This window comes from Cryptomeria japonica, chromosome 5, assembly GCF_030272615.1.
Source record: "Cryptomeria japonica chromosome 5, Sugi_1.0, whole genome shotgun sequence".
In the NCBI taxonomy this organism is placed as follows: Eukaryota; Viridiplantae; Streptophyta; class Pinopsida; order Cupressales; family Cupressaceae; genus Cryptomeria; species Cryptomeria japonica.
This window is the reverse complement of record NC_081409.1, coordinates 515,088,729-515,232,907: the sequence shown is the minus strand read 5'-3', so window position 1 is coordinate 515,232,907 and position 144,179 is coordinate 515,088,729.

Genomic DNA, 144,179 nt, shown 5'->3' with positions numbered 1-144,179 from the left:
CCACCCTGAACTCATCGAATGGAACCAATCAAATCCTCCATGTCTTGACCTCTTCCAAAATGATGAGGCTATCATTGACTTTTTGGAATTACGGGATAATCTACCAAGCGGGGATCACAAAGCTGGATTCGCCATTGAACTTAATAGCACAGCATACTTCGGGGTGGATGCCAAACCCTTTAGCTGCAAAAATATAACATTAAAACATGGATCTTCCAGTGAAAACCACACTGTGGCGCTGTTTGATCCGACAAAAGTAAAAAGAAAGAGCGTATCCAATGGTGAAAACCTCTCTGAGGCGCCTGAGGATGAAGGGTTTGACATCCTCCCTGCTAGTACACAACAGGAACGATCAACGATTCTTATCGAGGAAACCAAAGAATACAATGTGGGGACTCCTGAAAACCCTCATATCATACATCTGGCATCTCTTCTCACTCCAGAGGAACAACCTCAATTCATAGAGTTCTTCCAGAAGCGTCAGATCAACTTCGCATGGTCATATGCGGACATGCCTGGGCTTGATCCTGATTTAGTCATGCATCACCTCACCGTAGCAGAAGGAGCCAAACCTATCAAGCAGAAGCTTCGTAAGATGCATCCCCAGATTGCAGTGCTAGTCAAAACAGAACTCAAGAAACTCCTAGATGTTGGTTTCATTAGACCAATTGATTATGCAGAATGGATCTCCAATATTGTGCCAGTTGGCAAACCAAAAGGGGGCATCCGCATTTGTACTGACTTCAGAGATCTAAATAAGGCTTGTCCTAAGGATGACTTCCCCCTTCCAAATATCGACATCATAGTGGATCTAACAGCAGGACATGCCATGCTTTCACTCATGGATGGCTTTTCCGGCTACAATCAGATAAAGATCGCACCCGAAGATCAACATAATACAGCCTTCACATGTCCATGGGGCACATACTGCTGGAATGTAATGCCTTTTGGTCTAAAGAATGCAGGAGCGACCTATCAAAGAGCAATGACCACCATCTTCCATGACATGATGCATACTATGATGGAAGATTATGTGGATGACTTACTAGAAAAATCACTTACTAGAGAAGGACATCTCCACATCTTAGATCAAATCTTTGATAGACTGGAACAATACCATGTTCGACTCAACCCAAAGAAATGTGTCTTCGGAGTGACCTCCGGGAAACTTCTAGGATACATTGTCTCAAGCAAAGGCATTGAGGTCGATCCAGCAAAGGTAAAAGCAATCATGGACATGCCACCTCCAAAGAATATCAGTCAGCTAAGGACACTACAAGGACGGCTTCAATCCATCCGAAGATTCATTGCACAATTGGCTGATAAGTGTCACCCATTTACACATCTGCTACACAAGAACATCCGCTTTCAGTGGGATGCTCGATGCCAGCAAGCATTTCAGACACTTAAAGACTATCTCATGAATCCACCATTGCTGATGCCACCAGATCCGAGTAGACCATTGTTACTCTATATCTCGGCAACAAGTACGACATTGGGTGTACTACTGGCACAACATAATGCAGAAGGCAAAGAATGTGCTGTTTACTACATCTCTTGCACACTGGTTGGCTATGAACTCAATTACACACCTATTGAGCGAGCTTGCCTAGCAGTAATCTTAGCAGCCACTAAATTGCGACACTATCTGTTGACACACAAGGTACAACTCATCGCAAAGATTGATCCACTCAAGTATTTACTCAGCAAAGCAGCATTGACAGGTCGCTTGGCCAAATGGGTAATGATTCTAAGTGAATTTGACATCGAGTATGTGGACCGTAAAGCTATCAAAGGGCAGGTCATTGCAGATCAGTTGGCCGATGCACCACTCATAGGCGATCATCCCCTCATTTCCAATTTTCCAGATGAAGAGATATTCATGATCACAGAAGTACAACCATGGAAACTATATTTTGATGGTTCATACACTAGGCACGGCTCAGGGGCAGGCATTCTGTTTATCACACCTCAAGGTGATAGCATCCCGAAGTCCTACAGGCTCACATTTCCATGTACAAACAACATAGCAGAGTATGAGGCTTTAATCACAGGACTCAGATTAGCCATACAATGGAAATTAAAAGACCTACAAGTATATGGCAATTCCCAACTGGTCATTCGACAAGCAACAGATGAGTATCAGACCAAGGATGATAAACTCATGTCATACAAGCAAATGGTGGACAATCTCAAGACATCATTTACTATTATCACTTTTGAGCAGATACCAAGAGATCAGAATCGAGCTGCTGATGCTATGGCTACCATCACATCTCTCCTAGATCTTCCACAAAATTCAACACGCTACGAGTTCTTGGTAGAACAGCTTTGGATCCCCGCTTATGATATCCCCGAATCTGAAATGATATGTCGCCTTGTTGGTTCTGAATCCCCATGGTACGGTGAGTTCTACACCTATCTCCGCGATCACACCCTTCCTCCCAACCAATCAAATAACCAACGTAAAACCTTCATTCGCCAAACTGCTCGATATACCATTATTGCCGAAACCCTATACCGACGCGGTCTTGATGGTACTCTCCTTCGATGTCTGGAACAAGGTGAGATAACAAAGGCTTTGGAAGAGGTACATGAAGGAATTTGCCGGACTCACTCAAGTGGTCCGTCACTAGCCAAGAAACTCATGCGAGCTGGATACTATTGGCCATCTATGGAAAAGGATTCCTACTACTTTGTCAGGAAATGCAAGAAATGTCAAGTTCACGGTGACCTGATACATGCACCGGCCCAGGAACTGCAACCAATCATGACACCATGGCCTTTCTGTCAATGGGGCCTTGACCTTGTGGGTAAGATTCATCCATCTTCATCCAACGGCCATAAATTCATTATTACCACCACCGAATATTTCACCAAGTGGATCGAAGCTGTTCCACTTACCCAAGTCACCGGCAAGCAGATCGCCTCATTCATCCTCAACTACATCATCTGCCAGTATGGTGTACCCATGTCCATCATCACAGATAACGGTCTTCCTTTCAAAAATCAGGATGTCTGTGAGCTTTGTGAGAAATTTCATATCCAACACCGCTTTTCCACCCCCTATTACCCACAAGGCAATGGTCAAGCCGAAGCATCCAATAAAAACATATTAAGAATCCTAAAGAAGACAGTCAATGATGTCGATCGTGATTGGCATGTTCAATTGAATCCAGCACTATGGGCATATCGAACTAGCATTCGAACCCCTACAGGTGCAACTCCTTATTCATTGGTCTATGGTGTAGAAGCTATCTTGCCTATTGAGGTCGAGATACCATCATTACGAGTTTCCTTGCATAATCACATCGATGATGAAGCATACAGAGTATCCCGTCTTCAGGACTTAGAGTTACTTGATGAGAAGCGACAAGCTGCATACAATCACCTCAAAGCCTATCAGCAGCGCATGAGTAGAAGCTACAATCACCGAGTTAGATCTCGTACATTTGAGGTAGGTGATCTTGTTCTTCGAGAGAATCCTCGCAACCAACCAAACAGAGAACATCAAGGCAAGTTTGAATCAAATTGGCTCGGCCCATATGTTGTCACTGCTGTATTCGGGTCCGGGGCATATCAGTTGGCTACATCAGACGGAGAACCGCTTGCAGATCCAATCAATAGCATGCACCTCAAACGGTTTTATACCTAAAGTGTACAAGGCATCAGGCTCCCCTGCATATCAGAAAATACCAAAAACATTCAAAAAAATGTCCTAAAGAAAATACCAAAAACATTCAGAAAAATGTCCTGAAGAAAATACAAAAACATTCAAAGAAAAATCATGCATCCAAACGGTGAACAACCACTCTGGTGGCACCTTGGGTAAGTGCGATGGCGATAACCTGGCAAACAGGTGCCACTCGTAAAGGAAATGGCTCCAGTATCTTTCAGGCTCGTTGCGATCACATTCATACATACACACATCCATCCATCTAACCATGGCTTGTTATTTGATCTGTAATCCAAGAAAGTACTTCATGCGTTTGGCATCCCGCTTTTTCATAAATCATGTCCAACTTGGGGGCAATGCCCTTACAATCTAGATGATGGAAGTGGATTCTACATTACTGGTGATTCATTGGCAAAAACATTCAAAAATGTTTCGCAAAATACAAAAACATTCAAAAATGTCTCGCAAAATACAAAAACATTCAAAAATGTCTCGCAAAATCCAAAAACATTCAAAAATGACTCACAAAATCCAAAACACATTCAAAAACTATTACACAAAATCCAAAAACATCGAAAAACCCATCGAAAATCACACAAAAATATGGCAACACCTTGTACATATTCATTCGAGCAGATGCAAAACCAACATTAACACAGTACTCACACAATGACCATTTATCAATCGACCACACAATCCACATCCAACAAATCAGAAACTGTTTTTAAAAACAAGGATGCATCCTTCCTTACCAAAACAAAGACAAAAGTGACGTTTTCTTTGACAAGAAAATTATGTTAAGCTATCAAATGCTTGGTTGATTTGTGAGTACAATCGTTTGTTTATCTGTATCGGGATCTTTTCAGCATTGTTTTGTTTTGTTTGTGCATTATTTCCGATGAAGTTCTGGGGCATGTACTAATGGTGTCTACGTGGGAAGTTCACTAGGCTACGTGATCTTATGCCAAATGCAATCATAGATCACTACGGCTTGCTGACTACAGCGTATACCTCGACCATATGAGCAGGAACCATTACCAAGGATCCTTATTCTTTATTCTTTATGTATATATTGTTTGTTTGCAGGTGCAATGCTCTTCCTTTGGTTCCTCCTACCTCATCCAAACTGGATAAAGGTTTTTTATCTCTTAGTACGGTATGAACTTGTCTCAGGATATGATCAGCCTAAGATCAAGGAGGACGATCCAAGTCATGCATGAATAGAAATAATCCTTGTCTGTTCCGCAAGCAATACTCTGGTCGACTTGATCCCTTATATCAAGTCGTTTGTATTAACTTGCTATATAAAATCCATGTAAGGAATACTCAGGTCATCTTGAATCATTATGTCAAGATGCTTGTATTCTCTTCCAACATTTTAAAAGCTCAATGATGAAAATAGAGCACTATGGATCGTCATTCCATCTCATCTGTATATACTGCATTTCGTTGCATTCCAACCATCCATACATTCATAATAGCTGCATATCATGCATACATAGTCATAATAATGCATACTCTATTTTCCTCTTCTTCCATAGGAATGAGTCATAGGTCCTCCATTTCTTCTAACATCGAACCCCCCCAACCCTCCCCATCTCAACAATTAGCATCACATACCCTACATCATGTCCCAATCAACCTAATCAAGCCACGTTCATCACCATCCATCTCTAAATAGGAGGGATTGTGTTTCCCATCCTCACTCATCCACAAAATTAAGCCAGTTACTCTGTCTACACAGATACATCGACTCCCACACACCTAGACTATCAACAGATACTCTGATCAAGTATCTTCGGGTCTCAACAGGTAATCGATTATGGTAATCCTAGACTACATCAGGCATTTATCATAATGACCTAGTCTCAACGGGGCTGCCATGATTCCCCACAACCATCCATCACACACACATACTATCAATTGATCAACCAATCAAACACAATCCAACGGACAATTACATCAATTGTCTACGTCTCAACGAGTATTTTGCTTCATATACCTTGACTTCATCGGGCAATTACATCAATTGTCTAAGTCACATCAGGTCACTTTGATTCACTTACTCAGACTTTATCATGTCCAAGCGACCAACTGACATCAACTGTCACGCTTTGACTTGACCGGGGCAATTAAACCGATTGCACCAGATTGTCCAACCAATTTTGATCAATTGTATCACATCAATCCAAACCCCACACTACATCTACTATGTATCTCTTGCATGACCTCAGGGTACTCGTTGGCTTGTTGTTTCTTCATATTCACTCCATTTCTCCCATTCTTTCATCATTAGTTCTAATTTCTTCTATTCTACCTCCCCTCCGCTTTTCATTCTTTTTCGAGAGATCGCCCGATTTTTCAAAAAAATTCGGCCCATCCCTCGAGGGGGCATACCACCCATTAAATTTACATTTTATGGGGCATTTCTTCACACCTATTTTTCTTTCTTTGAAACGACGCGATAAACTGCACCGTCTCAAAGAGGGGCAAATGTAGTCACATAAATCTGTCCACTTAATTAAATGAATACTTAGTATTTATTTGATTATTTAACCATCAATTAATAATTAATTAAATTAATATTTAATTAATTCATCTTAACCCTCTTCTCCTATTAATTAAATAAATTATTCAATTTATTTGATTTAATTCACTTAACCAAATTCATATCATTAATTAAATAAATAAATCATATTTGTTTAATTAAATCTTCTCTCACATTTAAATAAATTAATATTTATTTAAATCCCCCAAAATCCCATCTCTCACATTTAAATAAATAAATCATTTATTTAAATCACCTTTATCCTCCACCCACTTGTATTTTCCTACAAAAGCAAGTTGCACAATTATTTTAAATAAATAATTTATTTAAATCACCTTTATCCTCCACCCACTTGTATTTTCCTACAAAAGCAAGTTGCACAACTATTTTAAATAAATTATTTATTTAAAATCCTATTTATCCTCACCCACTTGAAACCTTTAATGGTTTCCCTTAAAGTATTCAAACTTGATGGCTTTAAAGTCTTCAAACTTGATGGCTTCCTTCTATAGTCTTCTTAAGACTTTAATGGTTTTCTTTAAAGTCTTCAAGCCTTTAATGGTTCCCCTCAAAGTTTTCAAGCATTTTAATGCTTTATCTTCCTTTTTCTCATTTAAATAAATTAATATTTATTTGAATATTTATCCAAATACAACTTGCACACATTTATTGAAATAAATGAATTTTTATTTTAATAAAATCCTATTTTCCCCCACCCACCAAATCCACTTGCAAAATCTAATCCCCTTCTAGATTCTTCTAACCCCTTCCTAATTAACTTTATCCATCCCCTAATTATTGTCACATTCCTAAGCAAAATGGAGTCACTTCTCAAAGCCTAAAAGTCTTTGATAACCATTAAAGGCTTTCAACCTTCAACCACTAAATGTCTCAAAGTCTTGGATAACCTTTGAAAGCTTCCAACCTTCAACCACTAAATGGCTCAAAGTCTTTGATAATCATTGAAGGCTTTCAACCTTCAACCACTTAATCCCCAAAGTCTCCAATAACCATTAATGGTTACCTCAAACCCTCCCACATGGTTAAAACATTTGTTTTGACTCAACCTCTACCCAACCCAAGGGTCTCATCAAGCCTTTAATGCTTTGACCATGATTATCTCTTAATCATTTGCACAAAGGTTTATCCTTGCATTAACTCCTAATCCAGTGGGTAATCCTAATTTAGGCTTGACCCTTACCTTCTAGATAACCATGAGGTCTCCTTAGGCATTTAATGCCTCCAACCTCTTCTCTCAACCCAATCTTATGTTGACACTTGTCACCATTTCATTGGTGCAAATTGTGCACATGGATCCCCAACTTTCAAGCTTGACCCTTGATTAAACCTTTCAATCTTGGCCATCCATTGCTCCATTTTTCCTATAAATAGAGCCCATTCCTTCATAATCCAGATCCTGAAAACTTGTATGCATTTAGGCTATAGACATTTTTAGAGAGCATTTAGCATAAGCAATCTAACATCTTATCATTTTTGGTTAAAATATATCATTTTAGCATCAATAGCATAGTATTTAGCTTTTCATTTCATATTTGAAGCTTAATATTAAATCTCAATCCTCCATAAGCATCCATAGTGCAAAAAGCTGCTGAGAGCTACACTCATTTGGGACTTGGAGAGGAGAGGAACAAGGGAGGAGCAACTATGAGCATCTTGAATAGCTATTTCATTCTATGTTTATATGCTTTCTATTTCATGCTTAATATCTCTCTTGATATGCTTGTTTAGGATAATCTTTTGTTGCTAACACTAACGTTTGTTTCTTGTGCTCTTGTGTGTGTTGCCATCAAACAGATTTTCTAATCCTTTTTGCAGAGCATCACTTTTCATTTTGTTTGCATAAATCCAAGCACAACTAGTTAAGAGAAGATTCTCTTAAGCTTATCTTTCTTTGAGGAGTTGATGAAGATTGCATGGACGTGTTGAACTTAAGGGAAAGAGGAGATATCACCCAAGCCTCTTGGTATGATATCTGCCAACTTGCCAGAAACTATTCAGTGTCATTAATGAAGAAAACCCACAGCATAAGAGCATTGAATCAAAATTGGTTGTAGGATTTTCCCCTATGGAGATTAACAACCTACTCACAGACACAAAGCAATATATTATTAACCATATTACTACTCAACTAGATGCATTGTAAATAAGGAGGAAGCAAGAAGAAGTGAAGGCTACTTTGACTTAATACTACCCACATTGTCGCTATTAGAATAAATAATGTAAATACAAAAGGATTGCAAGCATAGATGACAAACCCGATTTCAAGGCTTTAGAAGATGAAGATGGTTAAGTCTTTTACCTAGCCCAATGAAAGCCATGGAACAAGAAACAAGGTATGTCTCAGGATCCTCTATCGTATAACCATTTTTATGGTGGTTTTAACCAATGGAAAAATTAGCCTCCTCCCAATTGGACAAACTATGATAGTCCACCATGCAATCATCCTCTTAGAGGATGGACACCTCTTCTAGTTCAAAGTCAGTTTCCTAATTGGAAAGTATCTCAACCAAACTTGCAACAACAACAACCATGGAGGGGTAACTAGTGATGGGAAAATCATAATACAAGATGTCCATAATAACTACAACCAACCACTAAAATCCACACAATTGCTACCACAACCTACACCTAACCCCAATAACAATCTAGTACATCAAGCCTATTCTAATGATGCTCAACAATTCCATGTGTGATGTGGGGAAAAGTGAATGATGGAGAGATCAAGAGGAAATATTTTCTTCTCTCTGAAGAGAGATGAAAGTTTCATTACGGATTTCCCTTCAAACACTTTATCCACATTACATTAAAAGAGGGGGAAATTCACTAGATCCAATCTCTTAGGGAAGAGATTGAATACTAAATGAATTAATAATGGAGTGAAAATGACAAGCTAACCCCTCTTTTAGAATAGAAAATGTTGAATTTTGTATTTTGAGACTAAGTGTAAAAGTAGCAAAGAACTGATTATAACTTGAAATAGAAGCATGGGATGAAGTTGTGCACCTAGATCTAGCTATAATATTTCAAGATGAAGTTGCCCTATGAATTTGAGGAAAATTTGTCAGGACCGTGTTGAAAGTGCACACGGTCCTCTGAAACATCTGCGAAATGAAAGGGTTTTTTTGCCTCTGCAAATGGAGTCCAAATCTGCAAACACAGTTGCGCACCTACAACCTACACACAGGAAAGAGAGGAAAAGTGGTTGGGATTGGGGGTTTGCCTTCAGGTCAAACCCCAGTTTTGCAATTAACCAAATGATTAAAGAAAGTACTTGCAAGTAAATAAAAATGAAAGACTGAAATGTAATTCACCTCAAGAGAGGTTGTGATAGAATTGCTTGTGTGAACTTGAATGTTGAAAGGGATCTCCTCTTCAATGGTTGAATCCTTAACTTGAATGCAACACCTTTTCTGCTTATAAAGATCACAAAGCTTTTAAAGATCCCTTGTCTACTTATAAACAACGTGACTCCAAAAAATCCAAGGAAGGTGCCAAAGTCAATTACACCTACGCCAACAATGACAATGTGATCAACAAAATTGAATCTTTCCAATCTGAATATTGCAATGTGATCATAGTCATAGATAAACAACATAAAACACAAAGTGCAAATGTTGTAACCCATGCTCAAAAGAAGGTTACTCTCAAAGGAGCTAGTTCCTCAACTCCTAATCAAACAACATCAAACCTACCGACTTCTTCAAACATACAATCAAATATGATCACGGCTAAATCTAAGCAACTAGCTTCATCATCCTCTCCTAGTTACAACATTGTCAAACAATTAAAATGAACCACCACTCAAATCTCCATTTTTGAACTGCTTAAGATCTCTTCTGCTCATAAAGAGATCCTGGACAAAGCTTTGCTCACTACTGATGTCCCCAAAGATTTAGATGTGGATCGGTTTCAATCTATGGTGGGTCACCTGACTTCGTCTCATTAACTCACCTTCTCTGAAGAAGATGAAAATTCATTGAATCGTCCACATAACCAACCATTGCACATCGAAGCCATGATCCATAAACACTGAGTCAAACGTGTTTTGATAGATGGAGGCACTGGGTTGAATATTTGTACCTACAATTTACTGATACAGTTGAGATTTTATGAAAATGTCATTGATCTAGCAAAGAAAATAACAATCAAAGCTTATGATGAAGAAGAAAGAACTTCTAAAGGTCTGGTACTATTCCCGATCAAGGTAGGACTTGTTGAGAGAGATGTTAATTTTCAGGTGCTTGACCTTCCTCTTTCATACAACATCATGTTGGGTAGGTCATGGATTCACGAAATGCAAGCAATACCATCTACATGTCATTAGTGCTTGAAATTTCCTTATAATGGAGTTGAAGTCAGTATTCCTGTTGATACAAGCTACACCTGTAGTGCATTAAAACAGTGTGCTGATACCTTTGTTCCTCATAACAGAGCAGCCTCTGCAGCTGAAAGTTCAGAAACTTTGATGAAAGACTTAGAAATGAAATTGAAAATTAGAGGTACTAGCATGGATGGATACAAGATAGAACCTGTACTTTCATTAATATCTCTTCCACTGTCACCAAGACAGTCAGGAAAACCATCTAAGGCTATGAAGTCACAAACTTCAACTCCAAATGTCATTTGCAATGGTATTTTGGTACAATCCTCTACTTCCCTTACAAATGAAACAGAAGAGGATGTTGTTCTCAAATATCGTTTCAAAGAAGATAGTGAAAACAAATAAGTGTAACACTGTGAGATTTCCCCTGAACAATATGGTCCATGCTATAAGATGATTCAACTCATGGGATATTTAGGTACTGGTCCTCTAGGCAACCATCAAGAAGGTATTGTTGAACCTATTAAGCTACAAACTAAGTCTACAAATAATAAAGATAGACTTGGATACCATTTAAAGGAGTCATCATATCAGAAACATACTTCTCATCATCAGTCTAAGTGGAGGAAAAAGATACTACTTTCAACATCATAGGAAGTAAATACTCAACAAAATCAGGAAGAGTATGAAAAAGAACAAGAAGAACTGGCAATCAAGAGAGAATAAGCAACTTGTAATCAAGTTCCAATTCTATCAGCAGTGACACTACAAGGAGTAGAAATCCCAAAAGATATGAGAGAAGAAATGGAAGGAATTAAAGAATTGTTTGCACCACTGAACATTCTGGTCACATACATAAGAAGAATGCAAGTAGATGATTCTGAAACAAACTCAAATGAGTATGAATGGGGTCTAGAGCCTCTATCAAATTCATCTATTGAAGAAACTCTTGAAGAACCTAGTGATATCATAGATAAAGCACAAGAAATAGTGCGCTTAAAACTACAAAAGGAAATAGAGGAAATCGGAGTAAAAAGACAAGAAGACTATGAATAATATTTGAAAGAAGAAAGAGCACAAGAAAATTATTCACCTACTATATCGCCCTCTAATAAGATAGAGAAAATCAGGTATGGGACTACAAATGAAGAATTGGAGGCTACTAAGCAGGGCTGGTCATTAGTCCAAAGGAAGTTGAATGGAAAAGATGATAGAGACTAACAGAGTCAACCGCGTTATGTCAATAGGTAAGTCAACTACAAGTGATCATTGAACCAAATCATGAAGGAACTTGCACAATTAAAGATGTAGATATTGAGACTATACATACTTTCACTAAGCCACTTGAAGAAGAGTCAGAGGCTTCATCTTCCGACTCCGATCACTCTGAAATAAGATATATTTATGGCATTACCTATTTGACACCAAACTATGACTACTTCGTCATGAATGTTGAAACTCTGTCTGCTAAACCTGTTCCTGTCAAACCACGATATGTAGTCCAGTCCAAAGTAGAGGATGGTGCTAGTGGTAGGTCTGTTGGGTTAGGTTCCCTAGATTCTAACATAAACTTCGATAATCATTCTCTAACTCTTCTTGGTCTCGAGATGCTTACGCAAGGTAGTCTTCTAGAAATCGACTTTTCGGTCCGAGGTTGTGATGATAATACAGTGAATTCCCTTGAATTTGTTAAATCTTTATCCTCGGTATATCCTGAGCTTATTAACTGTACTCTCCAAGATCAACCTTTGAATATACCTACATTTTCCAATGACTATACATTACCCTGTTATCTTAATGCAGTTGAACAAATGGACTCTTCCACCAGTGAAAAAAGTGAGAACATGACAGTAGAAAATGTGAAGTATCTTAGTCTTAAAAATCAATAAAAGAAAAATAAGAGTTCTAATGGTGAAAAACACACTGTGGCGGTGTTGTTTGCCCTCTCGGGTAAACGGTTACATGCAGAAAGTAAATGCACAAAACATAATGGAAATATATTAAATAACCAGCCTCTGTATTAATTCCACAGTCCATGTACAATAAGTGCTTATAACATTACATTTGACATGACTATCATGATCCTACTTCGAAGAAAAGGTACACAATATATAATACCCGAAGGGGTGCGACACAACCGTCGTGACTCCAACTACCTACCCGTCGGCTAACTAACTGACCGTCGTAACTCATTATTACCAACGACAACATAAACATAATATAACAACATAACATAATGATTATTCCCGGCAACATCATCCCCCCCAAGAAAAGAAGTCGACTCCGACAACTTAATACAAAATAGAGATGAACGGCAGGAACTACTGACACCAGTCGGGCCCGGATCTTATACACTTGTTGCATCCTCGCCTGAAAACCCTTTTCTGCTACCATCCGATGCTCAAGTGCGGATTTCACCAATATTGCTTCCTTTGCCATCACAGTCCTCCTGTGCCTAACCCAAACTTGTCTGCAAAACACGTTTTTCAGTCTCAGCTTCCACCAACTGCTACTCAATTGATACTGTCTCCCTAGCCAATTTGTCCTCAATAGCCACCCGTGTTGCTCTCCTGGCATCCAACTCCTGGGTACGCTGAACTAAGTCTCACGCAACTATTGCCCCTAACCTGGTGGTCGGCTCCTCCCGAGCCCTCTGTGCATCCACCACGACAACCTCACGTCCAGTCGAGACATACTCCGAGTTCCTCAAAGCGTACCAGTCATGCCTGGAGGTGGCCACAATCCGCTGGCACAAATGCTAGGAGACACCTAAAATCCTCCATCACACTCCCCAAAGGCTAAAAACTGAACTGAATAACTCCCTGGTGTCATACAATTGCGCGGACCTGTAATGCCTTCCCTCGAACTCTGTTTGTTCCCAACCTCCAAATCCATCTCCCTCTATGGCTTATGGCTTCCCCGCCAATGCTTAGCTGCAAGCTTCTTTCTCACAGTACGGACAACCACAACACTTCCCGTGGCCTTCTGTAGCTTAAAATAAACTGGGGGTCTGGGGGCAGCGCCCTAGCGGGGTCGAGGGGTAGCGCCCCCGCGGGGTCCTGGGGCAGCACCCTAGGTGCGCTCCCTATCGCAGTACAAGGCAGGGTCGAGGGGCAGCGCCCCTGCCGCCAACACCAATTTACAACCCTCAGAACCATACGAAAGTCCATGGTGCACAACATTTCAGTGATATTTTAAGATGCCAAAAACCCTTCTTTTCCACTCTGAATTTCCAGTGTCCTGGCTTCAAACTCCAGCGAATCATTTTAAATCTAGTCGTCGTTGTTTTTTTTTGTTTTTTATTTTTTTTGCACTGTAATGTCCCCGATGGCACCCTGGCCATACAACCTCCCTGTACGGTCAACAACAGCACTGGCACCTCCGATCGTGCGGCCACCTTCCCAATCGTGCGGCCACCTTCCTGTGCGGCCTACACCCCTCCATCGTACATCAGACCATGACGACGGAGTGGCTGTGCGGCTTTGCGGGGATTTATGCTGGGTGTGCGGTTGACCACCGCACGATGGCATCCACCGTCGGTGTCCACCGTACGGTGTTACCACCGTCGGTGGCCCATCGCACGGTGGTTGCCGTCGGTGTTGCCACCGCCGGGGTGGCCCACCGCACGATGGTCACCGCCGTACGGTCGTCCGTTCCTTTTATATATATATATATATATATATATATATATTTTATTTTTTTTTAATTTTTTTTTTTATAATTTTTTTTGTTTATTTTTATTTTTATAATTTTTTTTGTTTATTTTTATTTTTTGTATTTTAATTTTTTTTTTTAAATTTTTTTTTTTGTTTTTTTGTTTTTTTATTTTTTATTTTTTTTAATTTTTAATTTTTCTTTTTTTGTTTTTTTTTTAATTTATTTATTTATTTTTTAATTTTTATTTTTGTGTTTTTTTATTTTTCTTTTTCTTTTTCTTTTTTTTTCAATGTTTTTTTGTTTAAATTTTTTTTTTTAATTCTTTTTTTTTGTTTGTTTGTTTTTTTAAATTTTTATTTATTTTTTTTTAATTTTTTTTTTTAACAATTTTTTTTAATTTTATGGGTAACATGTATTACAATTTCAGGCATGATGAACCAATAGGGTCTCATGCAGCATATCGATCCTTATCGCTCCACTACAATTCCTTATCACTCTTCCTTTGTCCGCCATCAACGTACGCAAACGCCTGCCAAGAGATTCAAATCCTGCAACGCTACGAAGAGAACAGCCGACGGGAAACGGAACGAGATGGCGCCAGGCCAGGAGGAAATTGAACCTTGTAATAATCCCGACACACTGCTGATATAAATTGTGGCCGAAAGGCAAAATAAAAATAAAAATAATAAAAGTTTTTTTTGTGTACATGGCGTGTGTTTGCTGTGTATGGAAGTGACTTATGTCCAATAGATTAAATAAGGACAAAAATAAAAAGATATAGAGTGACGAATGGGAAGTGGCACAAACCGCGTTGAATCTTAGACATCAGATAGAACGAAGGCGTAGGCTAAGGCAGCTTGCCGAGGGACGACTGGCCGAGGGGTTGCCCGAAGGGAACCCAGGAGGTGTCACGGAGGCAGAGATTGATGGAGAGAACTACACTGTCTACACTGTTGTAGGGCTGCCAGAAGGAGTCACGAAGGGTGCCGAAGGAGAACTCTATAGTTTTCCAGAATACCACCATAGGGTAAGAAGCCGCGAAGAGTTGGTGGAACAAACAAGGCGAAGTCTAAACTTGATCGACGCTACCAGAGACTTGCTAAAGAATTTGTCCATTTCAGAGGACAACCGGAGGGAGACAACGGAAGGTGACGGTACGACTGAAGGTACTGAGGGAGCACAAGGGTACCGTATGGGAGGCAATTTGTTTGGTTCGGTGTCAGTAACTTTTTCCGGAGGACCCACGAGTGGAGGTTCAGTTGCAGGAGGTGGAGGATCGCCAGGTACAAGCACACAAAGAATTAGAGGAGCGAGACCCAGCGGTGGGATGGCGAGTAAACAAAAATTGCCAAAGTTCACAAGGGAGGGCAAGGAAGACCCCTTATGGCACTGCCGTACATGTGAAACCATTTGGTCTGCCAACGGAGTAACAGACCAAGATGACTGGGTACAGCAGTTCCCAGCCACGTTACGAGGAGTTGCCATAGATTGGTACTCCGATGTGGACAAGCAAAAAGTGGCCACGTGGGCCAATCTACAGAAGGAATTCATGGGGGAGTTTTGGTTGCTCCGTGATGACAATGAAATTGTAATGGAGATATACAGTACCAAACAAGGTACCAGGGAGACAGTACGGGCATACAATCGGAGGTTGAAAGAACTCTTGGGTAAAATGGAGAGTCAACTAGCAGATGGGTTGAAAAAGCGATGGTTCATGGAGGGATTAAAGCATTCCCTCCGAAAGAAGATGAAAATTGTTCCACCTACATCGTACGAAGATGCATATAATAGAGCGATGGATCTCAAGAGTGAGACCAAGACATCGAAGAAAAAGAAGAAGAAGGAGAGCTCGTTCGAAGAGGATGACTCGTCACAGGAAAGCAGCAGCGACAGTGAGGCTGCCAAACGGGTGCAAGTGCTCCAGAAAGACATGGAGCGAATGAGAAAGGAATTCAAAACAATGAAAAGCACTAGTCGGACCGAAGGGGATATATGGTGCACCGAGTGCAAAGAGGAGGGGCACATAAAGGGTACTTGCCCGAAGAAGGCATTCTGTGAGATTTGCCAAGTGATGGGACACTCCACCAAGGAGTGCCCATACAACATGAAAACCCGAAGCACGAACCAGGTGTTGTTAACGGAGCAGGCCACAACATCCGCACCAGCGGGTACGGGCCAGCAAACTAACACAATGACATCATCTGGAGGATACCGGGATAATAGATGCGGCGGCAGAAGAAATAATAACAATAACAACAACAGAAACCGGATCCAGTATGATGCCAAGGGTCGGCCAATGATTCAATGTAGGGCCTGCAATTAGTGGGGACACTTCGCCCGTGATTGCACGAAGGAAGCCAACCCTCAGCACCTTTGCCGATGGTGCGGGCCAGGCGACCATGAGGACGCAAATTGTCCAAAGCCTGGTGTAAACCTTCTAAACATAGAACCTACGAAGGCAGAAGTGTTGGCAATCACAAGGGCGCAGGCTAAAAAGATCACATACCCAAATCCCCACACGGAGACCGAGAGAGTGCGGGAGGCCAGAGACGAGATCACAAAGGAAATGGCCGCACAAGGACAGAACAGTCACCAGACAGTAAGTCCACCACGGACGAAGGGAGAAGAGGAAATCTTACGGCAAATATTACAGGTAGAGGTACCCGTGAGAATTCAAGACCTCCTGGAGACCTTGCCGCAACTAAAAACGGCTATTTTAAACTCTATACCCCCACAAGTAAAAACGAGGGAGACCAGGAGCCCCACAACCAACCCCGTGTTTAGGGAGGCCGCGAGCCCCGCGGTCAACCCCATGTTGTTGGTAGTCAACAGCAGACGCCACCCAGTGGTGGTAGAAATAGGTATATTGGGGACTACCTTAACAGACACTATTGTGGATGGAGGGTCAGGGGTAAATGTACTCCCAGAAGCGACATGGAAAAAATTGGGAAAGCCTACGTTATGGCCCCCTACGTTCAACCTACTAGGGGCAGACCAACATGGGATTAAACCCCTTGGTACCCTCATGGGCCAGCAGGTGATGGTCAGCATGCAGCCATTCGTGTTGGATTTTGTGGTATTCCCCCTGAAGCAGAAAGGATATGACGCCATTCTTGGGCGAGGATGGCTCATTGCAGCAAAAGCGAACCATAACTGGAAGCGGAACACCCTTTCCTTAGAAAACGTTGGGAGGAAGTACGTGATCGATCTCCGTACGCAGATGGTGAGTGAGGAGTTAGCCTCCTCCTCCGACTCGGAACCTGAGGGAGACCAGTTAGTGGAGGGTGGAGATGGATGCCGCATGGAGCCTAGTGATGAAGGGGTGTTAGAACTGGAGGCATGCTTAGGGGATGACGGGGACTCCTTGAATGGCCTCTTCCATTGGCAAATGGGAGATTATGAACTATTTACACCCTCGTGCAACGTATTGAGCATCGAAGAAGAACTAGATATATTTCTCGCAGAATATGGTGAGTACAAGGAAGGGGAGGCAGCAGTGAATGAGATGCTGGCACACCAATTCCTGAAGGGGGAGTCCATTAAGTATCAGGAAGCCAATTTAAAGGAAATGAATCTCGGGGAGACAAGTGACCCCAAGATCATCCTTGTCGGAGATGACTGGAATCTAGTGTTGAAGGTCGCAGCCTTCAAAATTTTCCTTGAATACAAGGATGTCTTTGCATGGACATACAAGGACTTGAAGGGCGTGCCCCCAGAGTTATGTGTGCACCAAATAACATTGGTACCGGGAGCCCAGCCAGTGAGGAAGCGGCCTTACCGAATGAACAAAAATTATGCTGTACGCGTGAACGACGAAATTGAGCGGATGTTGGAAGCGGGCATAATCTTCAGAGTGCAGACCAGTGAATGGGTGTCTCCCATTGTAATTTCCCTCAAGAAAGAAGCCAATCAAATCCAGATCTGTGTAGACTTCCGGTGCCTGAACACTGTCACTATTAAAGACCCATTTCCCATACCCTTCACCGACAGCATCTTGGAGGAAGTAGCTGGACATGAAATCTATTCCTTCATGGATGGGTTCTCGGGTTACAACCATATATCCATCGTGGAGGAAGATAAGTTGAAAACAACCTTCGTGGTGGAGGACAATGTGTACGCATACAACCGAATGCCCTTCGGTCTATGCAATGCACCTGCCACCTTTCAGCGCATCATCTTGCACATCTTCGACAAGATGTCGGTGGGGAACTTCAAAGCGTTCCTGGATGATTGGTCTATTTACAACGGATAGGACATCCACTTAAAAACTCTCGGGGAGTGCCTAGAGAGATGTCGGAGGGCACGGTTGGCCCTCAATCCGAAGAAATGTAGATTCATGGTACCACAGGGAAGATTGCTAGGACACATTGTGTGTAAAGAAGGATTGAAAACGGACCCGGACAAGATTCGGGTAATAGTAGAAATGGAACCTCCTACGGACGTCACGGGGGTAAAGTCCTTCCTTGGTCATGTGGGGTACTACAGGAGGTTCATCAAGAACTTCGCTGAGGTGTCCCACCCGTTGGATAAGTTGATAAGGAAAGGGGAACCATACATTTGGGCAGAGCCACAGAGCAAGGCCTTCGAAGAGCTGAAGACAAGGTTGATGGGAGCGCCCATACTGGCATACCCGAATTGGGATAAGGAATTCCACGTTCACGTGGATGCCTCAAACTATGCCATCGGGGCTACATTAGCCCAAGTAGGAGGACACGGGCTGGACCACCCCGTTTATTTTGCCAGCAGGTTGCTCTCGAAGGCGGAAAAGAACTACAGTACCACAGAACGTGAAGCACTCGATATGGTCTATACCGTATAGAAATTCCGTCATTACCTCCTGGCCACACCATTCACATTTTACGTAGACCACCAGGCACTCATGTATTTAGTAAACAAGCCCATTATCCAGGGGAGGATAAGTCGTTGGCTATTGCTACTACAGGAGTTCACATTTTTAATTGTGGTAAGACCAGGGCGAAGCCATGTCATAGCCGACCAGCTGTCCCGGATTAAGTCGGGGGAACCTCCAGAGGGAGTAAATGACGATTTTCTGGATGTACACTTGTTCCAAATAACCGTACTCCCTTCGTGGTACAGGAAGATTGGAGAGTACCTATCGACGTCCCGATTTCCGGAGGGTATGCCTCTAGGGGAACGAAGAAAGCTCGTATTAAGGAGCGGGACTTTTTCGCTCATCAACGGGTTACTCTACAAAATGGGGCCGGACCAGATATTAAGGCGTTGTGTCATGGAGGAAGAAGTCTCGAGTGTACTAAGGGAGGCACACGAAGGGCCCACAGGTGGACATATGGGCCCAGACACTACAACCCGCAAGGTACTTCTCGCAGGACTGTGGTGGCCAATGGTACATCACGATGCCAGGGAGTGGGTCATGGGGTGTGACACTTGCCAACGAGCGGGCAAACCTCTGAAGCAGGACTTCATGCCCCTCAACCCATCGCATGCACAGGAACTCTTTGAACGATGGGGACTCGACTTTGTGGGTCCTCTTAAGGCCAGCCACACACGACGGTGCCAGTACATTATAGTTGCGACATAATACTTGACCAAGTGGGTGGAGGCAAGGGCTCTCCCGGATAATTCGGCAGTAAGCACAGCGAAATTTATTTATGAACAAATCATTACGCGATATGGTATACCTATTCAGTTGACCAGTGACTGGGGAGGCCACTTCGTGAACCATGTCATACGGCGGTTGACATCAGACTTCAAGATTTTTCACTCATCATCGAGCCCGTACTACCCACGTGCCAATGGCCAGGTGGAGGCCACAAATAAAATATTGGTATCGGTAATTTACAAGTCCTGTGGGGTAGAAAAGGAAGATTGGGAGGAGAGGTTACCCTCAGTACTATGGGCCTACATAACGACTTATAAAGTGACCACGGGTCAGACCCCGTTCCAACTCATGTACGGACAAGAGACGGTGGTGCCAGTGGAATTCATGGTGCCAAGCCTTCGCATTGCAGTAGAGAACAGACTCGGGGATATGGAGAGTCTGAGGGAGAGATTGTATGCCTTAGGAAAGTTGGACGAGAAAAGAATGTTGGCACAATGGGCCACAGAGGCAGCCCAGCAAAGACGGAAGGTGTGGCACGACAAGCACCTGCGGCGAATGAAGTTTATTCCCATACAACTGGTGTTAAAATTCAACGGGAAGAACGAAATTAAACCTGGGAAATTCAAAGTCCGATGGTTAGGGCCCTTCCGGATATGTGAGGTCAATACGAATGGGGCGATAAAGTTGTGGACGTTGGATGGGAAGGAGATACCAGACGCAGTCAACGGGTCAAAATTAAAGATCTATCACGAATGGAGGGAACCAGGACCCTCCAGTAAGTCATTCCGCTAAAAATTGAAAATTGAAAAAAAAAAAAGAAAAAAAAGGGAAAGTGGCCACTGTACGATGGGACCACCAAAATTGACACCACCGTGCGGTGGAACCACCGACGGTGACGCCACCGTGCGGTAGGGCCACTGAAGGTGGTCGTTGCAACATGAACCCACCGCACACCGCACCGAACAAACCCCTTCGCACAAAAAATAAAACACCTCCCCGCCTTGGCAATAAAACCCCTCGCAGAAGAAGAAGACACCGCACACCGCACAGCTCGACCACCACGCCACCACGTGACGCGAAGGATAAAGGAAGAGGAAGACGCCACACACACCCACAGCCGACCACGCAACATGCACAGCAACGTGCAACAGCCGAAAAGAAAAAAAAACAAAACAAAGAGACCAAGGCCGCACAATCCCACGCAGCCACGCCAAAAGTAAACCACATAGCCACGTAAGGAAAAAAGGATCGCCGCAGGTAGACTAAGCAACCGCACAAAAAAGGAGGTCGTTACGGAGGTGCCTAAGAGGGTACAATTTTTTTTCTTCTTTTTTTCCTGAGGAAATCAGTTATACAGAGATTGATGGATTCAGCAGGGAAAAGAAGTTGGAAGAAACAGCTGCACGCTTCTGCCAGTAGCAGCCAGAGGGATAGGGATAGAAGTATCAGGATTTTAGCTTCAGGAGTACGTGTTGCAGGCGGCACCATGGATGCCAGTGCCTAACAAAAGCAAAAATAGAAGGCACCACAGGTTGCTATAAGTGCGAAAAACACAGTGACACTACAAGATGTTACTTTTGAAGGCCTAAATGGATTGGAATGCCGGAAATGGTGGCAGGACACCCCCGACAATGACTTGGTAAAGCAAAACCTCCGTAAGGCACAAGTAGAGTGGGTTGTTCGGATGCCCGTGTTCCCTATCCAGGAATATGAGGGTGCCCTACGCTTCATGGTGGACACCTTCGACAGGCATACATGCACCAGCATGTTTGAATACCTTCGGAGGGTTGTTACTATATCCTTCAAAGCAGGGGATTTCACGAGGGTATTCGGCATTCTGGGCAGCCATGGCAAGAAAATAGACTTGAAGGCCAAAAAGATGACACGGGAGGAGGAGCGGTGGATTAAATTAGTCTCCCAGAACTTGACGACAGCAGAGTTGGACAGCGTGGCTAGAGCCATGAAGGGTCGCGGAATCCATAAGACTTTTGTTGTGGAGGACCACTGGAGATGCATTATGGATGTCATCAAGAGCAGATTGACAGGGTCGGGTAGGGCGTCGGACATTGCCCTCCCTCAGATTATGCTGATGAATGGGTTGATGAATGGCATCGTATATGACTGGGTCGCGTTACTGGCAGAGCATATGTATGAGTTTTTGACGTTCCAGCATCGCACATTCTATATGCCTCATTATGCTATAGGGTTATTCCTAGAGGCCACGTGGGAAGCAGTGTCGGAGGATGAGTTGGAGGTACGGCCGCAGGGACCGTTGACAGCAGGAGAGCCTCCAATAATGTATTGGAGGCACTTGGACATTGGGCACTCTTCCGCGAAGCGGAAACGGGCGGTAGATAGGGCCTCGGCCTCAGGGGAGCCTGACAGCGGGAGGGATTCCAGTAGCATGGAGGATTCAGAGGTGGAAGATGAGGAGGACAATAGCAGCCAGGCGACGAAGGAGCCTGTACGAGTCTTGTTTGCCCCACCCCTGTTACCGATGGGCATGCCTGTGCCATCATCTGGAGTAGGCGGCACCTGTATTTCGGCCTTCGGGCAGAGCCATACGCCTATTACACTTGGTCCCCTCCAGCACGGGCAACAGGGAGCACTGTCGGGCCCAACCATAGCGGCACTTACCGAGGACATGGCAGAGTCAGAGACGGAGGAGTCACCGCATCGGGTAGTGGTTGTTGAGGAGCAGGGGCTGACGGAGGTGGAGGATACCGAGTTTCATGTGCAGTTGGACGTCGTGGGTAGTGACGTTGTGGTGACTGTTTCTGCTTCATTGTTGGAGGAGCCGACGACAGCAAACCATCCCCCGGTCACAGAGATGCGTGCTGACCTCGAGGCTATGCAAAGCTGGCTCACACAGCGGTTTCAGATGACACTGGCACAGTCGGAGGGAGCTGTTGTATTCTCACCGTGTCAAGAGACTAGAGCGGAGGTAGTCGACTTGGATGACTCGTCAGGGGAGGCACATGGACTCAGTTGGGAACGAGGCGGGGGAGGTTGCCTCTGCTGGGCAGGCACCAGGAGATGGTGCACCTTCGGTGGCGGAGGTGGTACCTTCACAGCAGGATACAGTAGTGACCGTTCCACCAAAGACTTCACAGCCTTCGGCACAGACGGGGGAGGATGTTGAGACCTACCTAGCTGACATGGCTGATATGGTGACGAGGGGTAGGCGGGTGGTGGCCGCTGCCTAGACGCAAGCATTGCAGCAGGTCGTGGTGGAGCTAGAGCAGGTCTTATAGTTTATGCGGGTGGGCTGCCCGACAGCCTTTGCTACCTGCTTTGAGTCTCAGGGGTGGCCGACTGCGGAGACAGAGGAGATGCTCCAGGCTTGGAGGATGCGTCAGCCTGTTGTGGAGAGTCGGGTGATGGCAGTTGTCCGCGAGATCGAGCAGGTCTATCGGGATGCCTATTATACATTGAGGCGTACACAGCAGGAGTCTATAGTCAGGGAGGTTGCCCGAGTAGCGTTGGAGAAGGAGGTGGCCAGTCAGTAGGCCTCATGGGCAGCTGAGAGGGCGCAGTTGTTGGCACAGCTAGAGATGGCCCGCACAGAGATGGTTGAGACCCGAGTGGCGAAGGCCGAGGTAGAGACTTGTCTGGCAGCCAAGAAGACTCGGTTGGTTTGCGCGATGAAAGCAGTGGATACAGAAGAGAAGGAGTTGCTGGAAGCCACACACATGGTGAAGACAGCTTTAGAGAAGGTACTGGTGGCAGAACGGGATGTGGCTGCACGCACTCAGCAGGTGTATGAGCTCCGCGCTCGCTTGGCGGCCCAGACATTGACATCTCACACTTCTGCTTCAGGGACGCTTTCTCAGCCCCCTCCCTAGTCTTTCATATATGTATATTGTATAGGTTGCATTATCTCCATTTTTGTAAGTCGCCTGGAGATGACTTTTCTTTTTTAGGGGGATGATGTTGGCAGCATTATTGTACATGAGAATAACATTAGTTAATTATGTGTAATTGTTTTGGTCAGTTGGCAACCGAGGGGTGGAAGTTGTGGTGCGACGGTTGGCGCTCGCACCCCCTGGGTACCCTTTTATACTTTGGAATGTAACTTGTAAAATACACTTATTATGAATAGAACATCTGATATACTTATCTGATATTTATAGCATTAGTCTGCATTATGTTCTTTTTGTCTTAAGTTATTCACCCAAGAGGGCAAACAGGTGTTAGAATCAAAAATAGTAAAAATAAAGGACGTACCTAATGGTGAAAACCTCTCTGAAGTGCCTAAAGTTGAGATACTTGACATTTTGTCTGATCACTTTCAAGAGTGATCATCACTGCTAATTGAACCTACACAACCAATAAAAATTGGTACAGAACAATCTCAACACACCATACATGTAGCTCAATCCTTGTCATGCGAAAAACTAAAAGAATTTGCTGATTTCTTCATGGAAAATAAGATCAATTTTGCATGGACATATGTTGATATGTCAGGTCTAGATCCTAACCTCATAATTTATCAACTTTCTATCACTCCCGAAGTTAAACCTGTTAAGCAAAAAATCTGAAAAATGCATCCTCATGTTGCATTGTTAAAGCTGAGCTAGAAAAATTACTAAAAGTTGGATTCATCAGAGCAATTGATTATGTCGTGGATATCTAATATTGTACCTATTTCCAAACCTGACAAATCAATACGTGTTTGCATAGATTTTAGATTTAAATAAAGCTTTTCCAAAAGATGATTTTCCACTATCCAATATAGACATGATCATGGACATGACTGTTGGCTATGAAATGTACTCTTTAATTGATGGTTTTTCTGGATACAATCAGATCAAAATTGCACCCGAGGATCAAGAGAAAATAGCATTCACCTGTGCATGGGGAACTTTCTGCTGGAATGTAATGCCCTTTGGCTTCAAGAATGCAGGCACTACTTATCAAAGAGCGGTAACAATTTTTTTTTTATGATATGATGCACAAAAACATGGATGATTATGTTGATGATACTCTAGTTAAATCTATGAAAAGATCAACACACCTATTAGAACTAGGTCCAATATTAGATAGGATGAAAAAATTGAAACTTAGATTAAATCCCAAGAAATGTGCTTTTGGGGTTACATCTGGTAAGATCCTAGGATACATTATTTTAGAGAAAGGAATTGAAGTGGATCTAGAAAAAGTTAAAGCTATCATGGAAATGCCACCTCCAAAGAATGTCAATCAAATGAGAAGTTTACAAGGGCGGCTCCAATCAATAAGATGCTTTATTTCTAAGCTAGCAAATAAGGCTCAACCACTTACAAAAGCGATACATAAAGGAGTTATATACAACTGGGATAAAGATTGTGAACAACATCTAAAGAAAATCAAGGAATATCTTTCTAATCCACCTATATTGATGCCACAAATTCAAGGCAAGCCATTGATTCTCTACATATCAACTATTAATACATCACTAGGGGCACTTTTGGCACAACAGGATGAGAATAAAAAGGAAAGAGCTATATACTATATCAGTAGGACCTTGGTGTCCTATGAGATGAACTGTACTATCATAGAGAAAGCGTGTTTAGCATTGGTCTTTGCATCACAACAATTAAGACACTACATGCTAGCACATTCTATCAAGATGGTGGCTAAGATCGATCCACTCAAATATCTTCTTAGCAAAGCAACACTTACAGGGAGATTGGCTAAATGGGTCATGGTTCTTACAAAATTTGACATTGACTATATAGAATGCAAAGCTATCAAAGGACAGGTCATTGCAGATCAACTTGGTGATGCTTCGCTTCAAGACAATCACCCTTTGCGCAGAGAATTTCTGGATGAATCCATCATACACCGTACTCAACGATCTTGGAAAATATTCTTTGATGGGTCTTTCACTGAACAAAGTTCTAGTGCCAAAATACTTTCTATCACTCCTCAGAGATATTCAATCCCAAAGGCTTACAAGATTATCTTTCTTTGCACAAACAATATTGCAGAATATGAAGCTTTGGTAAATGGAATCAAGCTAGCTATTGAATGGAAGGTTATTGAGTTACACATCTTTGGAGACTCTCAGCTGATTATCAATCAGATCAATGATATATATCAGACTTGGGATGAGAAACTGATGCCATATTAAAGAATGGTTGATGACCTCAAGAAATACTTTATATTTATATCATTTCAATAGATTCCCATATCAACAAACATAGCAGCAAATGCTATGGCTACCTTGGCATCTATACCACAGCTACAAGAATCTGAGTTCTGCTTTTAATTCTTGGTGGAAGAGTTACATTATCCTACTTATGATTCTCTTGAGTCCCAGATGGTCTATTCTATCATTAGATATGATTCATCTTGCTATAGCCACATTTACTCTTACTTGCACGACCAAATTATCCCTACTAATCTTACCCTTAATGAGAAAAGAAACCTAATTCAAAACGCTTCACGATATGTCATCATCGCTAATGATCTATATAGGCGAGGTTTAAATAGTAATTTTCTTAGGTGTCTAGAAACTGAAGAGTCCCAATGCATGTTATCTGAAGTCCATGAAGGTATTTGTGGATCTCATTCAAACGGTCTTACTCTAGCTTGGAAACTGCTAAGGGTTGGATACAATTGGCTAGATATGGAGAAAGATGCTATAAAATTTGCTAAAACTTGTGAGAAGTGTCAACTACATGGAAATCTCATACATGCTCCAGCAAGGGATCTAATACCTGTCATCACACATTGGCCTTTTCAACAATGGGCATTTGATCTCATTGTCCAAATCTATCCTGCATCATCTAATGGACACAAGTTTATCATAACTGCCACTGAGTGCTTCCCTAGGAGGGTTGAAGTGATTTCGCTAATCTAAGCAATCGGTAAACAAGTATCTATGTTCATCCTTAACTACATCATCTGCAGGTATGGGATACCCTCTTCAATTGTGAATAACAATGGAGGAAAGCTCAAAAACAAAGATCTAGATGAGCTCTTTGAAAAGTTCAAAATAAAACTGCACTGGTCATCCATATACTACCCTCAAGGTAATGGACAAGCTGAAGCATCTAACAAAAATCTGCTGACTATCATGCACATAACAGTCAACAAATCTAGAAAGGATTGACATTTGCAGCTCAATCCTGCACTATGGCCTTATAGAACAAGTATCAGAACACCTACTGGGGCTACACCTTTTTCTTTGGTGTATGAATCTGAAGCACTCTTGCCTATTGAGGTGGAAATACCTTCTTTGAGAGTTTCTATGCAAGGTCTTATTACTGATGAAGACTACATAATATCTAGATTGCAAGAACTCAAGTTGTTGGATGAACATTGGCAAGTGGCGTTTAATCATCTGAGAGCCTACCAAAAGAGAATGTCTAGAGGTTGTAACAAGAAAGTTAGACAGAGAGAATTTCAGGTTGGTGACCTTGTTTTAAGAGAAAATCCTAAAAGATAATAGTTTCGAGATAACAAAGGGAAGTTTGAACCAACTGGCTGGGTCCCTACATCGTTACTGCAGTCTTTGGCTCTAATGCCTATCAACTCTCAACATCAGAAGGAGAATCGCTCTGTGAACCGATCGACACCATCCACTTGAAGACATTTTTCACTTAGTATTCTCTTCTCTAGCAACATGTACAACTAAAAAATCTAAAATAAAAAATAAAAAATAAAAATAAAAATCAAATGTCTTGGTGAAAAATTGGTAAACAGGCACCTTGGTAGTAAAAAACAAATCTAAAGGATCTTTTCCAAGCAGGTGAAAAACTAGTAAATAGGCACCTTTTGTACTTACAATGCTCCATCTATCAACACAAATTTGGCATTTCCCAGTTTCATTCCCATTTTCCTGCATCTTTGCTTTCGCTTGTACAATTCTTTTTTGTCACTTTTGTGACATCTTGGTTCTCCTGGAACCCTCATGGCTTGAAACAGATCAATGTCATAGTCTTAGGATAATTGACTAATCAATTTACATTCCCTAAGCAATATCAACCAAGTCATCTTTCTATCGGTAGTACCATGTCATCCACTTTGAGTCAGCCACCTGTCTCCACACTACTGAAGAGTTTTATCACTAAGTAAACAAGCAAAACAAGACTACTTAAAACAATCACTAAACTGTTTGAGATATGATTGAAATTTTTTTTGTGCGCTGTCTTTTAAATTGGTTTTCAATTATTATTCCCTCTGAGTAACTCAAGGAAGTCTATCTTAACTAAGAGGAGAAAGGATTGGGGGCATAATACTTTTCTTTGTTTTCTTCTTGTAGGAATGATTCTGATGATCTGGAAACATCTAATCAGTTGGGTGTCTGTGATAAGTTCCTTCACATCAAGGTGAAATCTTCACACATACCTCGACTCCGCTTATTTGTATGCTACAGGGAGGTTGGAGTCATTTCTTTGTCTATTATGAGGGAATTTCTTTAATGTACAATCCGAATACATGCGTAATCTGTCCAAGGATATGAATGACAAAAGGGTCATTGCGGACAAGATAATTAATATTGCATATGAAAAGGAAGGAACTCTATTTTGCCTGCTCTATTTGTAAAATGCTTAGTGATGAAAATTAAGCATACCAAATCTAGTGACTAGGTTTAAGTTGCATTCATTATAAATTTTATGTATTTCAAGTGATTTTGGCATGATAACAATGATCTCTTTATCTTTTGAATGAGAGTATGAAGCAATCGTCATTTCTCAGCTAAGTGGTCTCTTTTTCATCACTGTTTCTTTGATCGAGTACTTGTGTATTGAGATTTTAGCTGCATACATGAGAATCTTATATAGATCCATACATTTCATTATATACTTATTTGCCTTCATATTATTGCATGAAAAATAAACATTTGCATTACTAGTTACTCATTTTCATCATTTATTTGCATATAAAAAACAAAAACAAAAGCAAAAACAAAAAAATCCATATTCATCTGCATTACATACACCCATACTGAAAAGATATGCATACATATAGAACATAGCATATAGAAAGACATCTCATAATCAATCAACACAAGTACGATAAAATCAAATCAAGAGCTTGTATATATCATCATAATCTCAGTGTCTAAGAGTACAAATGATATCAATTGTCAAATACAATGTCTCATCAGAGCAAGAATCATATGGGCTACAAAAATGGGGTATATAACAAAATCTAGGAGATAAAAAAAATCTATCTCTCTGCCTCTCCCTCATCGTCGGGTGGAGAAGGTGGTACCTGCTGACCGACATCCTATCTGGGTGCCCTAGGTCCCTTAGATCAAGCCATATACTGAGAATACATAACAACTTATTGCGCTACTGGGACTGCTACACTATAAGATGCAGCGTAATAAGCTGCACGACTCATCTGATGCAAAACCTCTCGTTGAGGAGCATCTCACTCTGCTCTCACCTCTGCAAGTTGTCTATCTTGCTCTTCTCTCACCTCTGCAAGTTGTCGATCATGCTCAGCTCTGATCTCAACAAGTTGTTGGTCTCTCTCTGCCAGCTGCATTTGCGCCACTGTCAACTATGACTGCAAACCTTTCACCCTCATCCTCAAAGACCATACTACATCTGGTACTTCCTTCTCTCTCCCAACATCCCCCTCTCTGCCTCCTTGCTTATCCCTCCACTGCCTCACCTACCTAGGAGCTACTCTCTCCTCCTCACCTCCAACCTTTGCTGCCCTAGAACTGCCAGCCTCAACCCCAATAGCTCTTAAGGATCCACCCTCCCCTCTCTGTCACTGTCGACCTGCTAGTGCCCTACTGCTACTAGCACCAAGATCACCTCCTGATCGTCTAGATACATCCGCTCTTTGCCCTTATACCTATCCTTGTCCCTATACCTGACATGGTACCTATACTTGTGCTGGTGCATCCTCCTCAATCTCCTCTATAAGAGGCGCATACTCTCCCAGATCTGTAAATCAAGGAAAAGGATGTCTTTAAAACTAATCTCTATACTGAGGTAATACCCTTGCGTCTGCCACATCCTCTAGATAATCCCATCTCTGTGGCTGTAAACCCACTAACTCCTACATGCTCAGCGCATATGACAGTCTCGATGCCCATCCTCGTCTCTCCTCCTCTCCATATCTAGCATATGTTGTGAACTCCTGGGATATACTTTGTGGTCTCCCATGGTGTCTCATCACCCTAGATACTACAAATTGCTCAATAATAGACACCAATCTACCAATGAGAGGTCAAGTAATAAACATATCCTACCTCTGTGCTCTCCAATCGTCCCATAGCTCTAGATCCCTATACGGTCTCCATACTACAATGATCAAATCATCCAACTGTCTCCTCCAATAATCAGTCTTGCCCATGTGGGGCTATGTAACATAACCTGAGTAACAACATACAATAGGCTAGTGCGCCTCTCTAGAATCATCTACAATAGTTATACACATGGGGATATGCTCTTATGCCCATATCTATAAAACTAACACACCTGTTGCCATGCTCTTCCCCTCTCGATAGACAATCTCATGCATCTCATGATACATATGAGTGAGTAAGCATGATCCCCACCCTAATCTAGCTGGATGAGTTAACAACCTCTCAAGCATTCTGCCCCAACCACATAGAAATCCCTACTGTCTTTTATCAAGCATCACAAAACAACCAATCATACTAGTCAAAATGCAAGCCAGAGGGTACTGTGCACGATATCTACTCATCAAATCATCCCAGGTGATAGTGCGATCAAGGATAATCTCGTCATGGAATATCTATCTCAAAGCCAAAATACCCGATCGTGGAGTAGAATTATAATCAACCTTATCTCCAGCAAACGGAATCCTCAAAATCTTATATATATCCTCCGGCGTGATGGTAATCTCTCCAACCGGTAAATGAAAGGTGTTATTCACATGGATATCAGGCATCTGTAATAGGTATCCAAATCCACACAAACCAATATGACCTCTCTCTGTGTCTGATAAATCACGCACTAGCCTCATTGTCAGCGAAAATGGACACCAAAACTGAATATCTGGAAACTGAATCTACAAAATTGAACATACAAATTGTCAATATGTGATCAAATTTGTGCTAAAAATGTGATAAACATGCTAAAGAATCCAAATATACAACATTCAAAATAAAAAATTTCTCTTTGAACCTTAAAAACTACTTGTTGTTTTTGATACGAGTTTCCACATGCAAGCAACATCTCGTACGAGCAAACAATACCACCCACACGAGTAAACATACCAATACGACAAATAATAACATGTCGCACAACAAAATGGTCTCATAAAAACACTATCATACGATTCACGGGTGACTACCAGACGACTAACCCTACAATCCCATATGACGAAGCAGTCGTACGAGCAAACAATACGACCCACATGAGTAAACATACCAATACGACAAATAATAACATGTCACACGACAAAATGGTCTCATAAGAACACTATTGTATGATTCACGGGTGACTACCAGACAACTAACCCTACAATCTCATACAACAAAACACAGCGACAAAAACTCGTACGAGAAACGGTAACAACCCGCACAATAAAACAACTCACCACGACTTTAAACAAAATTCAAAATGCAAAAATTCAACAAAAATTCAAAAATTGAGAAATTCAAAGGTTAAGATCGGTCACTTACTGCTGGGGTGTAGTTCTGCAGTTGATTATGACGTCTTTGGTGCTCGAATCGATGTTCTTGAATTGTAATTGTCATTTTTCTTCGTAGGAGGTTTTTCAAATTTTTAAACTTTGAGAGGTAAAAATGAATTGACAATGACACATTGAACCCCTTATATAGCCCAAACCCTAATTTTCAAACTTGCTCCGATGGACGTAAAACTTGTACCGTAAGCTAAATCGACTGTCCTGAGTCCATTTTCAGGATCGAAATCAAAATCTGACGTCAAATTTCTAGTCAAATTTTATAATGTTGACCACTTAGCACTTTCATCCTCAAGTCACTTTTTGAATCGTTTTGTGCTCAATTAATTCTAAATCTCAATTTAATTCTCAAATCAACTCTGATTTTAATCTTCAACATCAATCTTCATGCTCAAATAATTATCATCACTAAATCTTTTTATCTTCTCAAAATTGCCTAAAATCGTTGTACCCTCGCTATCTTTTGATTTCACTCCCGAGGGGGCATGCTCATAAGATCTTTTCAATGATTATCATCATCAAAAGTCGAGAAATTTTTCAAATCTTCATACAGTCGAGCAAAAATCTTTTCAAACAAATAAAATCAACCAAACCTTGTGACTAGGGGCATCTTAACTAAATCACGTCGTATCAAGTTGAGATTCTTTAATGTCAAATAAAGAAATCTCTAGGTGTATAACAATTTTTGTCCTTATCAAAATTGGTGTTCAGTTTCATCACATTAAATCAAGCTGGACATTCTCTCTTGCTAGTCGATTCTTGTTCAATCAAGTTCAGAATTGGTTCTTTCGCTTTGGTCAGTCGATTCTTGTTCAATCAAGTTCAGAATCGGTTTTATCTTTCGCTCAATCGATTCTTGTTCAATCAAGTTCAGAATTGGTTTTATTGCTTTTCTCAGTCGATTCTTGTTCAATCAAGTTCGGAATCGATTTTTCATCTCTTCTCTCAATCTAGTTCAATCAAGTTTTAGATCGATGCTTGTTTCTTGATCAATCAAGTTCAAGAACGATATCTCGCTCTTTGTCGATTCTTTTTCAATCAAGTTTAGGATCAGTATAGTTTTAATCAAATCTGTTTAACTTATCACTTCAAATTAAGATGAACATCTTGCTCTTCATCGGTTTGTGATCCATCAAGTTTAGAACTGATATCTATTTGACATCAACTATTCTTTGAACCAACGCACTGCTCGCACATTAATTCAAAGAGGGGCAAATGTAATACCCTAAAAATGGTCACCTAAACCATGGGCCCCTAATCTCGACAACATCACTAAGGTCCTAACCAAAGGCAATTAAATCAACCTTGAGCACCTAATTAATTAATTCTTCAATCATTAATGTTACATGGCAAGTTAATCACTCTATATTACTTAAATATTTATTTAATTAATTAAATTATTCCCAATAAATCATTTTGATCAATTATCCTATTTATTTAATTAAATATCCTAGCATATTTAATTAATAAATAAAATTTCCATTTAATCACAAAAAGAGGAATTAATTTACAAAAAGAGATTAATCACAAAAAGAGGAATTAATCTGTGAAAGAAAGAGTTAAATTGAAGACAAAATAAAATAATTAAATTGAGAGAAGAAATCAAACTTAAGATTTTTCTTTTTCTAAAATTGAGATAACTTGAGAAATCAGAAAAGCAATTAAATTGAATTAATCATTTTCTCTAAAAATAAAACTTAAAGCTTTTCTTGAGGAAAGAGGTTCAGTTGTATTGAAAAGCCTTTTTCTAAATAAAAATCTTGAGAAAATTAAATAAAAGTGCATGGAATCACCTATTTTTATCTCAAGTGCTTGGAATCAACTAAATTTTATCTCCAATGCAGACTTAGACTTATAATCTGAATGCATTCAATCAAGCTATAATTGGAATCTATCTCAAGATTAACTTAATCTGATCTCTCAATTATTTCAATTATCTTGAAATGTGCTTTTTATTGAGGAATATAAACCACTCATTGTTAATCGATCTTGATCGTTGGTCTCTCTTTTGAGTCTTTATAAATTCAGCCTTCATCTCTCATTCAAAACACCATGAAGATTTATTGTTATTGTGCAGTTTTTGCTCTGGAGTCATTGAAGATATTGTGCTTTGAGATTATTGCATCTTAGTTTAGCTTTTTGCATACTTAGTTTAATTGTTATTTCTTTCATTCATCTAGCTTAATCTTCATTCATCTATCTTAATATTCAATCATCTAGCTTAATATTCATTCATCTAGCTTAACATTCATCTATCTAGCTTAATCTTGCATACATTTAGCTTATTCTTGTGCTCATATAGATTAAATCCTTTGTGTTGGTGTAGTCTAGTCACTGGTATTGCTTAGACAAATCTGAGAGCAAGTCAATACTCGCATCTTTTAGAAGGCAATAGGTTAATTTTTTATGGTTTTTTATATTCATGATTATATTTATCTAACCATGCATGCAATGACTTAATTGAAGTGTTGTGTCTTACAGCTTGCAGATACTTATTCCATTTTTTACACACATTTTTGGTGCCCACCACGGGGCAGAAGACTACATCTTTTGGCCTCGCAGGTGAACTTACTTCTATTTTTCAAATTAATTTTTCATATTTTTTCCGTACAGTTACTACAAAAACTTGTACGATTTTTCACAGAGGCTCAAATGACAATCTGCAGATCTTGTACAGTCCGTTGTGAATTGTCGTATGGTTGGGTGAGAATACTCGTACGATATTTTCATTTTTGGTATTAAAACAAACTGCAATTTTAGGGTTTTTCTTATTGATTTTTATGGTACTAATGCTGACCCTAGCTTGTTTTCTATCTGCCTGAGAGATTTTGACAACCTAACCAGTTTTTGCAGAACGTTTGTCGAAGAACACACCTATCGCACAAAAACAATATGACTACTGATTCATTGTTTTTGCAGGTTGCCTGAGGAGATTCAAGTGAACTTCGCGTATTCTTTAAATTCTTTTTTTTAGGCACTTAAATTGCTATCTGGTTAATGAACAAATTTGTCTTTTGTGTTTTAAGAAAAATCTAAGAGGTAGGAGAGTATGCTTTTGTCTGCACAGAAAATCAGAAATCCAGACCCTCGAAGCTTTTTTAAGTTTGAGATTTGTGTACCTTTAGCAGGCCTTTCACGATGGTAAAATGTAATCACCCTGTGAGAATGACCCAAGTGAGTACAGATGGACCTGAGCATTCCAACTCACTATAATAAATAGGCCTCTGGTGATTAAAGTCTCAGAGAACTGTATTATTTGAGTTTTCTCTTTGAGATCTCTCATACCGAGCATTTTGTAGGGCCTCGCGGTCTCAATCACATTTACGTGAATACAACTTGTTTTGGTACCTTGTCGGGCTATAGGCCTCAATCATTCTTGCGTGACTTCAAGGGGTAATTTAAAATGGAATTCCTGACTAAGAACTATAAGATAGAGGCCACTCGATTCACCTCCAAAAGGGGGATAATATTTGTGCAAGAGAGATAGTAACTCTCCCAACATACTTGCCATTTTGTGCCCCCATTAGCATTTCGAGTCAGCTAATACAGCATTGAGAGTCCATTACATGAGACTCAGTAGTCGTATTCAGATTAGTTATTAGGTGTGTACCTGAGTCTGCAAGCAAAGGTTTTCTTCTCTAAGCCAACTTCCTTAGGGTTGGTGTGTTGTTCTTGAAGTCATTATACATCTTGCATGTTTATTGTATTTTCATCCCTAAAACTAAAACTGGAGAAAACAATCAACAACATCAAAAACTCAGTCATCAAAACTTTGTCTGTGTCAAAAAAAATTGTCTCTGTCAGTCATCAAAACTCTGTCTGTGTCTAGTCTTTGTCAGTCATCAAAACTTTGTCCGTGTTAGAATCTTGTCTCTGTCTAGTCCTCTATTGTATGATTCTACAGAATTATCATTTGGCTATATACCTATTTTTGTATGAGTCTTAATTGGTCCTATCAGTTTATCGTGTGGTCTTGTCAAAATTATCATCCTGGTCCTCAGAATTGTCGTTCTGTTCCTAGAGAATTGTCGTATGGCCTTAAGTATACTGGCGTATGAATAATCATTATCCTCATCAGATTATCATCTAGAGAACAATAAACTGTCATACGAGTATAGGCAGCAACTCGTACGAAAAAACTGTCTGTGTCATCTTGGAACTGTTAAATTGTTGTCTGGGTCTGAAAACTCTGTCGTACAAATTCCTGATTTTCTCAGTCCAGAAACTTGTCTATTTGCATACTTTTCTAGAAATGTTATACTTGCCTAATCAGTCTACTATGAGCGTATATCCGGTCATCATAATTCTGAGTATAAACAATCTTGATAGTGTACCCCTGCCGTTGTGTTGCATGATTTTGTCGATCATCTTTCAGCTAGTTCAATCAATTGTTGGCCTTTTGGTGGAATTGATTATGTGTTGCATTGATGTCAACACTAGCTATTTGGATGCTTTATCAACACCCTTTTGGTCCCAATAGGATGAGTGGTTTCTAGTTGGTTTGGATCCGACATGATCTGGTAGGCTCTGTATAGTTTGGTTATGCAATTGGCTTGTTCATGATACTTATGTTCATATTTAGTAAGTTGGTTTTGGTCTGGTGATCAGATGCTACCCTGTTTTCTTAGGAAGCTTGGCTTGCGCTTCTGACGAGGGTTTCACCGACAGAGCTTTTGTTGAAGATCTTTTATGAATTGCCTCAGTGGTGTTAGTGTAGCTTCTGGTGAAGTTTCAATATGTTGTTGGTGATCATGTTCAAGACTTGGCAGATGAAGATCATTGCTTTAGCGTATGGGCCTATATTGGGTCCCAGTTGATCTAGGTTATGGACCAACTTAATGTAATGTGTGGATTGGACCTCTCAATGTGTTTCCATGATGTCTTTTGTGTTGGATATTATTTGTTTGGTTTAAGCCTGACATGTTTTATAATTATGTAATTGGTTTATTGTCTAGCGCCTGATCTAATTGTTTATGGTCGAGGGTTTGTATATATAGATGTAAGATCTCATTGTAGATCAAATATAGGAATGGGATATGGATGTGATGTGTGAATAATGTAATATCATTCTGGCAGAGGATTTGGTCGATCATTGGAGATCGAATTGGGTTTATGTAAGAGGATTTAATCCTCTAGTATTGAGCTTAACTGGAACTATACTTAGGCATAGGAGTTGTTATCTTTGCAGTTCAAACACTTCTTCTGGATTGTTGCATGGATTTCTATGTAGTCAGTGAGACTCCTTTTGTGATGAGCAATGTGCTCTAGGCTGTTGGCCTTCCTGCAAGTGCAGCCCCCTCAATTGTAATTCACATACTTACTGCAGAAGTATTATCTGACTGTGGGTAGGATTCCCACTGTGGTTTTTCCCTTTACTAGGTTTTCCACATATAAATCTTGGTGTCATGTGGATGGTATTTATTCCGTGATTATTGTTTATACTTAATTGGTTTAATTGCTATTCCAGTATTAATGTTTTGGGTTCTGATAACCTGTGACAACTAATTCAGCCCCCCCCCCCCTCTCAGTTGTCTTCTGGTTTTTTGAACTGTCTAACAATTGGTATCAGAGCTTTGGTCCTCTCTACAAAAAGCTTAACCGCTTGAGGAAGATCCTATGGTGACTAATAGTTCAAGTTCATCTAGTTCATCTGGAGCTATCTTTCGGAGGGATATTCCTAGGCTTGATGGAACAAATTACATAGTATGGAATATTCAGATGGAGACTCATCTGAGATATCTTGGCAAGGAGATTTGGGAGATCACATAGAATGGTGTTACACCTTATAATTCGGCATCTGGCAATCCTCCTCTGGCAAACCTGGACAAGGAGCTTGAGAATGGTTGTAGAGCAAGAGAAGCCCTCTTGTGTGCACTTTCTGATAAGCAAATAATGGGATTGACTGAAAAATCATCTGGAAAGGCTATATGGCATAATTTGGAGACTCTTAATGAAGGTGACCCTACAGTGAATATTGCTAAGCTTGATGGTTACCGGTTGAGATATGAAAACCTGAAGATGGAAGAAGATGAAAGGATTACTGCATTCATGGAAAGGGTAAATGAGATTGTTATGGGAATTCAATGTTGTGGTGGAGCTCTGAGTGAAGATGAAATTATTTCTAAAGTCTTGAGAGCCCTACCATTGGCTTACAAGATGAAGGCTACTGTTATTAATGAGTTGAGAACAATGGCTAATACATCTGTCAATAAAGATACTCTGGTTGGAAAATTATTTTCTTTTGAGCTTGAAGAATTTGGATCTTCTGCAGTTGTGAAGACTGAATCTGTATTTCATGCATCTGCATTAGCAACTGGTAAGCAAGATTGGAAATCTTTGTATGCAAAGGAATTGGATGATATGAAGAGAGAAGATGAATAATTTGAGCAACTTGAAGCCCTATTTGCTAGAAGAGTACCTAAAGGACTGATAGGAAGTAAGTATGAAGGAAAATAACCTTTTAAATATTTTGCATGTAATAAGATTGGTCATTTTGCATCTAGATGTCCTTAAAGGAATTCAAGATTTGAAGAAAGAGTTAGAATATCTCTTAAGCCTAACCCTGGATATCAAAAGAAGTATAAGTATAAAAAAAACAAAGACAAATCATGCTACATAGCGGATGAGGAAGGCATTATTGATTCTGATGATGAACCGGTAGAAGACTCTGCTAGTGGTTCTAGCAATGGGAAGGAATGGGTGTTTCTGGCTATGAAGGAAGGTGTTCTAGCACTAGAAGAGAATATACCTGAAGAGAAGGCGCTTGCTGCTAAAATTGAAGACAAGAATGAATGGGTAATTGACACTGGTTGTTCACATCATATGACTGGAGATAAAGGGAAGTTTCTATCTTTGAAATAATTTAATGGCGGTCTAGTTAGATTTGGATATGAAAAAGCATGTATGATCAAAGGAAAAGGAACTATATCATTGGATGGTAAGAACAATATTGACAATGTTTATTATGTTGAAGGTTTAAAGCATAATATTTTGAGTGTAGGACAATTGGTGGTTAAGGGATTTCAATTATAGTTCAAGGATGGAAAATACAAAATCATTAACAGATCTAGTTTGGAGATTGCAACTGGTACATACACTAAAGGTAATATATTTCACTTGAATTCCGGTGAGAAGACATGTTTGATTACACAGATTGATGAGAGTTGGCTATGGCATAAAAGGCCCTGTCATGTGAATTTTGATTGCATTGTGATTATTATTTATGCTTAATTGGTTTAACTACTATTTCGGTATTAATGTTTTGGGTTCCAGTAATTTGTGACAAATGATTCACTCCATTCCCCTCTTAGTTGTCTTCTGGTTATTTGAACTGTCTAACATCAACTACTTAATCAACTTAAGTTACTTAGATCACATCTTATACATGATAGATCGTTCCTATAACCAAACCAAGTCTTAATCACTTCTCTCAAATCAAACTAAGTTACTTAGATCACATCTTATACAGGATAGATCATTCCTGAAACAAGAATGAGTCTTAGTCACTTCTCTCAAATCACTACGTTAAACGAACAACTAGCTTTAATTTGATCTTGACATCTACATCACTCCTAGCTCTCGGTCACATCGGTTATAAATGTTTGTTAAGACTAGAAGTTCTCATAAGAAATCTGCCAAAGGTAAAGGACAATCCTTTTCATTATAGACTAATCCATTCTTTGTAGAAGATCCCGTCTCTAACAAACCTTCGTCGTCAAATATAACAATTTTTTACCAATCCTTATCTCCCACCATGTTTGGAGAAAGGCAAGAAAGAGAAGTTGCTAAACATGATACTTATGACAATATCAACACCCATGCTAATGATAGAGATTCCTCATCTAGGGAGTTTGAAGCCTCTAAACCTACAAAAGTTGTTATAAATAGCTGTCAAAAGGATAAAGATTTCTGAAAAATGATGAAGATTATCATGGCTAGAGAAAAAGAAGATTATTTTATAGAGCTAGAAAAATAAGGTGCTAAACTTCCCACTGATTATAAAATTGAAACCCTTATCACTAAAGAGTAAGAGACACCATTAGCACTGGTAAACAAACAATTAGAAGCATTATAGACTAAAATCAAAGAAATGAAAAACAAGGGTAAATCATCTACGCAATATTCTTTAAACATGATCTACCCATTCCCATTTGACAAAAAACCTTATGTAGTGTCATAAAATTGTGACCCCTGCAATTTTAACCACATTCAAGGTCCTCACCTTGGTGACGACATCTCCTTCCTTAACTGGGACCTATTTCTACATTTCCAACCCTTCTCTCTTCCTCCTTTATGTCTTGTGTCTTCTTTAGACCCTGTCCGGGCTCCAAAATAGGGCAGGACAAGGGCATGGTGCCCCATTCCCCCCTAGGACAGTGGCATGGTGCCACTGTCACCCTAGGACAGGGGCGTGGAGCCCTTATCCTCATGCCTTAGGGTGGTCCTATGTGCGGGCTGCCCGATCTCTTATGCATTTCTTGTCTTTGGGGTTTGTTATTCCTCTTTGTCGACCTTCGGTGGTTGAAACCTAATCCTTGAGGCATGTATAAAAGGGAATTCAATACCCTAATTCATGGACAAATGAACAAAAAAAGGAAAAATAGGGAGCATAAGGAGAAGATACAAGATTTCAAGGTCATCGTCAAGCATTCAAGCATTCAAGTCTTCTTCATTCATCCACTGGAGCAACACTACAATATTCATTTGCAAGCATGTGTGTGTGTGTGTTAGGGTTTTCTCATGTTACATGCCATTTCATACAACATTTGTGGTTACATTCAAGAAGAAAAGCAATCATCATCAAAAAGTTGCATATCTACAAGGTATACATTTCCATTGTTTACATTCAAGCATTTGCAATTACTTTCTTTCAAGGTTGATTCCTCAATCGGGGTTTGACTGAGGTAAATCCCTATCCATAACCCCCCTTTCTTCTCTTTTTTGTGTGTAGGATGCAGGTGCACAACTATAATTGTAGGTTTGGGCTTCATTTGCAAAGACAGAAGAACCCTTTTCGTTTTGCAGATTTTGTGGCCGACCATGTACATTCCCGCCACGGTCCTGACAACTTTTCTCCAAATTTGCAGGGCAAATTTGCACCGGTTTAATTAGCTCAGAAATGAAGTTACAACGCGATCCCTAGCTAGTAGCATCTCATTTCACTCATTCCTTGTCTCTTTTCCACATAATCAACAAGTCAACTTTGTCATTTACAAAAGAGGGTCAATCACACTTCAACCACTTGTAATCCACTCTTTATTCACATCCTTGTTTCCCTCAAATTTGAATATAGTGTATTCAACCCCTCTTTTGAATGCAAAGTTCCTCTCCAAGTGAAAATCATCCTAGTGGCTTCCTTTCTCTCTCCTAGGTTGGGAGTCATTAGGATCTAATTTTCCACTTTATACCTTCATATGCCTCCATTTCCTTCAAGAGTGGAGATTCCTAAGTTTGATAAATATGATGGTAATGCAGATCCTCAAGACCATGTCAGAGAATTTTGTGCTTTATGTATGGAGTTCATGCACGAACAAACATATCTCATGCGCCTTTTCCCAAGGAGTCTAGGAGGACAAGCTCTGGAATGGGTTTCCAGCCTACCTATGGGAATTAAGTATTTTGAGGAATTAGTCAAATTGTTTCTCCAACAATACTCCTATAACATTCATCATCTAGTCACTATGATCGAGATTTGCAATACCAAATAGAAAATGGGAGAACCTTTTCTCATTTTCCTTCAACGTTGGAGAAAGATGTTCTCTATATATTGATGAATACTAAGAGGGGGGGGGTGAATTAGTATGCCAAAAATATTTGCACTTAACCACTTTGTAAGACTGACAGTAAACTGGTAAAACAATTTAGCAGACAAACCAGTTAACAAGTATGCAAACCAAATAGCTAATAATGCATTCACCCACAGAAGCACAAACACCATAACACAAGAGATTTTGACATGGAAACCCAAATGGGAAAAACCACGGTGAGATGGAACTCACAAGTAACTATCTGCAGAATAGGAACCAGACCAGTTAAGGTCTTACAATGTTCTTTACTAGAATAGATCATGTTAGGAATCTCAATCTCTGTTAGGAGATAAGTCCGATTAAAGACTACCTTGCTAGAGGATTTTAGATCCACAGATGTGAACCACCTTGTTAGAGAATTTACAAAAGGCTTTTGGGCCTACCCGGTTAAGGGATATAGACTTGTCAAAGATGTGAGTAATCAACAAGTGTTTGATCTAGCTAGTTGCATAGACTGCTTGGTTAGATCCTTGGTAGCTTGTTCCTAATGCACTCCAGCATTACTTCAATCTTCTACACATTCATATTCTCTCCAACACCTCAATCACCTTAAACCCTAGCAACAACATAAACTTTTGCCATATCCACATCAACAACCTAAAACCCTAGACATGATGTCCTTATAAAGGAATTTGATTTCATGTCGGTCCAATAGGATTACATTACAATTTCCTAGGTTCAATGAACCTGGACATACTTGGTACCATGACACAAAAAGAACCGTTAATGTGTCGGCACCGTCAAACAATCGGTGGATGGTAACTCTTCACAAATTATTATCGGTTCATACAAAATGCTGGTTACCGGTTTGACAAAAGTGAAGACTAGTAAAAATGTGTTATGCTGCTTTAATCCCTCAAACCGCTTGGAGTCAACATGCCGCTTCAGACCGGGAAATACATTCTGCAAAACATCAATAGTCTAAAGACTATAATACAACGTACCAGTTGGAACAAATACCGGTTGTGCTCTAACTCATACATATAAAGAGGATCTCAATGCAAGTGTGTGTCCATCAATGACAATCACAACATAAACATAAAAAATGCCAACAATCTCCCCCTTTGGCATTGATGGCAACACTTAGGAAAATAAAATTTTTGACATCTAAGTGTTTTACAACAAAATCATGCCATTAGCAAAATTGCTCCCCCTAAGCATATACACTATCCCTTTAACAATACAATGTATAGCACTTTTGCATATAGAGCATAAACATTGAGATATTCAGAGCATATAATCAAAATTTTGATTACCAAATACTTCTCCAAATAGAATTCTTCTCCCCCTTTGCCAACAATGACAAAGTACAGCTGAACAACCCTATTTTCATTTGATATAAAAAATAATAAAAGTTTATGACAACAAGGAATGATACTTGTCAAAAACAAATTTAAAGTCCTGCAAGAATTGTTTCATCAACAAAGACCAGGACTCAAGTAGGGAGGTGGCTACTTCTTGCTCTGTCTGCATCTGGGAGACTTGTTCTTCCATGGCATCAATTGTGCTCATCTCCTATGTAATTGTTAAGGCATCCAGGTTCAGATAGCACTTTTGAAGAATTTGCAATCGTGGGAGTAGAACTAGTTGTAGCTCCTGCAAATCTCTAGACTGAGTGTTGATCTCTTGCTCCATTTTTGCTGACTGGATGTGAAACCGGTGAACGGTTTGCCCATAAGTTGTAAAGAAATGATAAGGCAACTTGAATGTGCGCAAGTAGGACTGCAAGTCCATTTCAAGTTTTTGCTTTTGAGCTAGCACATCATCATAGAACATATGGGGTTGGCAGATCTTGCTAAGTAGCAGATTCCCCTCATCTAGAGCGTCCCTTATATCCTTTTGTTCTTTCTTCAGTTTAGTCTGGAGCTCATTCAACTTCTTCACCAGAGCTATATTAAGAGATTTTTGATGCTCCTTCTTGACATTAGCCTCTGCTGTCTCTTCAAGGCTCTGCACCTGATCATCCACTACTGTGCATAGGAGCTTGAGTTTAGCTAGTGATGAATCAGTGTTGGGAAGATTTGTACTGGGTATCAAACCGCTAAGCGTATCCACAACCACTTGAATTACATCCTGCTCCTTCTTCCATTGAATGATTTCAAGAAACTCTTGAGCTACCTTGATGCTCTGCATTAGCTCCATTTCACTTGCAGACTGGAGATCGATAGGACTAGAGAGATCAGTTGGTTTGGCTTGACTCCCGGTTGCCTTCGGAGTCTCCATCTGGGTGCTCTTCTCCGCTTCTCCTGCCTTGTCCTCTTCCGCTTTCTTCTTCTCTACTTCTCTTCTCTTCTCCGCTTCCTTATCTTCCTCTTCCTTCTTCCTTTTTTATGCTTCTCTCCTCTTTTCCTCCTCTTTTTCTTCCTCTTCCTTCTTCTTCTTCTTCTCTACTTCCTTCTTCTTCTCCTGTTCCCTATCTTCTTCTTCCTTCTTTTTCTTTTCATCTTCTTGCTTCTTTTTATCTTCTTCATCCTTCTTCTTCTTCTCCTCTTCATCTTTCTTCTTCTTCTCTTCTTCATCCTTCTTCTATCTCTCTTCTTCATCTTTCTTCTTTTTCTCTTCTTCATCCTTCTTCTTTCTCTCTTCTTCATCTTTCTTCTTCTTCTCTTCTTCATCCCTTTTCCGCTTCTCTTCTTCATCCTTTTTCCTCTGCTCTGCCTCTTCCTTTGCCACTTCCTGTCTGTCCTCAGCTTACTTATCAACCTATTTAGCCTGTTGCTTCTGTCCTGTTTCCTCAGATGGTGTTTCCTAAGTAACATCCTCAACATTCAGAGCATCAACATCAATGGTTTCGATCAGTTCAACAACCAGATTTCCTTCATCATCAAATACTTCATCTGGTTTGGATATAACCGGTTCTTTTTCAGCTTATCGGTTGGCTAGACGCGCTTTGTGAGTCTGGACAACGGTTCTCATATACAGACGAGTGTCTTTTTTGACATCATCAACTCTACCTTCTAATAGCCAGAGTCTTCTTCTTCCAGTGAAGAAGAGTCCTTTATTTTGGTCAATAACATCAAACAATTCAGAATTTGACAGGTCAGGAAAGTACTGTGCAAAAACTTTCTCCCTAATTTCCTGTTCCTTTTCTATGGCAATGCACCATCTATTGTCTAATGAAATATATAAAGAATCCTGTGTCTGAGACTTAATCTCTGAGGATGACCGGTCATTAACACATAAATATTCAATTATTTCCTTTTCAACTGCTTCCTTTTCATCATCATTAAAGTCATCAAAACACTCAATTAAGTCATTCAGGACTTTTCTCCTAACATTCTTTATTGTTCTTTGACAATGTGTCAAAGGTTTATAGGAAGATATATCTATATTTACCAGTGCAGATGATGCCAGTTCATTCTTTGTCTTCCTCTTTGCTTGACGTGTTTTCTTTGGGTTTTCCTCAGACACGGTTTCTTCTGAGTTTGGAGAGGTATTCCTTGTCTTCCTCTTTCTCTCGAACACTTTAGCTGGTGTTGCTTCCGGTTTCTTCTTGGCTGGTGACCGCTTGGTCACTTTTGGAGTTGCAGTAGTAACCAATGCTGATGCTGCAGGCACTGGCTTTGCCTTCTTTACTGCCGATTCTTTTTCTTTCATTGCTGGTGGTTCCTCAACCGGTGCTATCCTCTCTAGGTAGGTGCCAGTTCTCTTTGCCTTAGGATCAAGCGGTGAGGCAATAAGGGTAGAGGCATACCCTTCCAGCATATCGTACATCACCTCATAGCCCATTGGCTCCACTTCTTCCTGTCTAGTCTCAACAGCCTCCGTTATGCATTTATCTACTTGGATGGTGAAGCAGATATCATATTCATATTTCTTGACGATGTCACTTGATATCCTCACTCTTTGGCTCATTTTCCTTCTGAACTCATCAAAATACTTGTTCAGAACATCAGGGTAGCCAGTTCCAATTGCTTCAATGCTTTCCTTGATTTGCTTGGTCACCGGTTGGTCACTAGACCATTGAACATCTCCTACTCCTGGAAAGTAGCCTTGGAAATAGAAGAACAACCCAACCAGTAGTTGTCTAAACTTGAACCTAAGTGCATTATCCTGTTTGATCGACTTTAGATTCAATAGGAGTTGTCTCTACATATCGGTGCACAGATCAAATGATGCATCCTCATTTATCATCCGGTAAGCGACATTTACCACTGCAATAGATATAGAGTTAATTCTACTGGCTGAGAATGCCTGGTATCAAATCACCATGCATGCATACTTCACCATATCATCCTTGATAGAATTTACTGTCATGCCTCATGAGTCGCTCACTGAACCGGTGAGCTTGGACATTTCAGTTTTGCTTACCGTCCTCAGGGCTGGCACTTCCCCTGTGTTGTAGAATCCGGTGACTGCATGAATTGCCTGTGGCGTGATTTCATGTGTTCTCTCCAGGTACATCTTATCACCATGGACTCTGCTCAGAATGATCCTTATATGATCCTCTGTGAAATCCTCCAGGAAGTAAACAACATTGTGGAGCTTTTTCTTCTCCAAAATATTAAACTCCAGTTTGATCTTCTTATCTTTTCCACAAAATAAACCTAACTGGTTGTGGATAGCTAGAAACCCTAGGTCTTCAATCTTGCAATCTATGTAGTCAGAAATTCCCTCTTCTACTATCACACCAGCCCAAACTTGTGATAGGGCATTATACTTGGACTTCCGTTGAATAAAACTTGTAGACTCGACAAATGCACTAGAACTGGTATGAGATGCGAAAGCCATGATAGAAATCTTAAGAACTCGAGAAATACCTTTTGAAACACGTGAAATTAGGGCTTGCCAATTCTCCTTCACTTCACACTCCGTCGGTTGCTGAATCACCACTTTGTGTTCTCCACTTGACTGTTTCCAGTTTGAATTTGAATGTCCTTCGCGGTTTCTCAATTTCTCAAAATCTCTGCTCAAATCGCCTTTTCGTTGCTCTACTCTTTGAAAAACTTTTCTTCGCTCGAAAAATGATAGTGAGAAATGATTTAAAAAATGCTTTTAAACATATTCCTCACCTACCGTCATTAATACTCCTCCATTAGGGCGTAAACCCTAATTTGCCTTTTTACCGTTTCTGGTCTTCTACCAAATGACAAGTATAACTTACCGGTTAAGGTCTTTTATCGATGTAAACCGGGGGTTCGAAACATTTCACCGTTTGCTCCCCCTAAGCTTTTCTGAAGCTTAGTTTGCCGGTTCTGTGATTTCCACACTAGGTGCAGAAACTGGTTCCTCTTGTAGCACTGCTAGTTTCTCCTTCTAGATTTTGTTCATGTCCGCTTGAACAGTGTCAACATCAATGTTTCCTTCCGGAGTGACCGGTATATCATCAGATATGTTCTTTCTTGATCTACAAAATCTGGCAATGTGACCCGGTTTGTTGCAGTGATAGCAGACCAATCCAGGTGCTCTCCAAGGTCCATTGTTCATGTTTCCATTCTTCCTTTTGCATGTTGCAGCAGTGTGACCATGACCATGACAGATCATACAATTTTCTCTCCATCCTGTTGCCACTTGATAACCACCGCTTCTTGGCTGATGATTGAAGGCATTAAACCGCCTGTGATTTCGATTCATAAAAGGTTTAGGACCAACTCCTTAGGTCCTCTGAGGATATCTTCCAGTGTTATTCATAATAGACCTGCATTCAGATGCTCTATGCACATACTTGTTGCATGCATAATAGTTACCATCAAATCTATAGGATATAGGCTTATCATTTAGGAAATAAGGAAAATTGTTGTAAGCCTTACTCCTACACACATTTGCAGTATGTCCTTCTTTAAGACAGTTAAAGCAAATAGGTTTAAACTTTTGCTTACCTTTATCCTTTGATGCTGGTTGTTTATTTGATGTTCCAGCATTTGTACTAGAGGTCTCACCTTCCTCATGACCGGAATAACAAAGTCCATTGGTATCTTGACCGGTTTGGCAGATTCAAGCTTTTGCTCTAGCTTGACAGTACTCTTGTTGAACTTAGCAAGTATTTCCTTTGACTCAGAGAGTTCTTTGGAAATAGCAGCATTTGTTTCCAACAGGTTTTCATTCTCAGAGATGGTAGTGTTTAGTTCTCCTTGCATGTCTTCCTTTTCCACTTTGCTTGCATGGAGTTGAGAATTTAGGGCACTCATGTCTTGTTTTAGCTTGGAGATCTCATGATCTCTTTCTTTCACCAGATCTTCAACTTTCATCCAGTTCTCAAGCTCTTGACACATTCGGATAGTCAGTCCTTCCAACTCCTTTCTCAGGTTGGAGTTTGATTCAGTCAACTTATTTACTTCAGCAATTAGGGCTTCCATGTTTGCTTCATCTGAAGAACTATTTTCAGATAGCTCCATCAACTTTTCTGCATGTTCTCTTATTTTTGTTGAGATGCCTTATATTTGACCATAAGATCATCATAGGCTTGCTCAGACTGAGTGAGATGGTGGGTAAGTTCCCTCAAAGTGTATTCCCCCATATCTCTTTCCAAGTGGTTAAACTTATAGAAAGGTTAGCTCTGATACTAATTGATGAATACTAAGAGGGGGGGGGGTGAATTAGTATGCCAAAAATATTTGCACTTAAACACTTTGCAAGACTGATAGTAAACTGGTAAAACAATTTAGCAGACAAACTGGTTAACAAGCATGCAAACCAAATAGCTAATAATGCATTCACCCACAGAAGCACAAACACCATAGTACAAGAGATTTTGACGTGGAAACCCGAATGGGAAAAACCACGGTGAGATGGAACTCACAAGTAACTATCTGCTGAATAGGAACCAGACCGGTTAAGGTCTTACAATGTTCTTTACCAGAACAGATCCTGTTAGGAATCTCAATCTCTGTTAGGAGATAAGTCCAATTAAAGACTACCTTGCTAGAGGATTTTAGATCCATAGATGTGAACCACCTTGTTAGAGGATTTACAAAAGGCTTTTGGGCCTACCCGGTTAAGGGATACAGACTTGTCAAAGATGTGAGTAATCAACAAGTGTTTGATCTAGCTAGTTGCATAGACTGCTTGGTTAGATCCTTGGTAGCTCGTTCCTAATGCACTCCAACATTACTTCAGTCTTCTACACATTCATATTCTCTCCAACACCTCAATCACCTTAAACCCTAGAAACAACGTAAACTTTCTCTATATCCACATCAATAACCTAAAACCCTAGACATGATGTCCTTATAAAGGAATCTAATTTCATGTTGGTCCAATAGGATTACATTACAATTTCCTAGGTTTAATGAACTTGGACATACTTGGTACCACGACATAAAAAGCACTGTTAATGTGTCGACACCATCAAACAATCGGTGGATGGTAACTCATCACAAAATGCCGGTTCGTAACTCATCACAGAGTATTACCAGTTCATACAAAATGCCAGTTGCTGATTTGACAAAAATGAAGACTAGTAAAAATGTGTTATGCCGCTTTAATCCCTCGAACCGCTTGGAGTCAACATGGCGCTTCAGATCGGGAAACACATTCTGCAAAACATCAATAGTCTAAAGACTATACTACAACATACCGGTTGGAACAAATACCGGTTGTGCTCTAACTCATACATATAAAGAGGATCTCAATGCAAGTGTGTGTCCATCAATGATAATCACAACATAAACATAAAAAATGCCAACAGATATTCATGGCCTCTTCTAGATTTTGAGAAGATGGATATCTTTGTCAATAACCTGATCCCTGAATTGAAATATAATATCTGAATGCAAGTGCATCCTTCATTCATCAAAATGGTAGATAATACCCTCAACATGGAAGATGTGCTTATAGAGAAAGGAGATATATGACTTTGGAAAGAGACACAACAAGGTTCTAATTCCAAAGAGAAGAATAAATACTCGAAAAATGGCAAAGATAACAATAGAAACGTTGTTAATGATGGAGTGGTGGACACTGTTATACCAAAATCAAAGTCCACAATATTTAATCTCGCTAGCAGCACACAAGGCCTCAAAGGAGCTGAAACTATGACAGAACACCCTCAAAAGAAATCAAAAGAGTAGTTTAAAGAGAAGCCTTGGCTTTCAAATCCTAAACGCGATTTCACTCCTTTGGAAGAATTGTATGAATCATCTCTTAAAACTTTATTAGCAAATGATATGATAATATTGCCTGACAACTCTAGAACATATGATCCAAAAGTTAAACCCAAATGGTGGAGATAAAATGAGTACTATGAATATCATCGAAACAAGGGTCATACAACAAACAACTTTATGAAACTCAAACACAAGATTAAAGACCTCATCGATGTTGGCAAAATTGTTGTTGGAAATCACATGACTAATGTCTATCACAAAGCTTTTAAAGATCCCTTGCCTGCTTATGAACAAGGTGATTCCTCAAAATCCAAGGGAGGTGCCAAATTCAATTACACCTATGCCAACAATAAAAATGTGATCAACATGATTGAATCTTCCCAATCTAAGTAATGCATCGTGATTATAGTTAAAGATAAACAACATAAAATGCAAACTACAAATGTTGTAACCCTCGCTCAAAAGAAGGTTACTCTCAAAGGAGATAGTTCCTCAACTCCTGATCAAACAACATCAAACCTACTGACTTCTTCAAATAGACAATCATATACGATCATGGCTAAATCTAAGCAGTTGACTTCATCATCCTCTCCTGGTTACAACATTGTCAAACAATTAAAATGAACCACCACTCAAATCTCCATTTTTGAACTGCTTAAGATCTCTTCTACTCATAGAGGGATCCTGGACAAAGCTTTGCTCACTACTAATATCCCCAAAGATTTAGATGTAGATTGGTTTCAATCTATGGCGGGTCACCTGAGTTGCCTCATTACCTCACCTTCTTTGAAGAAGATGACAATTCACTGAATCATCCACATAACCAACCATTACACATCGAAGCCATTATCCATAAACACCGAGTCAAATGTATTTTGATATATGGAGGCACTAGGTTGAATATTTGTACCTACAATTTACTGATACAGTTGGGATTTTCTGAAAAATGCCATGATCCAGCAAAGAAAACAACAATCAAATCTTATGATGAAGAATAAATAATTTTTAAAGGTCGGGTACCTATTATCAATCAGGGTAGGACCTGTTGAGAGAGATGTTATTTTTTCAGGTGCTTGAACTTCCTCTTTCATAAAACATCTTGTTGGGCAGGCCATGGATTCACGAAATGCAAGCAATACCATCTACATATCATCAGTGCTTGAAATTTCCTTATAATGGAGTTAAAGTCAGTATTCTTGCTGATACAAGCTTCACCTGTAGTGCATTGAAATAGTGTGTTGATAACTTTGTTCCTCATAACAGAGCAGCCTCTGCAGCTGAAAGTTCAGTAACTTTGATGAAAGACTTAGAAAATAAATTGAAAATTACAGGTATTGGTGATGAGCCCAAATAATGGCTCTATTTTGATAGATTTTTGTGATAGTATTCCTGCCTAGATCTTGTGTTTAGATGATATTTGGATCGGGATACTCTCCTAGTTGATGCCTTTTTAAGTGTTTCTGGAACTTATTTGTCTGATACTTAAGGTTGTCATATAATGATTTTTAAATGGTTTATGTATGCAAAATATCTAAATCAATCTTAAGTATGATTTAATTTATGTCATATTAACATTAGTATATACACATGCTCTTTGTGCATGTTAACATCATGATGCAAGGTTGACCAAGAAGAAGGAAAGACTAAGCTAGCGGTTTAAAGGAACATCAAACATACCGCCATGATGCAAACCCAGTCATAGAAAAGCAACATTGAAGAAGATCAAAGCCACTCGACCGCTTCTTTAGCAGAATAGTTTATGAGACATTTATAATTGTTCTTAGTGGAGCTGAGGTCTTGGAAGCGATTCATGCCATATCTTCTCAGTTGTTGAACAAATGTTGTTCTGTTTTCTTGCGCCAAATTCTTCTGTAGTATAATAAAACCTGTTTGCCTATTCTGTTGGAATGTGGGTTGATCAGTTAGGAATCTGTTATAAGTTTCCATATAAATAAAAGGTCTCTATCTCCTCTCGAGGACAGAGAATGACCATAGAATTTGTAATACCCAACTTTTAGACTTATGTATTTTTACAGTCAATTTGGAATAAAGAGATCAATGTTATTTTGAGCTTTACAGTTGCAATCTAATAGTTTTGGATATACTCACTCAAGGGGGCCCACTTGGTGAGTAGTCCTTTGTGTTTTTCCATTAATTTTCATCTTGCAATAGTTGTTGTTTCAACATTTGACTATTTTTGCAGCCACTAGAAACAATTCTTGTGTCTGTTCCTTTAGCCATAGCGACAGAGTAGTTCCTACCCGCTTGCCAGAACATTATCATTTGGTAGTAGTTGCTTAAGTTATTTTTAGCTGTGAATTTTGATTAAGTATTAGCTCAATATGTTTTGCACATTTATTTTAGAGAATTCTCTCTCCTGCAGTAGGATAGAATGGTTGTGATATGAACTTAGTGCATGTACAATGTTGGCCCGTTTCAAGTTTACATCCCTAGTCGATAAAGTAAATGAGCCTTTGGTACAGGAAAGCTAGTTATTCAGTAAGGATGTCTAATCCCTGAATTGAGCTTTTATTACCTAGTTGCTATTCCAGTTGTGAGGACCAACATTTTTGACATCGTTGTCGGGGAAGGTGCCAAACTAAAAACCAGTTGTAACCATTAGTTTTAAGCTTTCTTAGTTATCTCTTTGAATTTATTTATTAAATTTGTATGTTTAGAAGGAGAAGAGATGCATTAGGAATATTTCTTCCCTCACATTCCACTCGTGACATAAGATCAGATCAAGCACAAAAAGTAAACCCTTTTGCAGAAACTTTTATGCAAAATAGAGGTGTTTTTGATTTGTCAGAAGGAGACCTAGACTTCTTAAATGAACCCCCTGAGAAAAACATCTTACCTTTGGTTCTTTATCAGGAACCAATGGAAGCAAATCCTCCACCTTCGCCTGCAAACCTAACATTTGAATTTCCTATTCCTGATCAGCATGATAATATAAACTTGAAGAATATACCAACCTCTTCTCTTCCAAAATTTTATGGCTTGGTAATAGAAGATCCAGATACCTTTTTGTTTAAATTTAGCATCCTCTGTAGAAGTTGATACTATACCACTGATGCCCATAAACTCAAGTTATTCCCTGCTACTCTGAAAGAAGCTACTCTGAGATGGTTTATGAGTTTAGGTAGAGATGCAATCACCACCTGGGATGAAATGAAGGCAAACTTCTTGGAGAAGTACAAATATTATTGTAGGGGAATGGACCGACATGGTGATGATATCTTCCAGATGACACAAAAAGAAGATGAGAGTTTGGAAGATTACCTGGAGAGGTTTCTATTCAGTGTCAGAAAATCCAAGCATAGCACCTCGAGTGAAGAATCCATGAAGTTGATTTTTCTAAGGGGAATCAATGAAGACTGTGTTGACTCATTAGACCTCATGGGAGGAGGAGACGTTACTCAAGTTCAATGGGATGACATCAGGCAAATCTATAAAAAATATTCGAGAGCTTCAACCAAGAAGGGAAGACACTATAGGCCTGGTTCTTCAATTGCAAAGGCATCTACAACAGTTTCGAGGATGGAGATAACTCATTTATTAAAGGACTTTAAAGAGGATATTATTAACAATATGGCTACACAGTTGGATACACTTCAAGCAAGGAAGAAGCATGAGGAAGCAAAGGCCATGCTTGCTGAGTTTTGTCCTCACCATTGGCAAAAGAAGAGGGACTGCAAGTGCAAACTCCTAGCTAAAATTGATAGCCAACAGGCTCCCCCAAATTTCAAGACAGTCTATGGAGATGATGAGCAACTCTTTTATGTTGCACAACGAGGGCCTTGGCCTCCAAGGCAAGGTATGCCACAAGATCCATTGTCTTTCTCTAGTCCTTATATGAAGTTCGATGCACAAAATAATCAGTGGCAACCTCCATGCTCCCAAAATTTTGGAAATTATACTCCTCAGTCTTGGAATAACTCTCAAAACCCTTGGCCCAATTATCAGAATCCTCCCTCTCAGTGGCAGCAACCACAAGGGAATTAGTCACCACCTCAAGGTAACTGGAAATAGTCACCACAATGGAGGGGAGGTCAACAATGGTGAAACCAACCATCAAGTTTCCTGCAGCCACAACAACAGTCCCAACAACCGACTTTAATGCCACCAGCTCCATCCAAGCCAACTCAACTGCCAACACAACCTATGCCAAATCCAAATAACAGACCTCAGCAACAACAATAAGTTTATTCAGCCGATCCTAATCAGTATTCTGCATATTCTCTCGATATAAGTGATATTCACTTACCGTCAAGAACAACTCTGCCTACCCCATCTCCTCCAATTATAATAGAATTACCATCTGAGGAGATTCCTTAGGATACTACACCTAATCAACCTGGAAACCCTGAGTAGGTACGTTAATCTGAGACTACAGGCACACCTGTTAGAACTCCCCCATTTCCTCAAAGATTATAGGTAGAAGTGTCTAAGCAGCAGGATGACATAGCTTTTGATCTTATTGATCAATTAAAATATATATGTGTAAGGATTCCACTATTTCAAGCTATTAAGGATATTCCCATATATGAAAAAACTATTAAAGAGGCATTTCTAAAAAAACCTGGATGCAAGAAAAAGGACCCCAAAATAGTACATGTAGTAGGGAAATTGGCTGATATTATGTTAGGAAAAATTGTCGTCCCTAAATATTCTGACCTAGGTAGTCCTATTGTAAAGGTAGTTATTAATAAAACTCAAATTAAAAATGCCTTGATAGATTTGGGAGCAGCCACAAATGTAATGACCAAGGATGTCATGCAGCAACTCAGTATTATTAGTCTTAGATCTACCCCAATGGTCTTGCAGCCTATTGATAGCTCTACTGTTCGACCTGAAGGGATGGTTGAGGATATTGTTGTCACACTAGATTCTTGGGAATATCCAGCTAATTTTATAATACTCTCTCCTTAGGCAACATTGGGTGGATATCCAATCATTTTGGGAAGACCTTGGCTTGCTACAACTAATGCATACATAAGTTGAAAATCAAGGGACATGACCATTTTAGATGGTATCACTACTAAAACTCTTGCATTTTATTCTCCAGCACAACCACAACTTGATCAAGAGCAAGTAGTATGGCTAGATATAGGAGAAGAAGCAGAGGAAATTAATTTTGTTCAGCAACTAATGATGTTAACTAGGGAACCATTCATAGAACTCCAAGAAGATGATAGGGTACTCTCTAACATCATAGGAAATCATTATGGAGCAGCTCAACAGTCATCTGGTATACTAGCAAGTCCTTTGTGTACTCTTCTTCCATCTACAAGTTCTTTAGGTTCTCCTGTAGCCACATACATGTTTCATACCTTATTACAATAGGAAATCCAAACCTCTTATTTATCTGAAATAGCTAATGTTGAGTCAGTCACTCAAGTAAAGGTTGCTCTAGGAAGGAATCTGAATGTCAATAGTCAACTTACAGCAAACCAAAGGTTGTCATTAATAGAACTACTCAAAGCCCAAAAACAAGCCTTCGCATGGGATTATCATGACATGAAGGGACTAAATCCTACATTGTGTACCCACATAATTTATATAAGAGAAGATTGTAAACCAATTAGACAACCTCTGTGAAGGATTAATCTTGCACTAAGGGAAATAGTTAAGGAGGAATTACAAAAGTTTCTTAATGTAGGATTCATTTACCCTATTTCAGACAGTCAATGGGTCTCTCCCCTAGTTATAGTTCCAAAGAAAGGAGGAAAATGGAGAGTTTGTGTGGACTATAGGGAGCTCAACACTGCTACCAAAAAGGATTACTTTCCACTTCCATTCATCGATCAAGTATTAGATTCTCTTGTAGGCAAGCAATACTTTTCATATTTGGATGGGTTTAGTGGTATAATCAGATCATAATAGCTCCCGAAGACCAGGAAAAGATCACATTCACTTGCCCTTAGGGAACATATGCCTATTCAATTCTCCCTTTTGGTCTATGCAATGCTCCTGCAACCTTTCAAAGGGTTGTCCTTAGTATATTCTCAGATATATCCCATGATTGTATGTAAATTTACATGGATGATTTTACTAGCTTATGGGGCCACCTTTAAGGAAGCATTGCAAAATCTTGTCAAAGTGTTGCAGCGGTGTGAGGATCATAATTTATCCTTAAACAGTGAAAAATGCTTCATGATGATGCAAGAAGGAATAGTGTTGGGGCATCGTATTTCTCAGTCAATTATTCAAGTTGATCCAACCAAAATTGAGGTAATACTTGACCTTCTTGCCCCTGCAAAACAAAAGGATGTAAGGAGTTTTTTCAGGACATGTAGGGTACTATAGGAGATTTATCAAGGACTTCAGTAAGATGGTAGGACCTCTATATTCTCTCTTAACAAAATATGTTGAGTTTGAATCGACACCAAAATGTGAAGAGGCATTTTCTAAACTTAAGGGAGCCTTAACCCAGACCCTTATGCTTAAAGGACCTAATTGGTCTCTTCCTTTTCATATTCATAGAGATGCATCAAATTTTGCAATACGAGTAGTTTTGGGGCAGAAGCAAGGAGTTTTGGAGAATGCAATTTACTATATCAGCAAAAATTTGCAAGGACCTAAGCTAAATTATAATATCACCAAAAAGGAAATGTTAGCTGTTATCTATGCCCTCAATAAGTTCAGACACTATATTACTAACTATCAAATATTTGTGCATACTGATCATGCAGCCATCAGGTACCTTATGGATAAAAGTTCCATTACAGGTAGGTTGGCATGAGGTTGTTGTTAATGTAGGAATTTGACATCACTATCATAGACAAGCCAGGTAAAGCAAATGTAGTGGCAGACTTTCTATCCAAAATTCAGACACAAGATAGTCCTAAAGCCATTGATGATTCTTTTCTAGATAAGCATTTTTTTTCAATTAATGTGAACATTCCATGGTATGCTGGCATAGCTTACTACTTAGCAGCTAACAAGATCCCTCCTCATTTCTCGCCAAAGGAAAGAACATTGCTGGTAGAAAAGAGGTTCAAATTTTCATGGATAGCAGATTTCTTATTCTATATAGGGCTAGATCAATTTATGAGGCGATGTGTTAGAGAAGATGAAACTTATGATATCCTTCATGCCTGTCATGATGAGCCTTGTGGAGGTCACTTTGCTGCGAAGAGAACAACTCTCAAGATACTGACTACAAAATATTATTGGCCAACTTTGTTCAAGGATGCAGTCAAATATACCAGGAAATGTGATAGATGTCAGTGAATGGGAAGACCAACTCGACCTGATGAAATGCCTCTACATCCAAAAGTGGTTGTTACACCATTTGACAAATGGGGGCTATATTTTGTGGGGCCAATTGATCCATCATCAAATGGTCAGTCATACATTATTGTATGTATTGACTATGTCACAAAGTGGGTTGAGGTCAAAGCATTCAAGCATGCCAGGGATAATAGGGTAGCAAAATTTTTATATAAAGAGATCTTTACTCGGTATGGAGTTCCCAGAGAGATTGTGACAGATCAAGGGGCACAATTCACTTCCACTTTGATCACCGCCCTTGTTAATGAATATAATATAAGGCATAGAAAGTCCACTCCCTACCATCCTCAGGCAAATGGACAAGCAGAAATCACTAATAGGGAACTTGAATCTATATTGACCAAGACAGTAGCTCTTAATCATAAGGATTGGTCTAGTAGGTTATTTGAAGCAGTATGGGCTTATCGAACCACTTGAAAAATCACAACAGGTTTTACACCCTTTGAAATGGTGTATGGGACAAAAGCTATGATGCTTGTTGAGTTTGAGCATAAAACCCTCAGAACAACCATTGCCTTGGATATGACTCTTTCTGCAACACAATAGGAAAGACTCCTACAACTTAATGCTTTAGATGAAATCAGAAAGTCAGCCCTGCAACACATAAAAATAATTTAGAATCAATGCATGAAAGGGAATGATCGATATATAAAAGACAAAATATTCAAGCCAGGTGATTGGGCCCTTCTCTACGATTCAAGGTATAAAGACAACTTAGGAAAATTGTAGGCATGCTGGTTAGGGCCTTATGAGGTGATTGAAACATTATCTAATGGTGCCGTACGATTGTCCACAATTGATCCCGTCAAATTCAAATTGTTAGTAAATGGTCATCATCTGCGCCTCTACCACAAGCCTCTTTCCAGGGAGGAATTCCTGTAGCAGTTCTCTACACCATAAAATCCCGAGATTCCTGTAGCAATAGGTGGTGGATTTGTCGATACCTCTTCATCCTAAATCTTTGTTGCACGTTCATAATAAATACTTCCATATCCGGTGGAAGTACATTTCTACGCAATAAATATTCCATTTAATCATTCACTCATTTGCTTCCACTTCCTTCATTCATTTCCACCTCACTTTCCGTGCATGGCTGTTCCACTTCCTATATAATAAAATTAATTCAGCTGTAATCATTATCACACGATGTTAGGTATGTTCATGTGTATTTATATTTTGTTACATGTATATAATTAAACCATATTTCCTATCATCATGATATTTGCATAGTGTCCTTTTCAGTCATCCTTCGCATGTGTGGACACCTGTTAAACCTTAGGTTTGGGGGGGGAGTATGATGTGAATTATTTTAGAAGATAATTCTTATGTCATCTCAGATTGAGTTTAAATTTTTTAAATTTTTGGTTTGAGGTGATACTATTTACTCTGTCCTTTTGTCTTCCTTGAGTTATTTTAGAATTGCAGCTGGGTTCCGACCAAATAAAAGCATATTTAAGTTGCAAAATTGGGCATATTTACACCATTGGTAAGTTGAGAGTATTATTGTTGCAATGAGTGGTCCACCTGTTCGTCATGAACTGACAGTTCATGAAATCCTTCTCCAAGACTAAGATTGTGAGCTAGTATTTCGCAATAGTGGGTGGCTAGATTATTTTCTGAAGCTGACTGAGTTTAATAAGGAAATTGCAAGGGAATTTACCTGTACATTTTTTGATGGAGAAGCCCAGGTAAAAGGGTTGAGAGTTGTGGTAATAGAGGAATGGATTGCGGAAGTAACTAGGTTGCCAGTAGACAGAGAAAAATACCCTGAATATAAGGACACACGTAGTGCAAGAGTAGAGTTTACACGACAGGGAGACCCACCTTTGGTAATAGATAGACAAGGAGATAAACGAGAATCTCTTCCGCCTAAATGGAGAGCAGTAGCATTATATGTCTTGAAGTATTTAAATTGTGAAGGAAGATTCTCATTTCTACATTCCCATCATTTCAAGATTTTGAGTCATCTACGCCATGGGAGAAGGATGAATGTTCCAAACATATTGTACAATCTTCTTTCCATAAGCGCAACAGAAACACAGAAAGGTAGGCCTCACTCTATTTCTTATCATTGTCCGATTAAGCTGTTGGTTGAAATATCTTTAAGAGATGTCTCTCCGATGTCTTGGAATGAATTTGTGGAAATGAGAAGATTTAGGGGGTAGATAATGCGGGTCCAGTGGAACCGCTTCCATCTCAAGAGGGAAAAATTTGAAAATTTTGAAAGACTTGGTTCCCCTATTAAACCCTCATCCTCTAGGATATTGCCAGAGAAAAATGTTCCTCAAGTAGAGGAACCCTTACAAGAAAAATCCTCAGCAAGGGTTCCTTCACAAAGCCTAATGAAAACTAGGGCTGCTGCACAAAGAGAAAAAGGAAAAGGGAAACAAATTGACATAGAAAAGGAGGAGAAAAGTTAAATTGGGGATTTAGCCTTTCCTATTCCGAAGAAAAGGAAAGTCACAAAAAGGGTTTCTCCTACAACCACTAAAGTATTTGTGGAATTAGCTATAGGAAGCAATCCTGCAACCACTAAAGAAAAATCTAAGAGAAGAAGCGGTAGGCTCCGGAAAAAGCCTAAAGATCAGGAACAATCAGAGGAGTCGAATATCACCATTTTGGTTGATTCTCTAGAATAAGAGCCACACAATCCACCCCAGAGTGATGTTCCTTCTTCTCCACCTAAGGAACTCTGAAGGGAAGAAGAAAAAGATGAAGAAGAAGAGCTGCAAAACCTTCATGAGCAGCTGCAGGAAGAAGTAGGTTTTGATGGGCTTGATAGTTTAACATCCACCGTAGAGTAGGTTGTTAAAGCAGGAAGCAGAGTTGAAAAGACGAAGCCTAAAGAACCTATTCATAGACCACCAACTTCTCTTACCAGTCATGTAGTGGCACTTGCTCTTTACCAGGAATGAGAATTGGAAAAAGCAGAAATGCAAAGGATAATTAACCAATAGAAGAAGATCATTAAACAAAAAGATGAGGAGATTGCTCAACTTAAAACTAAGGTGGAAATGGTAGCCACTTTGGTACCATAGCTAATGCAATACTGAGCACCTCCTCGAGTTTACTCTCTATATTCAAAGGAACAAACATATTTGTTTCTAGCTGATGAGAATTGTCAGGGATCTAAGTCTCTCTTTGCAGACACCGGAGGAATTCTATCATGTTTATCAAACATCTCCTACAACCATCAAGAATCTTCTCTATGAATTTTATTTACATAATTATGTTGTTCTTGATACATTGAAAGGAAGAACTTGACCTTTCATTGCCATTAAGGGTTGAATCAAGAGAGCCAAGAAGACTTTAATTTGACTAGCAGAAGATTGTATATCATCCAGATTTCGAGAAAGACATTTTGCCCTTAAGAGAAGAAGTATATAACGAATATGAGAAAATGGTTATAGGAGAAGGACATGTAGCAATAGGACATTTGGTCCAGCATTGGAATTGCCTATCAAATGAGTTGAAGCAATCCGAGCCACACTCCTTGCAAAACTATCATGCAACACTGAAGAGAGCACCCAAAGATATACACTTGGGAAGAATGAAAGGAAGACATTGGTTACCCTTAGTTTTCAGCCTCCAATCCTCCTATGGCCACTAATGGGATGTAGGGATAGTGACCCACCATATAGTGAATCAACAGAAAAATCCAGGTGGACACAATTGGAAAAGATGAAAGGATTCTTCTGGAGTTTGTCTATAGAAGGTTTTGGGCAGGTTACCCCTGGCAATTTCAGAATCAATGCCAGAATTCAGAATTTTCCTATTGCTGGAGGATCAACAAGAAGTTAGGCTAGGGGGAGATGATGAGCCCAAATAATGGCATTATTTTGATAGATTTTTGTCATAGTATTCCTGCCTAGGTCTTGTGTTTAGATGATATTTGGATCAAGATACTCTCCTAGTTGATGCCTTTTTAAGTATTTTTGGAACTGATTTGTCTGATATTTAAGGTTGTCATATAATGATTTCTAAATGGTTTATCTATGCAAAATATCTAAATCAATCTTAATTATGGTTTAATTTATATCATGTTAACATTAGTATATACACATGCTCTTTGTGCACGTTAACATCATGATGTGGGGTCGACCAAGAAGAAGGAAAGACTGATTGACGGTTTAAAGGAACATCAAACATATTGCCACAATGCAGACCCAGTCAAAGAAAAGAATCATTGAAGAAGATCGAAGCCACTTGACTGCTTCTTCAGCAGAATGGTTTATGAGACATTTATAATTGTTCTTAATGGAGCTTAGTTCTAGGAAGTGAGTCATGCTATATCTTCTCAACTGTATGACAAATGTTGTTCTGTTTTCCTACGCTGACTTCTTCTTTAGTAAAATCTATTCACCTATTTCGTTGGAATATGGGTTGACTAGTTAGGAATCTGTTATAAGTTTCCATATAATTAAAAGGTCTATATCTCCTCTCAAGGATATAGAACGACCATAGAATTTGTAATACCCATCTTTTAGACATGTATTTTTATAGTCAATTTGGAATACAGAGATCAATGTTATTTTGAGCTTAACAGTTGCAATCTAAGAGTTCTGGATATACTCACTCAAGGGGCCCCACTTGGTGAGTATTCCTTTGTGTTTTTCAGTTAATTTCCATCTTGCAATAGTTGTTGTTTCAGCATTTGATTATTCTTGCAACCACTGGAAACAGTTCTTGTGTCTATTCTTGCAACCACAATGGGAGAGTAGTTCCTACCCGCTTGCCAAAACATTATCATTTGGTAGTAGTTGCTTAAGTTATTTTCAGTTGTGAATTTTGATTAAGTATTAGTTCATTATGTTTTTGCACATTTATTTCAGAGAATTCCCTTTCCTACAATAGGATAGAATGGTTGCGATAAGAACTTAGTGCACATACACTATTGGCTCGTTTCAAGTTTACGTCCCTAGTCGATAAAGTAAATGAGCCTTTGCCACAAGAAAGCTAGTTGTTCAGTAAGGATGTCCAATCCCCAAATTGACTTTTTATTACCTAGTTGTTATTTCAGTTGTGAGGACCAACAACTGGAATGGATGGATACAAGATATAACCTATACTTTCATTAATGTCTCTTCCACCATCACCACGACAGTCAGGAAAACCATATGAGGCTATGAAGCCAGAAACTTCAACTCCAAATATCATTTATGATGGTATTTTCGTACATTCCTCTACTTCCCTTACAGATGAAATAGAAGATGAGGTTGTTCTCAAATGGATTTTTAAAGAAGATAGTGAAAACAAAGAAGTGCAACACTGTGAGATTTCCCCTGAATAATATGGTCCATGCTAAGATGATTCAACACATGGGATATTCAGGTACTGGTCCTTTGGGAAAGCATCAAGAAGGTATTGTTGAACCTATTTAGCTACAAACTAAGTTTACAAATGATAAAGCTAGACTTGTATACCATTTAGAGGAGTCATCAGATCAAAAACATACTTCTCATCATCAGTCTAAGTGGAGGAAAAAGATACTACCTTCAACATCACAAGAAGTAAATACTCAACAAACTTAGGAAGAGTATGAAAAAGAACAAGAAGAACTGGCAATAAAGAGAGAATAAGCAGCTTGTAATCAAGTTCCAATTGTATCAGCAGTGACACTACAAGGAGTGGAAATCCCAGAAGATATGAGAGAAGAAATGGAAGGAATTGAAGAATTGTTTGCACCACTGAACATTCTGGTCACATACATAGGAAGAATTTAAGTAGATGATTTAGAAACATAATCGAATGAGTATGAATGGCTTCTAGAGTCTCTATCAGATGCATCTACTAAAGAAACTCCTGAAGAACCTAGTGATATCATAGATGTAGAACAAGAAATAGTGTGCTTAAAACTACAAAAGTAAATAGAGAAAATTAGACTAAAAAGACAAGAAGACTATGAACAACATTTGAAAGAAGAAAGAGCTCAAGAAAATTATTCACCTACTATATCTCCCTCTAATGAGATAGAGAAAATCAGGTATGGGACTATAAATGAAGAATTGGAGGCTACAGAAGCAGGGCTGGTCATTAGTCCAGAGGAAGTTGAATGGAAAAGACGACATAGACTAATAGAGTCAACAACGTTATGTCAATAAGTATGTCAACTAAAAGTGATCATTGAACCAAATCATGAAGGAACTTGCAGCATCAAAGATGTAGATATTGATACTATACATACTTTCACTAAGCCACTTGAAGAAGAGGCAGAGGCTTCATCTTCTAAATTTGATCACTCTAAAATAAGATCTATTTATGGTATTACCTATTCAACACCAAACTATGACTACTTCATCATGAATGTAAAAACTCTATCTATTGAACCTGTTAGTGTCGAACCATGATATGTAGTCCAATCCAAAGTAGAGTATGGTGCTAGTGGTAGGTCTGTTGGGTTAGGTTCCCTGGATACTAACGTAAACTTTGATAATTATGCTCTAACTCTTCCTGATCTCAAGACACTTACGCAAGGTAGTATTATATAACTTGACTTGTCGGTCCAAGGTTATGATGATAATACCATGAATTCCCTTGAATCTGTTAAATCTTTATCCCTGATACATCCTAAGCTTATTGACTGTACTCTCCAAGATCAACCTTTGAATATACCTACCTTTGCCAATGACTATACATTAGCCTATTATCTTAATGCATTTGAACAAATGGACTCTTCCACCAGTGAAAAAAGTTAGAACATGACAACAACAAATGTCAAGTATCTTAGTCGCAAAAATCAAAAAAAGAAAAATAAGAGTTCTAATGGCGAAAACCACACTGTGGCAGTGTCAGAATCAAAAATTGTAAAAATAAAGGACATATCTAATGGTGAAAACCTCTTTGAGGTGCTTGAAAGTGAGATACTTGACATTTTTCCCGATCACTTTCAAGAGCGATCATCAGTGCTAATTGAACCTACATAGCGAGTAAAAATTGGTACAAAAGATTCTCAGCAGACCATACATGTAACTGAATCCTTGTCATCCGAATAACTAAAAGAATTTTATGATTTATTCATGGAAAAGAAGATCAATTTTGTATGGACATATGCTGATATGTCGGGTCTGGATCCTGACCTCATAATGCATCATCTTTCTATCACTCCCAGAGTTAAACCTATTAAGCAAAAGCTCCAAAAAATGCATCCTCATGTTGCATTATTTGTTAAAGCTGAGCTAGAAAAATTACTAAAATTTGGATTCATTAGAGAAATTGATTATGTCGAGTGGATATCTAATATTGTACCTATTTCCAAACCTGACAAATCAATATGTGTTTGCATAGATTTAAGAGGTTTAAACAAAGCTTGTCCAAAGGATGATTTTCCACTACCCAATATAGATATGATCATGGAAATGACTGCTGGCTATGAAATGTACTCTTTAATGGATGGTTTTTCTGGATATAATCAGATCAAAATTGTACATGAGGATCAAGAGAAAACAACATTCGCATGTGCAGGGGGAACCTTTTGCTGGAATGTAATGCCCTTCCTCTTAAAGAATGCAGACACTACCTATCAAAGAGCTGTAACAACATCTTTTCATGATATGATGCACAAAAACATGGAGGATTATGTTGATAATACTCTAGTTAAATCTATGAAAAGATCAACACACCTATCAGAACTAGGTCCAATATTAGATAGGATGAAAAAAATCAAACTCAGACTAAATCCCAAGAAATGTGCATTTGGGGTTATATTTGGTAAGCTCCTAGGATACATTGTTTCAGTGAAAGGAATTGAAGTGGATCTATAAAAAGTTAAGGCTATCATGGAAATGCCACCTCCAAAGAATGTCAGTCAAATGAGAAGTTTACAAAGGTAGCTCCAATCAATAAGATGCTTTATTTCTCAGCTAGCAGATAAGGCTCAACCATTCAAAAAAGCATTACGAAAAGGAGTTATATAGAACTGGAATAAAGATTGTGAACAACATCTAAAGAAAATCAAGGAATATCTTTCTAATCCACCTATATTGATGCCACCAATTCAAGGCAAGCCATTGATTCTCTACATATCAGCTACTGATACATCACTGGGGGCACTTTTGGCACAACATGATGAGAATAAAAAGGAAAGAGCTATATACTATATCAGTAGGACCTTGGTGTCCTATGAGATGAACTATACTATCATAGAGAAATCTTGTTTAGCTTTGGTCTTTGAATCATAGAAACTAAGACACTACATGCTAGCACATTCTATCAAGATGGTGGCTAAGATTGATCCGCTCAAACATCTTCTCAGCAAAGCAACACTTACAGGGAGATTGGCTAAATGGGTCATGGTTCTTATAAAATTTGACATTGATTATATAGAATGCAAATCTATCAAAGGACAAGTCATTGCAGATCAACTTATTGATCCTCCACTTGAAGACAATCACCCTTTGCACATAGAATTTTCAAATGAATCCATCATACACCTTACTCAACGATTCTAGAAAATGTTCTTTGATGGGTCTTTCACTCAACAAGGTTTTGGCGCCAGAATACTTTTTATCACTCCTCAAAGATATTCAATCCCAACAGCTTACAAGATTCTCTTTCCTTGCACAAACAATTTTGTAGAATATGAAGCTTTGGTAAATGGAATCAAGCTAGCTATTGAATGGAAGGTTGTTGAGCTACACATCTATGGAGAATCTCAGCTGATTATCAATCAAATCAATGATATATATCAGACTCGGAATGAGAAACTGATTCCCTATAAAAGATTGGTTGATGGCCTCAAGAAATACTTTACATTTGTATCATTTCAATAGATTCCCTATAAAATATTGGTTGATGGCCTCAAGAAATACTTTACATTTGTATCATTTCAACAGATTCCCAGATCATCAACACTCTCATCAGCAAACTGGATGAAGAAAAGGAAATCCTAGACATTGACCCAGAAACTAAAGGAACAGGGGAAGTTCAAGGTCCTAGAAGCCGTACCAGAGGTAAAAAGAAGGAAAAGAAACCTAACAAGGATTTGGAGGACCTTAAAGCTGTCAGGGCCACTTACGACGAGCTGGTGATAAAGGCAGAGGACCTATTGAAGAAAATTATTGTGCAGCGCTTTCTTTGTTTCTTTGTTGTTTGTTTTGCTATCCTTTTGGTTTGCTGTCTTTTTTGCCAGTCATTTTGTATGTGGCTCTTAAGCACTGGACTTTTTGGTGTCTTATTTTAATCTCCTATATTAAAGGTTTTGGGTCTTGAAAACCTGCTTTTTTAATTAATCAAAATAGATTCCCAGATCAACAAACAGAGCAGTAGATGCTATGGCTACCTTGGCATGTATACCACAACTACAAGAATCTGAGTTTCGCTTTGAATTCCTGGTGGAAGAGTTACATTATCCTGCATATGATTCTCCTGAGTCCCAGATGGTCTGTTCTATCATTGGACATGATTCATCTTGCTATAGTCACATTTACTTACTTGCATGACCAAATTGTCCCTGCTAATCTTATGCGTAATGAGAAAAGAAACCTAATTCAAAACGCTTCATAGCATGTCATCATCGCTAATGATCTATATAGGTGAGGTTTGGATAGTACTTTGCTTAGGTGTGTAGAAACTGAAGAGTCCCAAATCGCGTTATTTGAAGTCCATGAATGTATTTGTGGATCTCATTCAAACGGTCTTACTCTGGCTCAGAAACTACTAGGGGCTGGCTACTACTGGCTAGATATGGAGAAAGATGCTATAAAATTTTCTAAAACCTATGAGAAGTGTCAGCTACATGGAAATCTCATACATGCTCTAGCAAGGGATCTAATACCTTTCATCACACATTGGCATTTTCAACAATGGCCGTTTGACCTTATTGGCCAAATCTATCCTACATCTTCTAATGGACACAAGTTTATCATAACCGCCACTGAGTACTTCACTAAGTGGGTTGAAGTGGTTCAGCTAATCAAAGCAACCGGTAAACAAGTAGCTCTGTTCATCCTTAACTACATCATCTACAGGTATGGGACATCCTCTTCAATTGTGACTGACAATGGAGGGCAGTTCAAAAACAAGATCTAGATGAGCTCCATGAAAAGTTCAAAATAAAACAACATTGGTCATCCATATACTACACTCAAGGTAATGGACAAGTTGAAGCATCTAACAAAAATCTGCTGACTATCTTGCAAATAACGATCAACAAATCTAGAAAGGATTGGTATCTGCAGCTCAATCCTGCACTATGGGCTTATAGAACAAGTATCAGAACACCTACTAGGGATACACCTTTTTCTTTGGTGTATGGATCCGAAGCAGTCTTGCCTATTGAGGTGGAAATACCTTCTTTGAGAGTTTCTATGCAAGGTCTTATTACTGATAAAGACTACAAAATATCTAGATTGCAAGAACTCAAGCTGCTAGATGAACGTCGACAAGTGTTATTGTTGGTATTATGGATGTGTTGCATTGGTTTTGTCATTGATGTCAACACTTATTAACACTTATCCTTTTGGAGATTTTTGGTTATGTTCATCGGCAAGTTCAGTGACTTATGCACAGTCACTGGTATATTGCTCACTAATAGGTTATATTGTACATCGACACTGAGGATGACTTGTTATCATCTGGAGATCACTTGGTTATGTCAAAGACATGGTTTGGAGACTTGGTTTTTGTATTTTGGTTATTGGTCTAATCGGGTTGACATATTTGTTGTTACCGGCAAATTGTTCTAGGTTATGGACTGACATGCATTATCTATTCCAAATCAGCACGACATATTATGGAGATGATTTAATCAATTGGATATTATTGTAAATATATTGAGCCAACATGATGCATCACATCTTGACTTATCTATAATTGATTTAATTGTAATATTCTTAATTAGATAACCTACACATTTGGTCTTAGGTTTTGGTATATATGTAAGGTCTCATTTGTGAGATGAAGTAAGGAAGTGTGGTATTGTAACATGGTATGTGCGAGTATTGAAGATCATATCAGCAGACCATAGAGAAGGTTCAAGGAAGGTTTGAAGGTGATTATCAGAGCTTAATCGGTAGTGAATCCAGCATTGGAGATGCTACTTTGAGTAGTACATTATCATTGGATTTAATCATCCAATTGTAGTCAATGTGACTCCTATTTTGTGATTGAGCAGTGAGCTCTAGGCTATGGGCTTTTCTGCATGTGCAGACCCCATTTGTATACACATATTATTTGTAGTAGTATCATCTTATTGTGGGTAAGGTTTCTCACCATGGTTTTTCCTCTTACAGAGTTTCCACGTATGAATCTCTGTGTTATGTGTTGTGTATGTTGTTTCTCTTTCTATTATATGCATTGAGTTTCACCGGTATTAATATTAACTGCTAACTTGTCAACCAACATTAAGTTTGGTTTACCAGTATTAAGTATTAAGTTTGATTAAGTTATATTTGGTTGAAATTAATAGACAACTGATTCACCCCCCCCCCCCCCCCTCTCAGTTGCCTCCGGGTCCTAACAATTGGTATCAAAGCTAAGTCCTCTTTTTGCAGAAGTTTAACAACTTGAGGAGATTCTATGACAACTGACTTTTTCAGGAAGGACAGTTTGAAACTTGATGGAACTAACTATGGTATATGGAAGATCAGAATGGAGACACATCTGAATTGTATTGGAAAAGACATATGGGATGTTACAAAGAATGGATATGTTGGTCCTACACAAAATCAACCTAGTCCACCAACATTGGGTAAGGATCAAGAGAATGATTGCAAAGCAAGAGAAGCACCCTTGAGCACCTTGTCAGATAAGCAAATCATGGGATTATCAGATCGATCTATTGCTAAATCTATTTGGGATAAATTGGAGACATTGAATGAAGGAGACACCACTATCAAAATTGCAAAACTAGAATGCTTTTGGGTCCAGTATGAAAATCTGAAAATGGAAGAAGATGAAAGAATTTTTGCTTTTATGGAAAGGGTTAATGAAATTGTTTTGGGAATACAATATTGTGGAGGTTCCTTAAGTGAAGATGAAATTGTTTCTAAAGTCTTGAGAGCATTACCACCGACATACAAAATGAAAGTAACTGCTATTAATGAGTTGAGAACAATGCCAAATACATCAATATCTAGAGATACCTTGGTTGGAAAACTTTTAGCATTTGAGCTTGAGGAATTTGGTCCTGTTGCTACAATTAAGACAAATTTAGCCTTGAAAGCATCATCATCTGCATCATCATCATCATCATTTGATAAATCTGATTGGAAAGCACTTTATGCAAGAGAAATTGAAGATATCAGGAAGGAAAATGAAGAACTAGAAGAACTTGAAGCACTATTTGCAAGGAAAATGCCTGAAGGTCCTATTGGTAGTAAGTATGAAGGTAAAGCACCATTTAAATGTTTTAACTGCAATAAAGTTGTTCATATGGCATCTAGATGTCCTGATAGATATGCAAGATTAAGAGAAGAAGCTAAAAGAACATATAAACTTCTTGTTCTTGCCGGACCACACAAGTCAGTATGAATTAAATCAAGAGCATTATTGGATTTCTCAGAAATACTCTTAAAAGTTGTCCTAACTTGCTTTCCTATTTGACATTACCTACATACCAGATTACGAGGTTTTACAATCTTAGGTAAATCCCTTATTGCCTTAGATGAACAAATCTTTATAATGCAATCAAAATTCACATGACACAGTCTTTTATGCCATAACCAATTGTGATATTTTGCCAAGATCAAGGGCACAATGAAAAGTATAAATATAGAGACAAAAGAATGACAAGAACAAACTGTAGTCTCATCAATATGAAAATGATCAAATGGATTCACCAATGCAATGAATATAGGCCTTCTTATATAGGCAAGGCCATATGGATGTACGAGCACACAATCATGACATGTGGCTCAATGAGAAACAAGGGTAGGTAAGAAATACTAGGGGTAGGTAGGAGAAATAATATAATATTCCACAAGAGGTGGATGACCCATCGAATGTGGAGTGTAACAACAAAACAAGACCACAAAAGGTGGAATTTTTCCTACAAGCTCTATCCCTATGTGCACACTTCCCTAAGTGTCTCAAATCCAAACTACGAAGAAATGCATTATCCTAAGTTAACTTAAGTAAAGTGTAATAATATCCATAATGAATATTTATTTACACCAACACCCCCCCTTAAGTGCAACTTAGGGGAATGAAGACTCAAGTCAACAATGCAAGATGGGTCCCGACTACTAGGACATGATAGGTACCCATGTACAATATGTAAATGCAAGCAAAACCATGCAATGCAATCTCTCACAAATGGAGAAAAGGAGAAAACCCGGTGGGAAAAAACTCCCCCCCAAAAGAGAGATGAAAGTACAAAAGACTCTCAAAGAAGAAGGACAAAACCTCAAACAGGAAAAAGTCCCCCCCATAAGAGAGGAAGGAGAAGTCAGCTGACCCCCCCTAATGACACATCCTGCACCCCCAAGAGAGCTCACAACTGCTGGAACTTACTCTCGGTGAAAGGTTTGGTGAATATGTCTGCAACCTGCTCCGCTGTAGGACAATATTGCAAATCAATGACCTGCTCCTGAATCAACTCTCGGATATAGTACATATGGATCTCGATGTGTTTGGTCCGCTGATGCTGGACCGGGTTCTTCGAGATAGCAATAGCACTCTGATTATCGCATGACCATGGAGTGGTGAACCCAAACTCTGTGAGAATCTGCTGAAGCCAAATGGTCTCAGTCACTGCATTAATAGCGCCTCGATACTCAGCCTCAGTCGAAGAAAGAGCAATATCATGCTGCTTCTTGCTCTGCCAACAAATGGGGCCTGAACCAAGGTGAAAATTGTAACCGGAAGTAGACTTATGATCATCAAGATCGCCAACCCAATCAGAGTCTGTGTAACCAACAAAGCGAAGTCCTGTGCCTGCTGCATAGTGAATCCCATAGTGATGTGTACCCTGAATGTAATGAAGGATGCGTTTGGCGGCTTTCCAATGAAGCTCATGTGGTTCCCGCATGAAGTGGGAAACCATGCCAACTGCAAATGAAATATCAGGGCGTGTATGGGTCAAGTAGATGAGACTACCCACAAGTTGATGATACAAAGTGGCATCAACTGGTGGAGAAGAACACTGAGCCTCAAGCTTGACTCCTGAAAGAAAGGGAGTCGGTGCAGGCTTACAATCAACCATATCAAAGCATGCAAGTAGATCAAGAGCATACTTGGGCTGCGATAGTGTAATCCTAGAAGGTGACTGTGAAATCTCTATCCCGAGAAAGTAGTGCAAAAGACCCAAGTCAGTCATAGCAAATCTGTCATGCAAAGTAGATTTGACCCTGCTAATGATGGATGCGGTACTCCCTGTAATGATCAAATCATCAACATAGAGCACAAGTATCAAGTGAGAGTCATCCTGTCACAAAATATAGACATTCAGATTGGAATGACACCTGGTGAACCCTGTTGAGAGAAGAAAGGAATCCATCTTGGTATACCAAGCCCTGGGGGCCTGCTTAAGGCCATAGAGAGATTTCCTTAGTCTGCAAACCAAGGAAGTATCTTGGATGAAACCCTATGGCTGCTCCATATAAATCTCCTCATCAAGGTCACCATGAAGAAAAGCACTCTTCACATCCATCTGATGTACATCCCAACCATGAGCTGCAACAATAGCAAGTGTCAAGCGAATGGAGTTCATATTGGCTATGGGCGCAAAAGTCTTAGTATAGTCAACACTTGCAACCTGAGAGAAACCTTTCACAACAAGCCAAGCCTTATACTTATCCACACTACCATCCGCAGCATACTTGGTCCAATAGATCCACTTACATCGAACCATCTTTCTCCCCTTAAGGAGATGGACTAAATCCCATGTGTTGTTCCTCATCAAGGAGCTATACTCTTCCTCCATAGCTTGGTCCCACTCAGGAACCCCTGATGCTTCCCAAAATGTCTGTGGATCGGAAGCGGTAGCAATGAATGCATATGGAAGATCTTGATGCTGTGATCGAGTTCTCCATGTATCTAAAGGATCCCTAACAAGAGAACCCGCAGACTCAAGTGTCTGTCGAGCCCAATGAGGTCTAGATGAAGGTGGAGAACAAGGCTCCTCAATTGCAAGTGGACCCTACGGAGGTGTAACCCTACGAGTCAAAGTTGAAGGAGTCTCATCATCTGAATCACTAACATCACTATCCACAATGGAGTAAGATGGAGGAGGTAGAGAGGCTAAGCTAGGAGAGCTTTCCTCAAAGTGAACACTCCTCTTAATGAACACCTCATGTGTCTCAGGATCCATCAATCTATATGCCTTAACACCCTCTGGATATCCAACAAATATGCAAGGTTGACTTTGTGGCTCCAATGCCTTGTGTTTCTGCGGAGGTATGCAAGCCCATGCTGGACACCCAAAGACTCTGAAATGTCTCACAATCGGTTTCCTACCAACCCAAGCTTCAAAAGGAGTAATACCTTGCAAATCTTTGTGAGGAACCCAATTCTGGATGTGTGTGGCACAACTGATAGCCTCGGCCCAAAAGGCGGGATCAAGAGAACATGCATGAATCATACAACTAGCCATTTCTTTGAGAGTTCTATTCTTGCATTCTGCAACTCTGTTCTGTTGTGGAGTGTATGTGACAGAATGCTGAAGATCAATCCCCTCAAATGTACAAAAATCCTCAAGTCTTTTTTTCACATATTCCCTTCCATTATCTGTGTGAAGAATCTTCACCACTTTCCCGGATTGCTTCTCCACACGAGTCTTGAAGTCCTGAAATCTATCAAATACTTCACTCTTATGAATAAGAAAGTAGACCCAAGTGAAGCAGGAGTAGTTATCAATGAAGGTGAGGACATAGCGGGCCTTGCTAAATGAAGGTACTGGAAATGGACCTGCTACATCGCTGTGAACAAGTTGAAGAACTTCCAAAGCTCTCCAAGCTTTCCCCTTATCAAACTTCTCCTCGGGATGCTTGCCCATGGAACAACTTGAACATACACCCTCTAAAAAACTAATTCAAGGTAGACCTGTGACCATGTCTTTAGTGCTGAGCTGCTGAAGATAGCGGTAGTTGAGGTGACCAAACCGCTCATGCCATAGCTTACTTTCAGAATTTGAATGAATAAGCAAGGCCCTAGAAGGTGAACTTGGCACAAAGTGGGAGAATGAATAAAGCCTTGAGTTGTCATTGACTTGTCCCACTGCTACCAAGGCATCATCATCAAGTTCCTTTACCACAACTGAATCTGGTGTAAACTCAACCTTTTTCCCATTCCCATAGTGAGTGATTTGGTAGATAGAGAGAAGGTTGGTAGACAAGTTAGGAACATAGAGAACATTCTCAAATGTTCCATCATCCATGTCAACTAAACCTTTCCCTTCAACCTCTACTTGTGTATCATCACCTATGTAAATGTGAGGTACCTTAGATGGCTTCAATGAAGAAAACTGCTCCTTTGTAGAACCCATGTGATATGAGGCACCTGAGTCAAGTATCCACTGCTGTGAAGAACTTGTTGTAGCCACAAATGCTTGCCCTTTTCCCTTAGACTGTGAGGAAGAGGAAGGAGATGAATCCTTCTTTGTGTAGGCGGATGGAAAGTTGATGTTGTTTTTCTTAAGAAGATTAGTTAACTCATCAACTTTCTTTGTGTGGCATCGATGCTCATCATGACCATACTTCTTACAATATGCACAAGTTGGCTTATCCTTCTTAGGTGGTGTCCCCTTCTTGGAAGAGGATGAAAAATCGCCCTGTGATGGAGAGGATGATTGTCCTTTTTCCTATTGTGGCTGTGACTTAGATTGCTTCTTCTTCTTGTTGGAATCTTTGCCTTGACTTCCTTGATTCCCTTGATTAGCCACCAAAGCCTTGGACTTTGAAGACTTGAGAAACCCCATGTTCAACAACTTAGATTGTTCCAATATCAACATTTCTGTGAAAGCATCAAATGAAGGCATAACATAGGAACTCCCCACTATCAAACGATGAGTTTGGAAGCTAGACACAAATGTTGCATATTTTGGTGAAAGCTTGTCCAACAAGTTGAATATCAACTGAGCATCTTTTTTGTCAATTCCACAATCCTTAAGCTTTGCTCTTAGCTCATTTGCTTTGGTGACATAATCTTGGATTGTATCAAAAGTCTTGGGATCCAAGTTGGTGAGCTCATTGTCAATCTTATAACCTCTAATTTCATCAACTTGACCATACAATTTCTGAAACATATCCCAAGCATCTTTGATTGTAGTACACTTCTCAATATGAAAGATGAGGTCATCTGATACATACTTGTGCAAAGTTCCAAGAGCCATGCAATTCTTAGTGAGCCATTCTAACTGAGCATTAGTATCAACTTTAGGATTAGGTGCTGCTGCTATTGTTCCATCTATGTAATGCGTGAGACCTTTTTCCATTAATTTGCTCCATACTTTAATTTTCCATGATGCATAATTATGTGGAGTTAAAGGTGGAAATTTATGAGGACTCATTGCAACAAAAATGAAATAGAACAAGGAAAGAGAGACACAATCACGCAAGACACCCCCCCAAATTCACTCAATCAAAGAACCTTCCCCCCCCCCCCCCCCAAAAAAAAAAAAAAGTGATGATTTGGCACTTTATACTTAGTGCATGTACAATGGGCCACTTGCAAAAAATGGCAAAGTGGACTTCTGATTTCAATTTTACAACTACCTCAATAAGGCCAAAAGAGACTCAAACTAATAATGTAAGAGATCTAAACTAATATCCAAGCAATTTACAAGTACCAAATAGGCCAAATAAGACCAATATCTGAAAGTACAATTTCTACTTAAAATCTTTGAAATATGATCATAGATTATGAAAGTAGATGAAAAAAAATGCACTTTAAAAAAAAAGGGCACCTAAAAAGGAGTTCGTATGAGCTCAAACGAGGCCTTTGAAGTTGCAAAGTTGAGGATTAGACAGGTACAGCTGAGAGAATCTGGAAATTCCGAAAAACCTATGCACCAAAACCAGAAAATAACCACACCACTGCAAAGAGCACGAAAAATTAGCCCAAATAAAAAAAAATTGCACCAAAAAGGAGCAAAATTGAGCAAGTTATGGGCCTCCAAAGTTGACCCAAAAATCCAAACTGCTCAACGGAGAGGGGTCTAAAAATTTCCAAAGAAAATGCTAACTAGGCGCTAACTGGGTGCTGCTGACTGGGCGCTAACTGCACGCTGCTGACTAGGTGGAAGGTACGAATCCCAAAAATAATTTTCAATTTTTTTTTTTTTTTTGAAAAAAAATCCGAAAATTCCGTACCATACTGCCCGAATTGGGTAGAAAATTTCCTCCACACCCAAAAAATGATTTTCGCCAAAATAGGTCAAATTTATACTCGATTTTTATGGAAACGGCCTCCCGGACGCAATGGTGAGGTCGAAAATGCTCCAAGATGCCTCTAAAAAATGCAGTTCCTCAGATCTGAAAATAGAAGCCTTCCATGATGTCTCCAAAAACCAATCAATGAAGCCCCAATGGCTCTGATACCATGTGAGATTTTGCCAAGATCAAGGGCACAATGAAAAGTATAAAAATAGAGACAAAAGAATGACAAGAACAAACTATATTCTCATCAATATGAAAATGATCAACTGGATTCACCAATACAATAAATATAGGCCTTCTTATATAGGCAAGGCCATATGGATGTACGAGCACACAATCATGACATGTGGCTCAATAAGAAACAAGGGTAGGTAAGAAATACTAGGGGTAGGTAGGAGAAATAATATAATATTCCACAAGAGGTGGATGACCCATCGAATGTGGAGTGCAACAACAAAACAAGACCACAAAAGGTGGAATTTCTCCTACAAGTTGTATCCCTATGTGCACACTTCCCTAAGTGTCTCAATCCAAACTACGAAGAAATGCATTATCCTAAGTTAACTTAAGTAAAGTGTAATAATATCCATAATGAATATTTATTTACACCAACACCAACTCTCATCAATATGTGCAATCAAGCATGTCTTTTCACTGTTATTCAAATGAAAGATATTACCTCTAGTCTGATTACTGGTTGCAATCTCCAAGCCAGTTCTATTCATGATTTTGCATGTACCATTCTTGAATTGTAACTGAAATCCCTTTTCAACTAATTGACTAACATTCAAAAGATTATGCTTCAAACCTTCAACATAATAAACGCTGTCAGTATTGTGCTTACCATCAAAAGATATAGTGCCTTTTCCTCTGATCAAATAAGCTTTGTCATCCCCAAATCCTACTAGACCTCCATTGTATTCCTGAAAAGATAAGAATTTACTTTTATCACCAGTCATATGATGTGAACATCCGGAATCTATAATCCATTCATCCTTTTCTTCAATTTTAGTTGCCAGGGCCTGCTCTATCGGTGGAACAGTAGGTGCCGGTTGATCTTCTTTTATTGCAGCAAAAGCCCATCCATTGTCTGTCGGTTCTTCATTAGAATCATGAGTAACTCCTTCATCAGCATAGTAACATGATTTGTCTCTATTCTTCTTAAATCTATATCTCTGATATTCAGGGTTAGGCTTATATGTTGAAGGACATAAAGGTAAAATGCAAAGAACCTACAATCATTTACTATGATAATTCAACAACAATTGATATATCTAAGAATCCGGTATTTCACTCTAAAACTAAACATGTTTCTATCAAATATAATTTTCTGAAAGAGAATGTTGAAGCAAAAGAAGTGAGATTGGTTTATGTGAATACTAAAGAGCAGATTGCAGATATCTTTACTAAGCCTTTGCCTAAGGAAACTTTTGAATATATCAAAGAGCATCTTGGGGTTATACCCTCACCGGTAGAGACTTAGACAACTGATGATTGGCATCAAACCAACAAAATTAACAGAGAAAACTTTTTTCCGGCTTTGATGGAGGAGAGCTACTTCTCAGGGGGAGTAGTTGGTTATAACAATTGGTTATTGTAATTAGTTCTATGAATTGGTTGTATCTGGTATTTATATTGCTTTGGCATTTGATGTCAAAGGGGGAGAGATATATATGGAAAAAAATACATTATACTTTGGGGAGAGATTACTTATTGGGGGAGTGATATATACTCTTTTCATTTAGATTTCTAGTATTGATCTATTCTGGAGATTGTTGGTTTTTGGTTTTTGGCATTCTGTTTTGGCACTTAGATGTTTTTCCATCTTGTGTTGCCATCAATTCCAAAGGGGGATATTGTTGGTATTATGGATGTGTTGCATTGGTTTTGTCATTGATGTCAACACTTATTAACACTTATCCTTCTGGAGATCTTTGGTTATGTTCACCGACAAGTTCAGTGACTTATGCACAGTCACCGGTATATGCTCACTGGCAGGTTATATTAAACACCGACACTGAGGATGATTTGTTATCATCTGGAGATCACTTGTTTATGTTGAAGACATGGTTTGGACACTTTGTTTTGGTATTTTGGTTATTGGTCTAATCGGGTTGACATATTTGCTGTTACCGACAAATTGGTCTAGGTTATGGACTGACATGCATTATCTATTCTAGATTAGCACAACACATTATGGAGATGATTTAATCAATTGGATATTGTTGTAAATGTATTGAGCCGACATGATTTATCACATCTTGACTTATCTATAATTGATTTAATTGTAATATTCTTAATTAGCTGACTTACACATTTGGTCTTAGGTTTTGGTATATATGTAAGATCTCATTTGTGAGATGAAGTAAGGAAGTGTGGTATTTTAACATGATATGTGCAAATATTGAAGATCATATGAGTAGACCATAGAGAAGGTTCAAGGAATGTTTGAAGGTGATTATCAGAGCTTAACCGATACTGAATCCGGCATTGGAGATGCTACTTTGAGCAGTACATTATCATTGGATTTAATCATCCAATTGTAGTCAGTGTGACTCCTATTTTGTGATTGAGTAGTGAGCTCTAGGCGGTTGGCCTTTCTACATGTGCAGACCCCATTTGTATACACATACTATCTGCAGTAGTATCATCTGATTGTGGGTAAGGTTTCTCACCATGGTTTTTTACCTTACAAGGTTTCCACGTACAAATCTCCGTGTTATGTGTTGTGGATGTTGTTTCTCTTTCTATCATATGCATTGAGTTTCACTGGTATTAATATTAACTTCTAATTTTTCAACCGACATTAAGTTTGGTTTACCGGTATTAAGTATCAAGTTTGATTAAGTTATATTTGGTTGAAATTAATAGACAACTGATTCACCCCCCCCTCTCAGTTGCCTCTAGGTCCTAACAGACGTTTGATCATTTGAGAGCCCACCAAAAGAGAATGTCTAGAGGTTATAACATCCTAGTACATATCTTTTAGTCACTTTTGTGACATTCTAGTTCTCCTGGAACCCTCATGGTTTGAAACCGATCAATGTCATAGTCTTAGGGTAATTGACTAATCAATTTACATGTCCTAAGCAATATCAACCAAGTCATCTTTCTGTCGGTAGTACCAGGTCATCCACTCTAAGTCAGCCACCTATCTCCAAACTATTGAAGAATTTTATCACTGAGTAAACAAGAAAAACAATCACTAAATTGTTTGAGATATGATTGAAATTTTCTTTGTGTGTTGTCTTTTAAATTGGTTTTCTATTATTATTCCCTCTGAGTAACTCGAAAAAAGTCTGTCTTGACTAAGAAGAGAAAGGATTAGGGGAATAATAATTTTCTTTGTTTTCTTCTTGTAGGAATGATTCCGATGATCTGGAAACATTTAATCAGCTGGGTGTCTCTGATAAGTGCCTTCACATCAAGGTGAAATCACCACACATACCTCGACTCCGCTTATTTGTATGCTACATGGAGGTTGGAGTCATTTCTTTGTTTGTTTTGAGGGAATTTATTTAATGTGCAATTCGGATGCATGCGTAATATGTCCAAGGATATGAAAGATAACAGGGTCATCGCGGACAAGACAATTAATATTGCATATGAAAAGGAAGGAACTCTGTTTTTCCTGCTCTATTTGTAAATGCTCAGTGATGAAAATTAAGCATACCAAATCTAATGACTATGTTTAAGTTGCATTCATTCTAAATTTTATGCATTTCAAGTGATTTCAACATTATAACAATGATCTCTTTATCCTTTGAATGAGAGTCTGAAGCAATCGTCATTTCTCAGCTAAGTGGTCTCTTTTTCATCATTGTTTCTCCGATCGAGTACTTGCACATTCAGATGTTAGCTACATACATGAGCATCTTATATAGATCCATACATTTTATTATATAATTATTTGCATAAAAAATAAACATTTGCATTACTAGTTACTCATTTTCATAATTTATTTGCATATGAAAAAGAAAAACAAAAAAAACCATCCATATTCATCTGCATTACATACATCCATATTAAAAAGATATGCATACATATAGAATAAAGCATATAGAAAAACATCTCATAATCAATCAACACAAGTACGATGAAATCAAATCAAGAGCTCGTATATCTCGTCACAATCTCAGTGTCTAAGAGTACAAATGATATCAAATGTCAAATACAATGTCTCATCAGAGCAAGAATCATATAGGCTACAAAAATGGGGTATATAATAAAATCTAGGAGATATAACAAATCAAGCTCTCTGGCTCTAACTCATCATCGGGTGGAGGAGGTGGTGCCTACTAATCGACATCCTATCTGGGTGCCCTAGCTCCCTCAGATTGAGCCATATACTGAGAATACAAAACATCTTGTTGTGCTACTGGGACTGCTACACTATAAGCTACACGCCTCATCTGATGCAGAACCTCTCGCTAAAGAGCATCTCGCTCTGCTCTCACCTCTGCAAGTTGTTGATCACTCTTAACTCTAATCTCAACAAGTTGTCGGTCTCGCTTTGCCAGCTGCATCTGCGCCACTGTCAATTATGACTACAAACTTGTCACCCTCATCCTCAAATACCGTGCTACGTTTGGTACTACCCACTCTCTCCCAACATCCCCCTCTCTGCCTGCCTTCTCATCCCTCCGCTACCTAACCTTCCTAGGAGCTTCTCTCTCCTCCTCACCTCCAACCTCTCTTGCCCTAGAACCACAAGCCTCAACCCCAACAGCTGCTAGGGATCCACCCTCCCCTCTTTGTCGCTGTCGACCTACTGGTGCCCTACTGCTACTAGCACCAAGATCACCTCCTGTCTGTCTAGGTACATCTAATCTCTATCCCTGTACTTGTCCTCATCCCTGTACCTGACCTGGTACCTGTACCTATGCTAGTGCATCCTCCTCAATCTACTTTATAAGAGGCGCATGCTCTCCCGGATCTGTAAACTGAGGAAAAGGATGTCTCTGAAACCAATCTCTATACTTGGGCAATACCCTCGTGTCTGCCACATCCTCTAGATAATCCTATGTTTGCGGTTGTAAACCCACTAACTCCTGCATGCTCAGTGCATATGACAGTCTCGGTGCCCATCTTCATCTCTCCTCCTCGCCATATCTAGCATACGTTGTGAACTCCTGGGATATACTCTGTGATCTCCCATACTGTCTCATCACCCTAGATACTACAAATCGCTCAATAATAGACACCAATCTGCCAATGAGAGGTCAAGTCATAAACATATCCTTCCTTTGTGCTCTCCAATCGTCCGATAGCTCTAGACCCCTATACGGTCTCCATACTATAGCAATCAAATCATCTAACTATCTCCTCCAATAAGAAGTCTTGCCCAGGTGTGGTTGGGTAACATAACCTGAGTAACAACATATAATAGGCTAGTGCACCTCTCTACAATCATCTATAATAGGTTTGCACACCAGGATATGCTCCCATGGCCATATCTGTAAAACTAACACACCTATTTCCATGCTCTTCCCCTCCCGATAGACAATCTCATGCATCTCATGATACATATGAGCGAGTAAGCATGATCGCCACCCTAATCTAACTGGATGAGTCAACAACCTCTTAAGCATTCTGCCCCAACCACATTGAAATCCCTGTTGTCCTTTATCAGGCATCACAAAACAACCAATCATACTAGCCAAAACACAATCCAGAGGGTACTGTGCACCATATCTACTCATCAAATCATCCCAAGTGACAACACGATCAAGGATAGTCTTGTCATGGAATATCCGTCTCAAAGCCAAAATACCTAGTTGCTGAGTAGAATCATAATCAACCTTATCTCCAAAAAATAGAATCCTCAAAATCCCGTATATATCCTCTGGCGTGATGGTCATCTCTCCAGCCAGTAAATGAAAGGTGTTATGCTCATAATGAAAATGCTCAACTAAAGCGGTCAACATACTGTGATCCACATGGATATCAGGCATCTGTAACAGGTATCCGAATCCACACAAACCAATATGACCTCTCTCTGCGTCTGATAAATCACACACTAGCCTCATTGTCAAACGGAAATGTACACCGAAACTGAAAATCTGGAAACTAAATCTGCAAAATTGAACATACAAATCGTCAGTACATGATCAAATTTGTGCTAAGAATGTGATAAACATGATAAAGAATCCAAATATACAAAATTCAAAATTCAAAATTTCTCTTTGAACCTTAAAAATTACTTGTTGTTTTGGATACAAGTTTCCACAGGCAAGCAACAACTCGTACGAGCAAACAATATGACCCACATGAGTAAACATACCAATACGACAAATAATAACATGTCACACGACAAAATGGTCTCATAAGAACACTATCGTACGATTCACGGGTGAATACTAGACGATGAACCCTATAATCCCATACGACAAAACACCAAGTGACAAAAAATCGTATGAGAAACGGTAATGACCCGCATGATAAAATGGCTCACCACGACTTTAAACGAAATTCAAAATACAAAAATTCAACAAAAATTCAAAAATTGAGAAATGCAAAGGCTTAAGATTGGTTACTTACTGTTGCGGCATAGTTCTAGGGTCGATTATGACGTATCTAGCGCTCGAATCGATGTTCTTGAATTGGAATTGCCATTTTTCTTCCGAGGAGGTTTTTCAAATTTTTAAACTTTGAGAGGTAAAAATGAATTGACAATGACACATTGAACCCCTTATATAGCCCAAACCCTAATTTTTAAACTTGCTCCGATGGACGTAAAACTTGTACCCTAAGCTAAATCGACTGTCCCGAGTCTATTTTTGGGATCGAAATCAAAATCTGACATTAATTTTCTAGTCAAAATTTCACAACGTTGACCACTTAGCACTTTCATCCTCAAGTAACTTTTCAAATCGTTTTGCGCTCAATTCAATACTAAATCATAATTTAATTCTCAAATCAACTCTGATTTTAATCTTCATGCTCAAATAATTATCATCACTAAATCTTTTTATCTTCTCAAAATTGCCTAAAATCATTGTACCCTCGCTATCTTTCGATTTCACTCTCGAGGGGGCATGATCATAACATCTTTTCAATGATTATCATCATCAAAAGTCGAGAAATTTTTCAAATCTTCATAAAGTTGAGAAATATCTTTTCAAACAAAGAAAATCAACCAAACCTTGTTACTAGGGGCGTCTTAACTAAATCACGTCGTATCAAGTTGAGATTCTTTGATGTCAAATAAAGAAATCTCTAGGGGTATAACAATTTTTGTCCTTATCAAAATTGGTGTTCAGTTTCATCACATTAAATCAAGCTGGACATTCTTTCTTGCTAGTTGATTCTTGTTTGAATGAAGTTCAGAATCGGTTCTTTCGCTTTGCTCAATTGATTCTTGTTCAATCAAGTTTGGAATCGGTTTTATCTCTTGCTCAGTCGATTCTTGTTCATTCAAGTTCAGAATCAGTTTTATCGCTTTGCTCAGTCATTCTTGTTCAATCAAGTTCAGAATCGGTTTTTCATATCTTCGCTCAATCTAGTTCAATCAAGTTCTAGATCGATGCTTGTTTCTTGATCAATCAAGTTCAAGAATGATATCTCACTCTTTGTCAATTCTTGTTCAATCAAGTTTAGGATCGATATTATTTTAATCAAATTTGTTCATCTTCATCGCTTAAATCAAGATGAGCATCATGCTCTTCATTGGTTTGTGATCCATCAAGTTTAGAACTGATTTCTATTTGACATCAACTATTCTTTGAACCAACGCGCTGCTCACACATTAATTCAAAGAGGGGCAAATATAATACCCTAAAAATGGTCACCTAAACCATGGGCCCCTAATCTCGACAACATCACTAAGGTCCTAACCAAAGGCAATTAAATAAACCTTCAACACCTAATTAATTAATTCTTCAATCATGTTACATGGCAAGTTAATCACTCTATATTAATTAAATATTTATTTTATTAATTAAATTATTCCAAGTAAATCATTTTGATCAATTATCCTATTTATTTAATTAAATATCCTAGCATATTTAATTAATAAATAAAATTGCCATTTAATCACAAAAAGAGGAATTAATTTACAAAAAGAGATTAATCACAAAAAGAGGAATTAATCTATGAAAGAAAGAGTTAAATTGAAAACAAAATAAAATAATTAAATTGAGAGAAGAAATCAAACTTAAGATATTTCTTTTTCTAAAATTGAGATAACTTGAGAAATCAGAAAAGCAATTAAATTGAATTAATCATTTTCTTTACTAATAAAACTTAAAGCTTTTCTTGAGGAAAGAGGTTCAGTTATATTTAAAAGCCTTTTTCTAAATAAAAATCTTGAAAAAATTAAATAAAAGTGCATGGAATCAAATACATTTTATCTCCAATGCAAACTTAGACTTATAATTTGAATGCATTCAATCAAGCTATAATTGGAATCTCTCTCAAGATTAACTTAATCTGATCTCTCAATTATTTCAATTATCATTAAATGTGCTTTTTATTGAGGAATCTCAACCGCTCATTGTTAATCAATCTTGACCGTTGGTCTCTCTTTTGATTCTCTATAAATTCAACCTTCATCTCTCATTCAAAACATCCTGAAGATTTATTGTTATTGTTCAGTTTTTTCTTTGGAGTAATTGAAGATATTGTTCTTTGAGATTATTGCATCTTAGTTTAGCTTTTTGAATACTTAGTTCAATTGTTATTGCTTTCATTCATCTAACTTAATCTTCATCCGTTTGTCTTAATATTCATTCATCTATCTTAATATTCATTCATCTAGCTTAATATTCATCCATCTAGATTAATCTTGCATACATTTAGCTTATTCTTGTGCTCATATAGATTAAATCCTTTGTGTTGGTGTAGTCTAGTCACTGGTATTGCTTAGACAAATCTGAGAGAAAGTTGATACTCGCATCTTTTAGAAGGCAATAGGTCAATTTGTTGTGTTTTTTATATTCATGATTATATCTATCTAACCATGCATGCAATGACTTAATTGAAGTGTTGTGTCTTACAACTTGCAGATTCTTATTCCACTTTTCACACTACTAATAATAACAACAATGATAAGCCCAAGTTTTGTAATGAAAATTAAAACACCATCAATGATGGGATAGTGGATAATAATAATGTGAAACCAAAGTAACCAGTTTTCAATTTATCAAATCACACAATGGTTCAACAAGATAACAACAAACCAAAATCATCATTTAATAATTTCTTTCGCAGGAAATTTACCAACATTAAGTGAATCACTTGGGTCAACATTAAAGACACTTATTTTAAACAAGTTGATTACCTTGCAAGACGTAAGAAACTTTGTACCCAAGGTAAAACCTGCTTGGTGGAATGACAACCATTATTGTGATTTTCACTGAAATAAAGGAAAACAAACAGATGATTGTCAGTGGTTAAAACATGTCATCCAAGATTTGATTGACAATGACGTAATAATTGTGGATGGGCATAAGACAAACGAATCACACACAACTTTCAAAACTCTTCTTCCTAATTATGAGAAGGGTGAATCATCAACAACACAAAATGGCAAGGGTAAAGAATAAGTGAACTATGCTCATACTTATGATAGCCTAGTTAATGTGATTGTGATCAAAGAGAAATAACAACAAGAACCATCTCATATTATCACAAGAAGCAAAGCCAAAGATACTTTGTCAGGTCCTACAAATGACATGTCATCCACTTCAAAACAATATAGTCTAGTAAATGAACTACATAAAACTCCCGTGCAAATATTAATTTTAGAACTTTTAAAACTTTCACTTGCACATAAAGAAATTTAAGAAAGAGCGCTAGTAGATATGATAGTATCCAAAGATCTTTACTTGGATCAATTCCAAACTGTGGTGGGACACCTCACAACGCCTCAATGCTAATCATTGAAAGAAGAAGATTACATCTCTCTGCAACATCCCCATAATGCTCCCTTGCATATTGAAGTCCTTATTCATAAAATGCGCGTTAAACGTGTCCTAATAGATGGAGGAGTTGGCTTGAATATTTTTTGATTAAGTCTTGTTCATGCTTTAGGTTATTCTGAAGATGTAGTTGATCCCCGTAAAAAGATCACAATCAAAGCATATGATGAGGAAGAGCATTTCCGCCAAAGGAATTTTAGTATTACCAATTAGAGTAGGATCCTCGCAGAAAGATACAACATGTGAAGTTCTAGACCTGGATTTATCATACAACATACTTTTGGGAAGACCATGGATTCATGGCATACAAGCTATTCCCTCAACTTATCACCAGTGCTTGAAGTTTTCATACAATGGACAAGAAATCACAATTTCAGCAGACTCAAATTCATTCCAATATTGTAGTAATTTGAAACCAACACAAGAGGTCATTGTTCCACATAATAGGGAGGCATCATATTCAAGCACACAATCAAAGGAAAAATCATTTTCCTCAATCTTGTCAAGTTTTGAAAAACATATACAGTTGAGAGATCAAGGGAACGAAGAATATTCACTGTCACAATTACCACTTTCTCCTAAATCTTATGGTAAACCATCAAACTCAAAACAACAACCAATTGTAAAACCTCTTCCAATATTTGATGGAGCATTTGTTAGTGTTGGGACATTATCTGAAGAAACAGAGGACAAAGATGTGCTACAATGGCTATACAAGGATGAATAAGTTCAACCAAAAATCATTAATGTCAGAATACCCACAAAGAAATATGGAAAAGGATTTAACATCCTTCAGAAAATGGGATACATTGGAATAGGTCCTGTAGGAAAAAAAAAGAAGGTATCTTAGAACCCATACAACCTCATACTCAGCAGGCTAAAGACAATTCAGGCTTAGGGTATGGACAAGTTACTCCACAAGAAGAAACATCTTCTAGGCACCAAAAAGATGAACATGACAAAAGACAAGAGGAACTTTCAATCAAAAGAGAAGAAGCATTTGGCAAACAACAAGAACAAGAAAATATAAGATCACAAAAAGAGATAGCTTCTAATCAACAAGAAAGACAAAAAATGGCACTTCCCAAGAAGAGTCAACTTTTAATCAAAATAGATAAGAAGCTGGTATAAAGAAAGGAAAACTAATATAAAGACTAACAAAACTAAATATTATCCCAGAGGAAGATGAATATGAGAGAAGAAAAGAGATAGCAAGGAAAACAAAAGAAACAAACCAAAATCTATATGAACAAATCTGCAGATTGCAAGCTGCCAGTGAGACAGATTCCAATGAATGGGAATGGGATTCTTATCATTCTAAACAATCAACTGAAGAAACCTGCTATAAGGAAGATATGAGTGTTGATGTAGTTCATATGTATGCAAGATAAATGTTAGGAACTAGGTCACTTGAATTAGAATCACATTTGGTCGACTTGGATTTAATCGAGGATGATCAAGAACTACTTGCAAGAGGTCATTCTGATGAGATTATCTTCTTAGACATTGAAATATGTATTGAAGACTTTGACGTTTCTATCATGACCCTTAATGCCTTTAAAAAATCTCAACTTGAGGATCCCTTACCTTTAATACATCTTGAACTTATTATTTGGGATAATGAAGGATATATTGAAATTAATACCTTTCGTAATGACCACGCTATAGCCTTATACCTCAATACAATTGAGCCCACAACAAATTCCACTAGGGATTTTGCCAATGCATCTTCTAGTCAAGTTGGTGCCAAATCTCCCAGTCGCAAAAGTAAAAATAAAGAAAAAAATATCAGATCTAATGTTGAAAACCATTTATTGACAACATTAAACCAAGGAAAAGTAAAAAGAAAGGACGCATCTAACTATGAAACCTCATTGAGGCGCCAAAAGATGGGAGATTTGACACCTTACCTAAATATTATCAAGAGAGATCATCTATATTGATTGAACCAATGGAAGTAATCAACATTGGAACAACAGATCAACCAAAGATTCTACATCCGACAACCTCTCTATCAGAATAAGAAAAGCATAAATATCTGGAATTTTTCAAAAGATGACAAATCAATTTCACTTGGTCATTTGCAGACATGCGCCCAGGATTCGATCCAGATCTTATAATGCATCACCTACATGTCACTCTAGGAGCCAAACCAGTAAAACAAAAATTGAGAAAGATGCATCCTCATATAGCTCTCCTTGTCAAAGCATAATTGAAGAAATTTCTGGATGTGGGATTCATCAGACCCGTGGATATCCTCAATGGGTATCAAACATAGTTCATGTTTCTAAACTGGATAAAAGTATCAGAGTATGCATAGACTTTAGAGATCTCAATAATGCATGTCCAAAGGATGACTTTCCATTGCCTAATATAGACATCATTGTAGATTTAACTACTGGACATTCCATGTTTTCTCTAATGGATGGATTCCCACGATATAATAATATTAAAATAGCTCTAGAAGATCAAGAAAAGACAACTTTCACGTGTCCATGGGGTGCTTTCTGCTGGAACATCAAGCCATTTGGACTAAAGAATGCAGGTGCTACATATCAGAGAGCCATGACAACAATATTCCATGACATGATGTATACATTAATGGAAGACTATGTAGATGACATATTGGCAAAATAATACAACAGAGAGGAACATCTAGAAATACTGGGAAAGATCCTTGACCGGTTAGAACAATACAAGCTAAGGCTCAATCCCAAGAAATGTGCCTTTGTTGTCACTTCAGGTAAGCTATTGGGATATATTATTTAAGCTAGGGGTATAGAAGTAGATCTAGCTAAAGCTAAAGCAATCATGGAAATGGCATCTCCTAAAAATATCAGTCAACTCAGATCACTTCAAGGAAGATTGCAATTAATTAGAAGATTTGTTGCTCAGTTGGCAGATAAGTGTCAACCATTTACTCATCAATTGCACAAGAATGTTCATTTCAAATAGGATAATCAATGTGAAGAAGTATTCAACAAAATAAAGGAATATCTCATGAAACCACTAGTCCTAATGTCACCAATTCAAGGTAAGTCATTGTTACTATATGTTTCCAGTCAATTAGAAGATTTGTTGCTCAGTTGGCAGATAAGTGTCAACCATTGACTCATCTATTGCACAAGAATGTTCATTGCAAATGGGATAATCAATGTGAAGAAGCATTCAAAAAAATCAAGGAATATCTCATACAACCACCAATCCTAATGTCACCAATTCAAGGTAAGTCATTGTTACTATATGTATTAGCCACATAGGTATCTTTAGGAGTTATGCTCACACAATAGGATAATGAAGGAAAAGAATGAGATATTTACTACATCAGTAGAACATTAGTGGGATACGAGCTCAATTATTCACCAATAGAAAAAGAATGCTTAGAAGTAGTATTCACTTCTCAAAAGTTTCAACACTATCTACTCTCCCACTCAATCAAACTGATTGCTAAAATAGATCCATTAAAGTATTTGCTCGACAAGTTAACATTAACAAGAATATTAGCAAAATGGGTCATGATTGTGATTGAATTTGATATTGAATATATGGAAAGAAAAGCTATCAACGGACAAGTCATTGTAGACCAACTGGCAGAAGCACCACTTCGAGATGATCATCCCTTAAACATTGAATTTTTAGATGTTGATATACTCACAGTCACCAAACAAACATGGAAGTTGTACATTGGTGGTTCATATACCCAAAATGGATCAGGAGTAGGCATTTTATTCATCACACCGCAAGGTCACATAGTTCCAAAGGCATATAAATTGAGTTTTCCATGCACCAACAATACAACAGAATATGAAGCTTTGGTCACATGAATCAAAATGGCCATAGAATGAAACATCATACAACTACACGTTTTTGGAGACTCGCAACTCATCGTTAATCAAATTAATGTTGATTATCAAACAAAGGATGACAAACTAAAAGAGGTAGATGATTTCAAAAAGTATTTTGTAGAAATCACTTTTGAGAAGATTCCACGAAATGACAACAAAGTAGCAGACGACATGGCAACACTTGCTTCTCTACTTCAGGCATAGGAAAATCAAGAGCATTATTAATTCCTAGTGGAAGAGTTGTTTTCCCTTGCCCATGATTGTCCTGATTCCCAAATTATTTGTCACCTTTTTGGGCATGATTCCTCCCACTATGGTCAAATTTATACATACCTAAAAGATAATACCCTCCCTCCTGACTTGTCAAAGAACCAAAAGAAAAATTTCATCCGCTGATCCTCTCATTATACTCTTGTCGTAGATACCCTTTTTAAATGAGGTCTGGATGGTACTCTCTTAAGATGTCTTGAGCAAGAAGAATCTGAAAAGGTCTTAAACGAAGTCCATAACAACATTTGTGGCACTCATTCTTACCCTTTCGAAAAAACTCGTACGCTTGGGCTATTATTGGCCAACTATGGAATGAGATTATTTTTCAGATAGCTAAAACATGCAAGCAATGTCAGATCCATGGAAATTTAATTCATGCACCAAGACAAGATCTTCATTCTTTGGCAACATATTGGACTTTCTACCAATGGGGTCTTGATCTAGTAGGAAAGATAAATCCTCCTTCATCCAATGGTCACAAATTCATCCTTGTTGCTACACAATATTTTACAAAATGGATTGAGGCAGTACCTCTCACAAATATCACAGGAAAACAAATTGTTGCATTTATCTTGAACTACATCAAATGTTGCTATGGCATACCCATTACCATTATCACTGATAATGGGTGACCATTCAAGAACTAGGACGTACATGAGCTTTGTAAGAAATTTTAAATCCAACACAGGTTCTCCACACCCTAGCATCCACAAGGGAATGGACAAGCATAAGCATCAAACAAAACAATTTTAAAAATCCTCAAAAAGATAGTGAATGATGCTAGCAAAGATTGGCATATTCAATTGAACCCTTCTCTACGAGCCTACCATACTAGTATCTACACTCCTACAGGAGCCACACCTTTCTCTCTTGTCTATGGATTAGAAGTAGAGATAAATTCTCTACAAGTATCATTAAAAGGCCTTATCCTAGATGAAGAAGAACGAGTATCTAGACTGCAAGAGCTAGAATTAATCCATGAATGATGAGAAAATTCCTTGGATCATTTGAAGGTGTATCAACAAAGATTGTGTCAAATCAAGAAAAGAAAGGAAAGGAAAATCCATGCAACTAGTCATATCGAGAAAAGAAAGGAAATTTTGAACCAAACTGGTTGGGTCCGTTTGTGGTCACAATAACATTTAAGTCAGGATCCTATCATCTATCAACACCAAATGGGGATCAGCTCGAGGAACCCATCAATAGCATGCATCTAAAAAAGTTTTATGTGTAAAAGAAGAAAAATCGAAAAACAGTGAAAAAGCAAAAAAATCCAAAAATAGTGAAAAAGTAGAAAATCCAAAAAAGTGAAAAAGAAGAATATACAAAAATAGTGAAAACAATGAAAAATAAAAAATAAATCAGATATGAGGAAAACTGCAATAAAAACAGATGGTGAAAACCTGGCAATAGGCGCTATCTGACAGCTAGCTCTTCCATCTATTAGTTCATGCATCCTTCCACTTGCATTCATTTTCATCAGTGTTGTTCATATCCATAATAAAGTCTTTGTACATATGCTATCATCATAGGTGATTTCTTACCATGGTTTGGATCATTGTATATACCATAATAACATTTGTTTCTAGACTGGGGGCAAAATCCTAAACCTAGCCAGGGGCAAAATTTCCTTGGGATTAACCAAATAGGTAGAACAACAGTTAGGAAACACTTGTCAAGTGAGAACTGAGACTAATCCAACGTTGAACACAAGATCAAATTATTTACCATCAACTATCAATCTAAACATAACAAACACATATCAATCGATGATATCTTTTGACTAATGGTTTTAACACTTTATCAATAATGGCTCAACTTTTATATCTTGATTTTTGCTATCATGATTTCTGAGTGACTCGAGGATGTCTCTGACTAGAGGAACAAGGAAGGAACATGATATTTTCTTGTAAACTGTCTATAAATTAATCATTAATATGTGCAAATTTGTCTCAGGACATGATCATCAGAGTATCATCGAAGACATTTCGGATTTGCATATAGAAATGGTTAATACTGTCCGTTTTACGCAAGCAACACTTGGGTAATTTTGGTTCAATTATACCTTGATGCTTGTGCTAAATTGCAATATCAAAACCCAAGAAAGTAGTGCTCAGGTCATCATGGTTCAATTATACCGTCGATGTTTGCACTCACTTCCCACATTTTAAAGGCTCAATGATGACAAAAAGAAATGACCAAGTGATGGATTTGATCACAGAATTGTATTTCATTTCATTTGCATATTTAAAGTAGATTGAATTTCATTTTGCATGCAATCACCAAAGCTCATCTTTTCCAAGGCCAAATGCTTCAACAGGTGTTATATCTCTTATTAAGTGATTGAGTACATTGGACATTAACAAAAATAATCAATCCATTCATCCTCCATGATAAGTTAGTTCATTTCATCACATATAAGCATTGCATAATAAGACATCATTCATATAGATCATTCAATAATTCATTAAAATTGATCATTCATGGCACAAATATCAATCATGTAAAGTGGCATCATTATTGCATTGCATTGCATCCATCTCATATCAACATGCATAGATAAAATCATAAAAGCATCATACAAATAGGAAAAATTTCATTGCACATGAATCACATAGTACATATAGAATCATCTTGCATCATCGTATAAGATGCATACATCCATCATCTAGGGTCCATAATCATATAGCAAATAGAATGCATCCATAATCTCCTAGATCATATAAAGCAAATAGAATCGAATGCATATCATATCATTATAAATGATCAATAATCAATGTATAATGATATCACAAAAATGTCAGAGATACATTACAAAAATATATCGCAAGAATCATCAATGTCTCATCAATGGTGTATACAAAATTGGATCAATGATCAATCTCTCATATCAATGTCAACTAGGATGATAACCAAAATTTTCTCTAGATGTTGTCTTCATAAACAAATATCATGCTCCTCCCCCAAATGCACCAACATCAGCACATCTAAATCTTCCTACAACGGGATATCAACAAAATGTCAGTTCTTTATCCAATCAATTGCTTTGATCAATTGATTTGCTATCCTATCCGCTCACTAGTGATTTCCATCAATCTCTTTGAGCCCTCATTCATGATGCTCATTCATCATGAATTTGTTAGGATAACCAGTGAATAATTGAGAGGGGGGGGGGTGAATCAGTTGTTAACAGATTATAACATTTAATCCACTTAATAACCTTTAACCTGATTAAGTATCGGTAAAGTAGAAACCGATACCGGTAAAGAATACAACTTAACAATTAAACAGATAATCAATGCAAAGCAACCATACCACATAACACTGTGTTTTGTACGTGGAAAACCTGGAAAGGGAAAAACCATGGTGGGAAGCCTACCCACAGTTAGATGATACTTCTGCAGAAAGTATGTGATACAATGAGGGGCCTGCACATGTAGGAAGGAACACTGCCTAGAGCACTTTTCTCATTATAAAAGAGTCTCACTGACTACAGAGAGGCTACAACCATCTCAAGATAAATGAACAACAATCCACAATAAAGAACTGCCAGAAATAACATCTACCATGCCTGATTACAGTCCTGGTTAAGCTCAATACCAGAGGCCTTTGACCTCTTCCTTAATCCCAATTCAATCACCTATGATTGACCAAGTCTCCTTCGCATATGATATTGCATTTAAAGACCATGAACACTTATTCCATTCCCATACCACATATGTCATGATCTACAATGAGATCTTACATCATTTTATACAAATCCTAAGGCCTAAACCAATTAGGTCAACCACCTAAAAGATATTACAATAAGATCATTACATAGATCCATATTACAATGATATGCCATGTCGGCTTAAGACTAAAACAACAATAATAAATCCATAGATCATCTCGAAACATCTCGGTAACGTGTAGAGTACACGTTAACATGATACTAGTCCATAACCTAGATAGGTACCAGACCTATTCTGGGTCAACCACGCCAAAGCAATGTCTTCAAGCAGTTGAAGCATGATCAAAGAACATCTTTAGCATCTTGAAATTCATCTAGAAGTTACACCAACATCAATTATGCACCCTGTCAAGATTCCTCAGTGAGAGCTCTACCCCTAAATCCTTAAACTAGTGCTGGTAAGGGTTTACTAGAGTGTATGATAGCATCTAATTACCAAGTCAATACCAACTAACCAAGACATTCTCCATAAGCATGTACCACATGTAACCAATCACATTCCATAGATCCAAACATGTCGGAAGTGTCCAACAGATAGTCTCTTCTGCCAGTAACACTTGATCTTCTACTGGTAACCAAAACTTGTTTGTCGGTAACTAACCATAACAACTAGTGTTGACATCAATGACAAAATATCAATGCAACACATAATCAATTCATCCATAATGCCAACAATCTCCCCCTTTGGCATTGATGGCAACACTAGATGTGAAAAACATCTAAGTACCAAGAAATGCCAAACAATTCTCCCCCTATGGAAGACAACCAATAATCTCCTGAACATCAATAACTCTCCCCCTATGAATGATATCTCTGTAAAGTTCTGCATTTATTTTTTTCACATCACTATATCTCCCCCTTTGACATCAATGCTAGAAATTTGACAAAAATATCAAAGCAAGAGTATAAACCTCTGTATCTCAGAGTTGACTACTCCCCTTGAGTAGTAGCACCACTCATTAGTGTCAGAATGAATGATATCTTTGATAATTTATGCTGGACTGATGACAAACTGCATCAATCAAGTCTCTGCCAAAGGGGCAGAAATCCTAACCTGTCTCTCAAATAATCAAATGATTTGTTAGACAACGGTTTAGTGAATATATCTGCAATCTGTTCTTTAGTGTTCACATAAACCAGTTTAACTTCCTTTGCTTCTACCTTGTCCTTCAAAAAATTATACTTTATTGATATATACTTAGTCTTAGAGTGAAATACCAGATTCTTAGATATGTCAATAGTTGCAGAGTTATCACAAAAGATAACTACCAACTCACTACAAATTACCCTGATATCCTTTAATATTTTCTTCATCCATAAGACTTGAGTGCAATTAGTTGTTGCTGCAACATACTTAGCTTCTGTAGTAGATAAAGAAATGCATGACTATTGTTTGCTGATCCATGAAACCTGTTTCTTTCTAAGAAAGAAAGCTCCACTAGAAGTGCTCTTCCTGTCATCAGTCTCCTGCCCAATCTGAGTTAGTATATGCACATGTGGTGAAATCATCATTTTTAGAATACCATTAACCATATTCTGTTGTTCCTTGCAAATATCAAAATATCCTCTTTACTGCACATTCATGATTTTCTTTAGGATTACTTTGATATCTTGAAACAATACTTACTGCATTCATAATATCTGATCTAGTCTGAGTTAAATATAACAGACCACCAATCATATATTTATACCTTTTCGGATTTACCGGTGTAGAAGTATCCTTGATAGATAATTTCTGACTTGTCACCATAGGAGTACATACCAGTTTGGAATTATCCATGCCAAACTTCCTCAACAATTCCCTCATATACTTAGTTTGACAGATAAAAATGCCTTTGTCAATTTGAGTAATCTACAAACCTAAGAAATTTTTTATCTCACCAACCATGGACATTTCAAATTCATTCTTCATATTGTTAGCAAATTCCATACACAATTTATCTTCTCCTCCAAAAATGATATCATCAACAAATACTTCAATAATCAAAATATCATTATCAGTGATCTTATAATATAAATTACTATCAACAGTGCCTTTAGTAAAACCAAGCTTCAAAAGATATTTATCCAACCTTGCATACCAAGCTCTAGGAGCCTATTTCAATCCATATAAAGCTTTCTTCAATCTGCAAACCATATCTTTATCATCTGTTAGTGAAAATCCATCAGGTTTCTCAATGTATACTTCTTCTATAAGATCACCATTCAAAAATGCACATTTAACATTCATTTGATAAACCTTATAGTTCTTATAAGCTGCATAGGCAAGAAATAGTCTAACAACTTCAATTCTAGCTACAAGTGCAAATGTCTCACCATTATCAATTCCTTTCATTTGAGAATATCCTTTACAAACCAATCTAGCCTTGTTTCTTACAACTTGACCATCCTCATTCAGTTTATTCGTTAAAACCCATTTAGTTCCAATAACTTTCTTATTTATAGGCCGGGGAACTAAAGACTAAGTCTCATTTTTCTCTATCTGATCTAATTCATATTCCATAGCCTCTAACCAATGTTCATCCTTACAAGCTTCAATAACAGATATTGATTCAACTTGAGAAATAAGACATACCTCTTCATTTGCCAGTCTTCTTCTTGTCATAACTCCCTTGTTCCTATCTCCAATTATTTGATCTTCAAAATGATTTAATCTTACATACCTTGGTGTCTTCTGAACTTCAGGTTCATTGCTCTGATCATCAATCACAGTTGAATTTTCTGATTGTGTCGGTGTAACTATCTCATTTTCCTGTACTGGTTGAGGCATCGTCGGTTTAGTTATGATCATTTCCACTGTCAGTTCCGTATCATATGATATAGAATGATTTCTGTATTGCTCATCCACTTTCACATTAGCACTCTCCACAATTTTCTGCAATCTTTTGTTATAACATCTATATGCTTTGATTTGAATTGAATAACCAAGAAATATCCCTTCATCATGTCTAGGATCAAACTTTCCAATTGAATCATCTCTTTTGATATAGCATTTACTTCCAAAAATTCTAAAATACTTAACAGTAGGTGTATGTCCAAACCATAATTCATAAGGGGTCTTACCAGTTTCACCTTTGATGTGAACTCTGTTGAATGTGTAGACTGTTGTACTCACTGCTTCTCTCTAGTAGATATGAGGGAATTTGGCTTCCATCATCATAGATCTTGCTGCATCCAAAATGGTTCTGTTCTTTCTTTCCAATACTCCATTTTGCTAAGTAGTTTGAGGTGCAGATAACCATCTCCTAATTCCATTTGTCTCACAATAACTATTAAATTCTTGAGAAGTGAACTCACCGCCATGATCTGATCTTAGACATTTGATTTTCAATCCAGTTTTTGTTTCAATCTTTTCTCTAAAGATCTTGAATTTCTCAAAAGCTTTAGACTTCTCCTTAAGAAAAGTCACCCACATCATCCTAGAATAGTCATTAATAATCAACATGAAATACCTATCACCTTGAAAGCTTCTAGTCCTTGCTGGACCACATAATTCAGTGTGAATAAAATCAAGTACATCATTAGATTTATCATGTATGCTCTTAAAAGAAGTTCTAACTTGCTTTCCCAATTGACATTCCTTACATACTATATTATGAGGCTTCATAATCTTAGGTATATCTCTAAATGCCTTAGTTGAACTGATCTTAACAATACAATCAAAATTAACATGACACAATCTCTTATGCCATAACCAACTCTCATCAATATGAGCAATCAAACATGTCTTATTACCAGTGTTCAAGTGAAAGATATTACCTCTAGTCTGAATACCGGTTGCAATCTCCAAATTAGTCTTGTTAATGATTTTGCATTTTCTATCTTTAAACTGAAGTTGGAAACCCTTGTCCACCAATTGAACAACACTCAAAAGATTATGCTTTAAACCTTCTACATGATAGACATTATCAGTGTTATGCTTACCATCCAAAGAAATAATACCTCTACCTCTGATCATGCATGCTTTGTCATCTCCAAATCTGACTTGACCGCCATTGTATTCTTGCAGGGACAAAAATTTCCCTTTATCTCCAGTCATATGATGCGAGCATCCACTATCAATTACCCAGTCATCCTTATCTTCAACTTTTGCTGCCAAGGCCTTTTCTTCATTTATGATAGCCGGTTCTAGTTCATCCTCCTTTAAAGCATAGAACACCCATTCCTTTCCATTGTTGGATCGACTAGCAGAGTCTTCAATCGGTTCATCTCCAGAGTCATCAGTTACTCCTTCCTCATCTGCTATGTAGAATTGTATACTTTTCTTGAATCTATATCTGTTCTGGTTAGGCTTAAATGATTTCTTAACTCTTTCCTCAAACCTGCATTCCTTTCAGGACATCTAGATGACAAATGACCAATCTTATTACATGAAAAACATTTAAAAGGTGCTTTTCCTTCCTACTTACTTCCTGTCAAACCTTTAGGTACTCTTCTAGCAAATAAGGCTTCAAGTTGCTCAAATTCTTCATATTCTTTCCTCATGTCTTCCAATTCTTTTGTATATAAGACTTTCCAATCACTTTTGCAGGTAGATAATGATGATGATGCATGAAAAGCAGGTTCAAACTTTATAGTTCCAAAAGAACCGAATTCTTCAAGCTCAAAATAGATAATTTTGCAATCAGAATGTCTCTGTTAACTGAAGAGTTAGCCATTGTTCTCAGCTCATTAGTTGTAGTTACCTTCATCTTGTAAGCCGGTGGAAAGGCTCTCAAGACTTTGGAAACTATTTCATCTTCACTCAGAAATCCTCCAAAACATTGAATTCTCATAACAGTCTCATTTACTCTTTCCATAAACACAAAAAATATTTCGTTATCTTCCATCTTCAAGTTTTCATATCTTACCCGGTAACCATCAAGTTTAGCAATTTTGATAGTAGGATCACCTTCATTCAAAGTTTTCAATTTATCCCACATAACCTTAGCCGATGATTTATCAGTCAATCCCATGATTTGTTGATCAGTTTGTGCACACAAGAGGGCTTCTCTAGCTCTGTAATCATTTTCAATGGTCTTATCCAAGTCTGCAGGAGCAAGATTTCTAGATGCTAGATCATAAGGTGTGTATCCTTTCTCAGTGATCTCCCAAATATCCTTTCCAAGACATCTAAGATGAGTCTCCATTCAAATTTTTCATATCCCATAATTTGTTCCATCAAGCTTAGGGATTTCTCTTCTGAAAATAGTTGGAGGTGGATTAGAAGGTTAGATGCCATAGGATCTACCTCAAGCAGTTAAGCTTTTGCAAAAAAGGACCAAAGATCTTATACAAATTGTTAGGATAACTAGTGAACAACTAAAGAGGGGGGGGGGGGATGAATCAGTTGTTAACAGATTATAACATTTAATCCACTTAATAACCTTTAACCTGATTAAGTATCGGTAAACAATACAACTTAACAATTAAACATATAATCAATGCAAAGCAACCATACCAGATAACATCATGATTTGTACGTGGAAAACTTGGAAAGGGAAAAACAATGGTGGAAAGCCTACCCACAGTTAGATGATACTTTTGTAGAAAGTATGTGACACAATGAGGGGCCTGCACATGCAAGAAGGCACACTGCCTAGAGCGTACTGCTCATTACAAAAGAGTCTCACTGACTACAGAGAGGCTACAACCATCTCAAGATAAATGGACAACAATCCAAAATAAAGAACTGCTAGAAATAACATCTACCATGCCTGATTACAGTCCCGGTTAAGCTCAATACTAGAGGCCTTTGACCTCTTCCTTAATCCCAATTTGATCACCTATGATTGATCAAGTCTCCTTCCCATATGATATTGCATTTCAAGACCATGAGCACATTCCATTCCCATACCATGTATGCCATGATCTAAAATGAGATCTTACATCATTTTATACAAACCCTAAGGCCTAAACCAAGTAGGTCGGCCACCTGAAAGATATCACAATAAGGTCGGGCACCAACACCAATTATGCATCCTATCAAGATTCCTCAATGAGAGCTCTACCGATAAAGCCTTAAACTAGTGTTGGTAAGGGTTTACCAGAGTGTATGATAGCATCTGATTACCAAGTCAATACCAACTGACCAACTCATGCTCCAAAAGCACATACCACATGTAACCAATCACATTCCATAGATCCAAATATGTCGGAAGTGTCCAACAGATGGTCTCTTTTGCCGGTAACACTTGATCATCTACTGGTAACCAAAACCTATCTGCCGGTAACTAACCATGATAGCTAGTGTTGACATGAATGACAAAACATTAATGCAACTTATAATCAATTCATCCATAATGCAAATAGAAGTCACTCATCTCCTCTATCCGATCTTGAGTTTAAATCATTGATGCTCATCAATCATGAATTCAATCAAACTCATCCTATCCGATCATCAAATCTTGAGTTTATATCATTGACCCTCATCGATCATGAGGTCAATCAAACTCTATCAATCATCAATTCAAGAAAAACATCAAAGTAATCAGAGAAATGACACTTTCATCAACCAAATTTGCAGGAATCAAATAAATTTTATTGGGAAATCAATTTCGCAAAAATCCAAACAATCCAATCGTTAATTCTCTCAATTGATTTCCTGAGGGGGCATCCTTGTATCGTCATCTATCAATTAGTGTATGGGACATCATAGCGAAATCATGTTCGCATCGAATCAAAATTTATCATATCAAAATAAAATCTGCATCAAATCATATCATCAACATCATCGAATCAAATTTTCTTTGAACCAATCTTCAAAGAGGGGCAAAATGTATACACCTAAAAATGGTCTGAAGATAATTAATTAAATACATAGTTATTTAATTAATCCCTCTTCTCAATTAATTTAATTCACAAGTAATTTAATTAATTTCCCTACATTCCTCTACTTGTGATTAAATATAAGGATTTATTCATTATAGTTCATTCAACAATCCCCCTTTGATTAACTAATTCCCCCCCATAAATTTTGTTCTTCTAATTCCTAATTAAGATTAAAAAATTCTTAATTTGTTGAGATTAATTACCATTTTTTCTAATATTTGAATTTCTAAATTCAAATATGAGCACATGGCTATAATTTGTGATGTTTATCTCATCACTCGTAGGCATAGGAATGGCTCCTAGCCTTGGCATCACTCGTGAGTGTCAGATGTATATAGGCATGTCAGTAGGAACAACGAGATCGGGTGACTAGGACCTAATCCCACTTTTGCAAACACATTGGGAATACAAAAGAGCCTAGGGAGGTAGCTCACTTTGGATAATTTTTGTGAGAAAGAGAGAGCCAAGCATTACCTCTTAGGGTTTCTATTCCTCTTGTTGCAAATGATGAGAAAAACTAGGGGTTGAATGATCAACTAGATTAGGAGATAAAGAATGAAGCATAAATGAACTCGGAATTGAACAAACCTGCAGATCTAAAATTGAGATATTAAAAGCATGAAAAGGGGAGGATTTTGGATGTGTACCTGATGCTACAACTTGAACCAAATTGACTTGGACCAGGGTACCACGCCACTATCCTATTTCTACAAATAGGAGGTTGCAACTGAAAGATTGCGAATCTGATGACCTGAAGCTACAACCTGCTAAAAATGACTGAAAAGTAGAGGGACCATGATGCCACGCCACTATCCTAGTTAGGAATAGGACACCACGCCCCTGTCCTAGGTAGATTAGGGTAGATCTGATCATTCTGGGTGATTCATGTGCCTTTTGTTGAGCTGAAAGTGCCTCCGGGTACCTGTTTTTGCACCTGCAATTGAAAAGGGAAGGTTTGGGTGGCTATATGGGGTTTTGCATTAGTCAAACCCCTGTGTTGTTGATTTCCACCTCCACAAATATCTGATAATGTATAGAAAATGTGTTTGCTAGAACCTTGTGTGTATGCAAGACCCTAAAATAAAAGTAAACAATCTAGAGCAACCCTAAAGAGTAAACCCTAATTGCTTGTAATTGACAAAGTAAATTATTTGAATCAATGATGAAAAGTGATCTAAAGCATGAATGTAAATATGCAAGTTGATGTAAAGAAGCTCATACAAAGACATGAAAATAACACGAAATCATATTAATCCCCAAGGGAGAGATATTGCCACAAGATCTCCTATTACTCTTCAATGTCTTCAAGGCTCCTAATTGATGATAAATGCTTGACAAATGCTTGATTTATGTTGTTGAATGTTGTTGAAGAATCCACATAGGCTTCTCTTTCACTACAGAGAAGGCTCCTTGTGGTCGCTCCAATAGCCTTTTCCTTTCTTTTCTAAGATTCCTTCAATGAAGAAAGAGAGCTCTTATGTATGAAACCCTAGATCTTAGTTTCAACTTAATTCTGCCTTTAGGATGACCTAGGAATTTAATTTCATGCCAATATTCTGGGGTTAAGTATTATAATACCATAGAATTGTGCTCCCAAAATTTCAAGAAAAAAGTCGAGGACCGTGGTGGGAAGGCACATGGTCTGACCAACTTTTCACCAAATTTTCAGGGCCGTTAGATATGATGATATTAGAGTGAATCCCAAAGTTACAACCAATTTTGAGGTGTTTTAATATGCGAAATTGGGCCTTAAAGGTCAAAATAGGACATAATTAGGGTTTATGATTAAATGATTTATTAGAGGAATAAAATAAAAAGGGGCACACTTAGGGTAAAGGGCCCAATTTTATAATGTATTAAGTGAATAATACGACTTTAGATTTAATTAAATTAAGTAGTTAAATGCTTAAAGGGAAATAATAATGCAATATACAAACACACTAAGGTGGGTACTAACCTAAGTGTGAAATTTTACCGCCCTAGAAAGGGTGTACAATTTACGATATTATATTTAGCCCCCACTTTAGCGGTCATATGACACTACGTGCATATGCAAGATAAAGTACAGAAAAGTAAACATTCATGAAAAAGGATATATCTATAAATTATCAGATGAAGCCCCCAGTGGTATCTGTAGTACACAGTTAGGATCTGCACCCTACAAAAACACATGTTAGATAAAATCACAAAATCACCTAAATTCTTACTAAGGAAGGTGATGAAAATTCAAGGGTAGCTATATATCCCCCTGTTTTGGCTTTCTAATTTAAGTGAGTTGAAACAGGCTATCCTATTTACCACATCGAATTGTGAAAGAATATTGATGACAAATGCTCACAAGAAGATTCGATACAAGATAGAAAATTAATAGAGAATCATTTGGTAAGAAAGATAACTAAACCTTAATTCCAACACAACAAAGAGTGTGAGGATTTGAGATATCTCTAACACAAGATGAAAAATTTAAATGGAGACAAATGCAAAGAGAAGGAAGAAGAGATAGAAAGCATGAATACACACTTTGGTGATCCATGAGAAGAGAAAATGAACCATGGACATCTCGCCCCTAAAACTAGGTGATCCATGGAGAGAAGAACATGGAAAACTAGCCTCCAAAGTCTATCTGGGTGATCCATGTAAGGGAGGAGAGTGAGAACACCATTAGTTCCACTCAACCTCATGCATGTGTGTATAAGTAGAATAAGGATACCTACCTTCAACACCAAGAAGATATCCATCATGCAACAATGTCATAAATCCAAGCAAGAGAGAGAATACTCTTCAAGGAAGGATAAGATAGTTGAAAAGAGATATCTTGCTATATAAGTGTAAAGGAGATCCTTGGAGGAGAAGAGATATTTGTTCAAAAGACATCTACCTTCAAGAGGAGTTGTCTTAGACAAATATAGCATCTTCTAGAATGAATGAATGCAAGAGTTTTGAAAAGAGAAGAGGATTGATATGATATCAAATAGATTATTTATAACAACACTCTTCTAAAAGAAGGCAAGAGATCCTCATCAAGGATATGCATGTGCATAAAATAGAAGGGTTTATTATAAAAGATACTACTCAATGAAGAAAAGAAATTGATGAATGATCAAAGACTTCCAACACCAAGGAGGAGGTGCCAATTAAGGATATGTACTTAAGATCCCCATTAGGGATGCTTGTTCCAATATGAGAGAAGGATTTCGAATATGAATACGCCTCTACAATCAATAAGAAATCCTTATAGAAGACACTAATTCACAAAGGGTAAATTTTAATCTTAAGAAGAAGAGATGTTTGAAATCACTCTTGCCCCCCCATATATAGGGAGAAGAGATGAGATAGAAATAGGCTATTATGTTGCTTCCAAAAGTATGATTGTACATGAAATTGTACCATCATGAATGACAACGAACCCCCAGTAAGTGAGCTACCAATGTCACATAATGATGAGAAACATAATAGCCATTAATGTTATTTAAAGACATGATAGATTGATGAGGTATTTGAATATGACATGTTAAATTATCTACTATAAGTGAGATTAAAAATATGTATAAGATGATGAATGTTAAAAAGTCTTTAGAAAGAGAAAAGTTCATAGGAGAAGAATAGGCCACTAAGTCATACTTCTCTTACACACAAGAAATCTTAGGAGAGGGATAAGTATAATTCATTAGAGCCTTATTCCTAAAAGAAGGGATTTTAGAATGAGTAGAAAATAAAGCCTCATAAGTGGGATTAGAGATATCTTGAGGAGATTCATAAAGAGATTTGCTCATCACAAAGATTTCCTTATGAGGGGGATGAGTGTTGAAAGAAGTAGAAGATGATTTAATTGAGATAAGTTAATCATCACTACTAAATATAGAATTCACATTGAGAGATGGTCTTTTAGATGCTTTTATGGGCTTATAAGGATTATATCCAAGTCCAAATGAAGCTTCATGTGTATTATGTTTGAAAGGAACTTTAATTTCTTGTTCATTTGTGCCACAACCATTGCCATCATAGCCACTCTTAGCTAAAATGTGAAAACCAGGACCATAAAGGGATGCCAAATCAGAAGGAGATGGTGATGCCTCATAGGTCTCAGTGTTATATGAATTAGAGGAAGGATTTGAAGAATCATTTGAATTAGAAGCAGACACAAAATGGTCACTTAGTTGTTTAGACAAAGTAGGTTTCTCTTTAGGTTCCTCCTTAGATTTCTCTTTCTCAGTCTTAGATCATTTCCAAGATACTCTATATTCTCCTACAAATGTAGGGTTAAAATATAGAGATCCTCAATCATCATTTGCGAGCACTTCTTCAGGAGAAAAGAGATCCCTGGGAGGAGATTCTGATTGAGTAGAAGAATTAGGAGTACTAGAAGGAGCAACACCATTAAAGTAAATAGATGTATTGGAAGAAGAATGGGAAGTGGTTGAATAAGAAGATCTAGATTTTAATTGTTCTTGAAATTTGGTATCAGCTAATAAGGTGTATGTCATATTGTTATACATTAATTTGACTTGCTTATGCAAAGTTGAGGGTACAACTTGCATGCTATGTATCCAAGGTCTCCCTAATTGAAGGTTATATGTCAAATTACCAAGCATAACATGAATAGGTGTATGTAACACAACATGACCTACCTTAATAGGAAAGGTTATGATACCTAAACATTGTTTAACAATATTATTGAAGCCTTGAATAGTAAGAGAAGAAGGTTTTATGAGAGAACAATCCACATTAATCTTATCCAATAAGTCCACACCACAAAAATTAAGGCCAGATCCGTTGTCCACAAGGGTTCATCTTATAGAACTATCATGGATAATAACCACAATCATAAGAGGATCATATTGATTTTGGATTTTAGGAGAAGGTAACTCATCTTGTGTGAATACAATTTGAGCTTTGGATTTGTTTGTAGGATCAATCAAAGCAAACATGTTATTAGGTGTTACTGCAGGTGGGACATCTAAGTTTTTCAAGCATCTTGTAACATCCCATGATAAGAAGGTGAAGTTTGAACCAAATCCCAAATAGAAATCTTAGTAGGAGTGGCTTTAAGTTGTTCAATGAGATCATACTCCTTGCTAAGATTTGATATACGAGGTGTTTGTGGAAGAGTAGGTTGAGAGAGAGGAAGTGAAGTTGGGATAACTGGAGGAGGACTAGGTTGCCTATTGTTTCTTGTGTTGTAGGTATGAGAAACCGTATGATAACTCTCTCTAGTGATTTTCTTTTCATACTCATAAGGGCTCTTAGTAGGATAACCTCCTTACACAGTAAGAATAGTTTTCTTAGGAGTACAAAAAGAATCATCGACATAACCACCTCGAACCACTAAGATAGGCTTATGTAGGGAATTTTGAGAAGGACAAGCACTTTGAACTGTGAAGAGGGGTTTATTAGGTGTTTCATTCACAGGTATCAAATTGATTGAGAAAGGTTTAGGAATATCAAAGGTGTCCTTAGAAGTAGAATGAACAAGATTGTTGGAAGAGTTATTGATAGTCTCTTCTTGCACTAAAATGTTATCACATATAAGAACAATTTTAGGAGAGAGACTAGGGGCAGGCATTGATGTTTTAGGAAAGGTCATATCATCCTCTATCACCAAAGGATATACATGGGGAATAAAATCTCTAGGAGAAGGATCAACATTACTCTTTAAAGTATCACCTTTGAGAGGGAGATCTTTGAAAGAGATGTCAGAAATCTTACCATGAACTAGGGTATCCTTATGAGTACAACCAAGTTGAGGAGAGGGAGATGCTTTATTTTTAGAGGGATAATTATTGAGATTCATGGAAGGTGAGATGTTATCAAGGGAGTTATCAATCATGATTTCATCCCCTTTGGCTAGCATTCTCTCATTGGGGAGAGAATAATCAACACCTTCTTCTAATGGTTCATCCCAAATAGTGAGGTCATTGAAAGGAAAAGTATTAGAAATGTCTTGCACAAAGATGTCCTTATTTCTATTTCTAATTTTGGGAGAAGGGATAATATTGTTCATTAATTCTTCATCCTTAGGAAGGAGAGAATCACTACATGTATTTACATTGTCTTCTTGCCTCAAAATGTCTTCAATGGTATCTTTCGGGGAGAGAGAATTAAGGACATTGGTCATTTTTTCATCTTCTTTCTCTAAGGAATCTTTAGGGGTGAGACAAACTTGAGGAGAAGGGAAAGCATTTCTCATTAATGAATCATCTCTAGTGGGAATTTTGTTGGAATCAAAAGAGGAAATGCCCTCACTAGGAAAAGTAGGGATAATTCTATCTTCTTGCAAAAAATGAACCTCATGAGGGGAGTATTCTTTGGAGGTAGATGAACATGTTTCTCCAAAGAGTCATGTTTAGGAAGGAGATCTTTGGAAGAAGTGCTCATAACCTCTTGTTGTACTAACATGTCCCATTGATAAGACCAAATTTAGGAGAAGATTAGTCAATGTCCATCAATACATTTTCACATAGAGAGGCATCATGTAAGTAATTAAGTTAACATTAAGAAAAGTGTTTATGATATCATCCTCTTCCTCTAAGATAACATTGTAGGAGAATTGTCAAGATCACTCTTGAAATCTTCATCCTCAGAGCATGGGAGAGTTTTGAAGGGATTGGTAACAACTCTTTTAGGCACTAAAATGTTGTCATAGATGGGAAGAGGTTTTTTAAGAGACGGAAAAATTAAAACAAGGTAAGCTAACCCATTATCATATTTATGAAATGAATGCATCATGACAAAAAATTTCCTCTTTCAAATGATAACACATACAAAATAGAAGGAAATGTTCAATTTTAACCAATGCAAGCACTCTAAATGTTGATTTAGAAAATGAAATTTATGAGTGAAATGTGTTCCTAAATCAGATCTGAAATTAATGATCCAAATTAAGCTATCCACAAGTTCAATCTTGAATTGAAAAATTAGGGTTTTAGCAAAATTAACCTCTAAATTTTAGAATTTGTAAGGAATTGAAACTTGTAAATGTAAATTTGAATTTTAAATAGAAAAAAAACTCAGATCTAAGAACATAAATCATAATTAAAGAAGGTTGGATTCACGTCGGGCTCACCAAAATGTGGTGGCGGGAAAAGCGAGATCGGGTGAGTAGGACTTAATCCCACTTTTGCCAACACATTGGGAATATGAAAGAGCCTAGGGTGGTAGCTCACTTTGGCTACTTATTGTGAGAAAGAGAGAGATAAGGATTACCTCTTAGGGTTTCTATTCCTCTTGTTGCAAATGATGAGAAAAACTAGGGTTTGAATGATCAACTAGATTAGGAGATAAAGAATGAAGCATAAATGAACTCAGAATTGAACAAACCTACAGAGTTGAAACTGAGATACTGAAATAATGAAAGGGGGAGGATTCTTGATGTGTACTTGATGCTAAAAAATGAACAAAACTGACCTGGACTAGAGTGCCATGCCACTATCCTGTTTCTGCAGATAGGAGGCTGCAACTGAAAGCCTGCAAATCTGATGACTTGAATCTACAACCTAAAAGACTGAAAAGAAAAGGGACCATGGTGCCATTCCACCTTCCTAGGTAGGACCAAGGTGCCACGCCCCTGTCCTAGGCAGATTAGGGCAGATATGATGATTCTAGGTGATTTATGTGCCTTTTGCTGAGCTGAAAGTGCCTCCGGGTACCTATTTCTGCACCTGCAACTGAAAAGGGAAGGTTTGGGTGGCTATATGGGGTTTTGCCTTAGTCAAACCCCTGTGTTGGTCATTTCCACACAAATAGCCAATACTTTACTAAAAATGTGTGTGCTAGAACCTTATGTGTATGCAAGATCCTAAAATGAAAGTAAACAATATAGAGCAACCCTAAAGAGTTAACCCTAATTGCTTGTAATTGACAAAGTAAATGCTCTAAATCAATGATACAAAGTGATCTAAAATATGAATTTAAATATGCAATTTGATGTAAAGAAGCTCATACAAGGACATGAAAATAACATGAAATCATACCAATCCCCAAGGGATAGATATTGCCACAAGATCTCCTATTACTCTTCAATGTCTTCAAGGCTTCTAATTGATGATAAATTCTTGACAAATGCTTGATGAATATTTTTGAATGTTGTTTAATGTTGTTGAATATTGTTGAAGACTCCACATAGGCTTCTCTTTCACTACATAGAAGGCTCCTTGTGTTCGCTCCAACAACCTTTTCCTATCTTTTCTGAGATGCCTTCAAATGAAGAAACAGAGCTCTTATGTATGAAATCCTAGATCTTAATTTTGACTTAATTCCTCCTTTAGGCTGACCTAGGAATTGAATTTCCCTCCAATCTTCTTGGGTTAAGCATTATAATATCATAGAATTGTGCTCCCAAAATTTTGGGAAGAAAACTGAGGACCCTGAGGGGAACGCACATGGTGCGACCAACTTTTCACCAAATTTTTTGGGCCATTAGATATGATGATATTAGATTGAATCCCAAAGTTACAGCATATTTTGAGGTGTTTTGATATGAAAAATTGAGCCTTAAAGGTCAAAATAGGACATAATTAGGGTTTATGATTAAATGATTTATTGGAGGAATAAAATAAAAAGGGGCACACTTAGGGTAAAGGGCCCAATTTTATAATGTATGAAGTGATGAAATATGACTTTAGATTTAGTTAAATTAATTAATTAAATGCTTAAAGGGAAATAATAATGCAAGATGCAAACACATTAAGGTGGGTGCTAACCTAAGTGTTGAATTGTACCACCCTCGAAAGGGTGTACAATTTACGACACTACAGTTTTATTCTTCTAATTCTTGATTAAGATTAATAAATTCTTAATTTGTTGAGATTAATTACCATATTTTCTAATATTTGAATTTCTAAATTCAAATATGAGCACATGGCTCCTAATTTCTGACCACCTAACCTAACCTCCCCCTAACCTAACCCATTTTATCTAATCCTGGGTTTAACTAACCCTATCCTATCTTGCACATCCTAACCTCTTTTATCCTAATCTCTTATGGGTTGGATATTGTCCCCTTGAGACACATGATACTTTTGTCACATGTCTCCTCCCTTGGACACTTTCCCTCTCATGGGTAAGGTTCCTTGACACTTGTCACCATAGAGATGACATGTGTCCCTTCCTCCAACCTCTTCTCTAACTTCCTTAATCTTATCCCTTGATATCTTCAGATCAAATCTGGACCATCGATTCCTATCACCTCATCTTTGGCCTTGGAATTCCTATAACTAATCCCCCTCATTTTGGAGCAATAAATATCCCTTGCATCCTATATTTTAGTATCATTACTATAGGCATTTTTATCTCAATCATCTATCATAATTAGCATTTTAGATTAATCATGCTTCTAATATCATTTTAGATTAATCTAGCTTATTTTGCTTAATCTATCATTCACTTAGTTTGCATTCATATAGATTAAATACTTCATCTTGGTGTACTCTAGTCATTGGTATTTCTTAGATAAATCTGAGAGAAAATCTATACTCGCATCTTTTAGGAGGCAATAGGTTGGTTTGTTATGGTTTTTACATTTATTGATTTTGATCAACTAACCATGCATGCAATGATTTATTGAGTGTTTGTGTTTTAGATATAGATTCCAAATTTCACACACACACACACACACCATGTATTCTCTATGTATGATGTGAGTGTAGACCTTATCCTCATGTTTTTATGCGTGTGTTTGGGTTGTGTGATCATATCCTAGTATGATGGGGTAAAACTTCAGGTTTCATATGGTCAAGTGACATGGAAACCACTGTCGAGGATTAAGGACTATGAATTATAGATGATAATGGAATTATCTATTCTTCATTTCTCTGCTACATCAATAATAGTTTCTTTTTAATCAAGTTTTATATGCAAAGACATTTGAGTCCTCATGATGTAATTGTAATATTAACTATTGTACCTCTATTATAGATAGTATGTAACTAAAATAACTGATAATGGATAATTAGAAGTAGTTATGTGACTTAGTATTGGTACCAAGCATGATGTCATTGTACTTAATACTTCCATTCTTGAATATTACAAAGGTATAATGAATGTAGGAATATCTATCTGGGGTTAAAAAGAAAATTTGTATTGCAATAATCAAATCCCTTTTGAACCTTCTAAATCCATTCAAGATTGCAAAATAATTCCAAGTGTTTTGGGCCTCATTTATTGGGCCTTTATCTTATGATCTTTGTCAAAGTTGTGAAAGGGGTAAGGCTTAGTATTGAACTCCAATCACCGATGATATTTTGAAGCATCAAGTTTTTCTTTAAGATTGTCAGGAGTCAAACCTTGGGCTTATCCCCTAATGGTTAAGCTTTCCCCTTGATCTATGGAAAAGCTTAACATTGATCCACTACCCCCAAAATTTAATTTTAAGGCCTTCTCTTACCTTAAGTTATTGGGCTTCAGGCATTAGGATTCAACCTTTCATCTTTTATCAACTTATGAGATGAGTAAGCCAAAACCCCAACATAAAATCACTAATAAGTTCTCTTTCGAGCTTCAAAGTTCCCAAGTTCTTTGGGCTTCGGCCTTTAAGATTTAATCTTTCTATTTATGTCCTCACTAGGAAATGGGTAAGTCAAAACCTTGATCTAGTTCATTAGTATTTAGATCTCAACCTTTCTCTTTCCCAAGGTCCCTTAATTCACAAAAGAGTTAAGGTGAACACCGACCATTGAACCTCAACAAGTAAACTGCAAGTATCAAAATTACTGCAGATATTTACCCCATCTTGGTAAGATTGTAACCTCTAGCTATTATTGAAAATTAAAATTCTCTATATTATCAAAAAGATCTTGAAGAGATCTAGAGCTAGTCCCTTTTAATCCTACCTATGGTAATGGTTCTAGGGGAGCAATGATAGTTTAGACCCCAAATTCTTCCTTGAAGACCTTTGAGAAAGTGATTTTTTGAGATGTATAAAATGCCAAGAAAATTAGACTTTTAGTATTTCCCATCTTCCCATTAGGTAGCATCTTTGTAGGTTAGTTTTGGGTGTTGAAAGGCATCCTTGGTTGCATTAGTGGACTGGAGGTTGATCATTACCTCATCCTAACTTTATGAAAGAACATGACCATGGTTTCATACCTGATCACTCTTGAGATGTTCTCTCCCTTGGTGGTTCTTCATGGTTGAATTGCCTTGCAATGGTTAGTCTTCTGCTAGTAACACCATGCTTATTAATTGGTGAGTTTTTCCTCTTGTCTTTCCTTCATTTTGTTGCATTCTATGTGACATAGTCGTGCATGTCATAGTGCAATTTTGACATGTTACTGTCATATTGGTGGTGTTGTGGTTGTGGTTGTTGTTATTTAAAAAAAAATGTTTCATCAAGTTTTGTCTTGGACATGGCATTACAACAACACACTTTTATCAATATTCCCCAGGCAATACTCTAAACTACCTAGTTGGCTAGAATGTTAGGAACTTTTATAACATTTTATGCTATGATAACAATGAGATACGGTTTATCATATTTGAGTCAAAGTTGCGTTATGATTATTTTATTGGAGTTATTCACAAGTATTGATTTAATAATTTGTATATATTTTATCTTGTGTATGTTTATGTTTGTTAGAAAATAATTTATGTAATGAATATTGTGTAGGTTAATAATTTTATAAACATTTAACTTTGGTCTCATTTTAATTTTTGAAAAAAAATCATGTAATTTTAGAAATATAGTGTTGGAACCCTAAATTTTTGGCAAAATTTAGTGTTTCCTAAAATGAAAAACATTGAAAATTCTTCAAATAGCCACTTTCTGAGACTCCATGCACATGCCATCACCAAGTTTTTGTATTTGATTAACTAGGGAGAGCACTTCACAAAGTTATTGAAGTTTTCCTTGCTGACATCAAGATTTTCCAATTTATGGATATTGGCTTGAGAAGAATGGTTTATTTGATCATCAAATGATGTTATTATTGTTACAAGTTCATTAATGAAAGACATAAATAGCAAGCCATATTTAATGCCAATGCCCAAGTTTGTAATAATAACACAGGGGACCCAACTTCATTTTAGAGCTTGATTTTAAATCTCTCACAAGGGTGGATATTTCACTTTCCAAAAGTTGATAATTTAAATCAATATTATCGAGGCTATTGAAATCCATATTGAATGGTATATTTTGTGTTTAGGCTATATATGGAGTAAATGTGGATCCCATGAGGGTATAGCTTAGTTTCAAAAAGGGGACTCAACCTTCAACATTAAATTGCAAAAAATTGCAAACCCCAGTGAAAAGACGTAAAATGGTTTGTTATTTAAATCTTAATTATTTGAATAATATTGTTTTAATTGCCTACATTATATTTGTGGAAAGGAATAATACTCAAGTGAAGTAAAATTTAAATAAATTTGAAATAATCATTAGCGAAGAGGCAGGTTACACCGAAAAGTGTGAATATACCCTAAAAGGAGTATCAGAGAAATAATTATTATCTCATCGAAATATGAATTTGGGTGTGACAATAAAGTTCTAGCATGGACGATATGCAGGGTCTGGCCAAAAAGGAATCCATCATGGAGATAATGTGACACTAATACACAAAATGGATTTGCTGAAGGCTTCTAGAAAATCTCGAGCAGTGGGTGCATATAGCAGAGCCAAAATCTACAACCTACAATCACTATCCTCTTTGTGGCCGACACTAAGATGAAGCTTTAGAATGGTGTTTGAGCATCTATCAAAAATTTGTTAGCTACAAAAACTCTGGGGTTATTTTTCTCTCTCAAAAGTAAATATCAAAGATGGCATATAGGTTTTTTCTAATTCAAGTACAAAAGGGGAATATTTGCATTCGATGATGAGATATGTTCCATACATGGAATAAAAATAAAAGAAAAATGATTATTAGGGTATCAAAGTTGTTGTACACAAGAAAAGGGGTTAGCCTAAGTGTACCAATGAGACATTAGTTCAAGAGATTCAATCAAAGCATATAAACATAAATATACAAAAATCTCTCAAGATCACCCATTGTCCTCTATCTCCAAGGACCTATTGAATCTACAAGAGTACTGCTCTCAGATTGTGCACAAGATTTAATTAGATGACAACCTAGAGAATGAGATTACTAAAAAGATGTGCAATTTAAGCTACATAAGAGCTAATATGCAATATATACAAACTAATATGGAGCTAAGATGAAGATATAAACATGATATGAACAAGATCTTAAGCTAAAAAGCATGCTAAATAAGCTAAGCTAAGCTAAATGGATGCATAAGCTAGATGGAAATGAGCATTAGTATGATGCAAAAACAAGAGATAAGAGATGATTTACATGCTGGAAATGGTTCTATTTATAGACTTTCCAAGGCCAAGAGTGAGGTGGCATGGAATCAAGGGTTGAGATTCAATCTGACAAATTGGATGGTGAGGATGCAAATATGATTTATGAGGTAAGGCCAAGTAGATAGAGGTTGAGATGGATTGATCATATTTATTGCTAAATATGGGCTCAAGAAGCAACCTTGAGTAAATATGCATGGAGCAAGAAAGGTTCAAGCACCCATGATGTACATCCAAGTACCTAGAGCTATGGTGCAAGTACCCATGTGATGTGAGGATATTTGACCAAATTAATTTGTAAAATTACTATTTTCACTTGTCACATGATGATGTGTTTGATGAGGTGGAGAAGGGGATGAAGATGTGGATTCGTAGGAAAATGCAAGTGGGATGGAATAAATAGGATTTTTAGAAGAATTTCAGGAAAATGAATTATATAATTAAATTGGGGAATTCAACTATATAATAGAGGAACATTTAAATAACCTTTGCATCCAATTAATTATTCAAGCCAGATTTATGGGTATACATTTTGCCCCTCTTTGAAGAAATGCGTTTGCGACATGTTGGTTCAAAGAAAATTGTCCAAGCGATATATGATGTGCGACTAATTTGATAGCGATTCCTCAGATGCTTGAAAAATTTGGCGATTTTGATGCCTCGAATATTTATTGATGATGTATGCCCCCTCGAGAGGTAAATCGAGAAAATTTGTGAAGCTTTGAGCGCTTTGGTATTTTTTGCAACGATAAATTTTTCATTGAGATTTTTGTGAAAATGATTAATTTTGAAAATTTTAATGATTTAGCTCCCGATTCTTAAAAATATATGTCAGTGGTGATGTTGAAACAATTTGTGTGAAGGAATTAGGGCTGGATGAAAATAAATAAATAAACCCCACCAAAAATACCTTTTGAAAAAGGCATATAAGGTCAAAAAGGGCCTTTTTACTTGTCATTTTCACATTTGTCTTTTTGGAGATTCTTTGCTGAGGTGGAATGCTAGTTAGCTGCCAACATGTCCATTCCATACCATCTTCACTAGTTTGATAGGGTTCACCGCCATGATCGACCAGAGGCATACGAACCACCTGTGAGTTGTCGATAACCTCTCTTTTGATTTGAAAATTTTAATTTTTCATGCATTTTTTTGGATTTTTAGGAATTTTTAAAAATTTCAACACATTTTAGCGCATATAGGCCTATTTTAGCATATACAATACATAATTTAGCGCATCTGACTAGGTCAAAACTAGGGCACATTTTTTAGGTTTTAGCGCATGTGAAGTTTAAAGTCGCGCATATAATTGATTTTGCGCATATGACCTATAGTTTAGTGCACACACGAGAAACTGCGCATATGACCTATAGCCTGGTGCATTCGATAAATTTTTTATCACATCTACCCATTTTTGCACATTTGATGCACAGTTTTGAACATTTGATAATTATTTTTGCGCATTTTTTTGTTTCAGCATATATGCCCCAGTTTAGGATTTTTGTGATTTTCAAAAGCCTGATTTGATGTAGTCAATAACTTTGGATGATTAGTCAGCCAGATAGGGTGAATGATTGATGAAATATGATGATAAATGCACTCACAAGAGCTGATAGGTTGATGCGCTCATAAAGAACAATTTAGGATGCCTTCGGAAAGAGAAAGTAGACAATTTGATGCGCTCGTGAGAGTAAATTGGTGTGCTCTCTAGGAGCAATTGATAGTTGGATGCGCTTGTAAAGAGCAAAGTGATACTTGGTTGATGTTTGACTGATGTTTGATGTTTGTTAACTAATGATTGATAATTGATATCTGAATAGATTAGATTAGTTGTTGACTTTGGTCTATTTTTGTATTATAGGCTGATTTGCAAGTCCTCCAGATGCGAGGACAGTATCCTGGGACATTTAGCATGATTTCACAGTTGACTGATGATGACAAGGGGTTGATTGATGCATATGGCCTGAGATTCTTGTTAGATATGCCACAATATTAGGTGAACCATGGTCTATTGATAGCATTGGAAGAGCGGTGACACGGTGATCGTAACACCTTTCACTTGTCGACTAAAGAGATGATAGTAACCCCAGATGACGTATATCAAATCCTTCACATTCTAGTTATGGGGGAGCTAGTTGTGTATGATGTCGAGGAGAAGGGTGGCACTGAGGCCTTGAGATAGATTTTTCATTATTTGCAAATTGGTGGTTACTCCATTGCATGGCAGGATATGGTGGACGAGTATAAGCCACTTCCCTCAGTTCTTACAGGTTTGATTGGAGGGTTCTTTTGCCTAGACAGATGAGGGCATGGTTTCTCGGTTGGATGGGGGTGAACATTGAGTCAAATGCTTGAGGATCAGACAAGATATAATTGGGGTGTGTGCATGTTGGTGCACTTGTGTCATGATTTACACTAGGTTGTATATGATGAGGGGGCTTCATTGTCTTCAGGGGTCATCTTACTACAGATTTGGGCTTGGGAGGATATCCCAGTAGCACGACCACTTGCAAACAGGATATCTCTACCAAGAAGACCCTATGTTTACACATATGTAGGAGTTGTTGTCCAACAGAGGCTGGGAAAGCTTGAGTATTGGAGGAGAGTACTAGAATACTTGACTTCAATTGTGTGACAATCATACATTGGTTGTGAGCAATAGACTGAGGACTGGAGGGATATGCCCTATGTTTTTACCTCAAGACATTTGATTAGGAGGACCCCATACATCGTTGAGTGCTTTATCGTCACATGGGTCTACAAGCATAGGGGATGCCATAGGGTACATCAGAGTATGTGTGGGCACAAAAGGAGAGGCTAGAGTGGGGACCTTGCTTGGATTTTGATACAACACATGAAGAGATGTTGACACTTGGGGGTCAGGCATGGGAGTACTTTCCACATTTTTTGGATGGGGGGCTGACACAACATTATGCTTAGTATTTTGCAGAGCATCCATTCCTAAGGCTCATAGATCTAGAGGAGTCAATGCCACTATTTGAGGATGACGAGCCACAACCAGATCAAGGTAGGAGGAGGAGGAGAGATTGAGGGGATGAGGGAGATGGGAGGAGGGGGAGAGATGGAGGCAAAGGGGATGGTGGACGGGGGGAGGGAGAGATGGAGGACGGGGAGATGGAGGAGGGGGGATGGAGGAGATGGAGGAGGGGGAGATAGACGTAGAGGATACCTCCCCCACAAGCATTAGCACCACATGTGATACCAACAACACCTAGGGGTCCTTGATTGCCACCACCATGACCATAGCTGCAACCACCACAACCTTGAACACAAATCCTAGGACAGGTTCCACAGAGGTAGGCATAGAGGCTGGGATTAGGTCAGATAGGGCCACAAGTTCGGCTTGTAGATTTGCCCACAGGTTCAACCATAGGTACCATCTAAGGGATAGCCACAACGGTTGTAGAGCATTATTATTGATTAGTTGAGTACACAGTTGTCACAAGCACAAAATGAGATATCTCAGCTATAGGGACAGGTTTCATATCTCACTATAGAGAGGGACACAATGACTGAGAGATATGGTCGAGTAGAGACTCTTGTCTAGACTTTGCAGTAGGAAGCATGTCAGGAGCCTATTGGGGATACTTTGAGAGAGATTGTCTATTAGACCGAGAGGGCCGATTATTATAGAGCACTATATTTCTAGGTAGTACCCCCTAATAGGTGAGCATAATCATATGCTCAGAGCTCGAGGCGTGGTTGGTCCCAGTGGTAGACAGAGAGCTGATAGTTTATAGGTCCGAGGAGGGACCTAGGTGGAGATGGTGCAGGTATAGGCCCTTCAGGTATAGCTAGCAGATTAGGTGCTAGGCCTACAAATTCTAGAGGGAGCCACTCATAGCTTTTGTCACTCTGTGATGTATTCTAATTATTTGATGTATGACCAGGACTCCCCATTTTTGTATACACATGTATGATGTACCTTGATTAATGCCACCTTATTGTACTGATATCATTGTACATGGACATTGGTTTTTTTATGATATGATATACGATGGTGATCCTATGATACATTCTATATGTTTACATTATTATTTATATGATTGTGATTGATGGAGTACTTATATGAGTTGCTTTTAGTTTTGTTCTATATGCTATGATTCATGAATACAATATGATGTCTATGTGATGAAAATTTATGATGCTATGATCTATATGTTTTGAAGGTGATATATGATTGATATGCGTATATGATGAGTTGCGATTATTCATTCTTATGTGTAAGTATGATGTTGGATGATGCAATATGGATGCATATATGATGTTCAATGATGCTACATTTACAATGATATGAATGGATATATTCTTATGCCTTTATGATGTGATGCAATGGATGTGATGCATGCTTATATGTGCGGATGCAATGATCCATGTGTCTGATTTGTACTTAAAATGCTTATGAATGCAAATTCTATTGTATGAAATGATATGGGTTTAATTGATAATGCATGGATAATTACATGAAGAACTAATGATATGAAATGAGTTAATTACATGATATACAAATGATTAATGAATGGACCCAAATGATATGAAACTTAATGATATGATACGAAAATGATGTGAAAACTAGATGACAATGATAATGAAACTAAATAATATGCAAACTAAATGATAATGAATGATAATGAATGATATGAATCTAAATGATATGAAAATGAATATACATGATATGATTGTGTTTGGCCAATGTTCGATGTACTCAATTAGTTTTAGAATATTCTCATCCTTGTGTAAAGTGGAAAATTAGATCCTAGTGACTCCCCACCTAGGAGAGAGAAAGGAAGCCACTAGGATGATTTTCACTTGGGAGGAACTTTACATTTAAAAGAGGGGTTGAATCTACTAGATCCAAATTTGAGGGAAACAAGGATGTGAATTTTGAGTGGATTGCAAGTGGTTGAAGTGTGATTTACCCTCTTTTGTAAATGAGAAGGTTGACTTGTTGACATTTGGAAAAGAGAGAGGAAATGAGTGAAATGAGGAGCTACCAGTTTGAGATTGTGCTATAACTTTGGATCTGAGCTAATTAAACTGATGTGGATCTACCCTACAAATTTGGAGAAAAGTTGTCAAGACTATGACAGGAATGTACATGGTCCACCACAAAATCTGCGAAACGAAAAGGGTTCTTCCATCTATGCAAATAAATCCCAAACCTGCAATTACAGCTGCGCACCTGCAACCTATACACAAAAAAGAGAAGAAAGGGGGGTTGTGGATAGGGTTTTCCTTAGTCAAACCCCGGTTGAGGAATCAACCTAGAAAGAAAGTAATTACAAATGCTTGAATGTAAACAATGGAGATGTATACCTTGTAGATCTGTAACTTGTTGATGATGATTGTTTTGATTCTTGAATGTAATCACAAATGTTGTATGAAATGGCATGTAACATGAAAAAACCCTAACACACACATGCTTTCAAATGAATGTTGTAATGTTGCTCCAATGGATGAATGAAGAAGACTTGAATGCTTGAATGCTTGATGATGACCTTGAAATCTTGTATCTTCTCCTTAAGCTCTCTATTTGTCTTTTTGTTTTTTCATCCATCCATAAATGAGGGTATTGAATTCCCTTTTATACATGCCTTAAGGATTAATTTTCAACCACCGAAGGCCGACAAAGAGGAATAACAAACCCTGAAGATAAGAAATGCATAAGAGATCGGGCATACCTGACATAGGGCCACCCTAAGAGGTGGGGATAGGGGTGCCACACCCCTGTCCTAGGGGGAAAAGGGTACCATGCCCTTTTCCTAGGGGGGACAGGGGTGCCACACCCCTGTCCTGCACTATTTTGGGGCCCGAACAGGGTCTAGAGCAACACAGGTTGTGAAGGAGAAAGAATGAAGGGTTGGAAATGCAAAAATAGGTCTCAGTTAGGGAAGAAGATGTCGTTGCCAAGGTGAGGACCCCAAATATAGTTAAAATTGTAGGGGTCACAATTTTGTGACACTAAATTTATCCCCCACTTTAGCGGGAGTATGTCTTACGCCACTACTACTGGTAACGTAGAAGAAAGAGAGAGATGAAGATGAGAGCTGCAAAAAAAAAAAACCAAGAGGAGTATAAGATACCACTATTATTGGTTGTAGCTTGGGATATAATCTTGCTTAGATAATGTCATGAAAATGTGACCCTAGCAATTTTTGACTGCATTAGGGTCCTCACGCATGTGAGTTTGAATCCTCTAGCCTGATCGGAGACCAGAGATTGCTCAGTCTACAAAAATAGCTTCATCCTTGGTCTCTGCATCACCTCATCCACACTCTACCCTGGAGAAAAGGGGTAGGATAGGGGTGTGGTGCCATTGTCCCCCCTTGGATAGGGGTGTGGTGCCCTTGTCCTCCCAGGTCAGGGGCGTGGCACCTTGTCCCTGCCCTATTTTGGGGTAGGATCCTTCCTATGGTTGCATTGTTGGTTGTGCATCGGGTGGGAAACTCCCCCGATGTCAGCCTGTGATGAAAATCAGATCCACTAACATTTATTTAAGGGGGAATTCATTCTCTCATTTGAATAATTTGGATAGGTCAAAGCTGGATAGATTCAAGTTGCATAAGCGATTAAGCATTCAAGCATTGAGGATTCTCAAGTCTCCCTTCAAGGCTAGGTGTTGCATTCAAGTCAAGGATTCAACCATTGAAGAGGAGATTGATTTCAACATTCAATTTCACATAATCATTTCTATCAACATTGCTACTACAACCTCTCTTGAGGTGATTTACAATTCAGTCTTTCATTTACATATAGTTGCAAGTACTTTCTTTCATTACTTGTTTAATTCCAAAACTAGGGTTTGACCTAAAGGAAAACCCCCAATCTCAACCCATTTTCCTCTCTTTTCTGTGTGTAGGTTGTAGGTGTGTAGCCGTACTTTTGGATTCGGGCTCCATTTGCAGAGACAAAAAAACCCTTTTCATTTCGCAGATTTTTCGGAGGACTGTGTATGTTCCCGCCACGCTCCAAACAAATTTTCCTCAAATTCTTAGGGTGACTTTGTTTCAACATTTTACTACCAGATCCAAGTGCATAGCTTCATCCCATATTCTGATCTCAAGTTATAATCAATTCTTTGTCACTTTTGCACTACATAATTCAATCAATTCCTTTCCAAATCAAACAAGAAAGAGGGGATCAACTTAGTATTCCCAATTCATTCAAAATTCAATCTACCATCTTTGTGTGGAGAGATTGAATCTAGTGAATTATCCTCTCCTCTTTCTAATGTAATGGTGAAAAGTGCTTGAATGGTAATCAATAGCGAAACTCTCATCTCTCTTTGAGGGAAAGGGTAGTTTCCTTCTTGATTTATCATTCACCATTTTCCCACTATTACATTTTGGTGAACCCGACATCTTGCATGCTTTCCTTGGAACAAAATTGCATATTTTTCATTTACAAGTTTCAACTTTCTGCAAACTTAGTGGTTAAATCATTAGAACCCTAGTTTTTAAAATTTAAAATTGAACTTGTGATTTGTAAAAATTGCTTGTGGTTATCTTAGATCTGAAAATTGCTTTGTTTGTCAAATTCAATTTCCTCTTTGTCTTGTTCAATTTGCAATTAACATTTACAAAATTAAGAGGTTACTTGTTAAAACCCTAATTTTCAAATATCATCTTGAATTTGTGCAAAAATTGGATTTCCATTTAATTTTCAGATTTCTAATTGTTCTCAGATTTGTCTTCAATCCTACAATTCAAATTTTCAATTTCCCTCCTTTTTCCCAAAATTAAAATTTCAAAATCAAGTGATTAGGTCATCAAACCCTATTTTTAAAAATTAATTGGATTTTGTGTGAATTTCAAATCAATTTCATTTACATTCAGATTTCTAAACATTTTCCAAGGTGTCCCTATCCATTAGGTTTGATGGTGACCCTTTTCAAAATTGCAATTCAATTCCTCTTTTTCTTCAAAACCCTAATCGGGTCCTATTTTCACATTTGCGCCTTCATTTCACCCATCTAGAGATCATAAAATTCACCAATATTTTGGGGTTATCTTTAAAATCATCATAATATCCATCCCTAAAAATTTTGAAAAAAGGTGGTTGGACCATGTGTGTTACCGCCACAGACCTCGACTTTTTTCCCGAAATTCCAGGAGACTGTTATGACTATATTTAATAGCCTAAATCCAGAAGATTGGATGATTTTATAGATTTTTGATCCCTCTAGAATTGCAAATACCTTCAAAATTCAACATTTCAAATTTCAAGATTTTTTAAAATTATGAGGTTAATTATAATCTGCCCTGATTTTAAAAATTCTGATTTTAAAATTAAGTGGTATTCCCTTGGCCCTAATTTTACAATTTTAATTTCCTTTCATTTTTGGAAATTGTGTCATCCTCTTCCCCCAACAAAGTTCAAATTATGTAAACATTATTTTCTTGAATTTTGCATTACTAAATTTTGTAAGCTTTGTTCTACAATTCAAAATTCAAATTTTCCCTCTAGTGCATGAGTTTTACCACCATTAGTCCTACCTATCCTATCCCCGTTAGATGAAGAGTTAGAATTAAGGCTTCCCAAGGTTTAATTATCGAGGCGATGGAGCCTAATTTGGGTGACTTCTTTAATGAGGATCATGCTAATACTTCCCATCCTAATCATGTGCCTATTCACCCCATTAATGGATCCCATGATGAAGAAGAAGCTTTAACTAGGGTTTCTTTAGATCAACTTTCTACATTGGACAATCCGTTTGATAAGTTTCAACAATGGATGTCCCAAGAATACCCTAATAGTGAAGCTCTTCCATTAATTGAAGGTCTTAAACACATGCTTCAAAGTGATAATAATAGAATTGATATATTGTGTGGCATTACATATATTGTTTATTCTAATGTCATGCCTATAAAGAGTTACACCGAAACCCTAGGTTATTCACAACCTTCAACAGAAGTCAATCCTTCAATTCCTTTGACTACTCCTATGACTAGTAATCTAACTTTCACATCTAACATCATGGCCACTTCAACTCAAAATGTCATTCCTGCAACCATGGGTCATGGGGGAAATCCCTCTTCTTCATTTAATCCTCCATTGTTACCTATGACTTCCATGAGTGTTCCTATTATTCCTCAACCAATCAGTGTGACACAAGGGGGCAATTCCTTCAACAACTTTATTCCTCCTTTAAGTGTCCCTTTTCCTACCCAATCATCACCAATGCTTACTTATCATAATATCTCAGCACCTTATTCTTAGTCCATGCCTTCTTTCAATAACATCACACCACCTACTCAATCACCTATGTCTAACATCAATTCTTCCACCGAAATGACAATTAACAATCTTGCTCAAACTGTGTCTTTGAGAGAAAATTGCTAAGGTCCAAATTTTGGGAGACTATTATGACTATATTTAATATCCTAAATCTGAAAGATTGGCTGGTTTTATTGATTTTCGATCCCTCTAGAATCAGAAATACGTTCAAAATTCAACATTTCAACTTTCAAGAAATTTTTTAAAATTAAGAGGTTAATTATAGTCTGCCTTGATTTTAAAAATTTTAATTTAAAAATTAAGTGGTATTCCCTTGGCCCTAATTTTAAAATTCCAATTTCCTTTCATTTTTGGAAATTGCATCATTCCCTTTCTCCAACAAAGTTCAAATTGTGTAATCATTATTTTATTAAATTTTGCATTGACCAATTTTGTAAGCTTTGTTTCACAATTCAAAATTCAAATTTTCCCTCTAGTGCATGATTTTTACCACTATTAGTCGTACCTATCCTATCCCTGTTAGATGAAGTATTAGAATTAAGGATTCCCAAGGTTTAATTACCGAGGAGATGGAGCCTAATTTGGGTCACTTCATTGATGAGGATCATGCTAATTCTTCCCATCCTAATCATGTGCCTATCACCCCATCGATGGATCCCACGTTGAAGAAGAAGCTTTAACTAGGGTTTCTTTAGATCAACTTTCTACATTGGACAATCAATTTGATAGCTTTCAACAATGGATGTCCCAAGAATACCCTAATAGTGAAGCTCTTCCATTAAAGAGAGATATGAAGATGAGAGATGCAGAGAAAAAATTACAAGGAGTATAAGACACCACTAATATTGAGGAGCAAAACGCCCTCAATCTTAGGGTCTTAACTCATGCCAACATATGCAAGAGAACACAACACAAAAAGGCACAAGACACACAAAACAAAGACAAAGTGCAAAAAGACACATGAGAAGAAAAAGACACGAGACGACAAACTACTAGCCGATGAGATCTTGAGATCGGATGTCTTAATAACTAATCATGACACAAAGACCAATGCCATCACATAAACACAAGCGATCACATAAAAGAGAAAAAATGACATCATCCATGAACTATCAATAGTAAAACTATGAGTTCATGAGAGGAAGAAGAGAGAGAACATTAATACACACTTTGGTGATCCATGAGAAGAAAAGAGAAGAAGAAAGAAACCATGGATGTCTCACCCCAAAAATAGGTGATCCATGGAGAGAAGGACATGGAAAATCTCGCCCCTAGATTCTGCCTAGGTGATCCATGTAGAGAGAGAGAGAGAGAGAGAGAGAGAGAGAGAGAGAGAGAGAGAGAGAGAGAGAGAGAGAGAGAGAGAGAGAGAGAGAGAGATCACCATTAGTTCTACTCAACCTCATGCGTGCGTGTGCAAGTGAGGTTCAAAGCGCCTAATAGGAGTCTATGTGCGAGTACGCTACAACCTATATAGAATGTATAGTACAAGTATCAAGAAAGGTGTGATATCTCGCTCTGGTTATTAGAATAATCACCTTGCATTAAAAAAAGTGGCATCATCTCACTCTAAGAGACCGTTCTCTAGTTCTGAGAATGACCCACTATAGAAGAGAAAAGTGACGACATTTTACTCTAAGAGGTTTCCCTCTGGTTCCAAGAAGGAAACTACCCTTTCCCTCAAAGAGAGATGAGAGTTTCGCTATTGATTACCATTCAAGAACTTTTCACCATTACATTAGAATGAGGAGAGGATAATTCACTAGATTCAATCTCTCCACACAAAGATGGTAGATTGAATTATGAATGAATTGGGAATGCTTAATTGATCCCCTCTTTCTTGTTTGAAATGGAAAGGAATTGATTGAATTATGTAGTGGAAAAGTGACAAAGAATTGATTATAACTTAAGATCGGAATATGGGATGAAGTTGTGCACTTGAATTTGGTAGTAAAATGTTGAGATGAAGTCGCCCTGAGAATTTGAGGAAAAGTTGTTTGAATCGTGGTAGGAACGTACATGGTCCTCTGTAAAATCCACGAAATGAAAAGGATTTTTCCACCTCTGCAAATGGAGCCTGAATCTAAAAGCATAGTTGCGCACCTACAACCTACACACAGAAAAGAGAGAAAAATTGGTTGGGATTGGGGGTTTCCCTTTAGGTCAAACCCTAGTTTTGGAATTAACCAAGTAATGAAAGAAAGTACTTGCAAGTAGATGTAAATGAAAGATTGAATTGTAAATCACCTCAAGGGAGGTTGCAGTAGAAATGTTGATAGAAATTATTGTGTGGAATTGAATTTTAAAATCAATCTCCTCTTCAATGGTTGAATCCTTGACTTGAATGCAACACCTAGCCTTGAAGGGAGACTTGAAAATGCTCAATGCTGGAAAAGAATGCTTGAATGCTTGATCACTTGTACATACTCCAATCTTATCCAAATTCAACTTATTGAACTTATGCAAATGTGAGAGTGAATGCCCCCTTAAATATATGTTACTGGATCTGATTTTCGTCACAAGCCAACATCGGGGGAGTTTCCCGCCTGAGGCACAACCAACAATGCAACCATAGGAAGGGTCTTGCCCCAAAATAAGGCAAGGAAATGGGCACCACACCCCTATCCTAGGAGGAAAAGGGCACCATGCCCCTATACAAGGGAGGATAGTGGTGCCACACCCCTGTCCTACCCCTTTCTCCAGGGCAGAGTGCAGATGGGGTGATGCAGAGGCCAAGGAAGAAGCTATTTCTGCAGATTGAGTAATCTCCTGTCTTCGATTAGGCTAGAGGATTCAAACTCGCATGTGTGAGGACCCTAATGTAGTAAAAAATTTCTAGGGTCACAATTTTATGACACTACTTTTAGCCCCCACTTTAGCGGGAGTATAAGTGTATGCCAATACTGTTGGTAAAGTTCAAGGAAAGAAGATTGAAAGACTTTTACTACGTCAAGGAGGCAAGATGCACCAAGCCCCTAGTGGACTTAGGATCTTATGAATTCGATTGACAAAGTAAAAGGGAAGATCGAGAAGGGAATAACCATGACTGCAAGTAGCAAAGTTCCCTTCACTATGAGTCATGAAAGCAAGGATACAAAAGATTACAAAGAAAATAAAATTCACTAAGTAATTCTAAGTATCACAAGAAGGAAAATATGAGCGAAGTGTATGCCCACATGTTAAAGTGATTGCACATGCCTTATCAGGAGCGATTGCTTTAAGGTAGGATACACCCAAGATAAAGAGAATGAGGGAACATGTTATTGCAAGGATTTAGCCCCCAATCGAGGAATAAATCCAAGGATAATGACACAAAACATGAGATAGTGTTGCTTTCCTCGGGGTCAGTATGCTGTATGATAACTCATGTATATCATGTATGTATATGCACATAATAATCTTCATTCCCCAAAGAAGGATACTACCTTAGAAGAAAGGGAAGAGAGAATGTCTTTTGAGTCAACATGAAAGAGACCAAGAAAATATCTAAATGATTTGTATCATCCCCAAGTAGACATTAAGGGAACAATGGAAGAACATGGATACATATAGAAGAATGATCACAAAAGAGAAAGAAAGGAGAGGGAGAAATATCTGCAGTGCTAATATTGCTAATCTAGCATGACATCCACCTCCTAACCTTGTTGATCACTATTTCGGGAAGGCGAGCAACATGATAGAGGAGCGATATCGAGCACAACAAATGGAGCTATCACAAGATCCAAACAAGGACTATGCTCATGTTGTAAGTCACTTTGTTCGATTCTAGGAGCTAGGATTAGGGTTTGTGAAAACTCATCCGATAAATGCTTGTCCACATCAACATACTCATGCTCACTATCAAAAGAATTAGGAGTTGTATTTCCATTATGAATAACATTTTCACCCATTTCTTCATCAAAGTTTAGAGAAAGAGGAGCAAGAACACAAATAGAAGTAAAATCATCACATGTTTTATGCAACTTAGGATTTGGAGATGTAGGTTGAACATCTTGCTTAGGAGAAAAGGGAATCATGTCAACTGTCAGAGTCTGAGGAGATTCAGTATTTTGAGGGATAACTTCACGAGCTTGAACATAGTGTTGTCATCGACGTTCTCTCACACAATGATTCTGTTGAGTCTTATTGGAAGGCTGAGAAGGAGGAGGAACACTTGAAAAAGTAGGAATGTTTCTCTCCTTGATAGTGGAAGGTTTAGGTTGAGGTCTTTTTGGTTGAATTATAGGAGAAGTAGGCCTCTTTTCTTTATAAGGAGAAGGAGGTGGAAATGCACCATAGAAAGGAGGAATATTAGGTGTAGGAAGGAGACCAAGTCCATCATGAGGAGGAGGTATAGGTCTAACCTCAGGAGGAATATTGTTGTTCTCCTTAAGAGAAGGTAAAGTCACATCTATAAGGGTAGGTGGACAATCTTCCTTAGGAGGGAGATTAGTTCTATTTGTGAGGGGAAGAACCTCATATTGAAGAATAATAAGAATGTCAAGTGTTGGAGATCTAGGTTTACTTAAGGATAAAATAATATCATTCTTCTATTTTTTATAAGATTGAAAAAGAGCATCGTTCCTTAATGGAAGAGATTGAAATTGTTTAGGCCAAAAGAGATCAATAGGAACACTGGGGCTTCTTTCAGATGGACAAAATAAACTATGGTTCACGGTTATGATTTCTCCATTGTGAGGAAATTTAAGAAATTTGTGGATTGGAGAAGCAATAGCCTTCATGGAAGATAGCCAAGGACAACCCAACTTCACATGGAATTGCTCTGAAGGAGGTATGATAACAAAGTCAACATCCATGGATTTAGCATGAACTTCAACAAGAAGGGTGATAGAGCCAATGGTAGGACAAGAAAAGCCATCAAATAACTTCACAACCACATTAGAAGCATCATATAGTGGTTTATGAAATCATAAAGTGAAAAGATACTCTTCAGTTATGACATTAACCATGCAAGAGGGATTAATCAAGGCACCACGATAAGGGATATCCTTAACCTTTGCAACTATGTATAAAGGGCCATCGGGTGCTCTAATGGTCTCACTAGGGTCAAATGTAATACAAGGATCCTTAGGCTTGTGTTTCTACCATATTAACCAAGTTTAGAGCCATAGAGGTGAATTCTTTGGAGGAGAGAGAATTGGACACAATCTCAATAGCGTTAGAGGTATGAGATGGCAAGGGATCAGTGAAAATCTTAATATTTTTGTTAGGAGGAGCAACTGATTTATTCCTTTTATTATTCACACCTACCACAGATATAGTATTATTATCAATCATGTCTTGAATCATAATTTTTCAATGCAAAACATTTTTCAGTATCATGACCAGGTTGACGATGAAATTGATAGAAGGAATTGTTATCAAAATAAGGAGATGCAAGTTTGGAAGGATCAATTTGTTTTATAGGAGGAAGTTTGATAACATTTTTGTGCAACAACTAAGACATAATACTATGTAAAAATTCATTCAAAGGAGTAAATTGTCTTTCTCTTTGGAAGAATTTTGAAATAGAAGGCACACCTATTGTAGCATTCACATGGTTCTTGTTGATTGGATCATTGAACTTGATGCAAATTTTTTTGGTTTGAACTTCACAAATGGTTGTTGAATACTCTCCCCCTTATCACTCAGAGCCATAGGAGTGGATTTCTCCATTTGACTCACATGTAGTTGATAATTGTGGAGTGTTGCGCACAATTGCGGAAAGGAAATAAACTCAGACAAAAGAAGCTTTTCCTTGATATCTTTTTGTAAATTAGAAGTAAAAATTCTTTGAATATCATTATCAGGTACATGAAAAGAAATTTGAGCACACAAATTCTTATATCTACCAATGAAATCAATCACTTTTTCTTTAACACCTTCTTTACAATGCATTAAATCAGTCAAAATAATTTTAGGACCAATGCTGTTTTGAAATTGTTGGATGAAAAAATTTGCTAGTTGTTGAAAGGAAATGATAGAATAAGAAGGCAACAAGAAATACCATTGTAAGGCCTTATCTCTTAGTGGTCTTGTAACAATTTTGCAAGCAATCTTTGATCATAAGAAAAATTAGTACAAAAGGTTTGAAATGTTTTGACATTCGTAAGAGGATCACCTTTTCCATTATAGAGTTCCAATTGAAGGATCTCAACATGTTTATGTGGCATGACTTTAACAATATCAAGAAAAAGTGGGCTCGCAACATCAAAGGTGGGCACACTAAACTTGGATTGACTCATACAAGCAATTTGTTGTTGTAAGGAAGACACGGTTTGAGCAAGATTGTTGATTGTCATTTCAGTGGAAGAATTGATGTTAGACATAAGTGATTGAGCAGGTGGTGTGATTTTATTGATAGAAGGCATGGACTGAGAATAAGGTGGTGGGACATTATGATAAGTAGGCATTAGTGATGATTGGGTAGGAAAAGAGACACTTAGAGGAATAAAGTTTTTGAAGGAATTTCCCCCTTGTGTCACACTGATTGGTTGAGGAATAATAGGAACACTCATGGAAATCATAGGTAATGATGGAGAATTAAATGAAGAAGAGGGATTTCCCCCATGACCTATGGTTGTAGGAATGAAATTTTGAGTAGCCATGATGTTGGATGTGAAAGTAGGAATACTAGTCATAGGAGTACTCAAAGGAATAGAAGAATTGACTTGTGTTGCAGGTTGTGAATAACCTAGGCTTTCAGCACAACTCTTGATAGGCATTAAATTAGAATCAACAATATGTACAATGCCACACAATATATGAATTTCATTCTTATCACTTTGAAGCATACATTTAAGACCTTAAATTAATGGAAGAGATTCACTATTAGTGTATTCTTGGGACATCCATTGTTGAAAGTTATCAAATTGATTGTCCAATGTAGAAAGTTGATCTAAAGAAACCCTAGTTAAAGCTTCTTCTTTATCATGGGATCCATTAATGGGGTGAATAGGCACATAATTAGGATGGGAAGAATTAGCATGATCCTCATTAAAGAAGTCACCTAAATTAGGCTCCATCTCCTTGGTAATTAAACCTTGGGAAGCCTTAATTATAATGCTTTGTCTAACGGGGATAGGATAGGTAGGACTAATAGTGGTAAAACTCATGCACTAGAGGGAAAAATTGAATTTTGAATTGTGGAACAAAGATTACAATATTGAGTAATGCAAAATGTAATAAAATAATGATTACACAATTTGAACTTTTTTGGTGAAAGGGAATGACACAATTTTCAAAAATGAAAGGAAATTAAATATAGTCATAACAGTCTCCCAAAATTTTGGGAAAAAAGCCAAGGATCGTGGCAGGAATGCACATGGTCCAACCAACATTTTTCAAAATTTTCAAGGATGGATATTACGATGATTTTAAAGCTAACCCCAAAATATTGGTGAATTTTACAATCTCTAGAGGGGCAAAATGAAGGCACAAATGTGAAAATAGGACCTATTAGGGTTTTGAAGAAAAAGAGGAATTGAATTGAAATTTTGAAAAAGGTCAAACCTTATGGATAGGGACACCTTGGAAAATGTTTATAAACATGAACGTGAATGAAATTGATTTGAAATTCACACAAAATCCAATTAATTTTAAAAATTAGGGTTTGATGACCTAACCACTTAATTTTGAAATTTGAATTTTGGGAAAAATGGGGGAAGTTGAAAATTTGAATTGTAGGATTGAAGACAAATCTTAGAACAATCAGAAATATGAAAATTAAATGGAAATCCAATTTTTGCACAAGTTCAAGTTGATTTTTGAAAATTAGGGTTTTAACAAGTAACCTCTTAATTTTGTAAATGTTAATTACAAATTGAACAAGACAAAGAGGAAATTGAATTTGACAAACAAAGCAATTTTCAGATGTAAGATAACCACAAGCAATTTTTACAAATAACAAGTTCAGTTTTCATCTTAAAAAACTAGGGTTTTTAATGATTAAACCACTAAGTTTGCAGAAATTTGGAACTTGTAAATGAAAAATATGCAATTTTGTTCAAAGGAAAGCATGCAAGATGTTGGGTTCACCAAAATTTAATGGTGGGAAAATGGTTAATGATAAATCAAGAAGGAAACTACCCTTTCCCTCAAAGAGAGATGAGAGTTTCGCTATCAATTACCATTCAAGCACTTTTCACCATTACATTAGAAAGAGGAGAGGATAATTCACTAGATTCAATCTCTCCACATGAAGATGGTAGATTGAATTCTAAATGAATTGGGAATGCTAAGTTGATCCCCTCTTTATTGTTTGAAATAATTGATTGAATTATGTAGTGCAAAAGTGATAAAGAATTGATTATAACTTGAGATCAAAATATGGGACGAAGTTGTGCACCTAGATCTGGTAGTAAAATGTTGAGAGGAAGTCACCCTGCGAATTTGAGGAAAAGTTGTTCGGACCATGGCGGGAATGTACACGGTCCTCCGAAAATCCGCGATACGAAAAGGGTTTTTCCACCTGTACATATGGAGTTTGAATCCGAAATTATAGCTGTGCACCTACAATCTACACACTAAAAGAGAGGAAAATGGGTTGGGATTGGGGGTTTGCCTTTAGGTCAAACCCCAAATTTGGAATTAACCAAGTAATGAAAGAAAGTACTTGCAAGTAGATGTAAATGAAAGATTGAATTGTAAATCACCTCAAGGGAGGTTGTAGTAGCAATGTTGATAGATATTCTTGTGTGGAAATAAATGTTGAAATCATTCTCCTCATTGAATGCAACACCTAGCCTTGAAGGGAGACTTGAAAATGCTCAATGCTGGAAAAGAATGCTTGAATGCTTGATCGTTTGTACATACTCCAATCTTATCCAACTTCAACTTATTAAACTTATGCAAATGAGAGAGAGAATTCCCCCTTAAATACATGTTAGTGGATCTGATTTTCATCACGGGCCAACATCGAGGGAGTTTCCTGTCTGAGGGACAACCAACAATGCAACCCTAGGAAGGGTTCTGCCCCAAAATAGAGCAGGGTCAGGGGTGCCATGCCCCTGTCCTAGGAGGAAAAGGGTGCCATGCCCCTATCCAAGGGGGGACAATGGAGCCATGCCCCTATCCTACCCCTTTCTCTAGGGCAGAGTCTAGACAGGGTGATGCAAAGGCCAAGGAAGAAGTTGTTTATGCAAATCGAGCAATCTCCAATCTTCGATCAGGCTAGAGGATTCAAACTCACATGCGTGAGGACCCTAATGCAATCAAAATTTGCTAAGGTCACAAATAAGAAAGAAGACGAAGAACCTAAAAAGCAATATACTTTGTTTGGGCCATTGACTAATAACTTTTTGGTAGCTTCTCAGATTTCATCTCCCTTAGTTTCTAGTTTAGAGGATTTTGATCCTTCACTTTTTGAAAATCCTCCTTCTTTGGAAATGACTAACCTTTATGGTCTTGGTTTTCACATCCTAGCTAGGTGTGGATATAATGAAAATGGATGTGGTGCTCAATAACAAGGGATTAAGGTTCCCTTGGAAAACAAATTTTGTGATATGACATTTGGGTTTGGTTATGATCCTTTCAAGCGTACTAAAGCCTCTAAGAGACCATCTATTAGTGTTAATGTCATTTCTGCTTCTCTCACTAAAATATCCAAAATATATTGACTGTGACCCTTCTTGTGTCTTTTCTTTGGATGTTTTTTCTACTGATGATTCCTTAGCTGAATTCTTGGGAGCTTATGACAACCTTCCTCATTATCACCATAATCGCAGTTTTCCCCATTTTCTAAATGCGGAAGCTTACTTTGGGAAAGAAATAAATAACGATGAGAGTTAAAGAATTTCCTCAATTGAAAGATATTCCTCAACAAATAAATCTCCTAATAAATGACACCATTGATATCAAGATGGATCCTTGTGTTGAAGATAAGATCATCAAGATAGGGAAATGTCTTGATGAAGAAGAGCAAAAACAATATGCTGAGTTGTTACACAAATTCCATGAGATTTTTGCTTGGATTTATTCTGACATGCTTGGCATAGATCCTAAGATTGTCACTCATAACATTGTCCTAATTCTTGATGCTAAACTTGTGAAGTAGAAGATTCGAAAGATTCACCCTAAGGTGGCATTACTTGTTAAAGCTGAGATTGATAGAAATTAGATCTATAACAAGCAATTAAAATTTTACACCTCACAAGCTTAATTATCAAAAAGTGAAAAATTAGGGTTTTTATGCAATTAACCTCTAAAATTTGCAAATAGATCAAAATTGAAAATGAAAATTTGAAATTCAAATTGCAATTAATCAGATCTAAGAATGAGAAATCAGAATTAATGTGTAAGACATCGGGTTCACCAAAATGTAAAGTGGAAAATTGGATCCTAGTGACTCCCCACCTAGAAGAGAGAAAGGAAGCCACTAGGATGATTTTCACTTGTGAGGAACTTTATAATCAAAAGAGGGGCTGAATCCACTAGATCCAAATCCGATGGAAACAATGATGTGAATTCTAAGTGGATTGCAAGTGGTTGAAGTGTGATTTACCCTCTTTTGTAAATGAGAAAGTTGACTTGTTGACTATGTGGAAAAGAGAGAGGAAATGAGTGAAATGAGGAGCTACCAGTTTGGGATCACGCTATAACTTTGGATCTAAGCTAATTAAACTGACGTGGATCTTCCCTAAAAATTTGGAGAAAATTCATTGGGACCATGGTAGGAATGTACATGGTCCGCCATAAAATCCACGAAATGAAAAGGGTTCTTCCATCTCTGTAAATGAATCCTAAACCTACATTTATAGGTGCGCACCTGCAACCTACACACAGAAAAGAGAAGAAAGGGGGGTTGGGGATAAGGGTTTTCCTCAGTCAAACCTTGGTTGAGGAATCAACCTAGAAAGAAAGTAAGTGCAAATGCTTGAATGTAAATAGTGGAGATGTATACCTTGTAGATCTGCAACTTGTTGATGATGATTGCTTTGCTTCTTGAATGGAATCACAAATGTTGTACGAAATGGCATTTAACATGACAAAACCTTAACACACACACATGCTTGCAAATAAATGTTTTAATGTTGCTCCAATGGATGAATGAAGAAGACTTGAATGCTTGAATTCTTGATGATGACCTTGAAATCTTGTATCTTCTCCTTATGCTCTCTATCTGTCTTTTCATTTTTTCATCTATCCATGAATAAGGGTATTGAATTCCCTTTCATACATGCCTCAAAGATTAATTTTCAACCACCGAAGGCCGACAAAGAGGAATAACAAACCCCGAAGACAAGAAATGCATAGGAGATCGGGCATACCTGACATAGGGCCACCCTAAGTGGTGGGGAGAGGGGCACCACACCCCTGTCCTAGGGGGATAGGGGCGCCACGCCCTTGTCCTGCCCTATTTTGGGACCCAAACAAGGTGTAGAGAAGACAAAGGTCATGAAGGAGAAAGAATGAAGGGTTGGAAATGCATTTATAGGTCTCCGTTAGGGAAGAAGATGTCATCACCAAGGTGAGCACCCCAAATGTGGTTAAAATTGCAGGGGTCACAATTTGATGACACTACACCTTGGAAATTCCATAGATGCAATCTAATAATGCCATCTAGACTAGAATGCAATCCTAAATGAAATGCAACCTAACAATGTCATCCTTAGAATATTTTGATTGTGCATTTTGTTATTATCGAGCTTTTAAAATGTTGCAAGATAATACAAGCAACGATGGTATATGAAACCATGATGACTTGAGTACTTCTTGCATGGATTTTGATATTGCAAGCTTTACAAGCATCGAGATATGAAGATCGAGATGACCTGGGTATCACTTGGGTAAAAACAAGAAAGAGCCAATTCTGTTTATAAGTGAATCTGAAATGTCTTTCTTGATCTTGTTGTCGATCATATCCTCAAATAAATCCACAAATTACTAGAAATCAACTCACAAACAACAAACAAAGAAGAAGTCAGATCTCCATCCTTGCTTCTCTAGTCAAATGACATCCTTGAGTTGCTAGGAGATGTGATAGCATAAATCAAAATATAATTGATTAACCAAGTGTGCCAAAAGGATCACCCCTTTAGAAAAGTTTATCCAGTCATTGCTTCTTTGGTTTGTTTGTTTTGAGCATTTTAATTTCGTGTTTTGTTGAAGTTGGATGCTATCTAATGTTCATTGCTTTTTTTATTTTGACTTGCGCATTGGTTTTGTTTTTTGCTTCTGCTGCTTGCTTGTTTTGATGAGCTCAAAGTAGGATGATGGGAGATCAGGATGTTGTCCCATCATGAAACATACTGATTATTATGGATATATACACTGATCACCAAGCCATGGTGGAACATTGGATGCGAGGCTGTTTGGATAATCAAGGACAATGAAAATGCTAAGTGTGTCCAAAAAAGTTGTAATTCATTAAAGCTTCTTGCTGATGTGGATAAGTTATTGATGGCTAACATGATCAAGTTGAGATGGATGCAGATATGGGCATGTGTGCAGATGGGCACAAGCGTGCTTGATAGATGGAGAATCTAATCTAAGACAAGTAGCACTTGTTTCCAGGTTTTCACCACTTATGTTTATTGCAATTTTTCCATTTTTTTTTTGTCATGAGACATCTGTTGGCCAGGTTTTCACCATAGTGATGATTGTTTTTCTTTTTTTCTTTTTTCTCTTTGTTTTGTTTTGTTTTTTTTTTCACTTTTTTTGGGATATTTTATTTTGTTGATTTTTTGGAAATGTTTATGCATAAAACCTTTTGAGATGTTGGGTTTTGACATGTTCTTCAAACATGTCTCCTTCTAGAGTGGATAGTTAATATGCCCCTGATCCGTAGGCAGCTACCACTATGAAGGGGCCCAATTAGCTTCAAATTTCCCTTTCTTGATCTGATCTTGTTGATTGCAAGGGTTTTCTCATAGGACGAGATCACCCACTTCGAATTCTTTGTGCTTGACTTTGCAGTTATAGATCTTGGACATTCTTTGTTGGTAGACCCTGAGATGATCTAATGCTTGTTGTTGATTCTCAACTAGCAACTCTAGTTCTTGCAGTCTAGATACCTTGTATTGTTCATCTGATACCAATCCCTTTAGTGATATTGTAAGAGAAGGCAATTTAACCTCAATATGTAGTATTTCTTCTGACCCATAGATAAGGGAGTATGGAGTTACTCTTGTTGGTGTGTGGATGTTGGTACGATAGGCCCACAGAGCGGGGTTCAATCGAATGTGTTAGTCTTTACCAACATCATTTATTGTTTTTATTAAGATGATCAACAATGTCTTGTTTGTTGTTTCTGCCTGTCCATTCCCTTGAGGGTAGTAGATAGTGGAAGAGTGTTGTGTAATATGGATCTTCTGACACAATTTTGCAACATCCTTTTTTTTTTAACTGCTTCCCATTGTCTGTCACAATGGCCATGGGGATCTCGTATCTACAAATGATGTAGTTCAAGATGAACATTGATATCTGCTTATCGGCTGTGGTGATGAGAGGGATCGCCTCAACCCATTTGGTGAAATACTTTGTTTCTGTGATGATACTTATGACCATTTGAGGAGGATGGGTGTATCTATCCGACTAGATCCAGTCCCCATTGGCAAAAGGGCCATGGAGTGGTGAGAGGTTGATGTTCTTTAATAGGTGCATGTATCAGGTTCCCATGGATTTGGTACTATTTACATTGCTTGACAAATTGGAAAGTATTTCTCCATTGTGGGCCAGTAATACCCAATTCATACGAGTTTCTTTGCCAGGGCTAAACCGTTTGAATGAGCCTCATAAATTCCTTCATGGATTTTTGTAAAGATTTCTCAGATTCATCATGCTCTAGACATCTAACTAAAGTACCATCAAGACCTCTTCAATAAATGATATCGGCAATAAGGGTATAGCGAGCGGATTGTCAGATAAAATTGCACTTTTGGTTTTTAGATAGGTTTGGGGGAAGCGTGTTGTCCTTAAGGTAGGTATAGATAAGTCCATAGCGGGGTGAGTCAGAACTCTCAATTTGGGAAATAATGTAGGAATAAGGACTATCATGAGTAGGATATGGTAGGTCTTCCATCAGGAACTCATAGCGAGCTTGTTGTTCCAATAGTTGTAGCAATGAGGCCAGGGTGGCCAGAGTGTCTACAACCTTGTTCTGTTCTCTTAGGATCTGTGTGAACAATAGAAACTGGAAGTTCCCTTTTATCTCCTCCATAATTTCTTTATATGGTAGAAACTTTTCATCCTTTGTTTGATAATCATTGTTTGTTTGACAAATTACAAGTTGTGAATCTCCATAGACATAAAGATCCTTAATCTTCCATTTTGATGCCATCTTCAAACCATTTATGAGTGCTTCATATTTTGCAATATTGTTTGTACATGGGAACATGAGTTTATAGGCCTATGGAATAGTATAGTCTTTTGGCATGATAAATAAGATCCCAATGTCAGATCCATGTTTAGTATATGAGCCATCAAATAGAGCTTCCATGTTGACTCCTCAGTGTGTAGGATGGTTGCATCTAGAAACTCAATGTGTATTGGTTCTTCATCTTGCAAAGGTGCTTCTACGACTTGATCAACTATAACTTTTCCTTTTATGGCTTTCCTTTCCACATACTCTATGTCAAACTTGCTCAAGATCATAACCAATTTGGCGAGCCTTCCTGTCAATGTTGCTTTGTTGAGGAGATATTTAAGTGGATCAATTTTTTCTATGAGCATGGTTGAATGACTGAGCATGTAGTGCCTTAGTTTTGGTGATGCAAAGACAACTTCTAAGAATGCTTTTTCTATTATTATATAGTTCAACTCGTAGCTGACCAATGTCCTACTAATGTAATATATTACTCATTCCTTTCCTTGCTAGTCTTGTTGCGCTAATAGAGCTCCTAAAGATACATTGGTTGTCGAGATATAGATTAAAAACAACTTTCCTTTGATGGGTGACATTAAGATTGGTGGATTCACTAGGTACTACTTGATCTGAACAAAATCTCTTGTACATGCATCATCCCATTGATATTGTACATTCTTGTGTAATAACTTGGTGAATAGGTGACTCCTATCGGCGAGTTGTGAGACAAATCTTCTTATGGATTACAACTTTCCTTGCAATGACCTTAACTGACTGAGGTTCTTTGGTGGAATCATTTCCATGATGACTTGAACTTTTTTTGGATCCACTTAAATTCCCTTTGCTAAAACTATATAGCCCAGTAGTTTTCCAGATGTTACACCGAACACAGATTTCTTAGGATTGAGCTTAAGGTTAAACTTCTCCAATCTTGTGAAAATTCAATTCAGATTGTGCAAGTGATCGTTCCTTTTTAGGGATTTTTATAGGATATCATCCACATAATCTTCCATTGTAATATGCATCATATTATGAAAGATGGTTGTCATTTCTCTTTGATAAGTAGCCCCTGCATTCTTGAGTCTGAATGACATGATGTTCCAACAGAAAGTGCCCCAAGGGCATGTGAAAGTTGTCTTATCTTGATCTTCAGGAGCTATTTTAATTTGATTGTATCTTGAGAATCCATCCATTAGGGAGAACATTTCATGCCCTGTTGTCTAATCCACTATCATGTCTATATTTGGCAACAAAAAGTCATCTTTCAGACAAGCCTTATTCAAGTCCCTAAAATCAATGCATATGTGGATAATCTTGTCATGTTTTGATAATTGTACAATATTGGAAATCTATTTGGTGTGGGTAATCATACAGATATGTGTCGCACTTTAGGCTAACAGTATCTGTTCTGGCCAAAAACCTTCCGGCCGGACCTATTTGGTGGCCACGTAGCGCTCGCGTGGCAATGGATTTCTAGCCAGAAATATGTTGCGCTATATAAACCCGAAAATCCGCCCAAGCCCCTCATTTTGGATTGAGCAGCTTGGAGTTAAGCGGGAGGGCGAGAAGAACTGCAGCGATCCGGCCGTAAGTGTTTTGGTGGTAAGTCCATTTAAAAAAAATAAAATTAAATGTCTTTATTGTATCATATTAATTTATGTTGTTTTTTTAAAAATAGATTTTGATAGAAAATTAGTTTTTTGATTGCAAATTTTTTAAGTTTTTTTAAATAGTTTTAGAAAATAATTTTTTTTTGTATTTATTGTATCATTTTAGTTTAGAAAATTAGAAAATAAATGCATACATACACATATATGTACATAAATACATACATACATACATATAAATACATACATAAACATACACATACATACACATACATACATACCTACATACATATATACACATACATACATACATACATACATACATACATACATACACATAAAATAATTATATGTACACCTTAGGACATACATACATACATAGGTCTACATACATACATACATACATAAACATACATACATAGGTCTACATACATACATACATACACACACATACATGTACATACGTACATGTACATACATAAACATAAAATAATTATATACACCTTAGGACATACATACACATACATACATACACCTCAGGACATGCTACCAGAGGTTGTGTGTGGTCCTAAGCGGTGCATGTCCTGAGGTGTATGTATGTATGTGTATGTATACATCCTAAGGTGTATATAATTATTTTATGTGTATGTATGTATGTATTTATGTATGTGTATATGTATGTATGTAGGTATGTACATGTATGTGTATGTATCTATGTATGTGTGTGTATGCACTCCTTATGACCCAATTAAACATAATGATCACATATGCACCTCTTTGACCCAATTGAACGTAATGATCACATATGTATGAGTATGTATGTGCATGCACCCCTTAGGACCTAATTGGACCATATAAGACCAAATGGTTTCGTAAGGGATCTTATGTGGTCCTAAGGGGTCACTCATGTGTTCTAACACATGGGTGACCCCTTAGATCACATTTGTGACCGCTTAGGACCACATAAGACCCCTTAGGACACATGTGCACCCCTTGGGACCTAATTAAACTACATAAGACCAAATGGTGTCGCAAGGGGTCTTATGTGGCCCTAAGCGGTCACACATGTGTTCTAACACATGGGTCACCCCTTAGGACCATATAAGGCCCCTTACGACACATGTGCACCCCTTAAGACCTAATTGGACCACATAAGACCAAATGATGTTGTAAGCGGCCTTATGTGGTCCTAAGGGGTCACACATGTGTTCTAACACATGGGTGACTCTTAGGACCACATAAGACCCCTTATGATGCATGTGCACCCCTTAGGACCTAATTCAACCACATAAGACCAAATGGTATCGCAAGGGGTCTTATGTGGTCCTAAGGGGTCACACATGTGTTCTAACACATGGGTGACCCCTTAGGACCACATAAGACCCCTTATGACACATGTGCACCCCTTAGGACCTAATTGGACCACATAAGACCAAATGGTGTGGCAAGGGTCTTATGTGGTCGTAAGGGGTCATGCATGTGTTCTAACACATGGGTGACCCCTTAGGACCACATAAGGCCCCTTACGACACATGTGCACCCCTTAGGAGCTAATTGGACCACATAAGACCAAATGGTGTTGTGAGGGGTCTTATGTGGTCCTAAGGGGTCACACATGTGTTCTAACACATGGGTGACCCCTTAGGACCACATAAGGCCCCTTATGACACAAGTGCACCCCTTAGGACCTAATTGGACCACATAAGACCAAATGATGTCGCAAGGGGTCTTATGTGGTCCTAAGGGGTCAGGCATGTGTACTAACACATGGGTGACCCCTTAGGACCACATAAGGCCCCTTACAACACATGTGCACCCTTAGGACCTAATTGGACCATATAAGACCAAATGGTTTTGCAAGGGGTCTTATGTGGTCTTAAGGGGTCACTCATGTGTTCTAACACATGGGTGACCCCTTAGGACCACATAAGGACCCTTACGACACATGTGCACCCCTTAGGACCTAACTGGACCACAAAAGACCAAATAGTGTCGTAAGGGGTCACTCATGTGTTCTAACACATTGTTGACCCCTTAGGACTTAATTTGACCACATAAGACCAAATGTTGTCATAAGGGGTCTTATGTGGTCCTAAGGGGTCACTCATGTGTTCTAACAAATGGGTGACCCCTTAGGACCACATAAGTACCCTTACGACACATGTGCACGCCTTAGGACCTAATTTTACCACATAAGACCAAATTGTGTCACAAGGGGTCTTTTGTGGTCCTAAGAGGTCACTCATGTGTTCTAACACATGGGTGACCTCTTAGGACAGCATAAGGCCCCTTATGACACATGTGCACCCCTTAGGACCTAATTTGACCACATAAGACCAAATGGTGTCGCAAGGAGTCTTATGTGGTCATAAGGGGTCACACATGTGTTCTAACACATGGGTGAACCCTTAGGACCACATAAGGCCCCTTACGACATATGTGCACCCCTTAGGACCTAATTGGACCATATAAGACCAAATGGTGTCGCAAGGGGTCTTATGTGGTCCTAAGAGGTCACGTATGTCTTCTAACACATGGGTGACCCCTTAGGACCACATAAGGATATTTACAACACATCTACACCCCTTAGGACCCAATTGGACGACATAAGACAAAATGGTGTCACATGGGGTCTTATGTGGTCCTAAGGGGTCACTCATGTGTTCTAATACATGGGTGACCCCTCAGGACCACATAAGGCCCCTTACGACACATGTGCACCCCTTAGGACCTAATTTGACCACATTAGACCAAATTGTCTTGTAAGGGGTCTTATATGGTCCTAAGGGGTCACTCATGTGTTCTAACACATGGGTGACCCCTTAGGACCACATAAGGCCCCTTACGACACATGTGCACCCCTTAGGACCAAATTTGACCACATAAGACCAAATGGTATTGCAAGGGGTCTTATGTGGTCCTAAGGGGTCAATCATGTGTTCTAACACATGGGTGACCCCTTAGGACCACATAAGGCCCCTTATGACACATGTGCACCCCTTAGGACCTAATTTCAGCACATAAGACCAAATGGTGTCGCATGGGGTCGTATGTGGTCCTAAGGGGACACACATTTGTTCTAAGACATGGGTGACCCCTTAGGACCACATAAGGCCCCTTACAACACATGTGCACCCCTTAGGACCACATAAGGCCCCTTACGACACATGTGCACCTCTTAGGACCTAATTGTACCACATAATACCAAATGGTGTCTTAAGGGGTCTGATGTGGTCCTAATGAGTCACTCATGTGTTCTAACACATGGGTGACCCTTTAGGACCACATAACACCCCTTTCGACACTTGTGCACCACTTAGGACCTAATTGGACCACATAAGATCCCTTACGACACATGTGTACCCATTAGGAGCTAATTGGACCACATAAGACCAAATGGTGTTGCAAAGGGTCTTATGTGGTCCGAAGGGGTCACTTATGTGTTCTAACACATGGGTGACCCCTTAGGACCATATAAGGCTCCTTATGAGACATGTGCACCCCTTAGGACCTAACTGGACCACATAAAACAAAATGGTGTTGTAAAGGGTCTTATGTGGTCCTAAGGGGTCACCCATGTGTTAGATGTGTTCTAACACATGGGTGACCCTTTAGGACCACATAAGACCCTTTACGACACGTGTGAACCCCTTAGGACCTAATTGGACCACATAAGACAAAAAGGTGTCATAAGGGGTCTTATGTGCTCCTAAGGGGTCACTCATGTGTTCTAACACATGGGTGACCCTTAGGACCACATAAGATCCCTTATGACACATGTGCATCCCTTAGGACCTAATTTGACTACATAAGACCAAATGGTGTCGCAAGGGGTCTTATGTGATCCTAAGGGGTCACTCATGTGTTCTAACACATTGGTGACCCCTTAGGACCACATAAGACCCCTCATGACACATGTGCACCCCTTAGGACCTAATTGGACCACATAAGACCAAATGGTGTCGCAAGGGTCTTATGTGGTCCTAAGGGGTCACGCATGTGTTCTAACACATGGGTGACCCCTTAGAACTACATAAGGCCCCTTAAGATAGATGTGCACCCCTTAGGACCTAATTGGACAATCTAATACCAAATGGTGTTGCGAGGGGTCTTATGTGGTCCTAAGGGGTCACACATGTGTTCTAACACATGGGTGACCCGTTAGGACCACATAAGGCCCCTTACGACACATGCGTACCCCTTAGGACCTAATTGGACCACATAAGACCGAATGGTGTCGCAAGGGGTCTTATGTGGTCCTAAGGGTTCACGCTTGTGTTCTAACACATGGGTGACCCCTTAGGACCACATAAGGTCCCTTACAACATATGTGCACCCCTTAGGACCTAATTGGACCACATAAGACCAAATGGTTTCGCAAGTGGTCTTATGTGGTCCTAAGGGGTCACTCATGTGTTCTAACACATGGGTGACCCCTTAGGACCACATAAGGCCCCTTACAACACATGTGCACCTCTTAGGACCTAAATGGACCACATAAGACCAAATAGTGTCGTAAGGGGTCACTCATGTGTTCTAACACATGGTTGACCCTTTAGGACCACATAAGACCCCTTACGACACATGTGCACCCCTTAGGACCTAATTTGACCACATAAAACCAAATTTTGTCACAAGGGGTCTTATGTGGTCCTAAGGGGTCACTCGTGTGTTATAACACATGGATGACCCCTTAGGACCACATAAGTACCCTTATGAGACATTTGCACCGCTTAGGACCTAATTTGACCACACAAGACCAAATGGTGTCACAAGGGGTCTTATGTGATCCTAAGGGGTCACTTATGTGTTCTAACACATGGGTGACCCCTTAGGACAACATAAGGCCCCTTACGATACATGTGCACTCCTTAGGACCTAATTTGACCATCTAAGACCAAATGGTGTCACAAGGAGTCTTATGTGGTCGTAATGGGTCATGCATGTGTTCTAACACATGGGTGACCCCTTAGGACCACATAGGGCCCCTTATGAGACATGTGCACCCCTTAGGACCTAATTGGACCACATAAGACCAAATGGTGTCACAAGGGGCCTTATGTGGTTTTATGAGGTCACGCATGTGTTCTAACACATGGGTGACCCCTTAGAATCACATAAGGCCCGTTCCAACACATCTGTACCCCTTAGGACCCAATTGGACCACATAAGACAAAATGGTGTCACAAGGGGTCTTATGTGGTCCTAAGGGGTCACTCATGTGTTCTAATACATGGGTGACCCCTTAGGACCACATAAGGCCCCTTACGACACATGTGCACCCCTTAGGACCTAATTTGACCACATCAGACCAAATTGTCTCGCAAGGGGTCTTATGTGGTCCTAATGGGTCACTCATGTGTTCTAACACATGGGTGACCCCTTAGGACCACATAAGGCCCCTTATGACACATGTGCACCCCTTAGGACCTAATTTGACCACATAAGGCCAAAGGGTATCGCAAGGGGTCTTAGGTGGTCCTAAGGGGTCACTGACGTATTCTAATACATGGGTGACCTCTTAGAACCACATAAGGCCCCTTATGACACATGTGCACCCTTTAGGACCTAATTTGACCACATAAGACCAAATGGTGTCACAAGGGGTCTTATGTGGTCCTAAGGGTTCACTCACGTGTTCTAACACATGGGTCACATAAGACCAAATAGTGTCTCATGGGGTTTTATGTGGTCCTAAGGGGTCACTGATGTGTTCTAACTCATGGGTGACCCCTTAGGACCACATAAGGCCCCTTACGACACATGTGCACCCCTTCGGGCCTAATTGGACCACATAAGACCAAATGGTGTTGCAAGGGGTCTTATGTGGTCCTAAGGGGTCACTCATGTGTTTTTAATACATGGGTGACCCCTTAGGACCAGATAAGACCCCTTACGACACATGTGCACCCCTTTGGACCACATACGACCCCTTACGACAGGTGTACCCCTTAGGACCTAATTGGAGCACATAAGACCAAATGGTGTTGTAAGGGGTCTTATGTGGTCCCAAGGGATCACCCATGTGTTCTAACACATGGGTGACCCGTTAGGACCACATAAGACCCCTTACGACACATTTGACTTAATTTGACCACATAATTTAACAATTTTGACATAATTTGACTAATTTGACTTAATTTGACTAAATTTGACTAATTTGACTAATTTGACTAAAATGACTTAATTTGACTCATTTGACTTAATTTGACTTATTTGACTTATTTGACTAATTTGACTAATTTTCAGCTTAATTATTGTATGCAAATATATG